The sequence below is a fragment of the Zootoca vivipara genome, chromosome 11, assembly GCF_965207765.1.
Source record: "Zootoca vivipara chromosome 11, rZooViv2.hap1.1, whole genome shotgun sequence".
NCBI classification, from domain to species: Eukaryota; Metazoa; Chordata; class Lepidosauria; order Squamata; family Lacertidae; genus Zootoca; species Zootoca vivipara.
In genome coordinates, this window is record NC_142594.1 from 8,740,905 (window position 1) to 8,885,083 (window position 144,179).

Below are 144,179 nucleotides of genomic sequence, written 5' to 3' on the forward strand. Positions count from 1 at the left end.
AGTGTTGGATGCAGGACTTTGGGGGCACCCCCACCCCCATAACTGCCTGGCTCTAGCCGGGCTTTTACAGAACGTTGTTTTTACTCTGAAATGTAAATCTTGCTGCTTTTTTAAAAGAAGCAGTGGGCTTTTTTAAAAAAAGACATAGTTACCATTTTATATATTTAGTTTTGAATTAAATTGTGAGCTTCCTTATGTGATGGGAAATAAATAAATAGCTAATTGCAGAAAGACACTATTGTGCTGAAAGAGGAATAATAATAATAATAATAATAATAATAATAATAATAATAATAATAATTTTATTACTTATACCCCGCCCATCTGGCCGGGTTCGGGTTCCCCCAGCCACTCTGGGCGGGGTATAAATTCATCAAACATTAAAAGCTTCCCTAAACAGGGCTACCTTGAGATGCCTTCTAAAGGTCTGGTAATTGTTGTTCTCTTTGACCTCTGGTGGGAGGGCATTTCACAGGGTGGGTGCCACTACCAAGAAGGCCCTCTGCCTGGTTCCCTGTAGCTTGGCTTCTCGTAGCGAGGGAACTACCAGAAGGCCCTCGGTGCTGGACCTCAGTGTCCAGGCAGAACGATGGGGTTGGAGACGCTCCTTCAGGTATACTGGACCGAGGCCGTTTAGGGCTTTAAAGGTCAACACCAACACTTTGAATTGTGCTCGGAAACGTACTGGGAGCCAATGTAGGTCTTTCAGGACCGGTGTTATATGGTCTCGGCGGCCACTCCCAGTCACCAGTCTAGCTGCCACATTCTGGGTTAGTTGTAGTTTCCGGGTCACCTTCAAAGGTAGCCCCACATAGAGCGCATTGCAGTAGTCCAAGCGAGAGATAACTAGAGCATGCACCACTCTGGCGAGACAGTCCGCGGGCAGGTAGGGACTCAGCCTGCGTACCAGATGGAGCTGATAAACAGCTGCCCTGGACACAGAATTGACCTGTGCATCCATGGACAGCTGTGAGTCCAAAATGACTCCCAGGCTGCGCACCTGGTCCTTCAGGGGCACAGTTATCCCATTCAGAACCAGGGAGTCCTCCACACCTGCCCGCCTCCTGTCCCCCACAAACAGTACTTCTGTCTTGTCAGGATTCAAGCTCAATCTGTTAGCCGCCATCCATCAGGAAGGTGCTAACTAGATGATGGTATTTGTTGAACAAAACAAAGTTCATGCTTGAAGCAGCTAACAACGAAATCAGATGTAAAGTTTTAAGTGTGGCAGATGTGGGTTGAATGTGCACTTGCTGTCCTGAAAACAAGTAGGTGAATGTGTATTAAAACCACTTCCACTGTACTCAAAATGTTACGACTGACTTTGCCCTAATGGTGCCTGAGCAACTTACTCAGGAGTAACAGTTTAGGGTAGGTCTGTTGTGCAAAATAATAATATGGTTAAGGAGGCTGACATGTACGGCTTTTCCCATGCGTAGCCAGACGGGAAGCGTGGTAAGTATGTGATGTGATACCAGGAAAGTCCTTCTGCACAAGACCAATAATTCATCTAGTCCATCATCTACTTTCTCACATTGACCAATAATATACCATTATTATTATTATTATTATTATTATTATTATTATTATTAAGAATATAATTCATTAATGCAACATTAAAAATAACTTACAATCACAAAAATCCAAGCAAAAAGCACTGGGGAGGAGCAAAATGGCATGAGCTGCTCTCTGGGGGTCTACATATTTGTGTGGTCCCAGTGAGTCACAATTTGGCTTATTGTATTATGTGAACCAGGCTACTAAAGCTATTAGCAGGCCTCGGTTAAGAGTTCTCATGTCAGAATGTGAGAATTGCAGGAATACTAAGACAGGACAGCTCTCCTTAGGTAGAGTTGAAAAAAATTCCCCTCTGTGGAAGCCCCACATTGGCACTGTTGTTGAAACCTGCCAGAGACTTGGCCCTGTCACATGGAAAGCAGAGTCTCATTCTTGCATAGCATCTGCCACAGAAGGCAAAGGCAGCATTGATGTGGAAGGCATTTGCTGGTTTACAAAGAAGACAAGCGACAAAGTTTGTTCAGTCATGAGCATATAATCCATCACCACAATGTTGCTTCAGACAATGGACTGACAGTTACTAAATTTAGAAGCTGCAGTGTTCTTTGGACGTGTGTGTGTGTGTGTGTGTGTGTGTGTGTGTTAGCACTCAATTTAATTTGTCTCACAGAAAACATTTTCTTTTTCTGTCTCTTAGGACTTCTCTAAAATTAATGTCATGTGCACTAATTTTCTGTTCCTTAAACTGGGCACAAAACTAATATAACGGGGTGCGGTTTGGTCAAAGAGTACCAGTGTTGAAATAACTCTCAACCATGTTTGATACTTCTGTAAACCTACCACAGGAGTAAAGGTATAATTACGTAGCAATGACATTAATTGACTTCAAAATTCATTTCAAAATTTTTCGAGTGAATAACTTTGTCTTTGATTGGGTAGTCTATGGATATTAAAATATTGCTCAGTATTCACAGAATAAAGGTTAAAGGTAAAGGACCCCTGGACAGTTAAGTCCAGTCAAAGGCGACTATGGGGTGCTCATCTCGCTTTTCAGGCCAAGGGAGCTGATGTTTGTTCACAGACAGCTTTCCAGGTCATGTGGCCAGCATGACTAAACCACTTCTGGCGCAATGGAACACTGTGATGGAAACCAGAGTGCATGAAAATGCTGTTTACGTTCCCACCACAGCGGTACCTATTTATTTACTTGCACTGGCGTGCTTTCAAATTGCTAAGTTGGCAGGAGCTGGGACAGAGCAACGGGAGCTCACCCCGTCGTGGGGATTCGAACCGCCAACCTTCCGATCAGCAAACCAGTATATGACATCTAGTAATATTTAATGGCATTTAGTATTTTAAATTAATTGATAACTGATATACAATGTTATTTCAGATTTTACACCAGCTAAAATGAAAACAATAAAGATGGGTCAAATTTTGAGGTAAACTTTCACATTCAAAATTAGAATTTCAAATCTGAGATTTTACATTCAAAATTTGAATGCTATCACAAACTTTGGCAGGTTGTGTTGTCTTCAGCTCTAGCACAGGGCTATTCGACAGTGGTTTGGTGGTTTCTGGTGTGAGATAGAGATTCTAAGTGGCTCAGGTGATACTGAAGAGCTCTAATTTCTTGAGTGTCCCCTTTATTTGTGTCCTGCTATTATCAATGGATTTTTTTTGCTTTGATTGAAGAGATATTATTTTTTATTAGTGAACAAGAAATGTGGAATTAAGATTAAGGGAGTACCAATCTTTGTTTATAAAGACTGTTGGGATTTTAAAAGTTAATTATGGCAAGGATAGATGGTGTTTTTATTTTCAGATGCAACTGCTCCCCAGATGCTAATTTGGAAGCCAGTAAAATATGTCCTTGCACAGTGGATGCTCAGGTTGTAAAATAAGGCCACCATATGAATAGAGAAAAAGTTGTTGAAGGTCTGGTTTTTTTTGGGGGGGGGACACACAGGAAGCTGAGAAATGAATGTATTTCTATTATTAATTGCCTAATATGTATTAATCATTAATTACTCAATTGCCAACATTTTTCCATATCACAGTATGGGTCTCTTCTCCATGTTGACCTTGGCAATAATCCTGGGATATTATTGAATATGATGGAAATTGCGGGTATGTGAGGGGTAAACTAGCATTTCCGGGATTCTTTATGGGAAGATATGATTTAAATGTCTGGCATGTACACAGCCTGCCTGTGACAGAAGTATCCCCTCAGGAGTCAGGTGGGTTAAGGGATGTTGTCTTTCCAGAATGCACATGAAACAGTAAAGTGAAAACATGCACATGCTATGCATACGGTACAAAGCAGATGATAAGTTAAAACCAGGGGCAGGGTACACATGCAAGCTTTAATACCCCCAAATTCTCATATTCCTCTTTGCATAGTTAAATATGAAAGTCTGAAGAAGTCGTCTTCAGACCTTCACAGCTATCACACAGACAGTGTGCTCAGGCAAATAGCTGAATGCACCTATAGTGATTCATTTCTTCTTTCTTTAACCTGAGAGAGAACATAGGAAGCTGACTTTCACCGAATCAAACCAATGATCCATATACTGAACTATGATCCCTCCTTTAAGTCAGGGGTCAGCAAACTTTTTCAGCAGGGGCCGGTCCACTGTCCCTCAGACCTTGTGGGGGTCTAGACCAGGCACCCCCAAACTTCGGCCCTCCAGATGTTTTGGACTACAATTCCCATCTTCCCCGACCACTGGTCCTGTTAGCTAGGGATCATGGGAGTTGTAGGCCAAAACATCTGGAGGACCGCAGTTTGGGGATGCCTGGTCTAGACTATATATATATTTATTTTTAAAATGAACGAATTCCTATGCCCCACAAATAACTCAGAGATGCATTTTAAATAAAAAGACACATTCTACTCATGTAAAAACACACTGATTCCTGGACCGTCCGCAGACCAGCTTTAGAACACACTTGGGCCAGATCCGGCCCCCGGGCCTTAGTTTGCCTACCCATGCTTTAAGTGGAAATGAGTGGGCTTTCCCCCTGCTCCTATACATTGATTAAAATTGGGTGAGTGCCAGATAAAGTTGCTTTGGTGGCCATAGTTGCAGGGAACTAGGCAGAGGGCCTTTTCGGTAGTGGCGCCTGCCCTGTGGAACGCCCTCCCAACAGATGTCAAAGAGGAAAACAACTACCAGACTTTTAGAAGACATCTGAAGGCAGCCCTGTTCAAGGAGGCTTTTAATGTTTAATAGATTCTTGTGTTTTATTTTTCTGTTGGAAGCCGCCCAGATGGGCGGGGTATAAATAATAAATTATTATTATTATAGTTGGCCATCTCTGTTTTACGCCCATTTTAATGGAGGCTGATGTCCCTAGGGCTACGTACGTCAATAAGGGGTGGTTTGATTTACAAAGAAACTGGGAGAGTACAGCTCTCGGTGGCTTCGGGGGACTTTGCTAGCATTCCTGGAAAAGTTTTAAAAAACTGCTGACACCCCTATGGTGTGTGTGTGTGTCTCTCTCTCTCTGTGTTGTTTCTTAATGGAAAATACATAACAAAAACATGCATTTTCTTTCACTCGCCTTTCCAAGGAAGCCACCTGTTGAGCTGTCCTGTTGTCCCCCTGTCTCATTCATCATTTTGGTTCCCTTTCCCTGCTGCGGAGGCTCACAGCTGTGCAGTGCAGCTGATGAAATTGCCACCGGGTCATGCGCCTGGCAGATATGGGGCCTTCCAGGTTGTGAGCTGTGGCTCCCAGGGAGAGAGAGGGGCTGGTTCTGTCAGTGGCTCCTCCCGCAGATCACTCGAGGCTTGTGTACAGATGGGTTTACCCCTTTGGTTGCTTGCTGTGTCAAGAAATATGTTCTGTGTTTACCCCTTGAAGCAGCTGCAGATCTTCTAAGCAGTGACTAGAAGGAAGACTCTGTCAAAGGGTTTTTTTTATTATGTACTTTTAGGAAAACATAAGCTAACAGGAAAAGCTACCCCAGTTTAAAAAAACCTAATTTATTCTTCCAAAAACGCACTGTGTGCAAATGCACACCTTTCTAGAAATGACTGGTTTTTCCTATGTGTTTTTTTTAAAATAAGCCTTAAATGTTTTTAAGAAGCTAGATTCTCTTAGTATGCTGGATCTTACGTTGAGGGGGGTGGGGCAGTGGGTGCCAAGCCATTTCCCTGCATGCAATATATTTTCCAATCTCACATTATTTGCCTAAAATTTCCATACCTCTTATGATTTCATTTCTCACCAGGGAAAGGAGATAATCTTAACTCAATTATAATAAGTATTGCATTTCTTTTACCCCCCTCTGTAATTGGAAAACGGATCTGTAAAATAAGGAGATGTGAGTTGAAACGCATTTGCATTCCAGAAAAAAACGAGGCGCTTGTGTGATCAGGGTCTGCTTCTGTTAAATAAATTGGTTCAGGATTCATCAGGGGAAATTATAAAGGTTTTCACCTGGGTTACAGGTAGCATCTTTGAACAGGCTGTCTTGAAATTGCTTCCCATCAGAATCTGCTCTCTGGGTCACTATTTTCTTGTTTTCTTTGGTTAATTGAGCAAAGCAAGATATCAAAAGAAAGGAGTGAGGTTCTGGGGTGGCTTTTACCAGCCCACCTGCAGTGGCATGGATGAGCTTCTGACTTTGGCTTGCTTTCTGATGAGCAGAAGAGTTTCCCTTAAAATGTGTTTTCATTAATCTTGCCTGCATTATGGAATTCCAACCAGGGCCAGCCCAGTATGTTTTAGTGCTGAGGCGAAATGGAAAGTGCCACCTCTGATGATGATGTTGGCATGTTGTGGGTTAACGCTCTGTGTTAAGTGGAAATGCTGACTCATTAGGTATGAGTCCCCACAGAGGCACATTATAATAATCCAATCTGAAAGTTAGTCATACCCATAAATTTAAATGGGTCTGCTCTGAGGATGACTAACATTGGATAAAAGGTCTAATACTTATAATGAAGTTTTAGTGACATCTTTAGTTTTCTAAATGAATGCACAAGCTCTTTGAGTTCTGCTCAGTCCACCTCCACTCGCACTACAGAGTTTAAGTGTTTTTGAGAAGTTTAAAGATATTTGTTGGAGCACCATCACATGGCTGTAATAACTCTGCTGAACCCTAAAGATGGCTTTTCTTGTTCTCGTGACAATTACTTTTCCCTTATTGCCTGCATGAGGATTTCTCATTGCGGGGTTGCTTGGGTGGCCCTGAGTTGTAATCAGATATTGTTCTTTGAGAGAAAAATCACTGAAGCATTTGATGAGGAAACTAAAACCTAGTATGTTTTACCTTGGATTTGCATACTGATGAGAAAGGGAGGGGGGAAAGGGATGTCATTAAACTGGTCCTACTTGTTTTGTCAGCATTATTTTAAGATTAGCAGAAATCACTCTGTGTGGAGGGGCTCAAGATAGAAAGGATTTAGATAGCAAAAAGTTAGATTTAGATTAAATGTTGGGGAAATCCTTTGAGCTGAACAAAAAAAAATGATGCTGGAAGCATGAAGTACTAAAGAGATTACAGAGTTACTAACACTTGATTGTTTCAAAGGTTATGAGAAGAAATATATGTCAAGAATAGTAGGCTATGCATGAAGTAGAGAGGGGAATGGAAGAGGAGGCCTAAGCCTCCCTCCCTTGCCTTTCCAGTGTTTTGGAAATCTATGGGGCCCACAATTTTGTGGAGTTCAGGGAACTGAATCACATCTTCTGAAATATTTTATAAAAATGTGGCACCAGAGGGCGCTGTAGAGCAGCATGCCTTTGACAATGGAAAACTGCTTTGAGAGTTATATAATGTTATACTGCATAAAGTTTTTACAGATCAATGTAGATCCATTTTGTGTTGGCTTCTGGTCATGTGTCTACTATTTATCTCAATCTCTCTATATGTAAAATCCATATAGCATGCGAGATTTTGGGTAGGAGGGATCTAATCTAGATCCACTGTCCTAGCTCTCAGTGGGTAAAGAACTCTGAATATAGTTTCTGCCAAAATCTTTCAATGCTCTGATCAGTATGATACATAGGGAAACTAAGGTTCAAAGGTGGAGCAGGTGCTACACATGCTAAGCAAGCCAAGATGTTGATCCAATAAGCAACATGCCCCCTTGGGTGCCATTATATGGGAATAGGGTGGGCAAAAGTTTCCCGCACCAAATGGGCAAGCATTTCAGAACTCCTTCCGGGTATCTGACTTCTCTGAAGATGATGTGGTTAGGGACAATCTAGAAAGTGCCATACAAGATAGGTATGCCCACATAGCTCATTGAAATTTAAGGAGCTTTGCATGGATTTCTATTTGAACAGTTATTCTGTGAATTAACATTGTGCTGGCATTGTGACAGAACTATTTATAATGCCACTTTGTGTGTGTTGTTTCTGTTGTTGGCCTCCACCTCTCTGGAGAAGCAATGAAGTGCGCCTCCAGGGTGATGTTGAACTGCTGGAGAATCACAGCGTCTGCTGTGGCTACGGAGACTCGTAACTTGTAAGTGCTGCCGTTTTGCTGTGTTAGCAGCACCAAAGTGGCCTGTCTGGGGTGCAAGCCTAGGCGGTATGTATGGAGGTCCTAGGCTGCCCAGATGGAAATACACCCCCCCCGGCCTCACTGATGTGGTCCAAAGGTACCCATTCAGTCATTGGCGGTTAGTTTTAATGTACAGTGGTACCTCGGGTTAAGAACTTAATTCATTCTGGAGGTCTGTTCTTAACCTGAAACTGTTCTTAACCTTAGGTACCACTTTAGCTAATGGGGGCTCCCGCTGCTGCTGCACGATTTCTGTTCTCATCCTGAAGCAAAGTTCTTAACCTGAGGTACTATTTCTGGGTTAGTGAAGTCTGTAACCTGAAGCGTCTGTAACCTGAAGCATCTGTAACCCGAACGACTCCGGGTTTGCAGCGCTCATCTCGCTTTAAAGGCCGAGGCAGCCAGCGTTTGTCCACTTCCAGAGACAGTTTTTCCGGGTCATGTGGCCAGCATGACTGAGCCGCTTCTGGCGAAACCAGAGAAGCACACGGAAACACCGTTTACCTTCCCGCTGGAGCGGTACCTATTTATCTACTTGCACTGGCGTGCTTTCGAACTGCTAGGTTGTCAGGAGCTGGGACCAAGTAATGGGAGCTCACCCCATTGCAGAGATTCGAACTGCCGACCTTTCAATCAGCAAGCCCAAGCGGCACAGTGGTTTAACTGGGCCCGGCTCTAGGGGTAGTATTGGTGGCGTGGGGTGGCAGGGCGTCGGGCCGGCAGGAGGGCGCTGCGCCCGCCCACCAGGGCGGGGGCGCTGGAGCGATCTCCGTGCCACGTCGCCAGGGCGCCCGACCGGCTTGAGACGGCCCTGGGTTTAACCCACAGCGCCACCCGCATCCCACATACTTTGTAAGTTTCCTTAAAGTGTTGGTTCGGGTGGCCAAACACAAAAGAGGATTGAGTTCCTGCACCTTTCTTAAATAAACTAAGACATTCCCTGTATTTTTAGAAAGCGATAAATTTGTCACGAGAAGAAATTTTGATGATAGATCTGATGGGGGGGGGATGTCTCAAATATTCAAGAGTAAGCCATATGCTTGGATCTGAACTTTCCTTGCTGTGATCTACACATGCCCGTGCAGTTGCTTTGGGTCAAAGTTTTTTCAATCAAGTTGCGAGAGAGAGGTATTTTTTGAGACCTCTTGCTGCAGTCCTATTCATGTCCATTTAGAAATAAGACCCACTGAATCCAATGGTACTTGTTCCTGAGAGTAAGCCCAGTTGAGTCCAGTGGGACTTGCATTTCAGTAGACGTGTATAGTAGGGTTACGCTGAAAAGAAAGAGTTTATTAATATTTAAAGGTTTGCGAAATTGTGAAAGTTAAAAGGCACATAATTCCAGCTGCAAGTTTTCTGAAGAGCTAAAAACATTAATTAGAGGGCTGTATCGAGGTGAGTGCAGGTTAATGGAATTCATCAAATGCCAACTACTGGCCACAAAGCTATTCAAAAAGCTGCCCTCTTGTCCAGGAAGCTAGTTCAGAGATCTCATTGTGTATAATGAAACAACCCAACAAGGTTTTTTTTTTATGAATTTGCGAGCTGGTTTTTTTTTATTTTCCTTCATTTTCTAATGAATAGGGTGGAAATCAAGCCTTGGTTGTTGATTTTTTTCCTAAAGAAGCCTTTACTTCAGACCTTGAACTGAATCAAACAGCTGGATTCTGTGTTGAATTAGTGTGTGAACCAAATCTTGCAGTCAGTGCACATGCCCCCCCCCCCAGCTTGTACATTGAGGTAGCCAACATATGTTATGGGCTATATCTCCTCCTCATCCCTGATCATTGGGCATTCTGGCTAGGGCTGATGGGAGGTCACCACTTTGGCTACCACTGTCATACATAAAAATTTGGTCTAGGACTGGTATTTGTTAATCATGTATAATCTTGCACCCCAAATGCCATGCACACCTAGAAGTAAACTCAGCTGATTTTGATAAGAGTGGAATGGCAGGTTTGTGTATTTATTTCAGTGTTTATACCCCACCTTTCTAGGCCAAAGACATACTTAAAAGTATAAAATTACAACAGCAAGAAATCCATGACAGCAGTGAAACAGTGCAAGGATGCCAGATAAAACACCTGAACTAGGGTCTCAAATTGAAAAAATGCACACCAAAAGAGCAAAGAACAGCCAGATGAATCTCCCTTGCTGGAGGCTGTTTCATACTTGAGGTGCCACAGTCAGAAAATCATTTTCTTTTCTTCCCTCCAGCCTGGGCACCTTCGCTGGCAGGAGACCAATGGAAGGGGACTTGGGAGCAGAGTGAGCATCCAAACAATAATTGTCTGGCATTTTAAAGCAGTCCAGTGAACCAGACATGGCTTTCAGGGTGAGTGATTAGCTTTGAACCATGTGCATTGCCCGTCATACAGAACTCTTTTTGCGTTGCCCAATTTCATTTTCTCTCCAGCCTGCTTTTCTAGAGCCTGGAAATAAAACGTAATTGAGGAAGCCTGTCTCATATTTTTCCCTGAAGGACTAGAGTGCTAACAAAATAATAAAGGCATTTTTACTAATTGATGGTTTCTCTGGGGACACAGTGAAAATGAGAAAAGAGAACAAGAGGCCTCTTCCTTTGTAGCCTGACACACCTGAGTTGCCATGAGAGGCTCTTGTTCTACCTTTGTGGTTGTCATGTCTTGTGTGAACGGTAATATTGGAGGGTTTATGTTGCAAGCAAACTAATCCCTTATTGTAAATTGTGCACCGCTGACAGATGAAAACCCACTCTTTACATGGAGAAACAGCTTGCACTTTATGTGACCTTACCCATTTCCAGGGCAGGAAGACTTTGGAAAGCAAGTAGAGGCTGCCCTTTTTCTCTCGTGTTCGGTGGTGTGGTTGTTTGCTACTTCCAAATGACTATTCTATGCAGCTACTAATTGCTTTATTGACTTAAGCTGCAAACCATTGGCACCAACTGATACTTGAAATGTAGGGCACATTTGTTTGCTGAGCACTCTTAGGAGGGGAGAAAGTATCTAAGCTAAATGGCATTTCCCCCCATTAGGCGCACACCCAGAAACTGGAGGATTATAGTACATAGTTAGGATAGTCCATGTTGTGAGGTTGCCATCAGGTTGTGTGTGTGCACATGTGTGGTGTTGGGGTAGTATATCTGTTGCCTGAAATTTGAGCCATCTACATGTGCCATTAGTCAGACAATGGGAAGAGATCTTGTTCCAGGAGATAATTGCAAGTTTTATGTAGTGGACAGGATGACATGGGTTTCAAATTCAAGCATACAACACATTGGCTGGCCTTTGGTTGAACCTAACCTCCTTCTGAATGTTGTGATCTTCTTGTATCTCTGATCTCTTGCTGTGTATAGTAAATGTAATGATAATCTTGATAGCGGAATCTTTGAAAGGAGTAAGGCAGTTGCCTTATGGAGCCTAGAGAATTTAGACCCACTTTCGGACATTCCATGTGGCATATGTATGGCATTTGCAACAGGGAGAGCACATAATGAGCGACTTTATGCTGAGTTTGACCAGTTGTTCCTCCTCTATGCTAGGAGTTAGGACCCTCACAAATAGTTTAGATGTTGCTTCCAGCATTCCTGACTGCAGATTCCTCACCTCTGTTCTAGCCTAAAGGTGTTTACACTGCTCTCTTAGGTCATCTTCAGGCTTGCTGCATAGAATCATAGAATTGTAGAGTTGGGAGGGACCCTGAGGATCATCTAGTCCAACTTCCTGCAATGCAGGAATATGCCACTGTCCCATACGGGGATCAAATTTGCGACCTTGGTGTTATCAGCACTACGCTCTAACCAGCTGAGCTATTATGTAATCCTTTAATAAGTTACCAAGGATTTATGTACAAAACATATGACCTCTTCCATCATGAGCTGCTGAATCATCTAACTAACTACTTAATTAATTAACAAAACTAATTTTCTTTTGGAAGAGAATATTACCTAGAACATAGGTCTTCAACTGGTGGGTTCTCAAATGTTTGGGTTAAAAGTGGTTCTGTGTCAGAAAAGTTTGAAGGTATAGACATATACTATTGATTCAGTAATGTAATCCTTTATGTATCATGGGGTTTTAAAAACAAAAAACCCAGCCTAAATTTAAACTAATATATATGTATGTATATACACCTCTTCTCTTTTCCTGGATTTATTCTTCCAGGTGAACAATAGCTTTTGAGAATAAAATTGACTTTGTTTAGACAAGTGAAATATCTTGTGGTTCAAACCTTCTGCCAGCATTTGTCTTGTTAAAAGCATCAATAGAAAGCATTTCAATTTTTCATTCCCAGATAATAAAATGGCTTGTTCTTGGCTTTTCATTGAGATATATTGAGAAACTCAATAGAGGGGTACTTCTTTTAATGGGAGATTCCTTGAGAATCAGCAGCGCTCATTCATCCTTTTTCTTTTTTTAGAAATAATGTCTTTCAGGAGGGATGTGATGTTGCTATCTAGAGAGGGGGAGGGGAATCTCTGTTCTGGCTGTTCTTGAATCTTTTGAAGCGGGGACATGATATGAAAGATGTGAGTAATAGATGCTTGGAAAATATGTACCAGTTTGATGAATTGACTTTGCCTTGGACTTGAAAGTCTTCACATATTATTCATGTTTGGCTCAATAACTTCTTTTTTGACCTCATAAAGCTAAGCTTCATGGTTGATAACAACATGCAGTTGCTATTTTAAATCTATGTTACATCACAGTATATAGGTGGTTCGTTCATTCTCCAGTGATGTTTGGACAACAAATACTGCTAACTCCAGTAGTCCTGTGACATCTTAAAGGTTCTTGTATAAGCTTTCAGGTGGATCAGAATGCCCAGTTTGTTGCATGGCAGTCAAGGAAGTGGTTAAATATAGAATACAGAGATGAGTTTTTTTTTTTTTAAAGAAAGTCAAATAATGCAAGAGGTGTCACAAGCTGCTTTATCAAAACACTCAGTTTTATCCACTGGAGTTTAAATAGAGACAATGGTTTCCTTTCCGACTGAAGGTGTTAAATTTACTCAGCAATGATAAGATGTTTGCATCATCACCAGTTACTGTGAAGGTCATTTTGCATATAGGTGAGCACTTACTCAATTGTCACAGACTGTACTTTCTGCATGCCATTGCCATTTAACCTCAACCTTTACACACATGCCTTTTTTGCACCCATTTGTGTATTTACATCTTTACCTTTACCTTTTACACTTAATGCATATGATAAGGTTTAGCCTTGATAAGTCTTTAAAACCCACAAGAAAGACTCACTGCTTCGAAACACTACTATGTGGTGCGTAAATGAATACAGATTTATTTTTTAAAAAATCCCAGTTACATTGGGTTCGAAAGAAATTTCAAAGGGTTACTTTTTAAATCTGTTGCAACAACAGGCTGTCTGCCTCAAACACTAACAGAACAATCAGGAGCTAGCAGGATTGTAATTAGCTTAATGTCCCTGGAATGACAATGTCTGATCCCTAATCACAGTAGCCCTGCTTGTTATTGGCCTTTCAGAGTCTGGACTAAGCCAAGTCATGCAGAAATGTCATTACTTAATTTCCTAGTGGAAATGTGACACAGTCCTTGCTTATAACTCTTCCAGTTCTTTAAGATTGATGCTATGCACAGCCTGGGTCTGTGTGCTCCAGATAACAGAAGCAGGATAATTTTGCACCAACTTCCTTGTGCCAAATATTGAACTTTGATTAGAGGATGAGATTTATTCCAAATGACCCTGTTATTTAACAGCCATCAGGTGGTAAGAAAAAGTGTAGCTGAATATTCCATGCTCATTGTCCAGAAGTTGGTTCTCGGGCTGCTCAATCATTTTCCACTCTATGATGCTGATATCGGCTGGATTTGAAGATGGAAGCCAGTTGCCTAAGACTTAACAATCTCAGCCAAATATGTACTAAAAGGCAGAACTTATCACTGAACAAAACTCACTTGAGTGGATGCTTTTTATGGTAATGAATGGGAATTAATGTGCCTGTTGTAGCTCTTGATGCATGCATCTCCTCTCCCCCCCCCACAAATAGTTACAAAATTGGTCTCATAAGTAGTTTAATTTGTGAATTTAATTTGTGCAATAAAGTGTTTCTGGCATTAGTTTGTGTGTGGGAAGAACTCCATTTGAATATCAAGGTTTAAATCAACACTTCTTGAATGGAACAATCTCACCTAAGGAACATGGATTATCTGGGTGGAATTGCTGAGTAACGGATTAAATCTTGCTGCTCTTGTGTGAGTGATGATGGTGATGGAGAAAGGGTTAAAGTCAGGCTACCGATAGTAGTGTTAGGCCTCTGTCCAGAGTACTGAAATGTCTTGAACTAGCCCTGGACAGAAAGTCCTATAAGCTTGATGCAGATGGGCAACAAATGGCTTCTGCATACAACTAAGATTTCAAGACTGGGAATCTGCATCCATCTACAGTGCATTTGTTTTTTTTTAAAATACATTTTATTCCAATTTTCCAAATTCAACAAATTAACAAAACCAATCTTTTATACAAAATCTTATATTCACATCTTTTACCTTGCTCCGCCGAGCTATGACTTCCCCCCCTCCCTTCATGCGGGTTTCTTGTTAATTCCTTTTTTTTGCAGTTCCTTTTTTAACATATTGGTCAATTCGTAAGGTTTATTTTAGTCCTGCGAGAGTTTTTAATGATCTACAGTTTTTCTCCATATAGTCCACATATTTACTCCAGTCCTTTTGAAACCTTGTCTCCCCCTGGTCACGAATCTTGCATGTCAATCTAGCATGTTCAGCATAGTCCATCATTTTTATCTGCCACTCCACAATTGTAGGTAATTCCTGTAATTTCCATTTTTGGGCTAACAAAGTCCTAGCCGCGGTTGTTGCCGCGGTCTACAGTGCATTTGTATCCACCTTACAAGTCAGATGGGGTCCCACACATCGCCTCCATCTTTTCTTTCGCATTTGAATATGCATCATAATGTAAATGTGCCATCATATACAGATAGGGCAATTGATTTCTCAAATCAACAAGGGCATGTGAATTTCTGTCTTGCTTGTTCAGGAGCTGGTACAAATGCTGTACTTCCTGGTGATGGCTGATGTGGTTCCCTGTGGCTGCTCACAGATGGCCAGCATGGTATCATGTTTAGAGTGACAGTTTAAGGCTAGGAAGGTAAAGGTAAAGGGACCCCTGACCATTAGGTCCAGTCGTGACCAACTCTGGGGTTGCGACACTCATCTCGCGTTATTGGCCAAGGGAGCCGGCGTACAGCTTCCGGGTCATGTGGCCAGCATGACTAAGCCGCTTCTGGGGAACCAGAGCAGCACGCGGAAACACTGTTTACCTTCCCGCTGGAGTGGTACCTATTTATCTTCTTGCACTTTGACATGCTTTCGAACTGCTAGGTTGGCAGGAGCTGGGACCGAGCAAAGGGAGCTCACCCCGTTGCAGGGATTCGAACCGCCGACCCATGTTCAAATCCCTATTAAGCCATGAAGGGTGCTGGGGGAGCTTGGTCAGTCATGACCTCTCAGCCTAACCTACCTCACAAGATTGTTGTTGAGTAGAAACAAAGGGCAGAGTGTTTTGTTGCCTTCAGCTCTTTGGGGGAAGGGTGGATATACATTTAATAAATAGATAACATTCATGGGGTAACTTTAATAATTTAATAATAATATTTTATTATTTATACCTCGCCCATCTGGCTGGGTTTCCCCAGCCACTTTGGGGAACAAGCACTCCCTTGCTGATTGTTTTAAGACACCAAATAGGTTGACAAACAGAAGTACTATTCATTTTTCTTTCACCCCATCTTATTTCACCTTTCCTCATTTTATTCGGCAAGGAAATGTCTTGCATCAATTTTCTTCTTATCAGCCAAGATCTGTTACCTATCACTTGCTCTTTGGTTTTCAAAAAGCAGCCTGACGTTGTCCTATTCATTTTAGTTAATTGCCATGGTTTGATGATCCCTTTTAAAATTCTTGGCAACTCTAATCCACTGCCTTGATAGGTGATTAATGACTTTTCATTCCCTTGACCACTGTGACAGACAGGAAAGTAATAAGTTGCCCCAACAAAGATCTTTCATCTAGCCTTCCATATACCTCAATCATTCCAGGAAGAAAGGAAAGAGTAATGAATGTTTCTGAGTTCTTCAAGAAAACTCAGATGTGTTGGTAGCAAATGTTAATTAAATGGGTTGTTTCAAATTACATGAATAACTGAAAAGACTTTATTCTTCATTCTACAGGTCAAAACTAGATTTCATTAATGGCTGGTTAAAAATGAGGCTACTTTTCTTTGCTAGAAATTCCAGCATAGTTCAGGTTTACTGCTTCCCTACAAATATTACAACAGAATCCTTACCTATGTAGTACCTTTTCTCTGAAAAGATCAAGCTAGCATACGTGATTCTCCTCTGTTTAACTGCACAACAGCTCTGTGAGGTGGGTTGAACACAGTGACTGGCTCAAGGTCACCCAGGGAGCTTCCTGGCCAAGTGGGAATTCAAACCATGGTCTATTCCAACCACCAAGCCACATACCACATGCTTGCTCGAATCCTGAGAGGCTCGGCACCGGCTATGTTTCTAGTGTTGTGCTTGGCAGGATAAGTTTAAAGATGTGATGGCAAAAAACCATAGAACAGCAAAGAAGGAGCAGGGATCTTTGGAGAGAGCTTGTACCAGAGGTGGACAGGATTGTAGTGAGTTGGACTAGGACAGTGATGGGGAGCCATTTTGGCCTTGGGGGAAGATAATTTCTCCCACCCCATCCTGCAAGCTGTTGCGATGGCATGTGATTCACATGGGAAGTCCTTGTTGGTGACGTGAAAGTCAGTTGGTAGTTCACCACACCTCAAACAGGGTGAGTATGCAGAATATCAGAGGAGTAGGCAGAGCCCTAGCAGAGTCTTCAGTGATTTCCCGGTCCCAGCGGAATATCTTCTTCCAGAGTCCCCAGTTAAGGGAAAAACTTATCTCCCACATAGTTCAAAGTAACAAAGTGTTTCTTGTCTCCACACACAAGACAAAGCTAAACCCTACGATCTAGTGGATCTATGTACGGATCCACAAACACTATCACCATGCTAGCTGACGCTGCTGTGTAAAACTCACAGCCTCTTCCCCTGACTCCCACAGATTCAGAGTCAGACCCTGACAGTCATACAGGACAGCATCAGGATTTGCAACAGAACTTAATGAAAACAATACCCTAGAGGCTGCTATATCCGTCTCTACATTTCTGAACAATGGGAAGGTGGATGTCTCAGCAAACCATACACTCAACCTCACTGGTGTTGCTATGGTAACCCAGTGCACCTGGCATCCCAACGTGGGGGACATGCTACTCAAGACATGAGCCCAAGCTCTGTGTAATTTAACCCATCATTCACATGACACCAACAGTTGTGCCCACCAGTCAAAGTTGGCCTGCGGCAGGGGAGTGGGGAGAGATAGTTATGGGGCAGGATTTAACACACCCCATCAGCTGATGTGCTGGGGGTTGAATTCCTGCTTTCTGCAAGGATCGGCTGTGTATGCCAGTTCCCCACAGGGCATTGGTGTGGGCAGCTGGACCAAGGAGAATGGAACCCAGTCCCAACACACGTTATTCATCCAGTGGGATTATATCAGATGAATCACGTGCATGTGGGCTTCAAAAAATGGCTTTGCAGGCCCAATTGGAACACTGAGATTCCTCACCTCTGCACGAGGACCAGGGAGGCCTGAAGCGAATTGGGTGACCTTGGACCAGTTGCTCTTTCTCAGCCTTAGCCTACCTTCTAGGGTTGTTTTGAGGTAGTGAGAGAAGGGGAAGGAAGAAACCGGTGTACCATTCCTTCAGCTCCTTGCAGGCAAAGCTGGAGTGTAAATCTAATTCTAAAAATCTGCATATCTGTTCTCAAAGCCACCTTGCTCATGAAGTCCCGGTAGCCCTGAACAGAGTTACAGCATTCTCTGAGCATAGCCTGAGCCTTGTCGTATATTATTGGCTGCCTGTCATGGTGGTGCATGAGCGCTGATGCGGATGTTAAACCCTGTTTCACTGGTGCCTCATGCTCAATCTCAGTCCGCTGCATTAGTGGTTCTAATCGATTTAGTACTGATGAGTTTTATTGCCCCTGGCCGTTTGTCGGGAGCTCACTCTGCCAGCTGCAAAGAGCAGGCAAAAGGACCATAGTAATTATGATCTTCCTCTTTACAAATGGAATGTGACTGATTTACATGCTCTTTCTCTATCTCCTCTTCCCTGTCCCCCCCCTTGAGGCAAAAATCAAGATTCTCCACTCTCCGGTACCATCTAAGCTGAGTAATGGTCTGTCAGACTTTATTGCTCACACTTGACTACAAATTGACACATCACTTTGCCTTTTATATGTCCCAGGTTGCCTTGTACATTTCCCACCACAATTGGAGCCCCAGCCATTCATCACAGATGCTCATATCTGTTTGATCAGGGAAATGCCAAGCTTCCTTCCTTGTAACACCCTCCAAGCTTAGAGGTCTATTAATTAAATTTGCACCCTGCCGATCCGTGCGGGAGGCAGCTGGCTCCACTGCTCTGTATGAAGTTCAAATATCCCCCGGGTAGTTGGAGAATAGATGCCAGCAGTTTACAGACTTTTAAATCCTGGAGATAAGTTCTTAAAGTTTATGTCAGTACATGAGCTCAGCTCTCTTCCCCCGCCCTCTTCCTGTCCACTATGCAACTCACACAACATAAAACAATGCTCTTATTGGTTTGCTTAAGGCCCATGGGTAGGCAAACTAAGGCCTGGGGGACGGATCCGGCCCAATTGCCTTCTAAATCCGGCCCACGGACGGTCCAGGAATCAGCATGTTTTTACATGAGTAGAATGTGTCCTTTTATTTAAAATGCATCTCTGGGTTATTTGTGGGGCATAGGAATTCATTCAACCCCCCCCCCCATACCCCCCATAAGGTCTGTGGGACAGTGGACCGGCCCCTTGCTGGAAAAGTTTGCTGACCCTTGGCTTAAGCCCTCCTAGGCATATAGAGCCATGAATTGCCCTTCTGCCTGCCAATCAATTTTGGATGTGTTGTTCTTCTGGAGAGCCCAGCATTTCTCTCAAGATGTCTAGGACAGTCTCTGCTACCTTCAAGCCCTACGAGCGTTTCTCAGCCTTAATGCCTGCAGGGTTCTGAAGAGCTCAGCTTTTTTTTTTTTTACATTAAAGCAGAACAATGTAGGATTGAAACAAACAAAACTTCAGTGAAGCTTTTAACTTATAGCACAGCAAAGGAGGGCTTTTCTAAAAAGAGAAAACAGCCCAGAGCTCTTTGCTGTCACATAATTAAAACTCTCTGCAAAGGCCATGGACCTATAGTAGCACACAGATATAGGAAAATATAGAGCCATAAGGTCAGTAGCAAAGGACAGGAGGGCACCCCCCCGTTCCAAATATAGAGCCATAGGAGCCATCTCCTAAGGCCTGTGGAGGCTTCACACCCCCAATAAAATATTTGAGGGGTGGGGCTCCTGCAACGATGATGGGCACTGTCATTCAAATGATGTGTGTGCACGGCATCATGTGATCGATTATGCAAGGTGGGGCTTACCTGCCCCCCCCACAATCTTTTATTCAAGTTGGCACCGCTGTATAGAGCTATACCCAATGCTGCTCATGCAACTGGGCCTCCCCCTCCTCTCCTTTCCCCATGTACCCTCAAAATCTGCTCCAGGGCTGTAGAGGCCGGGAGGGGAAAGTTCTATGTACAAATGGGAATCCGCTGCGTGAATGGAATGGCAGCCCTGGATGGAACCTGTTGACTTCACTGTTGACTTCATCTGTGAGATGCTGTTGGAGAGGAGGAGAAAATCTTGAAAGCCGGGGATGGGAAATGGACTGTCCTGAAAAAAGCAATGACTGGCTGACCAGAATCCTGAAGGGAAGCATCCCTAATGGATATACCCTGTTTCTCCGAAAATAAGACGTAGCCATAAAATAAGCCGTAGCAGGATTTTTAAGCAGTCAAGGAATATAAGCCATACCCCGAAAATAAGACATAGTGATAGGTGCAGCAGCAATGCCGGCCGCAGCAGCAGCAGGAGGAAAAAATAAGACATCCCCTGAAAATAAGCCATAGTGGTTTTTTTGAGGAAAAATAAATATAAGACGGTGTCTTATTTTCGGAGAAACACAGTATTTAGTTGCAGGTCTCATTTTGTCCTTACTACAAGGTATCCAGGTTTTACTTTATACTGCAGGAAGCCCATTTTTGCCTGCCTTTTGCTTTTCCTACAGATGTTTTATGTCTACTCAAGCTGCTTTGAAAGAATACCTAAAATCAGAGAACTGTAAAGAGTTGGAAGGGACCACAAAGGTCATCTGGTCCAGCCCCTGCAATGCAGGAAACTTTTTGTCCAACGTGAGGCTCAAACCCACAACCCTGAGATTAAAAGTCTCATGCTCTACACCAGGCATCCCCAAACTGTGGCCCTCCAGATGTTTTGGCCAACAACTCCCATGATCCCTAGCTAAGAGGACCAGTGGTCAAGGAAGATGGGAATTGTAGTCCAAAACATCTGGAGGGCCGAAGTTTGGGGATGCCTGCTCTACACCAACTGAGCTATCAAGGCTGGTATCCGAAGGAACATTCTGGGGATTTCCCTGTTTAGCATGACCAGGCGGCGACAACCCCAGCCCCCAGGGATCATAAGGAAGGAATAAAGACCCTGACAATGTTATATGGCAGGGGTTCCCAACAAAATTTTCTCGAGGACCCCTCATCGAGCCGCTATTGTGACAAGGAACCCCATTAAAAAACCAATTTCCAAGTAATCAGAGTTATATTTTCTAATTTTTCCAGTAAGCTTAACACTGATCTTGGAAGGGTTAGGTTCAAGGGACGCCGACGATTTAGGTTCAATGGACACTGACAAGATCGGTTCGAGAGTCACTGACTTACTTGCTTGAACATCAAATGCATTATCTTCCTCTTCATCTGTAGGCCTTTGTCATTTTAACGAACCACTTTTTAACCAACGGTCCATTTTTAACTACGCGAACTGTAGTTTTCCGCGAAAAACAACGCTTTGTTTACAAACACTACTGTTTTGCAAAGAGGCAGCGCGCGCCAGGGAGGAGGGAGGGGAATGGAGAAGACAGGGTACCTGCGCAGTAGCGCACAAATGGAGCCGACGCGCACAAAGCATCTTGGGGAGGTGAGCGTTAGTAGAATGCGCACACTGCCTCTTTGCAAAACAGTAGTGTTTGTAAAGCGTCACCTAACGGCATACAGCAGAACTACTGCCTTTATCTAATTCTAGTTTTGCGCTAGACTCTGCTCATGCAGGAATTGGCCAAAACAAAAAATCTGTTATCATACGAAATATATTTAATATATTTTTTATTCTAATAGCATCTTGCGGACCCCTCTGGCTTAGCTCGCGGACCCCTGGGGGTCCGCGGACCACCTGTTGGGAACCACTGTTATATGGAATTAAAATTAGGCCACAACTTTATTAAACTTCTGAATGTCGGAAGACCTTGGCTTAGGCCTTGGGTATGTACCCCTCCCAGCCCCCCAGCCGGGGGAACTGGGGAACATCAGGGTAAATGGGAAATGGGGGTTCTCTGCGAGACCTAAGTGTAGCAGGCAGCCAAACCCATATCCCTGCGCGTAGGGTAGTTCACTGATGACCTTTCGGTGTATGGCCAGTGACACCCATAAAACCCATTTAAGAGGGGTACTCTGGAATTGCCGCGCACCACTTCATGCCCCCCCCCCCATTACAGGGAAGAAAAGACTAAAGGATTCCACCCAAGGCCATAACCGTTGAAGTTTATAAATGGGGCTGGCCCCAACTCCCAGCAGGAAACTTGATTACTGAGGCTGGGCATGAACCTCCAAAAATGAACACTGAAAGGCAAGCCAGCCCATTTGCCAGTCAGCTCCCTGGGAACTGTAGCACCACGCGCGATCTCGCAAAGGGCACCCGGTATTCCTTGTATGGTGACCCAGATAGGCATTCACCAGAAGGATAGTCTTTTGCAGCTAGTAGGTGGGAAATGAGGATTCTTTGATTTGGGCATGCAATTGAAAACACAGAATCAGAAGTTTTTGTTTTTGTTTTGCTGTGTGCAGCCTTTTTACTTAAGTGTATCCTTTTCCATCTCTGCTCTCCAGGTTTTGATTCTGGCTTTTAGCCCTAATTGACCCAATCACATCTCACATTTAGAGGACTGTTGAACAACATTGGCTCAGCTGCAGACTTTAGGTGTTGCTTTTTAATCAGTGTTAAAAATGGATTTAAAATAACAATGGGCTGGTCTCTTGATGGATGATTTATTTTTGTAGTTAACCATGGAGGATTTGCTAACAGTACATTCCACTTAGGAAAATGGTCATTTGTCCAGCATTTTATACTTTGCTGAAATACGGCCATGCAGGATTGCAAATGGAGTAGGTGTTAAAATGTGCTAACTGGTTTGTGCCAACAACGCAACACCATGAAGATGTAAAGGGGATCTTCATTTAAATTAACATACCACGGTTGAAACGGAAATGTTTGGTTTTGGAAAGGTTCCGTAGTCTTTTTGTTAGATGTACAAAATATTTTAATTTAGCACATGAGATTTCTAAACATCAGTGGAGGCAGGTGGGGGGCGCCTTGGAAGAGCAGCCACATTTTCTGGAATCACAGTTAGAGCATTTGAAGAAAACTACCACCTCTCCTCTCACTGATTTCCCCCTTAAAAATCACTCCGTCTGTTCACAACTTTGCCGCTGTATGTGTCATGGACTGGCTGGATGCAGAAGAGTGGTGAGAGGGAGCTGCAGGGGAAGAAGGCTCAGAGCCAGGAGAGTGGTCAGAGGGAGAAGAGGAAGCAGACAAGGAGGAGGAAGGGTCAGAAGCTGAAGAGGTAACAGGGTTTAGTGTGCAGGAAGAGGCTGTGGCAGAGAGCAGACCAGAATCACAGGCAGAAGCGGAGGCTGGTGGCTCCAAAAAAGGGGGCCTTTGGGCCCTTCCTACAGTGAGAAGATGGAGGGCCTCACCACTGCTGCCATCGTATAACAGACCCTCCAAATGTTCCTGTTTTTCAGGGACAGTCCTGGATTTACAAAAGCCATTCCAGTTTCTGATTTGACCCTGGAATGTCCCTCTTTTCCTTAGAAATGTTGGAGGGTATAGAGTTTTTATATGTGTTGGAAGCTGGGGCAACCCAATCAGATGAGCAGGGTAATAATAATAATGATAATAAAAATAATAAGGAATAGGGTGTCTCTATTTTCATTGGAGAAATGTTGGAGGGTATGATATAAGTGGGAAGAAAAGTCATGGAGTGGGTCTAGGGAAAGTAAGCTGGGAGGGGGAGACGGGGAGATCAGCCACTGTCACTACACATCATCATGAAGAGAAGACCGCAGTAATTCAGGTGACGCTGGCCCTGGTTAGATTGTAGAGATTATCAAGCGATAGGGTGTGCCAAACACTATGCCTAAGAAAAAGCTAATGTATTTTTTTTTATCATCGCACCCTGTAAATTGAAAACGAGCAGAACCTAAAAGAGAGATATATACATGTTTTATCACATGAGCATCCATTATCATTGCTATGCTAATTGATGATGTAGACAGTATGTTACAAAGTGGACCTTAGCTGATGTCACTAGAAAAGGACAAAGTATTTTGGCAGAGGAGCAGCCTTTTTTTGGGGGGGGGACATAGTGACAGCAGCAACACAGGTCCCCATCTTAATTGTGCATTGCAGAGTTCATTGTAAAAAGAGGTCCTTTGTGGCTGCTTAAGCAAAATGTGCTGATATAAATGGAGCAGCTCAGTCGAAACATGTTCGGTTGCATGTACCAAAGGCCCCCACTATGACAAAACCCAGTGAGAGAAAAAATGGGGTTCAGCAGCATTTAGAGGTGGAAGACGTATTCTGTGTTCTTCAGGGGATGAGGCTGCAGTGTGCACTGTAAGAGAACTCTCCTATCTAATGAAGAGGACAAAGTGCACGTTCTCTTTCCAGTGACTGTGGGGTCTTTATTAAACAGCATATTAAATCAGATGTGAACATCAAGCCTCTGAAATTAATTTTTCCTGTGATCCAGTGTCACACAAAAGCTCGTCTATCCAAAACGAATCAGTTTGTTAGTGCTATATCTGTTGTAACTGCACACATGCAGGGCAAAGGGAAGAAAATAAAACCCTCTGTGGGGCACTAATTTACAATGTTACCAAGGACCAATTTGTATATCCTGGCGATGCACGGGGGCTGGGCACACACCAGTGTGTGAATGTGCATGTGCGTCACACAGATCCATTTTTCCTGTGTACGTTTATGTGCACATTCATCCACACATGAGCATTCAGGTGTGTTTTTCTTTCACATCACTGGGTAGTGCTTGGCGGGATGTATTCGCACATAACATGCATGTTGGATTTTTTCTCCTTACTGCATTATCTGCAATTGTAGGCCCAGCCCACCCATGAGGCAAGGCGAGGTGACTGCCTCAGGCACCTGCTTAACATTAAATAGCTGAGCACTAATACAAGCCTCTTTGATGACCCAAAGGAACATGAGAACAGTGATATGCATCAGTTTATAACAGTATGGTTAATTCAGGCATTTTTTTTCTTTAAAAAAATCTTTATTTTATTGCTTAGTATCAAAAGAAATGAGACGTTGATTAAAGGCCATTGTGAATTGAAATTAATATTCATCTTTATCCTATGAAGCAGGATTGAAGGAGGGACTTGAAATTAACAGAAGCCACTGAAATAGGACAGAATCACAGTATGTTGCATTCAAGTAAACAGTAGCATGGATGGATGGATGTATAATTTGACCTAGTCTTTGCGGATCAGAAGACACTAACTATAGCACTGAGTTTGATTTTTCGGCAGGCATTTCAGGGCCCCACTTTGCTCAGATCAGTAAATGTCAAATAGAGCCACGACATAAAAGAGGCTGTGTCGATAATGCGCCTGCTGTTCTTCCCCTTTGTTATGAGGGACTTTTGTTTCCTAACACTAAGGCTGCAATCCCATAGTCATTTATCTGGGAATAAACCTCATTGAACTCAGTGAGACTTACCTTCTGAGCAGACATGCATAGGATTACATTTTAAGTTGCCTGGTTTTCTTATGCAAAAAAAAAGGAATTGCAAATATATATATATTGTATATATATTAAAAGATATGAAGCCGAATCCCCCTTCTCTTTTGGGGGATAGCTTTACTATTTACATGTTCAAGAGATAGAAAATGGATGGAATGGTTGTCATCAGTGTCCAATTCTACTCCATACAGTAACAGGCAAACTCCTTCAAGCTACTCAGATATATACATGGACCTATAAGCCCACATATGGCTCCTGTTGTACAGATGAGCCATGCACACGTTCAGCACTTCCATGTCGGCAAATGTAACTGCAGAATCAGGATGCAGGTTCAAAATCCAAAGAGTTGAGTATATGCTAGACACAGGAGCCCTTTGCTAAGTACAAAAAAGTGGGCCTGAACGTCCCAGTTGCACCATCTCTGGTAGCAAATACACACTGGGATTCAGCCACAGATTGGCGTGCAAGGCAAGAGGTGAAGGTTGAACAGATGTACTCAGAGGTACTGGAATACAGCCACCTGCTTCTTGCTTAAGAGTCGCAAGCTAAGCAACTTTTCAGAAGTGTACAACTGTTGTTTTTCTTCAGCAGGGGTGGCTACCCTTTGGTTAACTGCCAGGTGTTCTTGGACTCCAACTCCCATCAGCCCCAGCCAGCAGAGTTCGTGGTCAGAGATCATGGGAGTTGCAGTCCAGCAATATCTCCTGGGCCTCAGGTTAGCCAACCCTGTTCTTCAGCTGAAGTGTTTTATGGGCGGCACATGATGTTCTGTGGAGTTGTCACACACAATAAAATGCTCAATTGGCTAAGGGGAAACGGTCATTGTCTGCAACCCTTTCATCCTGTACAAGTGTAACTCTCATGCCCTTCTTTTCCTTCCCTAATATTGCCTTTGAGATTATGTGCACGTTTTAAACATGCTGGTAAAACTTGTTCAAAGGGGAATTTCTACATCAGGCATCGGCAACCTCTGGCCCATGGAGGCCATTTATCCGGCCCACGGGCCGCCTGTGAACCGAGCTGCCTACTCGGCAAGTCCCCCGCGTGCTTCGGTAAACCGGTGCAGCACGGCGCAGGGACTCGCCGAGCGGCGCCAGAAATCGTGTCTACGCAGCCGCAGAAGCTATTTCTGGCGCTGCAGACATTTTAGAAATTGGCAGCCAGCACCGGAAATCGCTTCTGCTCAGCCGTGGACATGTGCAGAAGCCATTTCTGGTGCTGTGCTGCCCATTTCCAAAATGTCTGCAGTGCCGGAAATCGCTTCTGCGCAGCCGCGGGCATGCGCAGAAGCCATTTCCGGTGTTATTGGGACATGGGCAGCGCGGCACCGGAAATCGCTTCTGCGCCTGTGTGGCCTATGTCCAGTCCACGGACGATAGTCTGTGGGAATCCTCTGGCCCACGGGCAGAAAACATTGCCAAAGCCTGTTCTAGATACAGTAGTTGATTTATAAAAAGAAGAATGAGAGGGGCTTGGAATTCTTAAAACAGTAAACGTTGGGCAACGATAGATTGCTTGTTACTTAAGTATCTGAATTGTTGTGTACCTTGTAAATTCTGCACAGGCCCATAAATTCTGCACAGCCTCAAGGATGATTCCTTGATGTCTGACTAGATTGCTTGTTGAACCACAATTTGAAACAGTGGGTGAAATTCTGGTTTTATAGTTGCAGTTTCCATCTGTGGCCAGATTCCAAAACTAGGCGTGCTTAAGTCTTGTAAGTCAAGAAGCTGAAATGTGCCTAACTTTATGTTGGATTGTTTCTGACATGTACTTCAAGGTGAATTGCTAACACCTTTGGTCTTTTGAATTTGGTTGCATTTGTTCACAAATGTATTGGCTCAGTATGTTTTTATTCCACTCAGTGTTTTTTGTCAGCTAGAATCTATTCCCCCCTGTTGTGAAATGAAATTGGTTAACCATAAAAACAGGAACATGCTATATACACACATATATTAAAAATATGCTCAAACAATATCAGAAAAATAGAAAAATTCTGCAACCCAGTTTCTTGTTTCTGAGAGGTGCCTCTTTCCTAGAGAAGGAAAAGGAAAGACTATTTCGGACTAGGCCTGCTTTGGCGAAACAGTGCTTGTTCACCAGCTGTTTAAACATTTACATCCAACATGTGCTGAAATCTTTGCTTGTATACAAGAAACCCAAAGGACGTACAAGATCGCCACAGCAACATATATCAAAAATCACAGAGAAGTCCAGACCACAGACTGTTTCCTAAACCAACAGCTCCACAATTCATCCAAACTGCCTTGTTACTGAAACTGAAAAAAGTCAGAACCAAACATTATGTTGATTCGCTAAAATCATGGACAACATTTTAGGACTCACACTATATACTTCAAGCTGTAGTAATACAAGGGAAAGGTCTGAACCCTTACTCATTCAATCACACTTCAAATGAGAAAGAAGTCCCAAACAGTTTTCTTAAGACACGTGAACAGGGTGCAAATCTAAGTTTAGTTGTCTGTTCCCATCAGTAATAGTTAGCAGCCTTGCTCAAAAAAAATTATCCAGTTTAACTTTTCACTTATTTTAAAAAGTAAACAAGCTATTCCTTTCCTAAGCCTCAGACCACTCTTGTCTGGCTCCATTTCTGATTGTTGTTGACCAACCATCTCTTGTTGCTTAAATGTCTGATATCAACTGATCATTGTGGTTGTCATATGATTTCCTTGGTCATCTGCAAGACAGCTTCGTTGGGGGTTACACAGTGCAAGATGAGGCAGGCAGGTCTTGCCAGCAAAGCATCACAACTGCAGTGGTTGAACAGGGAAAACTCAGATGTTTTCTAGGGCATCTATGGGGACAAAGCCCTTTTTCTTTCCACTGCATACTTTGATAAAGCCGTCGTGTTCCTTTTCTGAAGTAATACAGATCTGTAGACAAAGAATGGAGAGAAAAGTTTAAACACCCCACACTCAATAACCACTTCTATTCAGGAACCCAAATAGGTATAGGTGATGCTTCGTGGCTGTAAGGTCTGAGCTGAAAAGACCACCAAATTTCAAAGCCCATGACAATGGGATGCACATCCACACAAGAAGTAATGGGGCCTGCATAATACCACTTTAGTAATCAGCTGTCAAGCAGGCGAAATTTGTAATGTGTGCTTTCCAATTCAGCCTCATGAACATAATGCAAGATTTTCTCCTCCCTCCCACCCATTCTAACAATGGTGTGTGCCTTAAGTAGAGATCAGACAAAAGCAAGTTTCATGAGGCTCCTTGCATTGTGTGTATGTGGGGGGGGGGGCTGGGCACCTGATTCCAAAATAGGCCTAATGAGATGGCCTGAAATCTCTTGCAATCTTCAAAGCCCTCTTTGTCTAATTTCCTGGTTATGTTGAAACCTTTGGCTTTTGCTTAGGGTTGCCTGACTCAATAGAGGACAGGACTTCTGTGCCTTTAATTGCCCTGCTCTCTTTTGAGTCTGGAAACCTTAAAGAGAAACCAGCAGACCCTTTGTTTAATTTCTCTTTAAGGTTTCCAGACTCAAAAGAGAGCAGGGCAATTAAAGGCACAGAAGTTCTGTCCTCTATTGAGTCTGGCAACCCTACTTTTGCTTGACTGGAATGTTGCCTGCTATGCAGTGGTAAGCCACATCAGTTGCTCTGCTCAAGAAGAAGAGTTTGGATTTGATATCCCACTTTATCACTACCCGAAGGAGTCTCAAAGCAGCTAACATTCTCCTTTCCCTTCCTCCCCCACAACAAACACTCTGTGAGGTGAGTGGGGCTGAGAGACTTCAAAGAAGTGTGACTAGCCCAAGGTCACCCAGCAGCTGCATGTGGAGGAGCGGAGACGCGAACCCGGTTCCCCAGATTACGAGTTTACCGCTCTTAACCACTACACCACACTGGCTCAGTTTTGTTTCTGGCCTAATCTACTACTGGCCTGTGGCCCTTGGAAATGTGGGCCTCAGTCTAAAAGAGCCCCCCCCCCCAATCTTCCCTAGCCAATCAAATTTTCTCTGCACCACCTCCCTGGATCTTCCTATTCTTTGGGCTCAGCGGTTCCTTTCTTCCCACATCTGTCATGCATTTAATTCCTAGCACAACATCAGGGGGATCTAGTGCAGAACTGGTCCCTATTTGTGGCTGCAGTCTTCTAGCAGCTTAGAGCAGTGTTCCACAACCTTTTTATCGCCGTGGACCAGTCAATGTTTGATAATTTTACTGCGGCCCACATTTTAATTTAATTGTATTTAATGTTCCTTGGGTGGCCTGGTACCAATTGATCCATGGACCAGTCCCGGTCCGTGGACCGGGGGTTGAGGACCACTGGCTTAGAGCATTGCTCACTTGTAACAACTTATTGAAAGAGTTCTTTGTGCAATTTCTCCCCTAGGCCCTCCTAAAGTCGACAAGCAAGCCATGCTCTTTTCCATCCCTTTCAGGCTCCAGCTTTGTTACAAGGGTTTATATTATCTACTTGAAAGCAGAAGGGTACAAAGCTATATAAACACAAAGTGCTTTGCTGTCTGGGCAAAGAGACCCAGCATGCATTAGGAGGGCACCAAAAATATCTCTGCCTGCCTGAATGATGTTTTGTATTGCTGCTGTTGATATAACATTGTGCATAAAAACTTCCTCATTTCCTGCAATGGGCATTTTATGGTTTGTATGCGCACGTCTTGCTATACATATATAACCCTCATTAATGTGCTGGCGAGTTTGTGTAAGAATTCCTGTTGTGACGTTCCTGTTTGTGACGTTCAGGACCCTTTTAAAATATCAAGGAACTCCACCTCAGGCTTAGCAAATGAAACTTTCAAATGAGTGTTCCTAACAGTCAGTTTGGTTCAGTGATTTTGTTGTCTAATATCTGTATCAAAGAAAGAGAATGCAGCTCCATACTGTAAATTCCTATGTGCGCAACGTGGTCAGATAGGTTTGTCACATAAATATGGGAGCCAGCTGAGATCCACCACGTGGAGGCTCCTTGAAACTGCAGCTGACACAGGCAATGATCCGCCCATGCACAGGGTCTTACCGTGCAAGCCGGTCAGCACTATGCAGTATGTTTTTGTTCTGCCATGAAATGAATGCGCCAAATTCTGATAGGGTTGCCATATGTCTGGAATTTCCCAGGCATAGCTGGGATTTGGCAGTTGGAAACAGTGCCTGGGAGGAAATCGCCAAAATGTCTAGGATAATCTGGACGTATGACAACCCATGCCGGAGGTGTAGATTTTGGTGAATTTCCTTTAAAACAGCTCAAAAACTTCATTTTATTCCCCCCCCCCAAAAAAAAAGAGAAAAAAGAGAAAAACAACAACTTTGTTAAAAGAAGCTCAACCATTTTTGTGTCCGGATTTTCACTTTTTAAAACATGGCAACCCTAAATTCTGAGCACACCACACAAGTTCATCTTCAGGGGTAGAGTGCCTGCTTTGTACGCAGAACATCCCAGGTCCAGTTTTCAGTATCTCCAGGTGTGGCTGCAAAAGTCTTCTGTTTGAAAGCCTGGAGCCAGTCACTGTACCGTGTTTCTCTGAAAATAAGACACCGTCTTATATTTATTTCTCCTACCCCCCCCACAGTGGCTTATTTTCAGGGGATGTCTTATTTTTTATTACGCGTCCAGCCTCGCCTCTTCCTTGAGGCCCTCCAGAACTGCGCCCATTTTCGGGGTATGGCTTATATTGTGCAAATGCTTAGAAATCCTGCTATGGCTTATTTTATGGGTATGTCTTATTTTAGGAGAAACAGGGTAGATGCTGAGCTAAATGGACCAAAGGCTTGATTTGGCGCACAACAGTATTCTGCCTTGTTTTTGTTCATCAGCAATCCCTGCACTTTGGTATCCTCCCAAAACTGATTGTGCAAAAGGGCTAGATTGACCAATGGTCTGATCTGATGCCCTGTGTGCTCCTTCTTTCCACGGTAGTGGCAGAGTACTTGTCATTTCACTCGGTTCCTCCCCAAAATCCATTAACAGCATCAACCAATAGCATTATTTTGACTTAACTGGCTTTTTTTGTATGAATATTAAAAAAGGAAGGAAAAATACTTTCACTTGCTGTGACTGAGAGGCAGTGGAGGTGCTAGCAAGATGGACTGGCTTTTTAATCATTGCTTTTAATTAACGGAGACTGTGAACGACTCTTGTCCTATTATAGACTAGTTTTCTATTAATTTACTTAACTGCCTGGCATAAGCTGGACTGCCATGGGCTACTAGGAAGCAACGGTAAAACGGTACTAGGAAGCAACGGTAAAACTCCAGGTCCATATAATTTGCCATGGTAGTCACTTCCAGTTCAATTATGACTCAATTCATATGTACTTGAAGGGATGTATGCTAGGCAGTCACAAAATTAAAAGACGCCTGCTTCTTGGGAGAAAAGCAATGACAAACCTAGACAGCATCTTAAAAAGCAGAGATATCACCTTGCCTACAAAGGTCCGTATAGTTAAAGCTATGGTTTTCCCAGTAGTGATGTATGGAAGTGAGAGCTGGACCATAAAGAAGGCTGATTGCCGAAGAATTGATGCTTTTGAATTATGGTGCTGGAGGAGACTCTTGAGAGTCCCATGGACTGCAAGAAGATCAAACCTATCCATTCTTAAGGAAATCAGCCCTGAGTGCTCACTGGAAGGACAGATCGTGAAGCTGAGGCTCCAATACTTTGGCCACCTCATGAGAAGAGAAGAATCCTTGGAAAAGACCCTGATGTTGGGAAAGATTGAGGGCACTAGGAGAAGGGGATGACAGGGGACGAGATGGTTGGACAGTGTTCTTGAAGCTACGAACATGAGTTTGACCAAACTGCGGGAGGCAGTGGAAGACAGGAGTGCCTGGCGTGCTATGGTCCATGGGGTCACGAAGAGTCGGACACGACTAAATGACTAAACAACAACAACATGCTAGGCATCACAATCTCAAATCTCCAATCATTATACATTCTCTTGGAAGTATGTACCATGGGATTTGATGGAGCTAACTGCATGAGAAAAGTAGAGGTGTGATCACAATGTTTCAATGCACAGGAAGGAATTCCAGGTTTACTCACTTGGTTCTCTTTCAGGGTTATCTGCCCCTGCTCCTTGCATCCAATAAACGTTCTGATACACCTGAAGACATGCTCATCTTGCTGTACTCTTTGAACGAAATTTGCTGGGAAAAAGCCAACTCGGTCTTCTATTTTCCCCTGTGAAGAAGGTGAAATGACAGAAGAAGAGTTATGGGCTGCTGTAATGCTCTTGAAGATGGTTTGGAAGCTGCTGGTGGTGGTGCAGAATGCAGTGGCCTGATCTTAAAGACTTACACGGGTTGCTGGTGGGCTTCTGAGTCAAATTCTAGTTATTTATGCTGTTGCAGAAAGCACTAAATGACATGCAGCCCAAATGTCTGAAGGAGTTAGTAAAGGTAAAGGGATCCCTGAACATTAGGTCCACAGACAGCTTCCAGGTCATGTGCCGGCATGACTAAGCCGCTTCTGGCGAAACAGAGCAGTGCACAGAAACACCGTTTACCTTCCTGCCAGAGCGGTACCTATTTGTCTACTTGCACTGCGTGCTTTCAAACTGCTAGGTTGGCAGGAGCAGGGACTGAGCAATGGGAGCTCACCCCATTGCGGGGATTTGAACTGCCGACCTTCTGATTGGCAAGCCCTAGGCTCAGTGGAAAGCATACCAAAAAGTGCACGTAAATAAATAGGTACCGCTCTGCTGGGAAGATAAAACAGTGTTTCCCTGCACTGCACTGGTTTCGGTGTTCCGTTGTGCCAGAAGCGGCTTAGTCCTGCTGGCCACATGACCTGGAAAAAACTGTCTGGGAACAAATGCAACCCCAGAGTCGTCTGTGACTGCACTTAACTGTCAGGGGTCCTTTACCTTACCTTTTAAGGCGTTCAAAGCAGTGTACGTGGTTCTCCTTCCTCCCATTTTATCCTCAAAACCACCCTGTGAGGCAGCTACAGCCGAGAGACAGTGACCAGTCTAAGGCCACCCAAGTCAGCTATGTGGCTTAGTGGGGAGATGAACCTGAATTTCTCCAGAGACACTAACTGGTGCACCACACTGTCTCTCACGTTATGATAATGCTCCCACCAAATGGGCGGATGGGTTGATTGCATCCTTCTGTTTCAGCTACTGATCTGAATCAGCACCCCAGATTGAGAAAGAAGGGAAGAGCCCCTAAATTGTTGCAGTGATTTGCCAACAAGGCAGTGCAGATGCTTGGGAGGTGGGGGCGTGAGGTTGCAGTCCAAGGTGCTTCTGGGGTTACCGTTGGCAAGCTTGCTTTCCTTCCACCCTCCCATCAATCAATGCCCCTTCCTTGGTGCTGCTGTGCCTTGCAAGGGCTTCCTTACAATGCCAATAACAGGGGCAGATTTTGGTAATATGGCGCCCTGAGCAAGGACAAAATCCCCTCCCCCAAATATTTCTTATTTTCATGATAATTCCTTTGAGTACAGTTGCTTTTTGTGGATCTTCTCAGTAGATGCCCATATAAATATACTTGTACCGTAGGTATTATTATTATTTATTTATTATGTGCCCTCTCGACTCAGTGCTCTGTGTGGGGGAACTGTCCACACTGACAGTAAAGTACTAATTTATATCGGCTACTGAGAGGCTACCGAGGAACAAAAGTGTTCCCTTAGACCAGAGTGAAGCACACGCCTCTCAAGCCTACAAAATGCTGCTCCAACACACTGAAGCAAAGGAACGTGTGTCAACACTAATGACCAACACACACGTGCAATGTTCATTTTTCTTTCTTTCCACATTACTGTACTTGGGTAATTGCGATCCTACCTTCCACCAGTCCTCATTTGTGTCCTCCAGAAGTGTGATCCTATCTCCTGGCCTACAGTTAGAAGACAGAAACATTGGGAACACGTTGTTTAGATAAATGAATGTGTATTACGTTGGGCATTTTGTTTTGAGTTCAGTTCAGCAAAATTTTTATCCATTCATTTAATTTGTATACTGCTTCTCATCCAAACATCCCAGGGTGCTTCACAACAGGAAAAATACAAAATGAGAACATAAAATACATTTTTAAAAACAGAAAAAACACACCAATAACCCAAATGATAAACAACAACAACAAAATAAATTTCTTAATCCCTGCCCTTCTGACTGGGTTACTCCAGCCACTCTGGGCAGCTTCCAACAAAATACAAAGGGGAAAAAATCCTGCAGCAAACATTAAAAGAACTTTCTTTTCAAAGGCACAGTATGTCAATATTTTCTGTGTTAATTTACATTACTATTAGCTGGCTTTAATGAGTTTTAAATGGTGATAAATTGTCAGCTGCTTTGTAAAGCTTACGCAAGCAGCCCAAAGATAATTTGAATAAAAACAGAAAGTTATGCTTGTTCATGTATAGCGTCACCCATGAATTCCACAATTTCTTTAGTCCCCCAAAGTGACTTTAATGATGATTTGTCCATTTTATCCACATTCTGGGATTCAAACCTACTGGTCTAAATGAACCAGCTGAAGTTCCCACTGTGAAGCCAATGAAATAAACTGGTTATGATTAACTCAGGCCCTTTAGTGACCCACCAGGTCTCTCTGTCTGGGGCTCAGAACTCTCCCCAGGCCGTACCTCCTCTTCCTACTTTTGCTTTTGGTCCTGCCCGCCACTGGCTTGTGGGAGGTTGCCCAGAACCCCTCAGGCTGAAAAAGGTCCCCCAGCCCTTGCCTACAGCTTTTGATGAGACTTAGTTAAGAAGATAAAGCTAACTCTAGCAGGACGGGAATCACTGAGTCCTTTGATGCCCTCTCTAGATCCAGTGAACAATTATCTCCATTTTCCCTGTCGTTTTCACATCTATGTGCATCCCTATTGCAAGGTTCCTAAGAACCTCATGAGGAACCTTTAGTAAAATCCAAGTCGTTCCAATATGCCTGTTGGTTTAGCCAAACTTAGAGCAGCAGTGACAAATAAAAGATGATCCTGTGTCAATTCCAAAACGCCATTCTCCATACATGCCTAGTTTTTGGGTTAGCACCTTGCTCTTGACATAAGGTCATCAGCATCACATGTCAGCTACAGAAATGTTGAGAAAACTCTTATCATGTATGCCCCATGTAATCTGTTTATAGTCAGGGAGGAGCACAGCTGGGAGGAGCATTTGGAAATTAAAAAAGATATATGTTGAAATGTGATGGTGGGGACTGTTCATGCTAGGATAACAACAGCAACAACTACAACTACTATCTGGGCCAGTGCACCTCACTGGAAAGAAAGGTAAATTCTTTCTCCTAAATGGTTGCCAAAATGGATACTACTGGTTGCTGGGGGGGGGGATCCTTCATCAATGGGAACTGCCTCTATATCAGAGGTCCCCAGACTACAGCCTGGGGGCTGGATACGGCTCAATGGACCGATTTATCCGGCCCCTGGTGACCCCTGCCGCCTGCTCTTAGTAGCGAGGCACGGTGGCCCACTTCTGGGTCGCTGGGGGACCAGAAATAGGTTGCACGCATGCACGTGCATCATTTCCGGCGCACTTCCGGGTTGGAGGAGGCCCATGTGCATCCGCACAAGCCATTTCTGGTTCTCTGGCGACCTGGAAGTGTGCCGGCAATAGCATGTGAACAGGTGCATTTGTGCGCACTCCCCCGCCCTCTGGCCCGCCACGGGATCAGCGCTTCAGGCACCGGCCCGAAGCAGGGTAAGTCTGGGGGACCCTGCTCTATATCAAGATTTATGAAATGCTAAACATCATCTGCTTCCCCTTCCTGATTCAGGAAAACACTCTGGCATATTTCCTGCTACCTGCCGCTCATATCTAGCTAAGAGTAAAAGTTTGAGGTCTGAGTTGGGGCCTGTTTGATGGGAGGGCACTTAAGAAGGGAGGTGGAAGCATGTAGGCAACCACAAGACTTGTTCTTCAGCCTCAATTTTCCTTCTCCAGCTGGTCAGGAGGTGGCAGCTGCAATGGTTGGGGTGATGAAGCGGCAGGACAAGGTGGGTGGTGGCAACGAACTGTGAATAGTTGCCAGAGTGATTCACCTGATGACTCTAGCTCTGAAGACAAAGATTTTATCTAACTTGGGACTGGGATTTACATTACATCCAAGCATCTGTGATGGCAGATAAAAGGCTCTTTGGGCACAGGAAACGGGGATTGTGAGAGTGGCAGGATATGTGAGCCAGAAAACCCCCAAAATGTGGCTCTCTTGGAATCATTTGTCTTGCCATTTTCTGTGAAGAAGGAGCAAGCCTGTCACTTCACAGAATAGACGTCTTCTTCTTTTCTTTTCTTTTTTTTAAAAAACTTTTATTTTTATCTAACCAATCCATTTTTGCCACACAGTCATGTATTGTCCTGCAGGTTCTATTTTTACATGCTGTGAAGAAATTGTCCGGGGATGTTGTGGTGGATGGAGCCTGAATAGCTGCAGAGGTAGACAGGGAGGCCACCTAACCTCTCAGTTCAGCCTTCACTAACCTCCTTGAAGGCCACAACTCACACCGGTGCTCCTTAAGTGCTTTTCTTGGCAGGAATGGGTCCTTGAACATTGATAATACATCTTGCTTTCCTTGTCTGGAAGATGGAGAGAGACGTGTCTGTAGGAAGCGTGGCTGGAATACAGCCTACTGCACGAATTTACTCTCGCTCTGTCCACTTTTGCTTCTGTCCCTACCTACTTTTCCCTTTGGCGTTCAGCTCATTCATTGGCGTGTATACCCTGGACAGTTCCCCTCGAGGAATTGTGGCCTTTGGGCTGGCTTGGCCCTGCTGTTACATAAACCCATCTACACAGCAGGTCAGATCTGCGTCCTTCCCAATTCCCCCATTAATAAAATACACAAGTCTACCATAACTTCACCTCATTTCCAAGTCTTCGTTCTCTTGTGGTACAAATTTGTACAAGGCAACATAGGCATTTGTCTGTACTGCATCTTTACTGAGAGATCCCTTCGGCGTGGGAAAAAAAGAAAGAAGAGGAGATATTGGAATCTGTTCTTTAACAGTAGCGCTATGTATAGAACAAAGCTGTAGACAAATTCAACCACATGCACTCTGAAAATGCCGTGTTTATCTTAACTCTACTCCCGGATGGAGAACCCAAATGGGGGAATCTATTATTGGGCGACCTCTAGACTAATTTTGAAACAGAATTAACGAGCTGCCAAATTTCTGGATTTTGGCAGTGGGCTCCCTGCTTTAGAATCTGTTGAATCACTTTGTCATGGGCCTCATTCATAGACGCTCATAGGAGTCACTTTGCTACTATGTGATCCCAAGCTGCCCTATCTGTAAAAACCACCTTCTTCATAGGAATGTGAAATTTAATTTTGGCTTTTTTTACAGCACAGTCCTATATACATGCCTACTTTTTTTTTTTAAAAAAAATAATTTTACGAAAAATTAAATGCCAATTCAGATAAATACAAATTGATTATATAAAACATGTAAAAAAAATGAAAAAAATGATAATAACAACATAAACATAGAAAAAAAGAAAAAACTCTCCACCCCTTCCACCCTGTGATGACTTCCAGCCTTTTCTCTATTTCGGTTTTTGTATCCAAGTTTATCTGTATACCTTTTTACATGTTTTCTTCCATTTTTGTTTGGTTTACTTGGGCCCTTCACCTGTCTGCTAAGAGGTTAGCATTTTCCACAAATTCTGCCATGTAATCATTGAATTTTCTCCAATCTTTGTCAGTTTTCTGTTCTGATTTTCCCTTACTTTCTCCTGTTTTCCTCGCCACATTTTGATACCTTATCAATTTGATTTGCCAATTCTCTATTTTTGGAATTAATTCACTTTTCCAATTTTTAGCGATAAGGAGTCTGGCGGATGTGGTTGCATACATTATTAGACATCTGTCTTTTTCCTTGATATCTTCACTTAACATTCCTAATAAGAAAATTTCGGGGTTTTTCTTAAAATAGGATTTCAATATTTTCTTCATTTCTACATAAATCTTTCCCCCAAATTTCTTGATTATTTTGCAATGCCACCAAATATGTATGTACGAGCCCACCTCCTTGTGGCACCTCCAACAAGAATTATCATTCCCTTTGTATATTTTCGCCAATTTCGCCGGGGTCAGATGCCATCTGTATTGCATTTTTAGAATGTTTTTTCTTAAATCATAATTTGGTGTGAATTTGATATCCCTCATCCATAATTTTTCCCATTTCTCTACCATTATTGCTTTCCCCTACATGCCTACTTAAACGTAGGTCCCATTGAATCCCATGAGGCTTGCTCCCAGGAAAGTAGGTACAGAATTGCAGCTTTATTGTCATATTTAAAAAATCACCTGCAGCATGGAGTTTATTTTCTTCGGTTCATCTCCAAAGTCCATGGTACCATTTACTGAGTATGTGAACACTGTAATTAAGGGCACAACAAATATTAGGACCAAAATCCTGGCTGCCAAACAAGCCAGTCATTTGTTCCACATGTTTTATTCCAATGCTATTATCTTTCTGCTTTCATTTTGAAACTTCACTCATAATGCGTAGCACCTTCTGCAAATGAAATAGCAAAGCAGTTGACTTTGATGTGCTCCTATTGGCATTTCTGCAAGCCTTTAATGGGTATGTGGGATTGTCCACATCCACATGTGAACGCCAGTTGTCATCACTTTCCTCTTTAGCCATCTCTACTCTACATCTCCACCACTGGTGAATCCTCGGTAGTGCTAAACCCTGCTTGGGGTTTTATATGCAAAGCACTGGAGCAGCTATTAATAGCGTCTATGAATAGCACCCACACTATTAATAGCATCAACCTGTCATCTCAAAGAACAGTTCCATAATCAAAGGCAGTTGCATACTGTGTCTCTGGTGTGAAATGTTTCCATTAGCTCTTTGTAAGGCCAAATGACTTCTTGCCACCTGTGGCGGCAAATAACAGCTTTTCTGTGGCTATGGACACCTGCCTGACCAGCCTCATTATTGAATACCCCCCCCCCCAGTAGCTGGCTCATGTAACAACTCTTGCTGGGAGATTTTAAAAAACAAACAAAATGGAAATGATGCTCACGTGCAAGAGGATCTTGAAAATCACACAAACTAAATTTATTTTAGTATCTGATCCACTACAGTATTTCTTTAAGCTAAGGAAGATGGTATTTTCTCACGTAGCCCCAAAGACCAGAAATCAGCATTTGTAGGCTACCTTCCCCTGCACTGAATACTGAACTCCATCGGGCCACATGATGTGTCTTGCAAAAATGTTAGACATAAGAAACAAGAGGAGGACTGTGGCTCAGTGTTGGAGCATCCGCCTTGATGGTCCCTAGTTCCATTCCTGTTGTCTCCAGGAACGGTTGAGAGAATTCAGTGTAGAATACGCTCAACTAGATGGACCAATTTTCCCAAGAGACGTGCCATGGAATGCCCATTCTGTCCCTGGCCCTACTTGTCATTTGTGGACTGGATTTCATGTTTGCATAGGAGTCTACATCTGTCTACACTCATACACAAACTGTGCAGTCTATATACAGGTAGGTAGCCGTGTTGGTCTGAGTCGAAGCAAAATAAAAAAATTCCTTCAGTAGCACCTTAAAGACCAACTAAGTTTATATTTTGGTATGAGCTTTCATGTGCATGCACACTTCTTCAGATACCTGAAGAAGTGTGCATGCACACGAAAGTTCATACCAAAATATAAACTTAGTTGGTCTTTAAGGTGCTACTGAAGGAATTTTATTGTGCAGTCTATAGAAATATTAAATGCAGTGGGTGAAGACAGGGGTGCACCAGATAGCAGGGGTGACTGCTTGACCCAAACCAAATCCCCAAATCACCTAAGATATATGACATAGGATATGTCCTTGTACTGGGCTTACCTGTACTTACCTTTTGCCCTGCTCTTTCCAGCCACAGCTCTGCACTTTAAAGCTCCATGTCTGAGCACTTTTTTTTTCCTCCAGAGGTTTCCCTGCAAAGACCTGCTTTTTAAAGCTGAAGTGCAACGAACGGCAATTCGGGTTTTCCGCAGATTGTTGTTTGCTCCAATTCAACTTTAAAGAGCGGGTTTTCACAGGGAAAGCTGCACACAGAGAGAACACTTTGACACAGAGCTTTAAAAGTGCCTGGAAAGCGCAGAGGAAAAGTAAGTATGGTTAATAAGGCCTAAACATTAAATCAGAACATTGGCTTGAAAATAATAATAATAATAATAATAATAATAATAATAATAATAATAAATTATTTATACCCCGCCCATCTGGCCGGGCTTCCCCAGCCACTCTGGGTGGCTTCCAACAAAACACTAAAATAAAATAAACATTAAAATCTTCCCTAAACAGGGCTGCCTTCAGATGTCTCCTAAAAATCTGGTAGTAGTTTTTCCTCTTTGACATCTGGTGGGAGGGTGTTCCACAGGGCGGGCGCCACTACCGAGAAGGCCCTCTGTCTGGTTCCCTGTAACTTGGCTTCTCGCAATGAGGGAACCGCCAGAAGGCCCTCGGCACTGAACCTCAGTGTCCGGGCAGAACGATGGGGGTGGAGACGCTCCTTCAGGTATACTGGACTGAGGCCGTTTAGGGCTTTAAAGGTCAGCACCAACACTTTTCATAAACCTGCATGCCAGAAGCCTTGGGGACATGGGAACTTCAGGAACACGACAAAAGGTTTGTGCAGACAGCATGGGCAATATAGTAAATATTCCAAGAGGAACATTTTGGAGTACCTGGTGAAGGAATGACCTCCGGGTGTTAAGCCCACTTCCGCCCACAGACAAGCCACAGCTGTCTGAACACAATGTCCTCTATCTAAACTTTTGCTCTCTCAGAGGTCTGCCGTGCCCTGTCTGTGACCTTTGCCTCCTTAGCAGAGGCATGCCTCACTTTCCACTTGGTAGGAACATGACGTAGTGGAGCAGTTCTCGCAAATATCAGAGGAAACGTATGTGTCAGCTCTTGATGTAAAATGCTAAAGGTCAGACTGTTCCTAAACGTGTGCATATTTTTGCTAATAAAAAGAGCCTCTGCCGAGCTAGCAGTCAGCTTGCTTATGCAAAGCTCACCTGCATCAACAACTCCTGTCTCGTGTCTTTCACTTCAACCTGGTGTATAATTTATGAGCTGAGCTTCTGACTGTAAAGAAATCTAATGCCGTTCAAAGGAATGGTTAATGTCTCACTGATATTTGTTGGTGAGCACACAGTCAGATCTGTCAACAAGTTACCCGTACTTATACAAGGCCAAGTCAGGTAGATCCCACAGGCAACAGTTTCTTTTAAAGGTAGAACAGATGAATGATAAACAGGGATCTGAAAACATTTAATGGGGATTACAATTATTTTTCCTTGGTTTGAAGATTGTTTGGGGGCCACTGAACACCTGAGCTTTGCACGTACCACTATTGCTGCGTTTCCTGGTTATGTCCAATACGCTTCCAGGACTATCACCTTCCTCGGGAACTTCTGCCAAATCTGATGTCTGTAAGAAAGGAGGAGAAGGGGTTTGAAAGTGTGAAAATGAGCAAAAATGAGAAATAGACGCACAAGAGATTGAAGCACGTGGCAACAGCTTGGTGGTGGGTGTGGAAGGAATCGGGAAGTGTCAACACCGATGACAAAATGTTATTGAGAGGTGGAGTTCAAATATTTGATGGGAGAATAGCAGGACATTTGAGATGTGCTGTAGACCTAGATGCTGAATCTAATCCAAACAGGGCTCTTTATTTACACAGGAGAGGAAAACGGAGTTAAGGGAAAAGGACATGCAATTTTTGGAGTTTACATATGCAGTAGATTATAATTCCATCATCTCAGCAACAACTAGCAAGGAGCACAACATAAATTATTATGCAACAAAATGTATTTATGACAGGAAGCGCACATGAAGGGAGATTCTGCAAGACCTCTGGAGAGTATAGTGTCTCTGCACATTGCGGCCTGAGCCATCTGGTGTCTGGGGAAGAGGACAGGTTCTGTACTACTGCAGCCATGTCCCTTATTTTCATCCTTTCGCTAAAAGGGTATGCTCTGGGATCTAAAAGGTATTCTCTGGAGTCTAGATTGCACTGACTGCATCTGTTGAGAATCAAGTCCACCTGCTCATCTGCACATCACTCCACAGTGGTACCTCTGGTTAAGAACTTAATTTGTTCTGGAGGTCTGTTCTGAACCTGAAACTGTTCTGAACCTGAGGTACCACTTTAGCTAATGGGGCCTCCTGCCGCCGCCTTACGATTTCTGTTCTCATCCTGAAGCAAAGTTCTTAACCTGAGGCACTACTTCCAGGTTAGTGGAGTCTGTAACCTGAAGTGTCTGTAACCTGAGGTACCACATTTGCATAGCTCCACCCCCCTTGCCTGCACAGTCTCATTCTAGGCTCTTTTTTGTGGTCACATCAGAGCTTGACAGATTATTGGGAGCTGGCTTTTGGACAGAGGTAGAGAGGTTGATAGATGCATTCACGGTAGATGTTGAACAGTTCTAGCCCATGTCTGTTTACTTGTAAGCTACCTCTCCATTGTGACTGACTGAACTGACAGGTCTTAGGAACAGCCCCAGGGACCCAAAGGCTAGCTTTTAGGAAGGTGTTGGATATCACTGTTAATATTACTGAAATGAAATCATTGCTTGGATTGCTATATTGTGTTTTGAAATGGATTGGTGCCGGAACTGTTTATTGCAATGATCATATGTTGCTTGATCTTGCATCACTGTTGTGTTGTAGGCAGCTTTGGACACATCTAAGTGGAAAGGCAGCATAGAAATTAAAATCATCACCATCAATGTGTGTTTTATCACAGTGATTTAAAATAACAAGTGGTGGCTTAAAAGGTCCCTCTATACCAGGCATAGCCAAACTTGGGCCCCCCAGATGTTTTGGGACTACAATTCCCACCATCCCTGACCACTGTTCCTGTTAACTAGGGATGATGGGAGTTGTAGTCCCAAAACATCTGGAGGGCCAAGTTTGGCCATGCCTGCTCTATACCTTCATGGACCCCGAAATCCCACGCTCCAGTCATCTGACGTTCATGTGTTTTCTTCCAAATAAGACTGTGGTTTTAAGTACGGTACTACACACTTATGCGTAATCCACAACTTGACAGCCTGACTCGCCAAGGAGTAAATCCCACGACGTATTGCATTCTGTACTTACACCCACTCCCCATCTGATCAAAATTTCAAGGCAAGCTGGCAATATGTTCATGTTTTGCATGCTTGAGTAATCATTTATTACTTAACAGAAAGCTTTACTGATCTGACAAGAAACAATTACATTTGTTGAAATTCTGGTCTGTGGACGAGCTAAGGAAACAAAGAGGAAAGATCACAACATTTGAACAAAGCTTGCATTTGCTTTGGGGAAATACAACACTCATAAGTTGTGAGGGTTTATAATAGGGCCATTTCTCTAGGAATACACAAAGGTCTCCATGTAGATGAGTTTAGTGGAATAGCAGCAACATTATTAGCTATGGAATTCTTGCAGAACAGCAACTCTGCCCAATGGAATTCACAAATATATGCTTACTCCAGAGGAACTGTAAACTGTGTCGCTGGTGAGAATGGAGTCCGCCCAGAGACACCATATGGGCCTCTATTTCAGCATTCACTGGTCACTAGAGAGGTTCATTCTCAATGCCTTAACAGCAGTGAACGCCAGCAGAGGCCATGCCAAGGAATGAACCTAAGTGTACATTTGGTTTGCATTTGGAGGAACTTGAAAGTTAGGAATCCCCCATCTGTTTTCTACAGTTGTTTACGTGTTGTTCTTCTGCTTATCTCTCATATTTTGAAGTATTAAAGCTTGTGGTGAAAGTAGATAGAAACAGATCAGTTCTTTGGAATACAGAGTTAAAAATATTTGCCCTGAACCGCAAATACCGGTGTTTGAACTCTGCCCTTCTTAAGGAAAGCTGTAGAGAATTTCAAAGTAGCCAAGTTCATGGAGCACAACACACTTTTTTAAAAAAACAACAACATACAGGCAATTTCCAAGTATTTAGAGATTCCAATTTAACAAAGACCATATTATGCTAAAATTATGCTCTAGAGCAGGCACCCCAAAACTGCGGCCCTCCAGATGTTTTGGCCTACAACTCCCATGATCCCTAGCTAACAGGACCAGTGGTCGGGGAAGATGGGAATTGTTGAAATGGTAAAGAATGCACAAGCCAGCTAGTCACCCATCCAAACACTACTTTTTCACTGGAGAATAAGAAGTGTTTTTGTGTGTGAGGGGTGGTGGGTCCCATTTTGCCGCTTGAGACAGCATCGTGATCCTATAGTAGGTCCAGGCTTCTGTTTTTCGGTTTTTTAAAATAGAAATGCTGGTGATCATTCACAATTCTACCTGTGCAGTGCAGTGAATCCATTTTGCAGAAGTAAGCATTTCAAGTGTTTTGAAACTGTTGGCTTCCCCATAATTATCAAAAATAGTTCTGACCTTGTTTTTCTATCAGTGTTCTAAATCAAACCCATAAAATGGGATTTCCCATCTGTTCACTTTCTGTTTCTCTCTCTCTTACAGAGTCATTTAAAGACTGTCTTTTTGTTTTGTTCTGCTGGCTCTGCCGGTTCTGCCAGCCAGATTCTATTGAGGGTGGATTTTTATTCTATGGAATTTGCATCAAAGCCCTCTAGTGTGGGGTTTCTGATGGCAGTGCTGTTCCATCAACTCTACCATTCTCACCCACCTGAAGACCTCACATCTTAAATTATTCTGTCCAGTCTCAATTGCTGCCCCTTATGCATGGAATTCTCTCCCGGAGTAACTATATGGTGATGCCTCTCATTCTCTTTATCATATCCCTCCTCATTTCCACAGACCCTTTAGTCTAAAACCCTCAGTGCAAATAGCTGCATTTGGTCACATCAACGCCTCCTTGCCATTGCCTCTCCCATTCTTGCTGGCTTGCTGTTATTTACTATCATTGCCTGTACCTTTCTTCTGCTGTCCATCTTTTCAAGTATTTTAAAATTGGGGCAAGGGTTTGTCTTCTTTTTTGCCTACTATGAGCCCCTTATAAATTGGTGGTACTGTATGAAAAACCAGCAGCAGCACCATGTGAGGCAGGGTGATTATGAATGAGGATGCTCAGATCATATTATTATTATTATTGTTGTTGTTGTTGTTTAGTCATTTAGTCAATTCTGACTCTTTGTGACCCCATGGACCAGAGCACGCCAGGCACTCCTGTCTTTCACTGCCTCCCGCAGCTTAGTCAAACTCGTGTTCGTAGCTTCGAGAACACTGTCCAACCATCTCGTCCTCTGTCGTCCCCTTCTCCTTGTGCCCTCAATCTTTCCCAGCATCAGGGTCTTTTCCAGGGAGTCTTCTCTTCTCATGAGGTGGCCAAAGTATTGGAGCCTCAGCTTCACGATCTGTCCTTCCAGTGAGCACTCAGGGCTGATTTCCTTCAGAATGGATAGGTTTGATCTTCTTGCAGTCCATGGGACTCTCAAGAGTCTCCTCCAGCACCATAATTCAAAAGCATCAATTCTTTGGCAATCACCCTTCTTTATGATCCAGCTCCCACTTCCATACACCACTACTGGGAAAACCATAGCTTTAACTATACGGATCTTTGTAGGCAAGGTGATGTCTCTGCTTTTTAAGATGCTGTCTAGGTTTGTCATTGCTTTTCTCCCAAGATGCAGGCGTCTTTTAATTTCGTGACTGCTGTCACCATCTGCAGTGATCATGGAACCCAAGAAAGTAAAATCTCTCACTGCCTCCATTTCTTCCCCTTCTATTTGCCAGGAGGTGACGGGACCAGTGGCCATGAATTTGGTTTTTTTGATGTTGAGCTTCAGACCATATTTTGCGCTCTCCTCTTTCACCCTCATTAAAAGGTTCTTTAATTCCTCCTCACTTTCTGCCATCAAGGTTGTGTCATCTACATATCTGAGGTTGTTGATATTTCTTCTGGCAATCTTAATTCCGTTTTTGGGATTCATCCAGTCCAGCTTTTCGCATTATTAGAGAATGTTAAATTACCAACCAATTATTAAATTATTAGAGAACGATAAATTACCAACCAAGGTACAGGCAGTGAAGCAGTATATATCATTCCCAAGGAAATCATGTGCCTGCAGAAGAGGTTTAGTAACTAATAGTAAGAAGTGAAATGTAAGCAGGCACCCAAGTCCTTTCTGGGGAAAGTAGGTGGATCTAATGAGGCAAAAATTGACAACAGCCCTAAACAGCACACTTACAGAGTTCCTTTTTGGTGAATCTGAGCTGCTCCCAGAACTGCCTTTCTTCATTTTCTGGGCTAAGGAAGTTCCAAAGCGAAGTGTTTCATAGACAGGGTCAACCTTATTGCCACAAGCTGCAAAAGAATTGAAACACAGATAAGCAGGGAGAAAGGATAGGACGTTACAAGTGTTCTTCCTCCTCCTCGAAAAATATCGCTTATCCTTTCAAGATGGAAACTAACTTATCCACCTGGGCTGTGGACCAAAACAAATGTTCAGCGGAGAGTTCAGTCCGGGAACCAGGTCTCTGCCGAACATCTGGAAAGAGAGCCAATGTGATCATTATCAGCGCCACCTGTATGCCAGTTTTCTTCAAAACTGTGCTCAAAGTAGCTCACAATGAATCGAATAAACAATAAGAAACATAACAACAAACTCATAATGTGTTGTAAGGGTTCAGAATGTCAGTATAGGACCAGGGGTGTTAATGTCAAAATGGGCACTCATTGTATGACTTAAAGGGGGGGGTCCCAGGCTTGTGCAGTGATTACTGTTACTTTTGCCAAGATGTGGGCAACCCATATCTTGCTACTCATCTTTGACTTTCAGTTCATTTAAGGATGGCACAAGACATTCTGGTGCCTGCAATGGAAAAATATAAATGCTAACTGCTCCCACTGATCAATAACGGCCCAAATCCGCTGGGAAGCTCACAGGGCAGTCTCGAGCAGGTCGGCCGCCCTGGCGCTGAGGGGCGGAGATCGCTCTGGCGCCCCTGCCCTCGCAGGGCGATGCATGGTTTACACGCGGCTTTGCCGCGCGGCGCCCTGCCTACCGGCCCGGCACCCTGGCACACCGCGCCACCAGTGGTCTACCTAGAGCCGGCCCTGGAAGCTCATAGTGCTCGTGCACTTGGTAAGCTCTTATTTGTTTTAATGTGACTTGCAGAAAACAGAAACACTACTAATTTTTTGTGCTACATGGGCCAGTTTTGTTTCTTACTCGGAATGGCACCCCAGATTTGTCAACTGAGACCTCACCTTGGTTTGTGACCTCTGCATTCATTTGAAATCCACGCCTTAGAGTTTCTTACCCAGTAATTTGATTAAGTTTATTTGTCAGTCACTTTCTTTATGGCATTCTGAACCTTGCAACCTCTGCATCAGGGATGGGGAAGGTCAGACCCTGGAGCCAAATACAACTCTCCAGGACTCTGTATCAGAACTCTCCCAGGCCATGCCTCCTCTCCCTACATGCCTCTCACTGGTTCTGCTTTGCACTCAGTATGTTTTTGCCTGGTTGGAATGTACCTGTGAACTCTGGTAATGCCTCTGGGTGGAGGTTAGAGAGGAGTGTCTGTAATAATAATAATAATAATAATAATAATAATAATAATAATAATATATTATTTATACCCACCCATCTGGCTGGGTTTCCCCAGCCACTCTGGGCGGCTTCCAACAGAAATATTAGAATACACTAATTTCTTAAAGATTAAAAGCTTCCCTAAACAGGACTGCCTTCAGATGTCTTCAGATGTAGAAACTAGCCTACTGCACAAAGGTGAAACTTACATTTGTTGCTCTGCCTACTTTGGCCCTTGGCCCCAGTCACCATTGGCAAGTGGCCTCCAATGAAGGTTGTCTTGAAGAGACTGAAAATGATTATTCCCCACTCTTGCTCTGTGGAATGAAATGATGTTTGCTAGTGCTGCCCTTGTGAAGTTTTTGTTTTCCAAGAGGGAATTACCCGGGCCCCTACGCAGGAACTGAGTCAAAGCCTTGCTGTGACTAAGCATCACTCGCAAAAGCCTTTGCGATATCAATGAACGCTACAACTTGCAGAATTAGGGGGCGGGGACCATTAACAAAACATGACTCTATCTGAACTTACCAATAGGCATTACTTCTTTGATGCAGCCAAACTGCTCGTGAATGAGTAGTGGGGAGCTGTAGTAACGGCGAAAACCTTTGGGCTAGAGAGTGAGCAGAGAGAGAGAGAGAGAGAGAGAGAGAGAGAGAGAGAGAGAATATATGGCAATCATAACCCATTCAGTTTAGTGGAGTTGCTAAGTTCAGTGAGCGTACAAAGAAGCGGCAGTAATATGGTATATCTGCTAATTCTTTAGTGCAGAAGTCGAGAGCGTATGACCCTCCCAAGGTTGTTGGACTCAAATTCCCATCAGTCCCAACCAACAGAGCCAATCGTGATGATGGGAGTTGGAGTTCAACAGCATCTGGCAGGTGACATGTTCCCTATTCGTGCTTAACTGGGGCAACTTTACTTTTTACTGCAAAGCTGAAACTGAACAGAGTAAGTTCCTTCCTGTTGCTGGATCTCCATGGGATCATAAGAATGTATAAATTAATTTTTGTACTTTAGCATTCATACTGAGGGGAAGTATGTTTCATTTTTAATTGGAAATATTTTGAAGGCTTTCCCTTCCTGGTAGATGTCCTCTTTTGTGGGGGTGGGGTGGCAAGCTTTTATGATCAATTGTGCCAATAAAACATCATTTATAACCCAGAAATACAAAAGCAGCTAATAAAAAAAGACCAGCCAGAATTAGAAGATTTAAAAGCCTAGTGTATAAAAATGCTTCACTTGGTGTCTAAAGGCTATAAAGCAAATAAATTAGATCTGACTAGCTAGGTACTAATTATGCAAACTAGATCCCTTGTGCAAGCAGTAGGTGTTTCTTTTCTGTCAGCAAAAACCACTCTGTGTTGTGGTTGAATCTTGGATGGATCAGCTGCAACCAAATGCACAAAATGGGGAGACAAAATGGGATTTCAGAAGGCGCCATCAATTTAGCTCATGGGAGAGATAAATGCCTTTTCCCCATCCACGGGAGTAGACAGGCAGGAAGGGGTTTTTAAGGGAGACTTTTTGCTCTGGAGGACCCCTCCCCATCTCCTCTAACACCCTTCCTCTCTAGGAATCTAGTCTGGTTCATTTAAAGCCACAAGAGAGAGCCAAGCTGCAGGATCAGACCTCTGCATCTCTCTCAAAGCAGAAGCCAAAGAGGTGGGTGGTGGCTCAGTGACACTTCAGGTTGCCAAATGAAACTGGCAAGGGAAGGCAAAGGAGCAATGCAAAGAAACCGGGCAGGGACCTAAGAAGTTTGGACACAGAGCAGAGCAGACCATCCCCGTTGTGTGCGATGTTGCTGAGCAGTTTTGCAAGAGTGCGCAAACAAGAACCCAAAGTAGGTTGCTGCTTTGCTCTTTCCCTGGCCAAGATATGGAGGGAGCAATGAATGAAAGGGTGAAGAAAGATTTGAGGGTTGGTTTTTTTGCCATTGGCGGTAGGAAAGGCTTGCATTTGGGAATCTGGGACTCTGCATCACAATGTGAGAAGCTATGATGGCTTAAGGGTTTTCCTGGCATTTTGGGGGCAGTTGGAGACTATGGGATAAGCAGTGAGCCCGCTGTAGAAATATGGGCCTTGGCAAATGCCCAACCATGCCCAGTCCTGAAGCAATCCCTGCTGTAGCTAGGGTTGTCAGACTCAATAGAGGACAGGACTTCTGTGCCTTTAATTGCCCTGCTCTCTTTTGAGTCTGGAAACCTTAAAGAGAAACCAGCAGACCCTTTGTTTAATTTCCAAGCAAAGGGTCTGCTGGTTTCTCTTTAAGGTTTCTAGACTCAAAAGAGTGCAGGGCAATTAAAGGCACAGAAGTCCTGTTCCTCTATTGAGTCTGGCAACCCTAGCTGTAGCCCTGTCTGAAAAGCAACAACTCTTGTTTAACTGTAAGAGTCTATATTTCTTAGAGTTGGCATGTTCGGAGAATGGTTTTTGAATCTGTGCCTAGAATAAGTTTCTTGCTATATTATCTTTTTCTAAGCACTGTGTGTTTCTTCAATTCAGCCAAAACATTAGGTGGGACCTGCTGGGCCATATCTCTTGCCCAGTCTGGTTTGTGGCTGTGTTTGATCCAATTACTGTCTATATATATATATATATATATATATATATATATATATATATATATAATTATCCAATTACTGCCTTACCAGTTTGCCCATGCAGCGTTGCTGTCCAATGCCCTCTGCACATCTGTGGTGAATGCTCAGCTTGCATGCCTTGCAGCGCAGTCCATGTTTAGCGTTTGTCCCTGCCAGAGGAATAGAAATAATTTAATTACAGAATATCAATAGTTTCCATGCATCCAAGTGACCTCCCTCTCAATGCTCAAACAGGTCTCAGCCTTACAGTGCTTCACAAACCTCCAGTCTTAATACAACTGTGCAGAATCCACAGACCTACGCCTGGTCACCCCCAACGGGATGGTTGACTCTCTCTTTATTTTCTAAAATACTCTACAGCTCAGCTGAGAAAAAGACCTCCTTGTTTGCAAATCATAATTGCCTCTCAAAACACAACCCTGTGTCTTATGGGAAAAGTTATGCATTGCTGTAACCATGATTTGATTTGCAATTGGCTTCATAGTTGTAATAAATGAATACAATGTTAGATTTTACAATAAAAAAATATAGCCCCAATGATCCAGTTTTTAACTTTGGCCCTCTTTCTTCAATCCCTAGAACATCTAGTCGCTGCAGATGTGATGTTAAGAACAGATGTACTTGAGGAGCATACCTTAGTTTATCATATCTGCATTCAGAGTATCTTAAAGGGCGGGAATGGATAGCAACTTTTTAAAAATAAACGTTAATAAGCTCCCTGCCCTGCAGGCCTTTTCCTACCTGGCCTGGGTGGGCGGGGCCCAGACTGACTCCAGCTACAAAAGCTCAGGCTGCTGAAAAGGTCAGAGAGCAGCTTGGCTCTCTCTTACTGCAGACCCAGGTCATTGAGCCTGAGGGTCCACAGCTGTTGCCTGCCATGAACCACCACTGGCAGGATTGGCAGCAGATATGTGTTATGCCTATGATAACATTTTATTCTCTTGCTAATTATGCTGTTTTAAATGTGCATTTTCTATTTGACTTCTTTTTTGTCATGGGTTTCTTTTGAAATCTTTTAAGATAATTTTTGTCGTCGTTGATTCTGCTGCGTTAAACGTGCATACAGTTGCCCTCCTTTGTAATGTTTTATTTTGAAACTCTTAAGGTGATATTTTCGTTTCCCGTTAATTATGTTGCTCTGAATGTATACCTTATATTTGACTTTGTTCAGTAATGCTTGTTCTGGGTTGATTTATTTGATGTTCTAATGTGTTGCAAACCACTCTGAGACTTTTTTTTAAAATATACAGCAGTATAAAAGTGAAAGGAATAATAATGATGATAATAAATAAAATAAAATAAAAAAATATTCAGAGGTAAGCCCACCTGAGTTCAATGGGGCTTACTTCCAGATAAGTGTGTGTAGAACTGCAGTCTAAAATATCATGGTCCTGATCCAGAAATAGAAGAAAAAAGAGGAAAGGCTTCTTAGCAGTAGAGTCTACTGACACAAAAGAGACAAGAAGCATCTGGTCATGATCAGGTATTGATTCTGTAAATCCCATGCACTGTGCTTCTTGAGTTACACCTTTCAGTTGGAACAAGGTGTACTTATGGCTAATCCTCCTCACTCCTGCACAGTGCAGAATAAAGACTCTCATCCACCAAAGGCACATCCGTATACCATCTCTGGGGCCATGGCAAAGGATTGTTCTTCGCACATTTTTTTGTTTTGTGTGACTGTCTCTGGATCAGGAAGGACAGGGAGGGTGGGAGGGGCAGGGAGGGAGCCACTGGGCGCTGTAAGTTATTGATCCTATAATCCAGTGCACTTTTAGTTTTGAGCTACTGTCTTCCTCAGGGGCAATGTCTATACACTAATACAGCCAAGCAAACTTTTGCTTTTGTGTGGCTTTGTGCAATAGTTGCCCCTGAAGAAGAATGGTTGCTTTGTTGCAGGATTTGGGGTGTACATCTATCAGTCTGGATGCCATCTTGGGGTTGCACCCTCCCCCACCCCCAGCCTGTGGTTTCATGTCTCCAAGCTGGGATTCTGTAGAAAACGAGATTCCTAAAGTTAATGCCATTAACTTGATGCTTCCAGCCAGGAACACCTCGAGCCAGGTCTGCTAAGTATCTCTTAGCAGCACGACCAAAGAGTACAGATAACTCACAATGTACACACATTTAACACGTGCAGTTTCAACTTTTATGCAGCTGAGACTGACCAGTTGAAATCGCACACATTAAATGCATGGAAGGTGGAGAGATTAAAAGCTCTTTTTGTGCAGGGTTTTCCCAGCATGAAAAGAGCCTTTAATCTCTCTGCCTTGCTTACTGGGCTCTGAAAGAGCCCCCCAAGAGCCTCCCAGGTCCCAGGAAGCATGCTTGACAGCTTAAGAAACACTCTGCCTTGCTTAGGGGGCAAGACCTGGCACACTGGTACCAGATTATTTCTCCATCTAACCCAGAACTGTATGTTCCAATTAGCAGTGGTTCTCCAGCAGGGCCAGCCCAACATATTTTGCTGCCTGAGGTGAAGGATATGAAGGTGACATCTCCTCATTCCACATACATGCCAGGCCATGTGGCAACAGGGAAACACCTGGGGGGCTTAGATGCAACAGCTGAGGGCTGCTTCTGTCTCCCCCTCCCTGGCATTTGCTGCCTGAGGTGATAATCTCACTTTGTCTAATGGTTGGGCCGGCTGCGTTTGCCAGGGTCTCAGGCAGAGGTATTTCCCTGCTGCTGCTGCTGCTGCTGCTGCTGCTGCTGCTGCTGCTGCTAGATCCTTTAAACTTTAGATGCCAGGGATTAAACTTAGCATCATCTGCATGCAAAACACATGCTCTACCATTGAACTGCTGTTCTCCCCAACATTTAATTTATGAAATAAAGAAGCTTTGGCAACTAGCAGCTTCCCCTTTCCCCTTTTCCAAAGACAGCCATGCCCCTTTATTAGTAATACACTGGGATCCACATAAGAAGCTGCTGCTATATGAGAATATGCCACTGATGGATGGAAGTGGGACCTTTCATCTGCACTAATGGGGTGAGTGCATTATAGTCAGTTATTAGAGAGTCGGGGCAGGCAAAAGATGCTTTTTAAAAGGGGATCAGACAATTTCATGTGGGCAAAAAGCCATCAATGGCTACCAATCATTATGGCTATATGCATCCACCAGATTTCTTAGACAGTATGCCATTGTCGGTGCCAGTTGCTGGGGATTAACAGCATCACAGGACTATTGCCTTTCATGCCCTGTTTGTGGGTTCCTAAGGGGCACCTGGTTGACTGCTGTGGGGTACAGGATGCTTGACAATGTGGGCAATTTATGTACTTATGTATTCAAAGGGGTACCCCAGAGCTTTCCCAACTGTGTGTTGGCTGCAGTGTGTAGGTGTGTCACGCAAACACTCCCCACGCTCCTCCAGGAGCTGCAAAGGGTTTTGTTTACCCTCCGGTTTGCTAGTAAAACTGAATCATTGTGTCACAAAATGATGCAGGTCTAAAAAGTGTGTCACCAACATGAAAAGTTTGGGAAGGTCTGGTGTACCCTGTTCCCACTGATCTGCCTAAATAAGCATTTGCATGCCAAGTCAGAGGTGATGCTCCCTCAACTTTATCATGATGCTTCATCTGTTGAACTGCCTGGCGTGGCATCCTTTTGTATTTATAAATCTTCCTGTAATAAAGCAGAATTCTGCAATGAAAATATATTTTCTGAAGCCCCTTTCCACAAAGGAGCAAGCAGTATTTTGGCTCTTCTGGCACTTGCCTCCAGATCTGTGTTGTGCTCTTAACACCACACAAGATACCATCCTCCTTCCCACACATGTCTGAGCAGTCGAAGAGTTCATTATAGCTCAGTGCAGCCAGCTGTTGATATCATGTGACAGAGATCATGTGACAAGGAGAGGTTACTTAGCGAAGAATAGGTGAATAGTTACTTTATTCTATGCTTCTTTACTTTATTTCCCCCTAAATTACACATCTGGATTATGTGTTTGATTTTGCTTTTTTATGCTGGTCACTGACTGTAACAATAAAGGTTTGGTTTGAAAAGTACAATCCCCTTGCATGCAATTTGCTGCAATATATTCCAGAAACAGGTTTACCACCCCAGCCACTCTATATGTGTAATGAAACCAACAGAACGGACATAAGAATACAAACCCCTTTGCTTTCTGATGGGCATCCTCTTACTGAGGTTGTTTGAATGTGGTTTTACTCAAAGCTAGTTCAGGCAATCTATCAGCCTCGCTTACTTGCAGAAATGTAAGGAGCCCGCTTGAATGAACAGAGCAAGATTGGAGGAAGGGATTTGTACGAGATTATTAAAGCTCCCTCTGAAATTCAACCATGCTGGGTTGTGGTTTTTTTTAAAAAAATTGACCAGCTGTAAAACCAGCTGTTAACCTGTACTGAATTTCACAGAGCTAGATAAGAGACCTAATTAAGGGTTTCAGGGAGGGAGGTTATCAAGCAGAAAATAACTAAAGAAATGGTAGCCTCACTAATAGGATTGTTTTCAGGGATGAGGTTACCTTGCCTTTCAAGTAGCTGAAATAGGCTCGTGCTAGAGACAATTAGGGCAGTTGTTATTAAACTGAGTTTTTTAAATACTGTATTGTTTTTTTTACTTGAAAGCCACCTCTTGAGAATTGTTTTGAATGAATAGAGCCAAGTCAAAAATGAAATCTAAGCCAATCCTGTTCATCAAATGTTTCCATACGAAGTTTGTCTTAGAACCAAGGTATACTTCACGCAGCAAACATGCTTTGTGGTCATTCTGATGTACTGATGTGCGTTGTGCTCAAACACCAGGGAGTGGGGCCTGCATAGTTGGGGCTGACTAATGCAGCCCAGCCAAGGCTCTGACAAATCTCTTCCCTCCTTGGAGATGGGAAAAAAGGAGGAATGGCAATTCATGCCTGACAGATTGAATTCAGGCTGGTCGCTCGCCAGCTGGACAGGCTTGCTGTCAAGTAGGAAGGAGAGACGTATCCTCCAAACTGATAAGAGGCACAGCAAGCTGGTATGAGGGAACTGTGGGCAGTCATGATTCCCTTGTGTAGCTATGTCCCCTGCCAGTTGGAAACCCAAGTCTCCCCTCCATGCTTTGTGGGATTCAGTGCCACTAACTCCGATACATGTACGTGAGAAGTGCTTCTGGTATGTTCGCTGTGTGCTGGTCACCAGAGCTGTGAGTACGTGAGCGTAAAGGAAGGGAGAGGTAACGAAAGGAACTCTGGATGATGGCTGAGGCATAGTTTCAAGAGCTTTCTTCACTCCCTCTTAGACCTTCACCGAAGCACAGAGGAGGTAAAAACAGGATGGCAAATGCTGTCTTCACTTCTGACCTCTGCAGATTCATTTGCAGGCCTGCTAGGAGCACCAGACTTTTTCCTGCATGGTCAAAACTGTGCTTTTTCTGAATGGAAAGAGCACTCTACGTGTACTTTCAAACGTGTACATTCACATAACACTGGTCCTGAGAGATCTACATTGGCTCCCAGTATGTTTCCGAGCTCAATACTGTACAAAGTGTTGGTGCTGACCTTTAAAGCCCTAAACGGCCTCGGTCTTGTATACCTAAAGGAGCGTCTCCACCCCCATCGTTCAGCCCAGACACTGAGATCCAACGCCGAGGGCCTTCGGCAACTACCTGACATTTAGAAAATACCTAAAGGCAGCCCTGTTTAGGGAAGTTTTTAATCTGTGATATTTTAATGTATTTTAATGTGTGTTGGAAGCTGCCCAGAGTGGCGGGGGGGGGGGACCCTGCCAGATGGGCGGGGTAGAAATAATAAATTATTATTATTATTTATTTTATTATTATTTTTCAAAGGAATGCATGCGTGTCAAAGCTGGGCCTGCTGCAATCCTTGTCCTCCCACAACCATTGAGTGGATGAAGGTCAGAAAAAGTCTTGAGGGTTCATTGACTGCTGTGTGTGCTCCCCAACCCCAGAGTTTCAACTTGTACGGCAAGTTGGTAATCAAATGCTGAATCAGCCCCATGTCTTTCCCCTTGTGAGTCATGCAGCCTATCCATCATTTATTTTAGTATTATTTTTAAATGGCACATCTATATTTGTAAGTGTGTTTATGACTCATGCTGGCCGGGGTGGTGGTGGTGGGAGTAGCCAACTCTTTTGGAGACTGGGGTGAAATGATAGGTTCATGACGTCACAGGTAGAAGCCAATCCCTTTTTTTATTCTCCCAACTCAAAACATGTAGAACAACAAAAGTAGCAGCAATTTATTATGGAACAAAAGAATGCTGTGTGTTTACTGTTTTCAGGAAGGAACACCCATATGCACTCTCTGTGTCTGCAGCACACACATCTTTCTTCTGAAACCAGAACCATCCTTTTCCTTTTGGGACAAGAGATCTGCATCCGTTTAAGAATAAGCTGCAAGGACCTCGGCAGGCTGAATTCTAAACGCACAGACCTCTTTATATTTTTGTTACTTATTGCCGTTTGTTACCCGAGGATATGTTCGTAACAGCTTCAGAGAGAGGCTTGTCATCACACATGCACTGTGGGGCGCAAAGGCAGGCTTTGTACATTAAAATGGAGTTTCCTTTAACCTTTGAGTTTTTGTCCTATCCAACTGTGCAGGCTGAAGCACGAGCTATGTAGCCTGAGACCAGCCTTTGCCATGTGTCTGCCTGGCTCCCCCAAGTTGGGGGGGGGGATAATTCCCCCCAATAATATAGTTTACATTTTGCTGTCATTTCTTCATGTCTAAAATTAATTATAAGGGAATGAAATCGCTAGCGGTAATGACATAACTCCTATATCGCTGAAATTGTATTTAGTTTAGATAATACGAGAGTAGATTGAAATAATTTACCATTTGTTGGGAGGAGGGAAGTTATAAGGTTGTATAGCTGTATTGTTGTATTGCTGTATTGCTGTATAATTGAATAAAAATTTACTGGTCAAAAAAGAAAAAAGAAAAAAAGTACCCCCATCCCATACTGTAATGGAAGGCTTAAAAATCCAACATGAGATTGAATGTTTTGGAGGTGTTCCTAAAATTGTGTGAGAGGCCACAGCAAACAGTGACTCATTAATAAATGTGACAACTTGTTTTGGTCCTGGAGATGATTCTCTTCACACTGACATCCAGCTCTTGGCAATATTGTCTCTATGATGTCAGAGGAGAGCAGGCAAAGCACGAATCTCAATGTGCCCCAAACCTTAACTCTCAAATCCTTTCTAATCCAATTCTGAGACTTTCTGGAATGCTCTTTGCAAAAAAAAGTTAGCATAACATTTAGGTTAATTGAAATTTGGATAATGAAGTTTTACTGGCTATATCATGGAGTACTTTTTATTTATTTGATTTAAATCTATAGACTATCTTTCTGCAAGCCCCCAGCCAATGTTCATAGCAGCCATAGGTACCAGCTCCCTGGGGCCCTGGGTGCTTGAGCACCCACAAAATTCCCCATGAAGGGACCGGGCACCCACAAATTTGGGTGCCAGGGCCATGCACACTGCAGGGCACCCACAGCCCCGGTCACCCATGGTCATGGAGCCAAGCTGGCCCTCCTGATAGCAGCAATAACTATTTTATTCAGTAGGAAGTTGATTGAGCTAGACTTCTGACTTCTTCCAGCCTGCATATCATATGTCTCATCTAATTTTAAATTAAAATCTTTTTAGTTTAAAAAATTGTGGCCTGCACTTGCTTCTGTATGTCTGTGTAGTCATGCAGCTGTGCTTGTGTGCATGTTAACAGGCATTTAGGAGCCATTATATTTCTCAATCCTGAGAGGAAAAACTTTAAAAGAGACTCATCAAGAAGTTGATATTTGTGCCTGCTTTATAACTGTCCCTGAATTTCCGCAAGGGATGAAATTTTAGAAAGTCAAAATGTATGTGACAAGAAGGCCAGGACACAGCACACAAATTCAGCTATAATATTCAGCTATAATATTCATGACGTTGTGCCTAGCAAACAGTTCTGCCTTTTCTGCCTCAGTGTATCTGAAGAAGTGTGCATGCACACGAAAGCTCATACCTATGACAAACTTAGTTGGTCTCTTAAGGTGCTACTGGAAGGATTTTTTTTTATTTCGTTTTGACTACGTTGGACCAACACGGCTACCTACCTGTAACTAGTTCTGCCTTTGTGAGACACACCTTTTATTTGTAATGACTTAGGGCAGTTTTTCCCAACCTGAGACCTTCTGGGTGTTTTGAACTACAACTCCCATCAGCTCCCAACAGCTGGTAGCCCTCTGTCAGCTACCTCCTTCTCTAGCCTCCAGAGAAAGAGTCAGATGGTTTGCAGCCTGCAATCCCTGTCAGTGGAATTCCGTCTAAGGCAAATATAAAGCACAGCTGGAAGCATGCACTGCCCTTACAGCCCAAAGCAGAAGTCATATCAATTCAGCCACCTGCAAACACAACAGTGTCATTAGACCTAAAGGCAAAGTTATACAGTATGCCATTCCAGCGTCTTAATTGCTGTTCTGGCTTCCCCTCTTGAGTGCTAGAGAAAACTATTGCTTTTATTTTTGGTCCACCTATACCCAAATATTACCTCTGTCTGATCATGATCATTTAGTATTAAGGTAAAGGGACCCCTGACCATTAGGTCCAGTCGTGGACGACTCTGGAGTTGTGGTGCTCATCTCGCTTTACTGGCCAAGGGAGCTGGCGTACAGCTTCTGGGTCATGTGGCCAGCATGACTAAGCCACTTCTGGTGAACCAGAGGAGCACACAGAAACGTTGTTTACCTTCCCACCAGAGCGGTACCGATTTATCTGCTTGCACTTTTTGGCGTGCTTTCGAATTGCTAGGTGGGCAGGAGCAGCGACCGAGCAACGGGAGCTCACCCCGTTGTGGGAATTCGAACCGCCGACCTTCTGATCAGCAAGCCCTAGGCTCAGTGGTTTAGACCACAGCACCCCCCAAGTATTACTTCTGTGTGATCATGATAATTTAGTATTACCCGTAATGTATTTTAAATACTATACACGATGCATACATAAGTAGAGAACAGCCTTGCTAATAAGAGGGTCAAACTGGCTTTCATTGTTCAAAACACGCCCACAATTTAGTGCCATTTCCCTGAGGAAAAGCAGAGCACCAAAGCTAACGGCTATATATATAGTTTCACTCCTTGCCAGCCTTCGGATTCAAGACAAATTGCAGCATTCAGCAAGTGCATTCTCAATATATTTCCATAAGTTGCTGCTATTAGAGTATCAGACAGGGGATGCGAGTTGCCCCAAAATGGTGCTGCTGGTGGCATTGCTTCTTTGCTGCCGGCAGAAGCAGCATGGGGGCTCCTCCCACCTGAGGCAGTGGCCTCACCCCGCCTAAAAAGCTGAGCCAACTTTGCGCAAGACATGAAGGCAGCAGCCTTCTCCCACAGCTGTTCCTCATTGCCTGGATGAAGCAAGCAGCCATTATGGCTAGCTGTCACAGACACCCTTAGCCTCTCTTGATGAATCTAGCCTCCTTTCAAAGCCATCTAAGCTTGCGGCCATCACCGCTTCTTATTGCAATGAATTCTGCAAACTGAGTATGTGCTGTGGGTGTAGCTTATGAAGCATCACTAATGGTTATTTTCCTTTGCTTCTGGTTCCTTGAATCAAACTAACAATAGGAGACAGAGTTTTTGTGTGTGACAGCAATCACTCGTTCAGACCACTTCACCTCTTTTTTTTTTGCTGACTATGGCAGCCACTGTGTGTTGACACAAACAGAGGAATACTGCCACCTCATTTTTTACCCCCCAAAGCACTGGGGGTAATAATAATAATCAATAATAATCAGTTAATAATTGGTCAGTTAATTAATTGCTGTTGTATGAGACTACATATGGCCTGTTTCAGCCATCCTTGAGCTTCATCTATTTGTGGCTTAAAAAAAAAAGGTAAAGGACTCCTGACAGTTAAGTCCAGTTGCGAACAACTCTGGGGTTGCAGTGTTCATCTCGCTTTACTGGCCGAGGGAGCCGGCGTTGGTCCACAGACAGCTTTTCCGGGTCATGTGGCCAGCATGACTAAGCCGCTTCTGGCGAAACCAGAGCAGCGCACGGAAATGCCACTTTACCTTCCTGCCAGAGTGGTACCTATTTATCTACTTGCACTTTGATGTGCTTTCGAACTGCTAGGTTGGCAGGAGCAGGGACCGAGCAACGGGAGCTCACCCCGTCACGGGGATTTGAACCGCCAACCTTCCGATCGGCAAGCCCAAGGCTCAGTGGTTTACACCAAAGCACCACCCACGTCCCCTCTATTTGTGGCTACAGTGGTACCTCGGGTTAAGAACCTCGTTCCGGAGGTCCATTCTTAACCTGAAACTGTTCTTAACCTGAGACACTACTTTAGCTAATGGGGCCTCCTGCTGCTGCTGCGCCGCCGGAACACAATTTCTGTTCTTATCCTGAAGCAAAGTTCTTAACCTGAGGTACTATTTCTGGGTTAGTGGAGTCTGTAACCTGAAGCGTATGTAACCCGAGGTACCTCTGTACTTCACTTAAAAGACATAAGAGGCAGAAAATCTGCTTGCTCTATGAGACTATCAGTAGAAGTTTTCAGTGCCAGAATTTCAAGTGGAGTTCCATAGCCATTAAATTGGATGCAACAGATGAAGGTGAATCTTTTGGGGTTTTTAGAGTAGGGAAGAGCAGTATGATTCGGACAGCAGGCTTCAGATAAGTTAGCTGGTGATGCTGCAGGAAGCATAAATTCCATGCTGCAGTTTTGTTAATCCAGCAGGGAAGGAAGATAGGAAGACTCCTAAGGCAGCTGTAGCAGGAGATTTTAAAGCAAGCTGTAAAAATGTACAAGAAATGGAAAGTCTATTGTGCCACTAAGGCAACGAAGAACGAAATCGCCCAAGGTATGGAGAAAATTGTATGGAGAAAACCAATAAAGCTCGTCTTTCAATAATATCATTTGAGCTAGTTCTAAATGTGCAGCTACATTCTTTTAACAATAAGAAAGTATACAAGTGCCTCAGAAGCCTGACATCTCACAAGAGAAGTTGTGCGCTAGGCTGCTGTAGCAAAAACAGCAAGAGCAATTTAGCAAACTAAAAGACTAACAGATTCATTGCAGCAAAACTTTTACAGCAAGCCTAAGAGAAATTTATTGTAGGGAGAGAGTTGGTGAATGTGTGTATTCACACACAGAATTGGATTTGGAGTCCTCCCAACAATTTAAACAATTGCAATAAGTATAAAGAATTATAGGCAGGTCTACAGCGACACAACACATTCCACTGAATTGCAAAATGTAATGATAGGTCTGGTGTCCCCACCTGGATTTTCCAGGTGGATTCTTGGGTTCATGGCTAATGGGGGTTCTTGGGTTCATGGCAGTTGGGGGTCTACTGAAAATGGCGATGCCTGCCAGGGCCTACAGTCAATAACACCATGGGGTTTTTTTTAAAAAAAGAAACCACCCAGGATGATCTTTTTAAACTCACAGTCCCTCTGACTGGTGGAATTTTGGGCACATGGCATTTTGAGAAAGCTATGGAGTTGACCCTATAAATTAAATTCCGCAAAACTAACATATTTGTGGGGTTTTTTTCGCCCATTCTGTGATCATTAGTTACCACCCAGAATGTGTCTTCTAGGTCCTGATGGATTAAAAAAACAAAACAAAAATTCCCCAGTGGAAACAACTCAATGTGTTCTTGCATGTAGGCATGCTAAAAACAAGCTTAAAATTAGAACTTATTTCCCAGGGACATATCTTTCTTTGGAAACAGCATTAAAAAAAGGAAGCATTAGGAGTGAGCTATCTTCTCTGGAGACTTAAAGAAAAAAAAGCAGTAGCAGCAGCAACAAAAAATGCTAATAGTTTCCCACAATTAACCTATGCTGCTCTCCATCAGTTTCAGCGTGGCTTAGCTCACTTGTTTCCACAACAGTTGCCCCACAGCTGAAACTGTAGGTGTATTGTTATTTTGCATGTAACTAAAGAAGGCAAGAAGATGGCTCCTGTGAGCGATTGCCCCCCCCAAAATAAATAAATATGAGAGTTCAGAAAAAGCGCCAAACGTGGCATGAGTTGTAGCAGTGTATGTGGAACTAAAAGAGTTAGGACAGCAAACAGGGAGAAAAACTTAAGAGTAGCATTTGCACATTTCTAGCATTGCAGGAGGTTACACTAGATCAGGGGTCGGCAAGGTTTACGGTGCCTGGGCCGGTTCACTCCAGCGGAGATCCCTCTGTGGGCCAGATCACGCCCGCACCCGCAATTTCCAGCATCTGTGTCTCCACAGATGGGATTTCCGGCACCACAGAAGTGAGTCCCCGCGCTGCGCTGGTTTAGCACAGTGTGCGGGGACTCGCTGAGCAGGTGGCTCGGTTCAGGGGCGGCTCATGGGCTGGTTAAACGACCCCTGTGGGCCGCTTGTGGCCCATGGGCCTTAGGTTGCTGACCCCTGCACTAGATGACCCTCGGGGTCCCTTCCAACTCTACAATTCTGTGACAAACATAGAACACCTGCATCAGGGTAGAGTTAGCACCTATTCTGTTCAAAGTTCAGGGATGCAATGCTGATTAAAATGCTTTTGACTGATTACAAAGGTGCCCCATATTAATTGGGCTGCACAGTAAGTTTGGGCTCTCAAACTTCAGTGGCGCCCTGTGATTGTATGCAAGGATGCCTTTGTGGTCACCCATGAAACAGTTAATGCAGGGGAAGAAGGATTAGGAACAGAGTTCGAGTTCAAAACACAGATAAATATTCATACTTAAGGGCTCCTGCAGTCTTCATGAGAAAAATGGTTATGCATCTCTGATAGTTTTCAATGATGGTTGTATTTTGAGGGGCGGGGGATCTAATTTATATTGCATAAAGTGAAATGAAATTGCAATTGATTACATTGCAAAACATAAAGTGAATGATTGCTCTTCCAGCTAAGGGGGTGTCAAGAGGAACATTCACTGAAGAAACAAGATATATTATGCAATCTTGCTTTTGAGTTCCTTCCTGATTCTGCTGGTCTAACCAGTTCAGGGTAGACTGATGTGCACCAAAACATAACAATAAATCGGAGGGAATGTTTTTAGGGATTTGACACAGATGCTGAGGCACAGTATGCAAAGAATGTGTGGAAAGTGAAGATTTTTTCCATTCGAGTCACTACAGGAAATGGACTTCAGGAATAGCATGGTTTTTGTTTTTTTTAAAAAAGGATATATTTTTTCAGCACTTGTTTTCTTCAGTGGAAAACTTTCTGTACATGAAAACACTACAGAGAAAGAAGGAAAGGAAAGAGGCCGAAGCACATCAAAGTAATAGCCTCGTGTTTTGATGTGCTGGCTTTGCAGTTTCAGCCCAGACTGGCTCTTAAATAGTATCTTCCTGCAGAATATTGACTCCTTCCTACCTCGCCACCCCTCAAATACATTAACATGTTATCTCAAGGGTGAATGGAAAAATATGACTAAACCAAACCAGACTGGATATATTGTTGGACAGGGTAGGCTAGGTGGTTGGGAACGATCATTAGCATTGCTCTTTTACATTCCTTGCAAGTTCTACATTATTAGCCGACAAATAAATCACATAATGAATCAGAACTAGTTTCAGCTATCAAAAGAGAAAAAAGACTCAAGTGGTCATAAAAATTCAGGGCTTTGGAACCTGCCTTGCATCCGCAAATACTCTGATTCTCAATTTTTTTCCTTTGCAAAAACTGAATACTTATTTGAAATATATGTGTATCTGAAGAAGTGTGCATGCAAACACAAAAGTTTATACCAAGAACAAACTTAGTTGGTCTCTAAGGTGCTACCGGACATTTTTTTAAATTTTTTAAAAATATATATTTCGACTGTGTCAGACCAACACAGCTACCTACCTAAATCTGAATACTTATTGTTAACCAAGCTATTCTAACAGCCTGAGGAATTAAAATATTTCTCAGCTTCATGGAATGTTACCATCATGCATAATCTGTAGGCCTCGGTGGTATTCTGAATCTATACATAACAAGAGTCTCAGCATCTTGTACAGGAAATATTAAATACAGCATTCTCATCGTATCTTCCTCTTATTAGGATAGGTTAGACAGCAAAGACATATCTGGTGAAAAACCAAGAAAACCCTTAGTTTCATCTGAAACAAAGGGAAGGTTTACACTACAGTACTGCATTTATCACACCATTATATTTGTCAGTACATGACATATGGAGGGCCCTCCAGATGTTCAAGGGGAATTCTCATCATCTCTGGCCATTGGTCCTGCTGGGTGGGGATTGTAAAAGTTGGAGTCCAACAACACCTGCAGGTTCAGAAGAGGTTGAACCAGGTGATATGTTGATACCCAGTTTTGCATGGAGAATTTAATAGCATAAAGACCCAGAATTTATTCCTAAACAGACACAGCTTGCGCAGAATCCAGAACAAAAAGCTTTCACTCTTTTTGAACGATAAGCACTTGTGGAATTGATTCAGGGATCGAGAATGTTTTGTTGGCATGCGCAAACGCAATTACACAAGCATCATGGTTGTACATGTGTGTAATACATCTCTTTCTGTAGCCTCCAGATCCAGCCCTATATCTTTGTATTGAAGTGATCTTGCAGCCTTTTAAGTGCTTTATTGTTAAATATCCAGCATTCGCTTCCACTGGTGCAACTGTACTGTTTGTCTGCTTGCTTGGGGTGGTTCTGAAAAAACACCACATCTTCCCCAGTTTCCATAATATTTGTGCATGTGTTTTATTTTGAAAGGGCTGAATAAGCCCCCAGACACATGTATGTAAAGGTCCAGGAGTGTTTGTGTGAAGGTTTTTAGAGTGCACTAATCAAAGCACTGCATTTTGTTGCATCCTCTCCTCTGTCCGCAGGCCTCATGGTTGGCATTCAGTTTATCCAACAATTGTTGTAATGATCCAACGGCAGTCGGAAAGACACCAGCTAAATTTATACATTGGTAAGAGTAAGAAGGATATTCTGGATATTCACTGAATCTTGGTTGAAAAGAAGACTAAGAATAATATCCTTGTCTTGCAAAGCTCTTGCAAGTTTTCAAATTGCACACTTCAATTCAGAATATGTTTTATACATTTTTATTCAAACTTGGATAGGGGAAAAGTATGCCCTCTTATCTTTGTAAATTTCAAATTCTCCTCTCAAATGTGCTTCCACTGTTGTTGAAATTAACTTAAATATACAGAAAGTTGGTTAAAAGTACGAATTTCCCAATATATATTTGGGGATGGGGGTTGTGGGGGGACGGGACATGTAGCTCTTGTTTCTTGAAGGTCTACAATGCTCTCCAAGATTGGAATTCCCTTGATATTGATTTGCTCAACTTAAAAAGCCACTGATGAACAGCTTGGTGAAATAAGTGCCGCATAAGATTGTTGGCACTTTGGGATTTCCCCATTCACTGGCAGACAAATCATAAGTGGGCAAAGTTTTGCCTCCCTAGTTAGGGTAAAAGACCATTCAGTTAGACCATATCATAGAACAATCTTTGCCTAACCGGTACAGAAAACAGACTTATTTGCTTACATCAATCCTATCAGTGTGAGAACTTCCAACATATGCTGAAGGAAGTATCTGCTTATGAAACATTGTATCAGTTATCTACAAGAGTATATTTATCGTTCTTCTTCCAGCTTCCTGCCAGATACCACTTCTTGGACTTCATCTCTCTTTCAACACCATTAGAACTCCTTGAATCTTTCCCGTATGATATACTATTCTTTTCCTATAGAAGCATGGCTTCTAACAATCTTTAGGTTCTAGGACCATAGAAATACAGTCTCAGAATTTGTAGATCATTAGGTTTATCGGGAGAAATGTTTAGTTAGCTCTGGCTAACATGCAGAAACACCATAGTGCACAGATGACATAATGATTACTATATAATTCCCCTTCTCTATACAATTATGATCTCTACCCAACATCTCGTTGAGATCCTCACCCACCTTGCAAGACCACAGTGGTTCTACTTTGTCACAATTGGCCAATGATCTAGTCAGAAGATGGTTTTGAGTGATCAGATGCATTAACTAGTCCAATGGACTCCCATGTCAGTGAGGGGGAGATTAATACAATATATTTATGCCATCTTGTAGCAAAATTGTCAGAGGTTGTTGTTGCGACTACTCTAGAGTAATGACGCTCCACATTCTTGTCTTTAGACAGTTTTATTTAGTGCAGTCTATTTACAGTGGAACTGGTGTGTAGAACATGTCTGCTTAGTCCGATGCAGAATCCGGGAATGGACCACCCCTCGACTTCTTCCAGCATAAGAGTCTCGGGACAGCAAACCTTCTCCCCCTCCTTCTCCTGCGTAATTCCGGAACCGGGGGGGGGGAGGGTCTACGCTCCATGTTTTCCTTCTCCCCCCTACCCCCCTCTCTTCCTGCCTCACGTGTAGCAGGGGCTCTTCTGTGTTGCCGGAGCCCTGCATCCCTCTTCCTCCTTCCTCACTGGACTCCTCCCCCTCCCCGCTGGCATTGCTGCTATTGGAGGAGCTGCTCTTGATGATGGGAGGAGGGTCCCTGTATTCTCTTCCCCTTACAAAAATCTTAACCACTAAGGTATGAAACTATTAGAATCATCCAGTGGCAAACAGCTGATCTGCACAGCAAAGATATCATAACCACCATGCCTACAGCTCAAGAGCTTGTTTATGAGATGTCTAGCAAGTAAAATACATAATAAATAAATTATACACCTCTTACTAGTCTAGATGCTCTGGTGTCACAGAAGGGTGGGCTAGCCAGGCATCTGAGTGCTATGAAGGGTTTTAGAATTTCATTTCTAAATTTCATGAATGTTTCTGAAAATTAAACTGCAGAAATATTGTCTACAGGCCTAAGTGACATCTTAATTGGTGCAAACTGCTTGATGGGGTTCAAAGGCTTGCAATCATTTCAGACTGATAGCATTTGCTGCCTTGGATGTGATATTATAATGAAAAGCTTATATGTTTATTTGATTCCTATTTATCTTATTCTGTGCACTTATAAGATTCAGAGCTCTGGAATTCTCAAGGGACAACAAACCCTTCTATCATGATAAATACATAAAAGGAAATGGATCCTTTGGACAAAATTTTGCCTAGAGGTCTTGCATGCACATTCTAAAAGATTCAAATAATCAGCCCAAGTTTTCTTTATCACACCCTGGAAAACACCATTGTACATTAGGTGCTTGGGAAGAAGCAAAACTATTCTTACCTACAATCATGTGGTTGCAGATGTCACAGAACGTAGGTTTTTTGAATATGTGCTCCTGGAAAATGTGAGTCTTGTTGCTTTCCTGTTGGTGTTGGACTATGGTGGGAGTAGATGTCTGACTTTCAGAGGTTGAGAGCTGGCCAGTTCTGGGGCTGATTTCTGATAGCAAATCTACCTGCAACTTCATGTCACTGTTTGTCCTCTGGAAAAAGTTGTCTGCACTTTTACTCCGTAAACTTTTGGTCTTGAAAGACAGCGATCGTTTCAGTTTCTGGAGCTGCAATGCAACAAAACATTGTTCAAATAGCAAAGCTCATCATAGTATGATCAGGTTCCTAATGACATGCAGTTCTTGCTGACCTTAGTTGTATACAACGTAATTCCAGTTACTCAAATTTGAATACAATCCAGACTGATGAGTAGCTCTGCATTGCCCCAACAATGCATTGCATATGTGCCTATTTAGAAATGGTTACTATGATTTAAATGACACACTCCAATGGAAAGTTCCCTGTGCTAGTTTTAGTGAAATCAATGGGAGTTGTCTCCTCTTGTGCAGTTCCTATTCTTTTCAATGGGATGATCTTCCTGTTGGATTTTGCTATTTATATTACAGGTATTTGGTTTCCCCCCCTTCTATTGTGGGAGAGGCCACACATAGCCAGAAAGAGAACCTGCACCATTTTGTCATGTTTCTCAATGGCAAAATGACATCAAGCAGGTAATAATGGCCACCTCTGAAGTCACAGGGGAAGGGCCATAGTTCAGGAGTAGAGCATTACTCTGCCTGCAGAAGGTCGCAGGTTTGATCCCTAGGAGAGACTCTTGACTGAAACCTTGGAGATCTGCTGCCAGGCAGTGTGGACAATCCTGAGTAAGAGAAGGACCAGTGGTCTTACTGAGTCAAGACAACTTCCTGTGTCACACATGTTCACAAGTACAGGAAGAGACACATTCCTAGGGACTTTTGCTCACATGCAAAATTGCTGTTTACTGCATCACACCCATTAACTCCCTTCCTAAACACACAAGCACCATTGAGTTCTTAATTCAACGATTTTTGAGATGAAAATAAATAACAGGACAAGGCGATAAACAGTGCCCTCCATCTTGTGTTTCCAGTCCCTTGGCTGCTCTTCTCAGAGAGATTTGCAGCCAGCTTTCTTCATACCTCCAGTGGGAGCGCTGAGCTTCATAACTAATCACCTGCCTACCACTGAAAGTGCTCCTGCAGAAATCAAGAGTCATTATCATTTCCCCATCGTTTGAAAACCAGAATTGCAGTTGCACAAGGTGACTGTAATGACATTCATTATTGATTTGCCATCCATTCCCACCATGCCGCATGAGGTTAATTAAATGGTAAACACTCTTCTTCTTCTACCAGGGAGCAAAACTAAGCAGTACAACTAAGTGCTTGTTTTTCTAAATAACAGCCCTCTTGCTGGCTCAGCAATAGGCCCCGAGAAACTAATTTAATGCTGTAAGCTCAGTTTCAGACATAACATGATTTGCTAATTAATTCCACAGAAGCCATTTGCCCGAATGTACAGAAAGGCTAGGTTGTGTCTGGGCGCAAAAGGAGGACCAGGGCAAACGGACTATGGATTAATATTGGCAATAGCTTCTATCAGAGTACTGTAATCCTTCCCATTACTTTAGGGCAGCCTTTGCCAACTGCTGCCCTCCAGCTATTTTGGACTACAGTTCTCATCAGCCCCATCTGTCATGGCTTATAGTCCAAAACAACCGATGGACACCAGGTCAGTGGAGGCTGCTTTAGGCAACTATGTCAGTTATTGCTTCAGTTGCAACCAGGTTGTAAATTCAGGCAGGACAGGAAGCATAAGGACCCAGTCTTCCTGTTACTCCCCCCCCCCCTTGGTCAGAAACTAATCTGAAGGATGCAAAAGCTGACAATACAGGGACAGTTTGCACATCATCTGGGTGGATAGATCTGAAAGCTGTATTTCAAGCAAGACAGAAATGTGGAGAAACAGTAGACAGAGGCCCTTGCACGTCTTCTTCCTTCTGTAACATTACGATGCCCAAGGTTGACCTCACTGGTGGGGAAACTAGGTTTTCCTTAGAGAACGTCCTCAGAGAAGTTTGTTCCTGAGAACAAGGACTCTCTCGCCACCCAATGCCCTTTTATGTAGCCACGACCCTTAGCCAAGAAAGCACGCCTGCAGGACACACCAAACCACTGCACTTCAAAAACCGACCCATTGCTAATTAGTGTTGGGTTCCCCGCTCTTTCTCTTATGAGTTCTTTTCAAGAAGTGATGTGTTTAGAGCACTCTTCCAGCAGGAAACACATGCCTAGCATGTCCTCCTCTGCTTCCACCTGCTCTGGCATTCTGATCAGCGAAAACTGTCTCTGGAGTCAAGGGTACATCAATCTACCCGTGGTGCAACTGAAAACCTTTGGCTACATGCATTTCCATATGCCAGCCTTGGGTTTGTATGAAAGGGAGAGATGTGCAAATACTTCCACTGTGCAGAGATAACTGAGCAGCTGGATCCAAGGAGGACCTAGGAAGCTCCTTTACACTGGGCCAGGCTAATTGTCCTCCTAGTCCAGTCGTAGTCTAGTCTAGCTGGCAAGGGCTCTCTGGGGAGTCTGGCAGAAAGTGACCTCCAGGGGCAGCCCAAAACATTTTGCTGCTTGAGGCAGGTGGTGCGACTAATTCCCAGATCAAGGTAGAGAGCGAGTCTTGAATGAAAGAAGAAAGGCTGAGACAGCAAAACCCCACAACTGCCTCTCCATGGGAGTAAAATCACAACAATATAGTAAATATTGTGCTGCCTCTTCCTGACAGCCTAAATCAGCTGCCACTCTCTGCTTAATGGTAGAGTCTTTCCCTGGGTCCTCCACACTTCCTTAGCAGCACAGGATCCCTTTTAACTGCATTTGCCAGGGACTGTTAACCTGGGACGTTTAGCACGTAAACCACCGGCTCTGCCTCAAAGCTCTCTATCTGGAAAGCTGTTGCTGATATTGAGCTAGCTAATATTGAGCTAGATGAACCATTTGCCTGCCTGGGTATAAGGCAGCTTCCACTAACTACTTTGGGTCTCTCCCCAAGTGAGTAGTTTCTGACACTTAAGTAAATGGTAACTGAAAAATAATTTAACTGAAGGGTGCAGAGGTTTAATGAATTAACTCCTTTCTTACAGGCAGAAAAGGTAGTCCCCCCAAAATATTAGGATGTGGCTTTTGATACAGTTTCATTTGCATGAAACTTAGTATGAATAGTATCCAAAGCATTGCCACTATATTAGTTTATTGGAGTACAGCAGATCCTCTAGCAGCTTTTAATTTTTTCATAATAATAATAATAATAATAATAATAATAATAATAATAATAATAATATTTATACCCCGCCCATCTGGCTGGGTTTCACCAGCCACTCTGGGTGGCTTCCAACAAAATATTAAAAATACAATAAAACACTGAACATTCAAAACTTCCCTAAACATGGCTGCCTTCAGATGTCTTCTAAAAGTTTTGAAAGCTCATAATATTTCTAGTTCATTTTTCTACCGGTTTGCTTTCCTCTGCGACACACATCAGTCACACTTTGAACTTATGTGCCCCAGGGGGAAGTTTCCCTTTTTTAATTATTAACACACAAAAAATAGGGGGTTCTAGTGAGTTGCTCACAGATCTTGGAATGATAAAGCTGTGATCAAGCAGAATTATTGGCAGGCAATGAATAAAGATGTGGCTTCGGTTCCTCCTGTTGTGCTGCTTCAACAATGTGCAAGTAAGCAAGGCAACCTATGCTTCAGAAAACAAGGGAGGACTCTTTTTCCAACATTGGAGAGTATTTAATTCAGATAGCAGAACACCATGCTTACACAAAGCCATCACACTAGCCTGGCCATCAATTTTCCCTATCTTGGTAAAGAAGGTAAAGGTAAAGGACCCCTGGACCAGTCCCGTCAAACCTGATTATGGGGTGTGGCGATCATCTTGTTTCAGGCAGAGGGAAGCCGGCATTTGTCCTTCTGGCACATGGAAACACCACTTACCTTCCTGCTGTAGGGGTACCTATTGATCTACTCATGTTGGTATGCTTTCAAACTGGCAGGTTGGCAGGAGCTGGACAGAGCAATGGGAGCTCACCCTATTATGCGGATTCAATCTGCCAACCTTCTGATCCACAAGCCCAAGGGGCTCAGTGGTTTAGGCCACAGTGCCACCTGCTCCCTACCTTAGTTTTGACTCACATTTGTGACAAAGTGCAGATCCCACAAAGGACGGAATTTTCACACTGCAAAAAACTCTAAAAGAAAACACTAGTGGAGATATCCAAGTCATTATAGATAAGTGTGTGTCTCTCTGTGTGTGTATAGTCAGTGTGGTCTAGTGGGTAGACTGTCAGTAATAATAATCATAAGAGAAAAGCACTTATTTGGGGGAAAGCTCAGTGGCCACAGTGAGTGTTCATGTTTAAGCAACCACTAACATTGGAAGCCATCATCTGGAATCAAATAACCAGAACAGATTTTTCCATAGATCTTCACAGGAACCAGCTCTTGTTATGATTTCAAAATGTCCAAATATCAAACCATTAGGAAACAAACTCAGTCTAAATTTCTCACCCACTGGCATCCTCAAAACAAATACATTTAAAGTCAAACCCCCTCATTTTATTCATTTTGTTTGTTCCGATGAAATTGATATAAGATTTCATGCAGTATAAATAATGAAAGGTATTAAGAAAATTGGATTCAATCACCCACTCATTTCTTTTCCTTCTCTCTCTCTCCCCCCCCCCCCACAAGCCAGCTTTGTTTACTGGATTTTTAGAGTAAAAACGCAGCATTGAAAAATTTCTATAGCCATTGCCAGCTAAATGTCCACCCTCCTCTGACTGATAGGACATTTTTTTCTTTAAGCTATCCCGAGATGCATGCAAAATAATCTGAATCTTGCATTGCAAGAAAAAAAAGATCCATACCAACATTTATCTGCAACCTTGAAATGTGTCAGGTAAACAGTTTATTTCTATGGAAACTAAAGCATTTCCAATTTAAAGTAATTGTTGATATACCAGTGTTACTCCAACTGACATATCTCTTATAGACATACAAAGGCCACCACTGTAAATCAGGATTCTTCATCCTGGCACCCTCCATATGTTTTGGGCTCAACTCCATCATTCTTGACCATGCTGACCAGGACAGGTGGGAGTTGTAGTCCAAAGGAATCGGCAATATTTTGTTTCTGCTTTTCCTTAATCATTGCTGGGTGTGACCTTTGAACCAAGAAACTGTGGTTAATGCTAACTATGGTCTGGTTAACCAAACCAGATGCATAAACCATGGTTAGAAGTTGTCTGATTCGACCAAACTGTCCTTAACAATAGTTTGCTGGTTTGGCCAAAAGTAACAAAAGTGGAAGTGTGAGATTCCAAATGCCTCTTCTTGGCTACACTAGAGAAAGTGAGGGGAGTGGAGAGCATGCAAACCCCAAGGTCCAATGCTGCTTATTCTGGCTCATTCAAAATTAGCTGGTGGTTGGTTCTGTGGTACATTCAAAGCTCTCCTGCGCCAAGGCTTTTCTTTGTGCAGTTCTACACGCCCAAAGTAATGCATACACAGAGCTGCTCACTCCAGCAAAGTGAATGGCAAAACCTATTTGTACCCAAGTTCTACATGAATTCCAATGCACACGTGGGACTCTGAAGCACTTCAATTTGAGGTCGAAGCTTATTCAAACAGAATCTTAGCCTGCAATCCTCAGCACACTTTACAAGCAGTAAGTCACACTGCACTCAGCTGGGCAAAATGTGTCTAGCACAGCATTGCATGAAAAGTATTATACATGTAGCCAAACTGGTGCCCTCCAGAAGTACTGAACTCCCATCAGCTCCAGCCAGCATGTGAGTTACTTTAAGGTTGCTTCCCCCAGTCTATAATAATAATAATAATAATAATAATAATAATAATAATAATAATAATAATAAATTTATACCCCACCCATAGAAAGAAAGAAAGGGTAATATTTAAAGGTAATCACAGGACGGGCCTGAATAGCATTCTAAACCAGTTCACTGTGAGGCCTCTGCTTTAGACCTGCTAACTGATATTAGCTCGTTTGACACAGTTGATATTGTGCAGACCAAGCAGGCAAAAGCTGAACCAAACTTATCAGACAATGAATACACTTAGGAAAACAGGTACAAAGATGCAAGCCATGCTACAGGAGGAAGCCAGATGCTACAAGGAGGCTTCAAAGATTCCCTGCCCCCAGACTCACACACCAGAGCAACAAGCAACTCACAGCAATGCATTTCCAAAAACAATCAAGGAGCAGAAGTTGACCAAATAAAGCACACAGCTGTTTTATAACAGGAGCCATTGGTCTTGCTGGCTGGGCTGATTCAAGTTGGAAGTTAAACAACGTTTGGGGAGGGCACATGTTCTCCACCCCTACTTTATTAGGAAAGCAGCAAACTCTTCCCATTCTCCCCTATGGTTCACCTGTTGATCAAAGAGGTAGCTTCCACCAATCTGCCAGCAAAACTATAAGGAAAACACTGTAGTGTCCCAGTGCTAAGTCAAACCATGGTTTAGTGTGAATGAGAAAACGTGGTTCCTGGAGAGAAGACTGCAGCTTGCTTTGTTCTCTTTCCAGTCCTATGGCTGACGTGCTCTGTGGTTTCATATCTGAATCTGGGTTTATGATTGATTTTGCTCCAGATGAACCAAGGTTTGTTTTATGGCTCACTGCTCATGGTTTGTGTGGAGAAGCTTGGGTCTGGTTGTAATGCTAAGCCAAATCACGGCTTACCTCACAGAAGAATGGCATTAGCAGAACCCATGGAGTGACTGTGGTCTTCTCTCAGGTTTGCTTATTTGTCCTGCTTTGACCTAGTGTTACATGTGACCTGGACCAGTATTGGGTAGGGGTATTCCAGAGCAGGACTTTCCTCACACCAAAATGCATTTAAATGCCACTGGCGTCCGTTCGGCAAATATATATATATATATATATATATATATATATATATATATATATATATATAATCAAATCAAACCAAATAGTAATCTGAGAAAGAGTTGGATTCCTTGGCTTGAAGTTGAATAAATTTTTTTTAGAAGGATGAAACTCAGGAAACCTCAAGAGAGCTGATGTCCCACTGGGCTCTGATTAGCTGCAGTTTGCCAGTGTAGCTCAGAAGGCCACCTTCTCATTTTGTGTAATTCATCCTTTTACTGTTGCAATCACTTGAGTGATGCGATTAGATGCCCGCACCTGGTAGGAATCCTGAAACCACCTACAGTTTGCATATGGAAAGCTGATGATCTGAATTGTCAGTTTAAGGGTGTGTGTGTGTGTGTGTGTGTGTGTGTGTATCTCTACTTTTAACCTTGGGAATGGCACCTGCCCTGTGGAATGCCCTCCCGTCAGATGTCAAGGAAATAAACAACTACCTGACTTTTAGAAAACACCGGAAGGCAGCCCTGTTTAGGGAAGTTTTTAATGTTTGATGTTTTATCGTGTTTTTAATATTCTGTTGGGAGCTGCCCAGAGAGGCTGGGGAGGCCTAGCCAGATGGGTGGGGTATAAGTAATAAATTATTATTATTATTATTATTATTATTATTATTATTATTATTATTATACTTGAGAGCATTTTTTAATGTTTCAGACCAAATATAGGATCATGGAACACAAGTAGAATAAAACATTTTAATTGTTATAACAGGAAGTCATATAAACATGTTGGCTCTGATGTCGTAGTAACTCAATGGGGAAATGATGGCATACAGCCCATGAAGTGATAATGGTTAGCCAGGTGGCTTGTTCTGAGACGTAGGCCAAGTGACCACTAAGGTTCAGAAATGTACCCTTAGTTTGTACACGCAACACTTCAGCATCTCCTTTGACATTTTTGCCCAAGCACGTGATGTGTTGGCACTGGCTCTGAAAATCTGCTATGGTTTTTTAAAAATAAAAGAAATAAAATTGGAAACTATGGATTTCACAATCCTCCCAAGACCCAGTCATCCAGCTGAGTTCATCGCACTGACTTCGATATCTCATAATGATGCATGTGTGTGAGAGAGAGGCTGGGGAGGAAACTGAGACTCCACCCTAACCCAGGGACTCCACTCCTGTGTCCCTGGGTTACTGCGCATGGGCCCCAGGGACACAGGGATTGGATGCAGAGACTGCACGCACGCACACACACACACGCTCTCCCCACCCCCCCACCCCTCTACCAACCGCCGCTCCCGGCCGGACAAGCGCCTCAGTGTGCTTGCGCTAAAGAGCGAGGAGGAGGAGGAGGCTGCTTTCCCCCCTTCCCCCCCTACGACCAGCAGACCAAGGGGGCAGGGAGGGGCGCCGGGGGAAGCTGCGGGTTCTGCTATCCGAGAAGGGGCTCAGTACCTTGGATGCCGGTCTGGTGGGACATGACGGCAAGCAGCCGCCAGGAACGGCTGCCTCTCAGGCCGGGGGCAAAGGCAGGAAGCGGCGCCGGGGAAAGAGAGCCGCCACTCAGCGCCTCGCTTGCCTTTGCCCCGGCGGAGGCTCCTTCAGGCCAGGCAGCCTCCTTTCCGCCCCTTGGCTGCCTGAGCCCCAACACCTCTCCTTCTCCCAGCGGCGCCCATGGTGTCCTGGCCAAGGAGGCGGCGCCGCGGCCCCGGCTTTTGCCGAGACACGCGCTCTAGCGCCCGTTTTTAAACGGGCTGAATTCCACTAGTACAACATAACCAGATTAGAAAATTCACTTCCTGGAAATTTCCAAAAACGGGCACTTCTTAAGAATATGGAGCCCTCAACTCCTGATCTGAAAAAGGACCAGAAACTGGAAATATATATGAAGGGCACATGTTAAGCTATCAGGACTGACTGAAAATGCCAGGTTATCACCACCAAGGACTAAATCTCCTTTACACAGGCGAAATAAATGCAAGAGTATTCCACAACTGACATATAAACTACTATTACCTCTGGTCTTGCCTGAAAGGTAGCGCAGTGATTTGTAACCTAGATCTTTTTCCTGCCGAGATTGAAAATAGAGGTTGATAGACGAGTTCCATCCCATTCTCACAGCTGATTGCACTCAAGTGATCCAGCAATACTAGCAGCCAGAGCTCCCAAAATTGCTGCAGCTGGGCAGCTAAGGGGCAGAGCGGGGTTACTCTTGGGGTGCAGGTTCTTTTTCGGTGGGTCAGGTACTGTGGCTGGCCACTGCAGCTGTAACCAATACTTCTACTGAGCCATGCTACTTGACAGTGGGCAGGCATGAGTGGTGGGGGGAGGCCTTCCAGAAAGGTCATTGCAGGACCTTAAGGGACGCAGGTGGTGCTGTAGTCTAAACCATTAAGCCTCTTGGGCTTGCCGATCAGAAGGTGGGCAGCATAGCTGTCAAGTTCTCCCTTTTTTCTAAGGGAAATTCCCTTATGCTGAATAGGCTTCCTCGCGAGAAAAGGGAAAACTTGACAGCTATGGTCAGCAGTTCTAATCTGCACAGCGGGGTGAGCTCCCGTTGCTTTGTCTCAGCTTCTGCCAAACTAGCAGTTTGAAAGCATACCAGCGCAAGTAGATAAATAGGTACTGCTGTGGTGGGAAAGTAAACGGCGTTTCCATGCGCTCTGACTTCTGTCATGGTGTTCCCTTGGTGCCAGAAGCGGTTTAGTCCTGCTGGCCACATGACCCGGAAAGCTGCTCCCTTGGCCTGAAAAGTGAGATGAGTGTCGCAACTCCATAGTCACCTTTGACTGGACTTAACTGTCCAGGGGTCTTTTACCTCTTTTAAATCTTTGCAGGACCTAATGGAAACCTTTCTCCCCTCCCCACTCTCTGCAGCACAGCTGAACATGCCACCCACCTGCAAAGCAGGGATAAGGACCCACTGCCCTTCTAGGTGGCACTGGACAAGTGTCAGGGATAACAATGAAGGCTGCTTCCAGGTGAGCATGTGTTGTGTGCTGGGTGTTCCTCATGCATACAAACATGATGGCTGTTGGCATAAAAAAATGCTATTCTGTATTCCTGCACACCCATTTACCCATCCAGATTTACTCTTTTTGGGGGAAAGCAGCTAAGTTAAAAGCAAAACCCTGTTGCAAACGACCTGTTTGTGATATTCGCATGACCCATTTCCAATATTACGCCTATGTCTGGAAACCGCTAAAGATAACGTGCTCACAGCACAGTTGGATCTCTCCAAATCCTACATCCAAGCCTAAAGGCAAAAAGTTATAGATGTGAATCTGAAATGTTGACAATCGAAGAACTAAAATCAGGGTGGGTGGGAGCAATTTAGATGAATTTTCATAATCTGGTCTAACCCTTCTCCTTTAAGGAGGGACACACTTTCTGTATGTGTTGCGGCAGCATTCCACATTTTGGTTTGATTCTGAATATCCCTCCACTGCTATTATTGCACCTCTTGTCCACATGCTTATCCTTCTTTCGGGGCTCTCTTCTGTTCCTTGGGTCAAGTAGTTAGGAAATAAACATTCAGTCTTTAGAGAGACAATGTAGGCCATCATCTCAAAACAACAATTTTGCTGATCTACAAATCTCACTTTTTGTAGGATTTGGAAGTGCCGTCGGGAAACAAGAGCAACAATAACCCCCAGCTAAATGAATTGTCTCTTAGAAGCTGGTTAGGGACAAAGTATAGAAAAAAAAATAGATGTAGCATATATTATTTTATATCAAATTAAAGAAATATAAGCTCCCTTCCTCAACATTCATTAATTGGACTTTGACCTGCCACCAACCTCCTCTGGAAAGGACTCATATGCCTTGCTATATGCTGGTTGCTTAAAACTCTCTCTGAACGTACAGTGGTACCTCTAGTTACAAACTTAATTCATTCTGGAGGTCCGTTCTTAACCTGAAACTGTTCTTAACTAGAGGCGTGCTTTTGCTAATGGGGCCTCTTGCTGCCGCTGTGCCTCTGGCACACGATTTCCGTTCTCATCCTGGGGCAAAGTTCTCAACTCAAGGTAACTCTTCCAGGTTAGCAGAGTTTGTAACCTGAGGCGTTTGTACCTCAGAACCACTGTATCCAATTTTCATGGGAATGGTATATACTGCTTTAGTGCCTGTACCTTGCTTAATCTATTTGTATTTGGTACTAAGCAACAACCAACAAAAACAATAGGAATAATTGTTTCAGGGTTTGTTAGTATGGATGTCTGGGAAATAAAGAAAGGCTACAACTGAAGAAAGAAAAACTGCTTCTTTGTCAAACATTAATTATTGGGCAGCAAACATCTAGCAGAGATAGATTTTCCCTTGCTCATAGCAAGGCATCAATTTGTTTTTCTTGAATACGTGACTCAGTTTTAAAAAAGTAAGAAAGAACAGCCAAGTCTTTGGCATCTACTGTGCCTGGTAGTTCTCTGCAGGCCTAGAATCACATATAAAACATCCCTCTCCTATTTAAAAAAGGGCCATCCATCTTCTTTATAGGCTTCATGACACTTGACAAGACATGAACTCAGAATTTTGTTTTCTGCAAGGGATCTATCCATGCCCACTGCGTGAGAGAAAGAAAAGAATAAAGACTAAAGATGGGAGTTGTAGTCCCAAAATATCTGGAGGGCTGAGTCTGCCAATGCCTGGATTAGAACTTGGCTACATGGGTCTCAGGGAATTAGGTATGCTTGTCATTTGGAAAAACAAAACAAAACACCTCACTGAAAATTGAGCTTAATTGCAGTGAGCTGGTGAAAACGTGCGCAGCAGTCAAGTCTTGTGAAACTATTTTGTGATTCAGCATAAAGCCCACATGAGCATCCTGCAGTCTGGCTAGTTTCAAAGCTCCCCTCCTGCTCACTTTTTCAAACTTTTCAACAAGGCTGAAGGGAAACGTACAAGCAAACCTCACCCCTGTTTTCTATAAAGCTCTGTAGAAAACCCGAGATCACCACTGCCCAAACAAACTGAGGTTTAATGAGATACATGGCAACTGATAAATGGGATCACATAACAGTAAGTGCTATGTTACCCTATGCAAACACTTCTTTGTGTGCCTCCTCCATGAGAGGGTGGCAACACGAGAACAGGCTTTTTCTGTGGTGGCTCCCCATTTGTGGAATGCTCTCCCCAGGGAGGCTTGCCTGGTGCCTTCATTAGGTGAAAACATTTTTCTTCGGCCAGGCCTTCTCCTGATTAACATTCTATGGCTTTTTAAAATGTGTGTGTGGTTATTAGTTTGTTTTTGTTTTATTATATATTTTGTATTCTCATTTTGTTTTTTTCTGTTGTGAATCGCCCTGGGAACTTCAGAGGAAGGATGGTATACAAATTTAATTAATATAAACAAATGAACTTTTGAGTCACTGCTTTGTCTATGAGGACCATGTAATGCTAACTTAGTTTAAAATGAAAGCTGTGTTGTGTTTGGGTGTATCTTTGACATTCATGCAAGGGGTGACTTACCACTTCTTCAGCTTTAAGTGGCAACTAATAGTGCAAACACTACCTGAATGATACAGGATCTGGCCCATAAGAAAGCCATTTTGGTAATGTATGAATTAGGTCTCCATCTTCATAGGAAGGTGTTCAGAACAGTGTCCATATCTTCATTGCTTTGACCTCTTTTAATTAAGAACATAGGAACATAGCAAGCTGCTTTAAACTGCTTTAAGCATGGTGCAGTGGTTAAGAGTGTGAGACTAGGAGCTGGGAGACCAGGGTTCAAATCCCCACTCACAGTTGTTGTGTGGATTAATTGAGGAGGGGGAGAACCGTGAAAATCATACATATAAGATTCATAACCATTTTCAACAGCAAGCCTAGCATACCCGTCATTTTGCTGTGACCGAGGTTATGGCTTGCTTTATCATAAGAAACCCACCCTACCCCTCAATGCACGAAAGGATTGTTCTTCTATTTTTATTTAAACAATAGCCCTAAAGGGTACGTCAGCCAGAGTTGAGCATTTTACTCCCGTGAAGCCTGTGCCTAATTGGCATGCGCAGCAGCTCAGCAGTATTCTGCTTTCCATTCAGAATGGTTGACTTTACTGAAACGGTCCTCATTAATAAAGCAGTGTGCATGTTAGGTATAAATAATGCTCCATTTCCCAATGTCATTTAAAAGCTTATCTACATCAAGCAAAGGATGTTTCCTGAGCTGCCGCTGACACTCCATATATATATATATATATATATATATATATATATATATATATGGATTGACTCAGGAATTCAAACTGTGTCTCAAAAGCTCCTGAGGATGGTGGAATAACCTGATGGTAGTAGTTAATAAAACAGCTACTTTAGAGCTTGTTTACATGAGGAGGGATAACAAGGTTGCATGAAAGATTGTTAATTTGCATCAACAACCTCACATTAGGTTTGTTTAAATGCCATGGGAATTCCAGACTGCAGGAAGGAATTCCAGACTGCCTGCTCCCCCTATCCCAAGTCTTCTTCAAATCACTACCTGTTCGTTGGGTAACTATTCAAATCCTTACCCATTTGAATTTCATTGAAGTCAGCCTTATCAAGCATACAGATCAGGTTTGTGGCAAGAGAGGAGAGGTGAAAACCCCTAGTTTTCTATGAAAGCCTTCAATGTCAAGTTTGTTTATTCCATGCGCAAGGTACTCAAAGTAGAAAGATGCAAAGCGCTCTTTCAGCCTTGTGAAGAGAAAACAAGCCAAGGGTGTGGTTCTTTAAGACAAAAGTTGTGCGCAGGTGTTCACATGAACACATGGAGGGTTAAACATCCCTAGGTGGACCAGCTGCTCTTCAGATGTTTGGGCAATTAACGTAACAGGCGTAACCAGAAGCGGATTTTAATGTGCATTCAACTGAATGCACAGGTCACTTCCAGACAACCTGTGTATTGGACATTCATCCACAGAGTTTGCAGGGATGCTATAGAATACCCACTGTTTATTGGGCATTCATTCAGATCTATTTGCACAATGTTTGAGGGGCATTTCCCAATGTCTGCAGTTTATTCAGCTTTCATTCTGATTTGTTTGTGGGGAGGCTATGCAATATCAAGGAACTGCAATCCCACACCATCCAGTGTCTTTCTCTATCATTTCCCTTACCACAAAATGTCCTTTTGTGTGTGTGTGTGTGTGTGTGTGTGTGTGTGTGTGTGTGTGTGTGTGGCTTTACTGCACAAGAGCATCAGAACCACTTGTACAACCGGAATTAGCCAATATGTGATTGAACCTCACCCACAAAATAGTCGAAACAAAATAAAAAAAATTCCTTCCAGCAGCACCTTAAAGACCAACTAAGTTTTTTATTTTGGTATGAGCTTTTGTGTGCATGCACACTTCTTCAGATACCACAAAATAGTGACACTTTGGAAGTGGAAACATCTTGAAACCTCCCCACAAGCGAGAATCTTTGTTTATCAGGATTTCCATCCTAACATGAGGGCTGTTTCTCAGCATATTCAAAAGAGTGTGCAGAACATCATCAATAGCTCACATGCTATTTAACCTGTCATAGACAGGTTTAACCTGTCATAGCTAAAATTCACAGCCTATCCTAAGGGTGAGCAAAAATGGACTTCAATAGTCAGAATAACTTCATCCTATCCCTACCCAAAATTTTATTCTGAGAAATTATGGCATAACTCTGCTTTAAGATGGCAAGTGGGGCAACTGTACTGGAACCCAGTGGCTTCGAACTTAGAAACAGTTTTGTAAAGCAGTATGGGAGGTGACTAAACCCTGGCCTGGGAGCCTGTTTCAACTCAAGTAATTTCCTATAGTGCTCAATATCCCTGAGAATTTGGCAGCAGTGGTGATACCAAAGAAATTAAAACTGGCACCAAGAGCTTTGGGGTTCTGCTGTCTCGTGGTGGAGGATCCAGCATAGGTTTCTGTTGCAGAGGATAACATAAGATATATGGGAAATGGTGTTCAGTCATGAAAAATTGTCCTCAAATTGCTATCTAGGAGCATGGGTTCAAATGCAACCCCAAGTACAGTGTGCGTGTGTGGGTGTGCAAGAGTGGAGGAGCATCAGACCCATAGCTGTCAAGTTTTCCCTTTTCTCGCGAGGAAGCCTATTCAGCATAAGGGAATTTCCCTTTTAAAAAAAGGGAGAACTTGACAGCTATGATCAGACCATGTAGTCCAGAGTTTAAAATTATGTATCTGCACCACTGGATGGCATCCTAATATCTGAGCCACAGTAACCCTTTGAGAATGATTGATACAAATTTTGTATCGCAGCACATCTGGTGCCCTCACATTGTATTGATGCTTGGATTGCCAATGGACATTCACCTATGCGAAAATAGGTATTTGCTTTACTGCACTACAGTTTCTAATACAAGGATGGGGAACCTATGGGGAGCAGGCTGATTTTTCACAAAATTGAGAAGAATAGTGTCTGTACATCCCCCACTTCCATCATATCTCAGGTTCTACAAATGCTAGAAACTTTTCTTTTGTAAGAAAGCTGGGAATCTGGTGATAATGGTTCATCTGGGGGTTCACAGGTTGTCTCCTCTTGCCCCCCCTCCTGTGGATACCCATTCATCTAATCCAACATTTTGCTGCAAAGCATTTTGATGCAATGCTTCTACTCTCTCTCTCTTTTATAAAACAAAACAAAACAGACTTTGTCAAGTGATGACAGGAATGGGAAAATGCACAAACAACGTAATGTGAAGATGTATAAGCACAGATTGAACTTTGGCAAACTTAACAAGATTTATCTGTCCTGGAGGAGGGTTAGTTGGGATTTTGCTTTCATATCTTTTTCTTGTAGTTGTTATATATTGGTAATCAATGAAAATATATTTATATCAAATAAAATGGAAACATTCGCTAGTGAGACAATATTCGAATCTAGGCAATATGTACAAGTAAAGAGGGGGAGATACATTATGCGCTGATACCTCAAACAAGACAGAAGTTTAAAATCAGTTATCCATAGACAAACACCAGCTCTTCCTTGCTCGGTGAATGGATACACCTTGAAAAGTTCACAGTGTGTATGCCCAGCTTAGTATCTAATTCACCCCCCCCTCTGTATAAGAAGTCTCATTTATGCACAATGTGTACTCACCATTTTATGTAGACTTATGGAAAACAGCTTTGGAAGAGCTGGCTGTTTTCAAATCCTCTTTGGGAATATTTTTAAAAGAGTTTCCCTCCTTGAAACTGAAGTTTGCATGCTGAATGTTTACTCAGCAGACTGAAGGATGGATGAACATAGTCTTCATGCCATTTCCTTGCCCTTTTAAAATATTCAGTAGCTAGTAACCTATCCGTCACCAATAGAGACCCAAAAGGTATTAATTCTATTATGCAGGGGAAATCTCCATGCAACTCTATCGGTCAAACACACCATGACTTAAAACCAATTAGCTTCAATAGGATTGCAAGCTGGATAATCTAGCTCAAGAGCTGGGTCTTCTCCACATATCTATATTAGAAACTTAATTTTATTAGGATGTATTTACTATCCATTAAGTGTATGGGGGTGTGGGTTTGTGGGTGGGTGTGCCTACAAATACATAAGAGTCTAGGGAAATTCTTTGAAGACAATGTTTACAATAGGCTGTAAATGAATCTTTCTCATACTTTCATTAGAACTGTGCTGAGCAGCTAAGTTATAGCTGCTTTCTCGTGGCTCAGGAACAGCTCATCCTTTAGAAATCTGCATGCTTTCTGGGAGGGACAGGATTGTGTTGACCTGGCACTTCCTCTGAGGTTTAAGGAAACTGAACAGAAAATAGTGACCCTCCCTTTGTAATGGGACAGCGCAAGGACTATGAAGGGTAATGCTACGAAGGGTAATGGTCGTGACTCTCTCCCATGTTTCCCCAACACCCTTTGTTTATACTATGTGAATACTGCACCTTGTCAATTGCTCCAACACAAGGGTGGACAACTTCCAGCCTGTGGGCCAAATTTTTTTTTTTTTAATTTTTTATTTGTACCCCGCCCATCTGGCTGAGTCTCCCCAGCCACTCTGGGCGGCTTCCAGTCGAATATCAAAACAATACAGCAATAGCACAATTACAAAAGTCACAAACAATACATAAACCACATCAAAAAATACACAACCGAATAGAAAACAATTTCAACATAAATCAATATCTAAAACTAAGAATACATCCTTAATACAGTTTAAATAACATAGGTAAAAAATAACAGGAATTTAAACAAACAAAACAAAACAAAATGGAGCCCTCTCTGCTCAGCAGCAGCGGCGGCAACAGTCCTTTATAAAGCCCATCAGGCCCTGCCCTGGGCCAGGTGGTGAGTGGCAGGACTGGGGCCTTCAGGTGCTGAGCAGGGGAGTCCTCCTGGCTGGCAGCAGCAGCAGCAGCAGTTCTTATAGGCCTCAGGCCCCGCCCAGGCCAGGTGGTGAGTGGCAGGACTGGGGCCTTCAGGCGCTGAGCAGGGGAGTCCTCCTGGCTGGCAGCAGCAGCAGCAGCAGCAGTTCTTATAGGCCTCAGGCCCCGCCCAGGCCAGGTGGTGAGTGGCAGGACTGGGGCCTTCAGGTGCTGAGCAGGGGAGTCCTCCTGGCTGGCAGCAGCAGCAGCAGCAGTTCTTATAGGCCTCAGGCCCCGCCCAGGCCAGGTGGTGAGTGGCAGGACTGGGGCCTTCAGGCGCTGAGCAGGGGAGTCCTCCTGGCTGGCAGCAGCAGCAGCAGCAGTTCTTATAGGCCTTGGCCCCGCCCTGGGCCAGGTGGTGAGTGGCAGGACTGGGGCCTTCAGGCGCTGAGCAGGGGAGTCCTCCTGGCTGGCAGCAGCAGCAGCAGCAGCAGCAGTTCTTATAGGCCTCAGGCCCCGCCCAGGCCAGGTGGTGAGTGGCAGGACTGGGGCCTTCAGGTGCTGAGCAGGGGAGAGCCTGCCAGAGCTGTCCATTTGGCCAGCAAGGTTGTTTCAGCAAAGCCCCACCCTCCTGCTTTACACACTCACTTGTGGGGTCTGGCATCAGTCTGGCATCAGATGATTTACCCAGTGGTAGTCCTGCCCAGGGGTCTCACCCAGTCCTACCTGGAGATTCCAGGGACTGAACATGGGACATTCTGCGTGGAAAGTGATGCTCTACCACTGAGCTGTGGTCATTCCCAAAGGGCCGTATGCAGTGAGCTGCTGTCAGTGCATGATTCCCGGGGTGGGTCTTGAACCCTCGTTCCAGGAGTTGCTCTCTGAAAGTGTCCTGCCGAGGGAGCTATGTGGGCGTTATAATAGGGTGCAGTGAAGTAATAGGGGCATTCCAAATTTTATTTTATTTTTAATTGGACCTAGTCAAGTGAGGAACTCAGACACTTTTATTGCTTTGCAAACAACAAAAACCAGAACATGCTGTAGTGCATAAATGTTCACAGCAGCCAGCTTTATGATTTTGCACAAGGGGGTAGGAAGAGGCACATGCTGTGAAAGGAGACCCTGATTTTATGCAATAGGAGATGCATTAATGATTAAACGTAAGCAGGGAATTTGCAACCTTCCAGATGTTGCTGGACTCCAACTCCCATTATCTCTGGCCTTTGGCCACAATGACTGGGGCTGATGGGAGCTGGAGTCCAGCAATATCTGGAGGGTCACTGGTGGCTCCCCTTCACCATATTATTAGAAGCTAGGAACAGAATACTTGTTTAGAGTTTGATTAGAATTTTTCTAAAGACTCTGCACTCAACTCTCAGCTGTGGCTCCCAGAAGCTGTTTAATAAATAATAATAATGATAATAATAATAATATTTATACTCCGCCCATCTGGCTGGGTTTCCCCAGCCACTCTGGGCGGCTTCCAAGAAAGTATTAAAAATACAATAAAACATCAGACATTAAAAACTTCCCCAAACAGGGCCGCCTTCAGATGTCTTCTAAAAGTCAGATAGTTGTTTATTTCCTTGACATCTGATGGGAGGGTGTTTCACAGGGCAGGTGTCAGAACCAAGAAGGCCCTCTGCTTGTCAGCCTGTGACAGCGGCCACACCTCAGGAATGGCTTTGACTGGCCAGCTAAACCACGTGAAGGTGGCTGATGGCTCTCAAACCCTCAGTGAGTTAGAGACTTCCCCCTGCATGTGAATACATGCTCTGGCAGATGGAGTGGACAAGACCAAGAGTGGGCCCAATGGTCAAGAAGGTGGTTTCTGAACGTATTATAGAGGGGAGTGATGGCAAATGGGGCTCGTCAACCTGAGAAGGCAGCTCATCAAGGAGAAGGAGAAGTCAGGTCCTGCCTTGTGGGTCATCTTTGAGAGAAGAAAAGGCTAGGGAGTAAATCCAGAGTGCAGTCCCTAAGACAGTTGGGTGGTGCTTTGTACACCTCCTTCTGGCAACTCCTGCAGCTGATGCTAAATGTATTGCTCTGCTTTCCTTTGGACGACATCAGTGAGGCCAAGAGTGGGGCCTTGTTGTCTGGGCAGCCCAGGACTTCCATGCACTCTGCCCAGGATTGTACCCCAGGGAGGCCACTTCTGTGCTGCTAAAGCAGCAGTTTGACTTCACCCTGGAGGTCCATTGTCTCTCAAGACAGGCAGGTACCAACAACAGACAGGGAGCCTAGTATGACATCACTTAGAATAAAATACCATTTTCCCTTCTCATAGTAAAGGATGACTGAATCATAGTAAAGCACTGATAATTTTCACATGAATGTGGTAGGATTCTACAGAAACCGCTCTAAAACTCTGATGCAATGTCCCAAAATTGTGAACAGATCATTACATTCCAACAATTACAATGCCAAGATAAATTCATTTCTATGATTCCTTTGGTTAGAATTTTTAAATTGAAGCTTAAGAGACAGGAGTCCGAAGAGACAAGTAGAAAGATTTGAATGATCTGTTACAGGAGAGAGCAGTAACTGACCAATCTCTGCCGAAAGAGAAAAGTTGAAAACTCTTCCACAAGTCAGGATTTGCTCCATCCCTAAGAATATTGGTAAAGAAAACAAACAAATTGGACCCATCATACTCTACCAAAGCATGGAGTGTATGTAACGATTTCATTCTTTCATCTGGCCACAGCAATATGTTCTAGTTGATTATGGATGAATGTCTACTACATCACCTCAATTTTATATTGTATAGAGGAATCACAAAACCATGCCGTAAAATCTATAATCTATCATGTAATAAACTATCATGCTAAAACTAAAAAAGGGAACAAGCAAACAACAAGCAAATATTATCCAAGAGCAACACTGCACTTCAAATAGTAACGCAACAAAAATATCCCAAGTACTGTATATTATGAGGGTTAAGAATTCGTGTCAAATAGCAGAAATGCCTGTATACAATAGAACATAGATAAGGCCAGTCCACCACCTATATAATAAGCTGAATCAGACAGGCAGACAAGTAAATAAATAAATAAATAAAAGTAATTAAAAATAATAATTCAGGATTGTTGCTAGCAATGGGATCAGATATATTAATGGCCCAATATGCTGTCTCCATAGGATTGGGTTTTATGCTACGATGCAACAGGTGCCGTGGTGATGGCTGCTGATTCCAGCTCCTGCCCAAGTCCTAATATAGTAAGTGTCTTTTGGCAAACACCTCCCTAGCTTCTGCAAACCATAGCTTTTTAGGTTTAGGTTTTGTGTGCCAGGTATATATCACATACAGCAGTAAGGTACGATGTAATAGTAAACAGAGTACAACCATGCAACCTCAGGGGTGTCTGTTACTGCTTGTTCCACTGAAGTGCAAGTTAGACTTCATTCAGCCAATTAAGGCAGACCAAGTTGTGTGACCCTTGGCAGTTTTATGGGCTGGAGTCAATACTAATAAATGTACTCAGACTGAAGCAGGCTGCATGTGTGTGGTGTGAAATGCTAATCAGGTTCAGCAAAGTACCAGTACGTCATTTGAATAAGGGTAGTAGACTCTGGCCTGTAATTTTTGGGAGACTCATACCTAAATCCAAGACACATTTGCTTAGGGTGATGGAGAATTCGTTACAAAGTATGTGTGGTTAGGATTCATAGCTGCCAAGTTATCCCTTTTTTACAGGGATTTTCCCTTATGCTAAATAGGCTTCCTCGCGAGAAAAGGGAAAACTTGGCAGCTATGTTAGGATTGCTTCCTTAAAGTATCAAGTTTAACTAGGCAGGCTGCAAGTGTTTTCAAAACAAATGTTAATAGGTTTCATTTGCAAGTAACCCTAAGCCAAAACAAACTTGCAGATGAGCAAACAAGCCACATTGATTCTCCCAAGCTTGCTTTGTTTCCCATCAGCCCTTGCCTTGGGCTCTTCAGCTTTGCAAACCTCTGGAGTGCAGTGCCCAAACTCATAGAATCATAGAGTTGGAAGAGACCACAAGGGCCATCCAGTCCAACCCCCTGCCAAGCAGGAAACACCATCAAAGCATTCTTGACATATGCCTGTCAAGCCTCTGCTTAAAGATCTCCAAAGAAGGAGACTCCATCACACTCCTTGGTAGCAAAAACTCACTAGGGTGAGTTACAGCAATTTTAAAATGCAGTATCAAAACGAGTTTTAAACAGATTGGTGCAATTAGCACAACTCAGTCCCACCTCCCACCCCAGTTCAAGCTGATCTGTAACTCACAGCCATTTCTCACAACCAGCAGCATCACATGGTAACACTTCATCTCAACTGCAGCCTGACAGTTGGAGAGTGCATGTTTGGAAGGGGGGGGAATCTTACTATACAAAATAAAACTGGAATGTACAGGAGAGACCAGTTTATGTTTCTTGCCAGCATGCTCTGAGTTCGAATGCATCAATGTATTAACCCACTTTAAAACTTTCTACCTGCAGCTGGACGTGATTCATCTGGTGACAAACTTGGTAGCAAAGTTGGTAGAGCCTGAGACTCTTAATCTCAGGCTCATGGGTTCGAACCCCACGTTGGGCAAAAGATTCCTGCATTGCAGGGGGTTGGACTAAATGACCCTCACTGTCCCTTCCAACTCTACAATTCTACGATTCAGTGATTCTGCTGATTGGCATTCTGTTATGGTTTTGTGCAGGGATAGAGGTCTAAACCACTGAGCCTTTTGGGCTTGCCGGTCGATGGTTCTAATCTGCGTGATGGGGTGAGCTCCTGTAGCTCGGTCCCAGCTGCCAACCTAGCAGTTTTAAAGCATGCAAGTGCAAGTAGATAAATAGGTACCACTGCGGCAGGAAGGTAAAAAGCATTTCTGTGCACTCTAGTTTCTACCATGGGGTTCTGTTGCGCCTGAAGAGGTTTAATCATGCTGGCCACATGACCCAGGAAGCTGCCTGTGGACAAACACTGGCTCCCTTGGCATGAAAGCGAGATGAACGCTTTACCCCATAGTTGCCTTTGACTGGACTTAACTGTCCAGGGATCCTTTACCCTTTACCTTTTACCTTTTAGTGCAGGGATGGGGAACCTGTGGCTCTGCAGATGTGTTGGTCTTCATTTCCCATCAGCCCCAGTCAGCATGGCCAATGGTCAGGTTTGATAGTTGTAGTCTTACCGTATCTGAAGGGCCACACACACACATGGTGTAGTGGTTAGAATACTTGACCAGGCCAGGTTCAAATCTCTGCAACAGTGAAAGTCCAAAGACTTCACAAGGGATTAGATCCCACAAGAGACATCCAGTAAATCTAATTATAAATGATGTAGGCTGAATGGGGAAGGAGTGAGGGAAGAGTTATGAAAAAGTGTCCAAATGCAACTATCCATTAAACAGTAATTTGAAAATAATTGCACCAAGGATCACTGCAATCCCTTCTCAAATGACAAGTACTTGGCAATAAGCCTCTTTATTTCAAAGAACTTTTCTCAGAAAGTGAAAAAGTGCCCACTATGTTCTCGGCTCTCTCCTGGCCTTCTTTCTAAGGCCAGAAGGAAATAAGAAGATCTGTAAGAACAGTTGCTTTAGCCTGTTTCCATGAAACAGTGCTAGGACCACACATGTAAAGGACCTGTAAAAGCAGCCACCTTAGTGCTGTGTTTACAAAGTGCACGACTATAAAAACTGCCTGACTTTGGCCTTAAATCTGAGATCTCTACTCCAGAAACGAAAGCTGCCACATTGGTGTTGCACCCATGGAAACAAAACACCCAGTTATGATATCTGCCCTGTTACACTTGTGAGTGGGGAAGAGGGAGCAAGCAGTACCTCCCTCCCCTAATTATTTATCTAAAAAGTGGGAGCATAAAGCAATTTCAGATTAAGCAGTAACCAGCAGGGTCCTGAAACATTTTTTTTGGGGGGGGCATGTTTCTGTTCTCCAACCCTCTAACACAAATGCCCCTGTCCAGGCCGCTGTCCAAGATAGAACAGGGGCCTTTGGAGACCATTCTGGGGTTCACAGTGGAGTGGATAAAGTTTCAGGATGGATGAAGAAAACGGACACCTTTTCCCTTTCCCCTTCTCCTGAAACCTTCCCCTACTGTGCAGGGGGCCAGAGTGGAGCGCAAGTGTTCGCCTTCTCCTGCGAAAGGGAGCATGCATTCCCGCTGCCTGGTCTATGACCGTAATAAATAGATTGATTCATATACCATCAAAGGACACCAGTCTGGGACTGGCTGCTATCCTTTAATATTTTTAATAAAATGAACATATATGAAACTTCGCCATCAATGGCTGCAGATGTGTACTAATAGTATAACCCCAACAGCATCACCAAAAGCAAAACTAGTATGGATATTTCAGAAAAGCCATGGTTTCCCATCTGATAAGAAACAAACTCCAGAATGCCTCATGTAGTTTATCATTTCTTTCCAGATTTAACACTGGAGGGTGCAACACTGACTGAAATTGGTTTCAATGGCAATTGGTTTCAAACTGTTGATTATTTGTGGAGCCAACATGTTAATTTTGCCTAAATGAAAAAACTGACCAAATAAGAATACAGATCTTTAAAACGTTTATTTCCAAATGGAAATTTGAAACCTGAAAGAGATTATTTTACTCCTCCTAATTTTGGTTTTGACTGTTGTATGAATACTGTATTAGCAAACTTAGCTGGAATACTGGCGTCACAGCAATATCACAACAAAACTAGTAGTATGTTTTACATTCTTCATTAGAAGAAAACACCAAAAGGTACTCCACAAATATGCTACAAAACAACACCTGATGTTTAAAAGCCCTTTTGAGTTTTTAAGAACTATTGTGTGGCTGAAAGCAAAATTACCAGCATCTGAGACCTTTCATCAAAGCCTGAAGCCCAACAATATTCTACGTGTGTATTTTGAGAGGTGGATATACACAGTGAACTCTGCATTGTGTGAAATATATTCATACACAATATTTCCTGGATAGCTCAGTTGGTTAGAGTGTGGTTCTGATAATGCCAAGGTTGCAGGTTCGATCCCTGTATGGGACAGCTGCATATTCCTCAGGGGCCCTTCCAACTCTACAATCCTATGATTCTATGATCTAAAATATTTTGCTTCATGCCCAAAGTGCATACACCCCTCCACATCAAATCATAGTTCAGTGGTGTCCAAACTTTTTTCAAAGAGGGCCAGATTTGATGAAGTGAAGGGCCATGGGGGCCGACCAAAGGGCCGACCAAGTTGTTGACCCTTTTTTGGGATTGAAGTTCTTGGGCTTTTTTGTTTTAATGATTTTACCCCAAAGTTGTTGAGCTTTTTTTTAGGGTTGGAGTTGTTGAGCTTCTTTTAGGATTGAAGTTGTTGAGGTGGTTTTTTTTAGAATTTTACTCCAGGAAAAAAACTGCCACAGGGGCTGGATTAAACCGACCGCTGGGCCGGATTAGTCCCCGAAACAGACTTTGGACATGCCTGTCATAGTTAGTTACTATAAAAGGTAAGGAGAAAATGAAACCCTATTGATATTTCCTGAGTTTAGGCTGCAATCCCGTCATCAATTACCACTGACCCAAATATATCTCCCATAGATTTGGAAGAAAGTAACACATCAATAGCTATAATCAGGACTGTACGGTGCTGTAGCCACAGCGATGCACAATTCCTCTTTGACAGCATGGTGGCAAGTCCATTCGTCCACATGACCTCCTCGTTCAAAGCACAAACTTCCATCCTGCTGAGTACCACCTTTGAAGTGCCAGTTAGGATCAGATCATATCAACTTCCACGAGGATGCTCAAGGCCTGTCAAGCAACTACTACCCATTTTACCCTACTAATAGTAATACTATTCTGGAGGAGCGGTTCCAAATCTATTCCACTTGCAACAGGAGGGGGTGACTGTAAAATGGCACCACTACGGTCAAGGTGCTCATTTCGGAAGATGCTGCAATCCTTTTCAAAGGGCGTGCCAGAGAATTGTGGCATGCCACGCCACTAAAATCTGCTATGGCAAATGTGTGGGTCAGTCTTCTGTTGAATACCAGGGCAGAAGGTCTATGAGAAGTTGTGTTTATCAGCAGCAACACTAATAGCTAACAAGTTGTTTTAGGTAACTCCTGCCCCTTACGTCATACTCCCGTTAAACAGAAGACCATCGTTGTTCTGCTCATCTGCTCTTCCTTCTGCTCACTTACAGATCTTTTTTTCTAATTCAGGTAATCCACTCAGAAACTTCTCACCTATTATATCACTTAATTTTGAGGGATGGAATGCAGAACAGAAGCATCATTTTCCTCAATCAGGTAAGCCAAACCAGGCCAATAAAATATGATTTTGGGGGAGGGAGGCGGGTGATACTGTTTATCATACTGTTTATATATGTTGGAAGCTGCCCAGAGTGGCTAGGGTACCAAATAATAAAATTATTATTATTATTATTATTATTATTATTATGGATGGCAGTTCTTCCCCTACAATAGCAGCTCTTCAGCCAGACTTCAGCTACTGACCTATTTATCAGCTGAATGGCAAAGTTCCTGGAAAGACATTTTTTTAACACACACACACACACACACACACACAACTTTCCTATAATAAATCTGTCACAGTCTATTTCATGAGGATCAACACGTGAAGCCAGAGCAACCGGAGTGCCAAACAGAGGAATGGTCTGACAGAGTGCTTTGAAACCTCTCCCTCCAGAAAATAAACGCAATAAACAAACTAATTCCAAAACCCAATCAGGTGCCCCCCCCCGTTCTTTCCCAGCTCCGCCAGGTGAATGGCGAGATCCCGCCTCACAAACATTTTTGCAGGCACAAAAGGAGGACGGGCATGTAGCGCGCCTGGCCATAGAGAGAGATCGATCCCCTCTCCGAATAGAGATCCATGGATGGACCGAGCAGGACCGACCTTGGATTCCTGGCTGGTGGTGGAGGCAGGCGAAGGCGGCTGCTCGGGGCTCTCCGGGTCGCGGTCCTTCTCCACGTCCTCCGGGCTGACTTCTGTTGCTTCGCTGGGCGGAATCATGTTGGCCTCTCGGACGGAAAAACCTCCGTCTGGGTGGGGAGGCAGGAGAGCTCCGGGAGCTGCTTGTTTATTTCACGTGCTCCGGCTTCGCCATTCCTGCCCAGCAAAGGAACTCTCCTCCGGTGCGGCGCGGTTCTTATTCGCAAGTGGGGGAGCTCCTCGCCGCCTCCCCCGGTTTCCTCCTCCTCCTCCTCCTCCTCCTCTTCCCTCCTCCTCGTCTTCTCCTCCACACACACGCCCCGCACGAGGGATCACCCCCTGCCCCACTGCAAGTTATGGATAGCTCTCTACGGGGGGGGGGGGGACTGCCCCGCGCCTTCTCCCCGCGTCCGCCGGGCGAGGCGTGCCGAGCGGCCGAGCGCCGAGCGGGGAGTGAGCCGCCGCGTAACGCGTGGAGCCGTGGAAGGAGCGGGGAGGAGGAGCCCGGGAGCCTGGTGCGGAAGCATGTGCCGCCGTAGTAGTGGAAGGGGAGCCATGTGCAGCCCCACGCCGCGCTGCTGGAGGAGCCCCCGCCGGCCCCCCGCGAAAGCCCACTGCTGCTGCTGCCTCAGCCGCTGTGGATCACATTCTGGATCACGCTTGTCTTTCTGCATTCTGGACCACGCTTTTCTTGCTGTTACAGACAGGGAGAGTTAGAAGGGATGCCGAAGGTCATCTAGTCAAACCCCCTGCGAGGCAGAAATCTCAGCCAGGTCGTACACGACAGGTGGCCATCCGACTTCTGCTTAGATATCTCCAAGGGAGGAGAGTCCATCACCTTCCGAGCTTTACTGTCAGAAAGTTCTTCCTGAGATTGACTTGGAATCTTCCCTCTTGTTGTTGTTCATTGAATTTATATATCTGCCCACTTGTAACTTGAGTCCATTGTTTGGGGTCCTAGCCTCCGCAGCAGGAGAAAACAAACTTGCTCCCCACCTTACCTGTTTAGCTATTTGACATGGCTATCATATCCATTCTTGATCTCCCCTTTCCCAAGCTAAACATGCCCAGCTCCCTCAACCATTCCTCATAAGGCTTGGTCGCCCTCCTCTGCACACGTCCCAGCTTGTCAATATCCCTTTTAAATTGTGGCGCACAGAACTGGACACAGTACGCCAGTTGTGGTCTCACCAGTGGTCTGTTATTTCCCTTGACTTCTGTTGATGCAGCCTAGAATCATAGAATTGTAGAGTTGGAAGGGACTGTGAGGGTCTTCTAGTCCAACCCACTGGAGGGGAGGCTCAGGTACCTGCTGGTACATGTGTACCCACCCCTTATGGGATGTGCAGCCTGGTTCTCTTCATGTTCACCAGAAAATAAATCCCAGTGATATCAGTGGTGCTTCTTGCCATGTGCTGCAAGGAGCATATCCCATTAGGCCAGCTAAACTTCCTTCAAAGTACATTAGTATAGAATCGGGCAACAGCAAGTTTTCACACAGAAGTGTGCAATAGGGATGGTTTAAAATAATACGTTTATTGCTCTGATAGCTCATCCTTCCCCTTCAAGGAGCTCAGACTGATGTAAATGTGACTCACATTCCTTTTATTCACACAACACCAGCCCTGGGAGCTTCGTGGCTGAAAAAGGATTTGAACTCAGGTCTTCTAATTTGTAGGCAAAAGCTAATCATGAAGTCGCCCATTCTAGACAAAAAGGCAAGGCGGATGAGGATGAGGAAGGGCAATAGCCTTTATTAACCTCACTCTGAGCTCCCTCAGATGACCTGCTTTCAAAGCATTCAACCTGACTTACTTGCACAATGCTACTGCAGAGGTTAGACAATGTCTGTTTTTTATTGAGCTTTTGTTCTGCTAGGTGGTTATATGTCTTCCTGTTAACCATTAGCTCACCCACACACTTTTTGGTGCATTTTCACATCACTTTCCTAGCCACAAAAGCTGTGTGAGCAGGGTTTAGGTGAACTTGTTGGCTTCAAGTTGCAAGAAAAGAGATTAGGACTAAACATCAGCGAGAACTTTCTGACAGTAAGAGCTATTCGACAATGGAACGGTCTGCTCCAGGAGGTTGCAAACTCTCCTTCCTTGGAGGTTTTTAAGCAAAGATTGGATGGCCATCTGTCATGGATGCTTTAGCTGAGATTCCTGCATTGCATGGGGTTGGACTAGATGACCCTTGGGGTCTCTTCCAACTCTACAATGATCTATGATTTATGTGAGCTGTGCTATTCTAGCTGCAGGATCTAGGGACAAATAAGCACTGATGAGACAAAGCCTGTGACAAAGGATGATGCTTATTTCCTCACATGTCACAGGGCATGAGCACTCAGGGATGCCATTTAGTGTGAAGCAGGCAACAGTAACTGCATGCAAAAGGTATCATTAGTTACTGCTGTCCCTGGTTGGGGGTGAAGATTTAGTCATGTCCAACTCTTCGTGACCCCATGGACCAGAGCACGCCAGGCACTCCTGTCTTCCACTGCCTCCCGCAGTTTGGTCAAACTCATGTTGGTAGCTTCAAGAATACTGTCCAGCCATCTCGTCCTCTGTCATCCCTTTCTCCTTGTGCCCTCCATCTTTCCCAACATCAAGGTCTTTTCCAGGGAGTCTTCTCTTCTCATGAGGTGGCCAAAGTATTGGAGCCTCAGCTTCACGATCTGTCCTTCCAGTGAGCACTCAGGGCTGATTTCCTTCAGAATTGAGAGGTTTGATCTTCTTGCAGTCCATGGGACTCTCAAGAGTCTCCTCCAGCACCATAATTCAAAAGCATCAATTCTTCGGCGATCAGCCTTCTTTATGGTCCAGCTCTCACTTCCATACATCACTACTGGGGAAACCACAGCTTTAACTATACGGACCTTTGTTGGCAAGGTGATGTCTCTGCTTTTTAAGATGTTGTCTAGGTTTGTCATTGCTTTTCTCCCAAGAAGCAGGCGTCTTTTAACATCGTGACTGCTGTCACCATCTGCAGTGATCAAGGAGCCCAGGAAAGTAAAATCTCTCACTGCCTCCATTTCTTCCCCTTCTATTTGCCAGGAGGTGATGGGACCAGTGGCCATGATCTTGGTTTTTTTTGATGTTGAGCTTCAGACCATATTTTGCGCTCTCCTCTTTCACCCTCATTAAAAGGTTCTTTAATTCCTCCTCACTTTCTGCCATCAAGGTTGTGTCATCTGCATATCTGAGGTTGTTGGTATTTCTTCCGGCAATCTTAATTCCGGCTTGGGATTCATCTAGTCCATCCATCTAGTCTGCATATAAGTTAAATAAGCAGGGAGACAATATACAACCTTGTCCTACTCCTTTCCCAATTTTGAACCAGTCAGTTGTTACATATCCAGCTCTAACTGTAGCTTCTTGTCCCACATAGAGGGGCCATGGAAAGGTCAAATGAGGCATATCTGTGCTTCATAGGGCAGTGCCTACAGGTTGCTGCAGTGACAATGCTAGCACTCAGGTGGCTTACTAAAACATATGACCTCTGTTATGAAGGCCTCTGGCATTAATACACATTCTTTATTCTGTTCTTGCTCTCTCCCTCTCTGGTTCAGTTCAGAGGCTCTTCTACAGATCATGGTTTGGAGAATTGCATGCATCCTTTACCTCCCTCCTCTCACTCAAATTCCTTCCTCTATTTCCTGTTTGCTGTGACCATAGTTTCCTGTGACTTCAAAATCAGGTTTCTGAAGTTAGCGCAAACCTCCAAGCCATGGTTTGCAAACTCACTTCAAACCATGGAGAAAGGGAGAGCTTAGATTCTTTCCCCCAACCCTGACATTTTTTTAAAAAAAATCTACAGCAGCTTCATTATTAATGCAGCTTGTTTAGCCATGTACATTGTTTAAAAAGCACCCACAAACCGAACTGCATAATGCTGATGATTTATATGAGGCAGAAGGCAGGGAAAGGATCAGCTTGACATTGAAACTCTTGTTTGGATTGTCAGATCTGGCAATTAAATAAAAAGCTTTTTCACTGTTAAGCAAAGAGCTGCAGAATGAATTCACAATACATATGGCATCCAACAGATCTGTTATCAGTCAATAAATGTAGGGCAGAACTGCAAAACAGCAAGCCGTCATAGCCTTACATAGGAACAGAAGAGCCTTCTGGATCAGGCCAAAGGCTCATCTTGTCCAGTGGCCAACAAGACACCTATGCGAAGCCTGCAAGCAGAAATTGCACTCTCATACTGTATTTGCAACAGCCATCTCCTATTTGCTATTTCCAGCAAAGGACATTTGGAGGCATACAGGCTCTGAAAGTGGAGGTAGAATAACCACAGTCACTAGTGGCACTGATTTATCCTTTTGCAAATTTGTCTAACCCTTTTTAAAGCCACCCAAATGGGTGGCCATCACTACCTCTTGTGGGAAGAAATCCCACCGCTCAATGTGCTGCTGTGTGAAGGACTTTCTTCGTCTGTCCTGAATCTTCCAACGTTGTATGTTGGGTATGTTTAGCCTGGAAAAGTAGAGACTAAGAGGAGGTATGATAGCCACTTTCAACTATCTCAAGGGCTGTCACACAGAAGAGGGAACATTGAACCAATGCCTTCAACTTAAAAGAAAGGAGAGTCCGACTATATGGAAAAACTTTCTGATGGTAAGAGCTGTTTGGCAGTGGACTGGACTCCTTTGGGCGGTTGTGGACTCTCCATCCTTTGAGGTTTTGAAGCAGAGGTTGGATGGCCATCTGTCATGGGTACTTTAGCTGAGATTCCTGCATTGCAGCGGGTTGGACTAGATGACCCTTTGGGGTCATCATCAGATGTTCAAGTGTTAGGAGAGAGGGAGAATAACTATTCTCTATCCACTTTCTCCACTCCAAGTTATCTCTTGCACACCTCTATCAAGTCCTCTCCAATTCTCATTTTCTCTAAACCCAACGGCTCCAAGTGTTTCCTCACAGGGGAGTTGCTCCATCCCATTGGATCATTTTTAGGTGCCCTTTTCTGAACCTCTTTTGGCTCTGCAACACCCCTTTTTGAGGGAGGTGACCAGAACTGTGCCTGGTGGTATTCCAAGTCTGGATTTGTATAGTGCATGGCGATATTGACAGTTTTGTTCTCATTTCCTTTCCTAATGATCCCTCACATAACATTTGCCTTTCCCACAAGAGTCACACATAATGGCTATTCGTTTAAGCAATTCTGTCCAAATTTCCCCACCGGTGGGAGCGCCGAAGTCCCCAGCACCACAACTGCTGATACAGCAGTCTTTGCTTTCCCAATAGCTGCAGCCAATGCAACACAACTGTGTCCCAGAGTCCGAAAGTGTTGTGCGATTGCTACATATTTATAAAACGTAGAAGCTGAGCTGGCACAGAGTGACTGTTCAAAATAGCATCAGTTTCCTCCAAAGCAGCACCCACAAGGCACATTTGTGACAGACAGTAAAAACTCAGGTGTGTTCCTTTCTGGCTACTTCACAACTGCCAAACTCTTCTTCTCTGCCAAACAGGATGGAGGCTCAGTGGTTGTGGTGCCCTCCAGATTAGTTGTTGCTGCTAGACTACGCTGCCCATCATCTCTGACCACAGGTCATGCTGGCTGGGGAATGATGTGACTTTGAGTACCACAAGACTGGTAGAGCCACAGGTTCCTTGCCTCTGGGTTTCCGTATACAAAATTTATGCTAGTTGGAACTTTAATCTCACTGTGGATTTATATGGTACCATTGTGTTATCGTTAAACTTACTTTCTCTTAGAGAATGTGTTTTATTAGGAGTCTCTGAAATCTACTCAGTCAAACAAAGAGATCAACACGGTGATTTGAACTCTGAGTGGATGCATTCCTTTAAAAAAAAGAAATGAACACATTCACAGAGGCGGCTCAACAGTTAACGGCTTTAACATTGTGAAATCAACCTAATTTCCTTTCTTGAAAATGAAGCACGTCATGCATGTGTTAAGGACTATGTCATCTGACAGCTTTGACTGAATTGTCAGTTCCTTGACAGTTATCCCGGAAAAGATGACTAAAAACATTAAGTTGCAAAATGTCTCTACCCCCCCCCCCCGGACGCCACTCTTATTTGATAGTAATGCAGTAAAGAAGGGTAGGTGTGTGGGGGGGCATAATAAGACACCATGCTCAGATTGGATAAATGCAATGTACTATTCATGCTTTCATTCTTAAACAACTTTGGCTTGTCATCCAAATCACAAGTAAGGGAAACAGAATGTGTGGGGCAAAGATGCACATCTGCAAGCATGCATTTAACTGAAAGTAATGCAGGTAGACTGCACCAGCATGCAGATGCGCAACTGATTCACACCACCCCTCTTTAAACTGCAAGGGACATTATTTGTGTCATTTAAAGAGACATTATGGAAGGAAATTGGTTTTAGAGCACATGCTCCTCCATCTAAGCTAAGGTTACCAGACGTCCCCATTCCCCAGGGACGGTCCCCAGATTTACAATCATTCCCCGGACAAAATCCTATCATTCTGACTCATTTCATTGAAGTGTCCCCGGATTCATTGAAAAAAAATCTGGTACAGTAACCTTAATCTAAGCCAATTCCTCACACTTCATGATCCTTTAACATTTGCAAGCCCCTCTGCCATGGTTTTAACCTGCGTCCGCCCTGTGGAATGCCCTCCAGTCAGATGTTAAGGAAATAAAAATCTACTTTTAGAAGACATCTGAAGGCAGCCCTGTATAGGGATTTTTTTTAGTGTTGGATGTTTTTACTGTGCTTAATGTTTTAATTTATTGGATGGCACCCAGAATGGCTGGGGCAATCTTGTCAGATGGGTGGGATAAAATAATAATAATAATACTTTGCCATGGTTTAAACTGTAAAGGGACAATGCAAGGGTTAAAGCAAGGGTTAGGAACCTGTGTCCCTCTTGATGTGGTTTGTGGTTGGACTGGAACTCTACCAGCCCCAGCTAAGATTGGCAACACTGAGGGATGGTGAGAGTTGTGGTCTGATGACAATGGCAAAGCCGTTGGCTTAAGGAATCTGGGAGGAAAGGAATTGGGTTAGGAGGCCCCAATGCTCATGAGTGAACTCTATTTGAGATCTTGTTTGAAATGTTGACTTACACATAATATGAGCTAAGTGGCAGACCACATGCTATGCATGCAATGGGTCTCAGGTACCCAAATGCTTGTGCCGGCAGATGCTCAGAGATCTTCAGCTGATGCCATGGCTATCTGTGGTGCCATGGCTATCTGCGGTGCAGTTGAGGCTACAAGATGGTGGCCCTAAGGTTGTGACTCTAGGGGTCTCATCCTACCTGTAAGGAGGACCCCATTCAACTCTGCCCCTTCCCCTTTTGGCCCAGGGTGCTGCATGCAACACCCTGGACCAACATTTAAAGGTGGGCAAACTAAAAACTGCCCATCACCTGCAAGTCCCCTCTCTATCTGATGAAGGTGAGCAGTAAGTCACCATGAGAGACATGGAAGGTCACTTACAATGAGGGAACATCTCACCTAAAAGTGAAGGAAGGGAAGGAGCGGAGAAAATGTTCAGACAGAGCTTATTAGAAGCAAAAAGTGCTTTGAGCATTAGGGTGGAGAACAGGAACAATCTAGGAATACATAAATGTTTTATGGCTACCCACAAAACAAGGTTTTGAGGCCTAAAGTGAAACGGAACATTTCTTAGTAAAAGCCATAGCAAATTAAGCTCGAGTGATATCTGGTTGCGACTAAAATTAGAATCTGAAATAGGATTTTGAGCACATTCATAATGCAACGGGCAGTGAGTGGAACACACATGCCTGTATTAGTTTGCATTTACTTTTGGTATTTTTAAAGCTATATTCAGATATAAAGTTAGCAAGGTCAGCATTTATTTTATTGTTAAAAAGAGGAAGAGACAAAACGAAAGGTTGAAGCCTGCCTTCAGCTCACATTGTCTGAATCAGAAGCCCAGGTGCCTCATCTCATGTGTGAAGGGGAATGGTGAGAGGAAGACATTCTGTGCATGCTCAGAGGCTCCCTCTTTTATTACTATTTGTATGTTCCAATGCCAAACCACTGAAAGGAGATTCCGGGTCTAAGTTCAGATGAAGCCGTAGGGAAGATCAGAGCCAGTTTGTCCATGAGGCGAGGGGAACAGAAGTGCAAGAGGCAGTGCTCTGCCCTCCCCACCGCTGCCGCCATCCTGGTGGCATTCTGGTGCCCAGCCTTGCTGCTTGTCTTCACCACCACTGGGCTCCCACTGAGTTTGGAAAGAGCCATGGAATTCCTGTGATCCAGGTTGTTGCTTGGCTCCTCACCCTCTGGGGCGAAGAAGCCAAGCCACAATGCTTTGAGGAGTGCCCTGGCTGCTGCTGAATTTGGTGAGAGCTGGGCTGCAGTGGTGTCAGAAGTGGTAGTGGAGTGGGAAGTGGGGGAGGAGACAATTCCTGTTTCGCCTCAGGTGGCAAAATGGGACAGCCCGGCCCTGGGTAAGGTCATTAAATTAGATGAAGGATGATAGCTCAGTTGGTAGAGCATGAGACTGTGAATCTCAGAGTTGTGGGTTCGAGCCCTACATTGGCAAAAGATTCTTGCATTGCTGGGGGTTGGACTAGATCAGGCACCCCCAAACTTCGGCCCTCCAGATGTTTTGGACTACAATTCCCATCATGCCTGACCACTGGTCCTGTTAGGTAGGGATCATGGGAGTTGTAGGCCAAAACATCTGGAGGGCTGCAGTTTGGGGATGCCTGGACTAGATGACCCTTGTGATGCCCTTCTATCAGATGTGTGGGGTGGGGCTTGCTTTAAACTGTAGCTCTAACAGATTCATTGGAATCACCTGCATCCTACCTGCTCTGATAAATGAAATAGGATACGTGCCACTTGCTTGCAGAAGCACTCCATGGAGTGTGTGGATTGCTTAAAAGGCTCAGAGCCCACACTCTGACCAATACAGAGACAGCTGCATGGCTACCACACGGGCCATACATCAGCAAAGTGCAAAACATTACACAGGTATGGAATGGTGTAGGCATATTCTGATGTTACAATACATGACCACTCTGAAGTATATAGAAGGGGGACCCTATATGGCATCTGCCATATCTTGTTGGATTCAAACTCCTATCATCCTCAGCAGCATGGTCAATACTCAGGGATGATGGGAATTGTGGTCCAACCACATATGGAAGGCATCACATTGGTTGCCGGGGTGTGTGTGTGTAAGGCTGCATCTGAAGTGTCTTTTTTATGTGAAAGTTTGTAGTGACCACAGTTAGTGACCTCCTCCTTCTTCTTTGGCAATCACTTGTTTTAAAAGTGAGTCTGTAAGTGACTGTAGAGACCAATTCTGGATCCACATGTTCTTCCACAGTGGGGAAATAGGTTTCCGGGCAGGAGTTGATCACGGTGAGGATATGCCCTTAGCATGTTTCTCCCTTTTGTCCTGAGTTCGATCGTTTTCAAAGCCCATGACATTTTTGGTAAAGGCCTTTGGTTAGTGACCACAATGATATTCAAATCCTTAATTGGAGTGTTGTGGTACAACTTGGACAAGGGAGAGGGGACCCCCCTCTGTAGATTTCCCTCCCCCAAATATATTTAAGAACGGAATGGTATGCTCTCCAAATTTTGCCTGCCACCTTTTAGAGTTAGCACTAAACAACTAATTCAGCATAGCGTTTTAAAAGAGATAATACTGAAATATTAATGCCAACCCTTAAATAAATAACCATTCTTTCTTCTTCTTCAAAGTAACTTCTGAATATTTCATGCAATAAACTGAACTCCTGGTTACAGTTATTCACGGGGTGTCCAACATTTCCTCCCTCCCTCCCTTCCTGCCTGTATATATATCTCACCTGTTTCAAAATAATATTTGAGGCCCAGATCTCGACTGCTGTTGTCCCAGTAAGCGAGTGGTTAGGTCGGGACACAAGGTGAACGACACCAACAGCACTTCAGGGGAAGGTGCCTTAAAATCACAGCCATGCCATACATTTTAAGCACTCATTAACAGACAAAGGATCCTGAGAAACATAGTTTACTTAAGGGTGCTGGGAATGGTGGCTCCATAAGTGCGTCTCCTAACAAGTATCAACATGCTTAATAAACCACAGTTCCCAGGATTCTCTCTTTCTCTCTTTTGGGTGGTGGTGGGTAACCATGGCGATTAAACTGGTATAAGGGTGCTTTAAATCTATGGTGTGGATATGACCTAGATGATCTATAAAGACTGTGTTAATGGAAGACAATCTTACTCGGCTACAAGTGATCACCAAAGAGATCTACAATTTGGAGCTTTGATTCTAAACTGAGCCAGCATTGTCAGAATGGCACTAGGAGCAGGTTGCTGTTTTCATTTGTATGGATGTCTACGCATTAGGGAAAAGCCCGACACACAAACCTGTTACTATTTTAAAATTTCAGTGCTGAAGCAATTTCACGCAGAGATGTCAGCCATCCCTGTTCAGTGGGGACAATTCCTGTTTTTAGCAAACACTTTGTCATTCAAAAAAGAAAAGGGGGAAAAAAAGGAACCTGTCCCACATAAAATGTTCCACTCACAATCTAGGGCAAATTGGGTAAGCTTAAAGCCCACGTCCTTGTTTCGCCGACTCATGAACGTCCTTGAAATTGTGCCATCCGCAAAGCAGGAAATCAGCTTGAGTGCTTTAAAGCTAATTAGTCACCTTGGTGATTTACCACTTGATATTTTTTCCTCTACCTCCTACTGGCATTTCCAGTGTGGGCCTGTTCCCACAAACATGCTTCCCTCAGTGTTAGGCCTACTAAGTGATATTTTTAAAGGGTGTGTGTGTGTCAAGTTCTCATAAATTTCAGCTGGGTCATTTCGCCTGCAATAAAAACTCATGTATGGCCAGTAATTCTACAGCTGCTCCATTGGGAAAATCAATGTGCTCATATCCGTGGGTAAATCCCATGGCTATGCTAGGAGATGAAACTGAACTAGTGACCTCTCAGGCTAAAAGCAGGCGCTTTCACTGGCTGACCTATAAAGCTATTGGCTTTTTAATGGTGTTCTAATAGCCTTCCAGAGAGCTGAGGACACAGGAGTAGAAGTCGGCTCCTGCTGTGTCTGGGAGTGTTGCTGTGGCCGGCTGGGATAAGCCTTGGCTAAACTGCCAGGGCCTCTTGGGGCCATTTCTTACACACACCAATCACACCCTGTGTTCTAGTTTGGGTTTACTCATCACTTTGGAGCAGAATAGGAATTCTGGCAAGCTGGTTTTTCCACCTACTCTGTACTGGATTCAGGGGGTGTTGGCGTTTAGGAGATGATGCTGTTAAACTTGCCGATTTGGTTGCGGGGTCAAGTGTTGCCAGGGAAGTGTAGGAAAGGTTAAGGCTGGTCCTGTTTCGCTGCCTGAGGTCCCACCCCCCACAAACCCTCACTTACTGGGGTCACACGATGGTGGCTTCTGTTGAGATCCCACAATAACTTGCGGGACTCTCATGAGATCTTGCTGGAAGCTGCAGCCTCTGCAGCTGGGTGGCGCCCACAGGGGCACAGCCCCACGGAATTCTGCTGCCTAAGTCTGCCTCATGGGTGGGGTGGCCCTGAGGCTAGGTGAACAGCCTTAGGCACACTTGAAAGTGAAGGGCATTTCCAGAAACCAGCTGCTCTGGGTTGTAGGGCTTAGATGGGATCATGAATGTTCCTGAGGCTCACCTGTGGCATCTGACCAGAGTTGGGAAGCACAGGTGAGGGTGGAGCAGGATAGCCTCTCTAGGAATTTATAGATCATGAGGTGGGGCCCAGGCTTTGGGGGCATGCCTTGGCTCACCCAAGGGAGATGCTAAGTGAGGTTCTGACTCTTCTTGTTCCCCCTTCAGATATAAAGGTAAAGGTAAAGGTACCCCTGACCGTTAGGTCCAATCGCGAATGACTCTGGGGTTGTGGCGCTCATCTTGCTCTATAGGCTGAGGGAGCCGGTGTTTGTCCGCAGACAGCTTCCGGGTCATGTGGTCAGCATGACTAAGCCGCTTCTGGTGAACCAGAGCAGCGCACGGAAACGCTGTTTACCTTCCCGCCGGAGTGGTACCTATTTATCTACTTGCACTTCGTGCTTTCGAACTGCTAGGTTGGAAGGAGCTGGGACCGAGCAACAGGAGCCTGCAGCTATAGTTTACATAAAATTGTGTCCCTAGTTCAACCCATCCCTTGTGTCTTGATTTCTGGTCCCAGTAGCAATCACGGTTTCTCAACCCAGCAGACACCCTCAGCTATCTCTCACTCCCAACAGCACCTGCCGCATGAATATTTTCGTTAAAAATATAATCTTTGTATAAATCTCTGGACCATTTATTATTTATACTGTGTTGGACGTCTCTCAGTCCCAGGAAGCATTTAGGCTTGATCGATCAATAGGGCCGAATGAAAGACATAGAATTGTTCCTCCTTTCTGTTGGCTCCATGTCGAATGCAACCTTTTTTAAAATTATAGATCATTCCTCATGAGCGATGGTTTTTCTATTAGGTGAGGAATAAGCACTAGTTGCTCTGCATTCGAATGAGATTTATTATTTAAGTATAGTACCTTCACGGATCACTGCAGTGCATTTCAATTCTTACATGCTTGGAGGCAACTGGAAATGTTACGTTTCCCTAATAGGTTGAGTCTGCAATCCTAACCCCTTTTACTTGGGAGTAAACCCCACTGAATTAATTAATTCCATTTATCATGCTCTTCCTCCCAGAGGAGCACAGGATGGCAAACAGCAAGTGATAACGTAATACAAACTTTTTAAAAACAAATCCAATGTAGATGCAGATTGGGAAAGATCTCAGCTTAAAATGCCTGTTGACAGAGGAAGGCCTTCAGTAGATGCCAAAAAGATAACAGAGATGGAGCTTGTCTAATATTCAATACTCTAATATTCAAGGGAAGGGAAGGGAAGGGAAGGGAAGGGAAGGGAAGGGAAGGGAAGGGAAGGGAGATTCATTCAGTATGTGGTTTGGGCTTCCTGATAAGATGGTACCTGCAGAAGACCCTCAGTGATTTATTTGGTATATAAGAGATGAGGCATCCTGGTCCTGAGATGTATAGCGCTTTATGCACCCAAACCAGCACCTTCAATTTAGTCCAGAACCTAATTGGCAGCTATCGGGCAGAATTAAATTGCTTATTTCTGAAAGGACATGGTAAGGAGTGGCAGTGAAACAAGATTAAGCTGCTGAAAGCACTGGCGTAGCTTCATTCTCCGGCACCGGGGGGCGGAGAGCAGGCGGGGCTGGGGCTGGTGCGCATTCTGGGGGGGGGCGCCCAGTGCAGGCAGGGGGGGAGCCACCATGGCACCTTCAGGATCACGCGCTGCCAGGGGTGGAGCGCCCCCTATGCCCTTCCCTTGCATGAAAGAAGTGGTAGCTTCCCTGAACAATTCAATAATGCATGTTTTGATAATTAGTGAGGAACAAATGAGAACAGCAACAAAATGTTGCAGTATGGAGCTCTCTCTGTTTAGCCACTTCATTTAATTCCTCCCCACCCAAGAGTCTATCTACTCTATGCCCTTATTAGGTTTTTTATGGAGGGGGGGCTCTCTCAGGTGTTGCCCTCAAATATTTATTGTGCTTCTCCTAAACCTGAGATTCCCTCAAACCTGCCCACTGGGATCTTCTCTACTCAGGAACTCCCAGATGTATTTGGATAGAACTTTTGCTATAGTATGTCTAAATGGGTCAAAACGATGCCTTAGAATTTGTGACAGCAAAGCTGAAACTGGTGATGCTTGAATTTTTCCTTACAAAAAGTCAGTATCTGTTTTATAAATGTAGCAACATGAAAAGGAATCTCTCAAGTTCATCTTATTTTTTTAAAGAAATGCAACATTTTAAAAAGGAGCACTGCATTGTTTAGATTGACACTGCCAGTTCTCTTAAAGGTCAGCGATAGTGAAGATTCCAAATATTCTGTATGTAGTGTCTGCGGTCTAATATTTTTGAGCTTGTAATCCTTTTCTTTAGGAGCATTGATTTAATGTTCCTGCCACCGTTAAAGCACTCCTAGACCACAATAACAGACATTTTGCTATACATCACATTTTGAAAATATGATTAGAACAAATTTGGGAGTCCTTAGGGATCTTGCTGGAAAATCAATTGTTTTAGTGAGAGTATAAAATGACTCAGTGCTCTCCTCAATTAACCGAGGAGCTGCTGCACAGCTTCCTCCATGTTCAGAAGACGGTTGTTTGCCCTTTCCTGCCGATTTAATCCAAATTATGTCCATTCTCCCTCCATGGCATTAGACAGTGTTGTATATTGTTCTTTACGGATTTGAGAACTGGGAGAGACATTCTGTGTACACACACAAGAAGCTTCCCAGTAACCAAGTTGAGTGGGAGGAGCAAGACAGCAGGGAGGTCAGCGCTGTGCAAGTGCACTGGAAGAGCCAGTCCTTATGCTGGTGTGTTTGTACAGCGCTGAGCTCCCCGCCATCTTGCCCCTTATGCTCCATCCTGGCAAGCAGCAGCGACTCCACCTTTGGGAGGACAGGTGAGCGCCACCACCCAGTATTGGTGGGGCCATTTGGAGAGAGTCTCCATTGATGATCTCATTATGTTGGCAGTTTGGGGAGAGGACCTCCCTTTGGATACCTCAGACCCAGGCCATTAATAATAATAATAATAATAATAATAATAATAATAATAATAATAAATTAATTTATATTCCCAGCCACTCTGGGCGGCTTACACTCTGGGCGGCTTACAACATATCAAACACAACACAACATCAAACATTAAAAAAACAAGATAGCCTATACAAGCAACAAACAAGCCAATAAATCAAGAAAAACCAGCAACAATAACGACAACAATAATAATCAGTTTACTGTTATACCCAATTTAAAACAACCGCCAACCACAACTAAACATTTAACCAACACCAACACAACAAAAATGAAACAGAGGAACCAAAATTTGAACCATTTAGAACATTTTAGAACATTTTACCCAGTTGCCCCAACCCAAGAGTTCTTCCAGCAATGTCCCAGTGGCCTCCCAGGAGCCTTTTAGATGTTCAGGGTGAGTGTGGGCTCTGTGCCCTAGGCCAGGTGGAAATAGCCCTTGCAGTAGGGAGCAGGTCTTTCTTCCAGCACACACAGCAGCGACATCTACTCCGATTGTGTCAGGAGATTGTGCATTTGACTATTCCTCCACTTATTTATTCCTAAAAAAAAACAAACAAACATTTTGCACTTCAAAAACAGAACAGAATTGAAGCTTGTGTGGGAGAAGGCTAGACTAGAATCTTTTGTCTCCAGCTTGTTAATTTCTGATGACAATGATGTAATGAAGCTGAGTCACGCTTTCTGTCAATTACTGGCATAACTGATAAGACTTGAGGGCAGGAGCGGAGAGCCTGGGGACCCTCCAAATTCTGTTAGATGCCAACTCCCATCAGCCCAGCACTGTCCATGAACATCTGGAAGGTCTTGCCAGCTTCTCCATCACTGCTCACCTAGAGTGACAGTTAAAATGCCTGACAAGTTTTCTTCATCTGTTTCCAAATCTACCAGGTGGATAAAAAACAAACTTCAACTGAGGGTAAGTGTCCAAATCCTAAAGGATCACAAACATGTTCATTGGTGAGCTTTGACAACCGTTGATTTATGGCCTGCATTTTCAGAGCCAGGGTTGCCAATTTTTGAATCAAGCTATAGCTGTATCTTTAAGTCCAACTTGAGACCGGGGGATCTACAGATGGAAGCATTTCATAGTGCTGAGCATTGCTTACTTGTTGTTGCAGATATTTAAGGCAGATATTAGCAGCAGCCAGTTCAAAGGTTGTTCTGAGAATGGGGACAAAGTCTTATGACCAATAGTTGAAACAGTGGCTAGATATAAGGAAAGATTAAAGGGAGATGCAATAGTTATCTTCCAATATTTAAAAGGCTGTCATGCAGAAAATGCTGCCACTATAGACGATCTGAGCTAGATAACTCCATATAAGGCAGTGTGGCGTTTGCCCATTCTTTGGGAATAAGACTGTGGCAGGCGGAGATAAAAGGGTTAACAAGCTGACCAATAGGAAGCCCGGAGGCGGAGCTTATTGGCTTTAAGACTCAACTGGTGGGGGGGGGGGAGTTGGCAGTTGGGAGTTGGCAGTTGGCGGTTGGGAGCTGTGAGGGTTGGTGTGTTAACAAGTAAACTTGTTAACTTTAATCCTGACTGAGACTCAGTGTTTTACCAGGGGATCCTGGTTGGTGGCAGCGGAATAGTGGTGTACAGGTCAATAGTCCGTGAAACGACCAGGGGCTCTGTACGGATCTCCACAAGCAACTTTTTGTGCTGCTGTGTTCTCTATTGCTTCAGAGACCTGGTGAGTCATAGCATTGTAGAACTGGAAGGGATTCCAAGGGACATCTAGTCCAACTCCCTGCAAGGCAGGAATCTCAGCTAAAGCATCCATGGACAGATGGCCATCCAACCCCTGTTTAAAAAACCTCCAAGGAAGGAGAGTCCGCAATCTCCCAAGGGAGTCAGTTCCACTGTCGGACAGATCTTACCATCAGAAAGTTTTTCCTGAGATTTAGTTAGAATCTCCTTTCTTGCAACTTGAAGCCATTGGTTCGAGTCCTACCCTCCAGAGCAGGGGAAAACAAGCTTGTTTCCTCTTCGATGTGACAGCCCTTGAGATATTTGAAGATGGCTATCATATCTCAGTCTCCTCTTTTCTAGGCTAGTCATGCTCAGAGTAGACCCACTGAAATCAGTGAGACTTAAGGCACATTTGTTTCAGCAGGTACAACTCAAGCTGTGTACACATTACCAGCTTAAAACACAGCGAAGATGCTCTTTTGAAGCTGGTTTTGGAGTAAACACCATATTTTATAAGAATAGATACAGAACAGATATGGACTGTGGGAGCATATACCAGAAATTAAGTTCCATTGAACTCAGCGGGGCTTCTGAGTTTATATGTATGGGACTGCATTGCCAATAAATTAAACTTTTTATTGGGCTGGTGATGGGAACAGTAAGATTTATAAAGTGGAAGCATTTGAAAAAAAAACCCTGTTAAGAGGGGAAATCTGAATGAATGTGATCAAATCTTCCTCATTGATTGGAAGAGAAACATTTTCCCCCATTGTCTCCTGCAAACTTTCAACCTTCTGCTTATTTCTAAAACTGTTGCTGTGCATTTCACGGAAAATGTTAGGCTTACCATCAACACGCCCTTTTCTGTGTGGTGGTTCTGATTTCAAGATATGTAGGAAATAAAAGGCCAGCAATACAACCCCCCACTGTCTCCAATTAAAGGAAGTGTTAAGGGCAATTAGTGTAGGAATATAAATCCCATCCTTCCCTTGGAGAGGCAGTTTTAATAAAACATACAAGTGACAGGACCTAATTAGAAGAAAAACAGGAATAGCATTTTCTCTTCTAAGTGTCTGAAACAAGCCATCAAAAGGAAATATCCAAAGGACAATGTTGTGACTCAAAGGTTAGGCGAGATGGAGACTGCACTGTGCTATATACTAGAACAATCAGCATGGCCAACGGTCAGGGAAGTCACAGTTCACCAACAACTGGGAGGCCACAGCTTCCCTATCCTTGCCCTTTGAGATCTTAGCTCACCCTAAGACCCATCCACAATATTATGTAAATTAAATGACTAAATTGATAAGTGACGGTTGGCTGAGGTCCAAGTGAACTAGAGAACAGATCTTGTACTTTTAACAGTTGTGCAGAAAAGGGAAATCTCTGCAGGAGCTATCTGTGTCACAGTGCTGCAGGAGATGAGAGCAGCTGGTGCCTGTCAAAGTTTCTTCCTCTGCATTGCTGTTGATGACAGGAGGAGCTCACAGTAGATAAGTTCAGGTCCTCTGGATGGGGTTTGAGTAGCCCCATTATTTGCTGCTATTTGCTATCAGTGTGTTTGGAATCATTATATTTTCCATTAGGGATGGGAACTGGGAGCTGAGAAGTAGGCAATGACATTTCCCAAAGGGTACATGTTTATTCCTCTCTTTATGAAATCAAGGGAAGTTAACTCACTTTGACGGGCTCCTGCCATAAATGTCCCTATTATATTTTTGGCTTATCAGTAAATATCATGTGGCCCAGCATTAATAACAACATTTAGAAGAATGTGAGCTCTTCCATTGCCGGGTCTTGGTGAGGAAGTCTAGGTAGGAACCTCTTAACCCTTGAGAACGATCTTGAGGTTTTTGCTGCTTATTAATATGAGCAGAAATATTTCTGTGTTGTTGAGCATAAATGGGTAAGAACTACCAATTGTATGTCTTTCAAGACCGGTGTTATGTGGTCTCGGCGGCCACTCCCAGTCACCCAGTCTAGCTGCCGTATTCTGGATTAGTTGTAGTTTCCGGGTCACCTTCAAAGGTAGCTCCATGTAGAGCGCATTGCAGTAGCCCAAGCGTGAGATAACTAGAGCTTACGCCACTCTGGCAAGACAGTCTGTGGGCAGGTAGGGTCTCAGCCTGAGTAAAACAAAACAAAACAAGAATCATAGAATCATAGAGTTGGAAGAGACCACAAGGGCCATCCAGTCCAACCCCCTGTTAAGCAGGAAACACCATCAAAGCATTCCTGACATATGCCTGTCAAGCCTCCGCTTAAAGACCTCTAAAGAAGGAGACTCCACAACACTCCTTGGTAGCAAATTCCACTGTCGAACAGCTCTTACTGTCAGGAAGTTCTTCCTAATGTTTAAGTGGAATCTTCTTTCTTGCAGTTTGAATCCATTGCTCTGGAGCAGCAGAAAACAATCTTTCTCCCTCCTCTATATGACATCCTTTTATATATTTGAACATGACTATCATATCACCCCTTAACCTTCTCTTCTCCAGGCTAAACATACCCAGTTCCCCAAGCCATTCCTCATAAGGCATTGTTTCCAGGCCTTGGACAATTTTGGCTGCCCTCTTCTGGACACATTCCAGCTTGTCTGTATCCTTCTTGAACTGTGTTGCCCAGAACTGGACACAGTATTCCAGGTGAGGTCTGACCAGAGCAGAATACAGTGGTACTATTACTTCCCTTGATCTAGATGCTATACTCCTATTGATGCAGCCCAGAATTGCATTGGCTTTTTTAGCTGCTGCATCACACTGCTGGCTCATGTCAAGTTTGTGGTCTATACCAAGACTCCTAGATCCTTTTCACATGTACTGCTCTCAAGCCAGGTGTCTCCCATCCTGTATTTGTGCCTTTCATTTTTTTTGCCCATAAGGATTAAGGGGTTTTCTCAGGACGGTGGAGGGTGTGTGGGCTGTGCCCCTTTGGTGTGGTGATGATAGGAAATGATTTGCCATGGGGAGGGGGGCAGAAATGGGGGAGTGAGGCGGGTCAGGGGGGGAGTGAGAAACATCCCTATTTTTGCCTGGGGAATGTTGGAGGGTATGTACTTGCAAGCCCCCTGACAATGGAGGTACCATACTACCAACTCCTGCTGTGGAAGAATCTTGACCCTGGTGATCTCTTAGAACAATGAACCCCCCAAATTAAGATTGGTGTCTCTGTAAAAGCAGCCACCATTATTGGCTGGAAATATATTGCTTTTCCTTTTCACTGGAACGGTAATACAGGGCTTCTATTGATTTTGCTCAGATTAATTTTGTGGTGTGGGATGTTCTGCTTCTTGTCCGTTGCTGCTGCTTTGAAACGGAGATAAGGCCAGCAGACCATCATCTCAGGTTGGATGAATGTGTCTACAGTTAATTAGTCTCAATATTGATTTTCTGGGGGTTTTGTTTGTTTTGCTTTGTTAACCACTTGCCTGATGGATGTGGGCTTGTCATTAGCTCGGTATCAAAAAGCAATCTTACACAAAGAGAGTGAGTGAGAAATTAGACACAATGGGAGTTAGAAGTGAGACAAGTTGACATACATGGCAAAATAGGAAGGGGTGGGTGTGCGGAAATTGGATGAGAACTTGACTTACTCTTAACCAAATAAAGTTAGTTTGTTGGGGAAGATTTATCGGTTGTTTGTTTCATTTGTAAAGTATGAAACTGTCAAAACCAGCAACTGCATCAATTATATAATAGAACCTTGCCTATTAGAGACATATGCATATTACATAGAGGATAGATGGGGTTTCTTGTAATGAGCGTGTAATTTATAGCTGGCTGCCGTGCATAATTTATGTGCAAAAGCTATTTTTGTACTCTTGGGTTGGGAATGTACCTGTAAAATCCAGGATGGAACTAAGCCTGTAAAACTACATTTTTGAGAATTACATTTTTGGTTTCCGGTGCCTGAGGGTGAACTGCTGAGCATTTGGAAGCCCTAGAGATGGCTTTCTTCTTTCATTTCTTCCACTATTTAAAAGTAACAGGAATTGCTTCTTGACTGGGCAAACCAGGGTTCACAGAAGCGCCCCCCCCAATTCCTTTTATTTTATTTTATTGATACACTTAAAAGACAGCCCTAGCATTGATTACTGTCAAAAGCTCCTACTAGATGACTTGAGAGTGACTGGCTCAAAGGAGCAGAGAGAAGGAGTGAGAGGGGGATGGATAGATCTTGTCACCAGGGCCGTCTTAAGCATATCCTGTGCCGTTGTGCAAAGATCCCTCCAGCGCCCCCCCCCATTTCCCAGAGTTGTTGACCTTTTCCCAAGCCTCTGTGGCGGATCGCTCTCCTCCCGTGGAGGCTTGGGAGGCAAGCTATTTAGAACATTACTTGCTTGGGAAGGGAAAGGAGAAAAGTGAATTGGAAGGGTTAAGCAAGACTTCATGATGGTGGGTCTCTGATAACATGGTCATGAAAGCAGAGCAAAAGGAAGGTGACAGCTGGTGAAGAATCCGGGAGTCCCTGAGTATCCACCCTTTGGTGTGCCTAATTTTTTATGTTGCAAACCTCCAGGCAGGACCTTGTGAGCTTCTTTAAAATAATAACAATAATAATAGCGTCCCCGCTGCAGAGCGCTTGTGGGAGCCACCTGGTCGGACGCTGGTTCCTGCGTGGGGGCTTGAGGCACAATTCTCCCCCATGCCATTTGGCGGGAAGGGTGGGCCGCTGCCACAGCCTCGGGGCTCCCTGTGTGTGAGAGGAGGTGAAAGCGGCCAGCTCGTGGCCTGCCCAGAAGGAGCAGCACAAGCAGCAGCGCCAACATGCCCACCCGCATGCAGAGGGGAGCAGGTTGAGGAGGGTAGGGAGAAGGAAAGAGACGCGTGCCAATCAGGGTGTTAGGAGCGGGCCGTCCGCCCAATCGGCTCCCAGAGATGCCGCGAGGGGTGGGTTGGCGGGGCTCGCGCTGCTGCTCCTGATGGAAAGGAAAGGCTGGGGGGGGGGGTATGAGGGCGCCCACATGAGAATAACTGTTATAGACACATACAAAAGCACACACCAAGTTTAGAACGTTATAGTTGGCGGGGTGCAGCTGGCAGGCATGTTGGGAAAGGGGAGGCCGCCAGCACAGCTGTGCAGCTCCCCCATTCACTGGGGCACCCCTGAGAGGCCATTGCCCTGGTGCAATGAGCCACTAAGCCCAATGGGAAAGACGCCTCTGCTTGTCACTCTCTGTTTTTTCCATTTATCATTTTCCCAATCTTAAATTCAGTTTCTCCATTTCTGCATCAGTTTGCAAATCTTTTAAACAGTCTGCATGAAAATTAGCATGCATCTTAGTGCACATGCCTTTGTGACGAACTCCTTTTCTTTCGTCTTTTTCACTTCAACCTCTTTATTACTTAAAGAGCTACTAGGGAATCCTGAGGTAAAACTAACCTCCCTCTCTCCCTTTTGCCTTGCTTTAAACCCTTCTACCCCGTGGGCTTGATAGTAATGAGGTTTTTCCTCCAGCACACGCAGCCAGGTATCATTTGCACCTTTGGGACTATTTATGAGACTTTCCCTTTTGTCCACAGTAAAGAGGTTCACTCTCCCTGAACTTCCCCCACTGCAAAAGATTACCTCTCCACTGAGGCAACACTGTGACACTTTAGGTTCCTCCTCCTATTCAGCCCCCTCAGTGAGACTCAAAGACACAAACTATCCATTTTTCTCTTGTAGGAAGTTTTGTCCTTTGTCCTTTGTCTCCACCTAAACAAGTGTTGATACCTTGCTGGAAAATAATACAGATGACTCTTTACTTGGCACTTAAACGATGAATATTTATTGGCTTCTAGTCATAATGAATACTTTATGGTTTCATGTGTACAAGCTTGGTTTTTGTTATTTCACCTTTGTCAAACATTCAATGTACAGTATACAGTGGTACCTCTACTTACGAATTTAATGCGGTCCAAACGCACATTCATAAGTCGAAAAAATTTGTAAGTTGAATCCCATAGGAATGCATTGGGAGAAAAAATTCGTAAGTCGAAGCAACCCTATCTAAAAATTCGTAAGTAGAAAAAAATCCTATCTAAACCACATCCAAGATGGCGGACGGAGCTCCATTCGTAAGTAGAAACATTCGTAAGTAGAGTTATTCATAAGTAGAGGTACCACTGTATATATTTTCCAACCTTTATCTAAACCTATCCTAACTATAAGACCTTCTTCTTTTTTTATTAACCACACACACCCACTCCCCCAAACCCTCTACTAACTGACAAATGGCTGCTCCTCCCTTTTAAACATGAGCATTTCTCCCCTAATAGAATGTTCAGCCAGCCAGCCTTCAGTTAACCCTTGACAGGCCAGGTAAACAAAAACAAAAAAAACCACATCACAAATAGTGTTAACCCGTTAACTCCTAATATATGCTGTCTTGTAAACAATTTTGCCTTATACAGTGGTAATGGTAAAGGGAAAGGGTAAAGGGACCCCTGACCATTAGGTCCAGTTGCGGACGACTCTGGGGTTGTGGCGCTCATCTCACTTTATTGGCCGAGGGAGCCGGCGTACAGCTTCCAGGTCATGTGGCCAGCATGACAAAGTCACTTCTGGCAAACCAGAGCAGTGCACGGAAACGCCGTTTACCTTCCCATCGGAGCGGTACTTATTTATCTACTTGCACTTTGATGTGCTTTCGAACTGCTAGGTGGGCAGGAGCTGGGACCGAGCAACAGGAGCTCACCACATCATGGGGATTCGAACCACCGACCTTCTGATCAGCAAGCCTTAGGCTCAGTGGTTTAGACCACAGCGCCACCTGCGTCCCTTATACAGTGGTACCTTGGGTTAAGAACTTAATTTGTTCCGGAGGTCCGTTCTTAACCTGAAACCGTTCTTAACCTGAGGTACCACTTTAGCTAATGGGGCCTCCTGCTGCCGCAGTGCCGCTGCCACACAATTTCTGTTCTCATCCTGAAGTAAAGTTCTTTTTTTTAAAAAAAATCATTATTATTAGTTTTCAATTATAAACAGCCAATTAACATATAATCAAAGTCCAAACTTAAATGCTAGGGACTGTACAATTCTGCAGGTTTATTCTTGGTCTTCTTCGGTCCAGACTATGTCTGTTTATTGTCCAAATCTAATTATTTTATCAAAACAGATGTTCTTAACCTGAGGTACTATTTCTGGGTTAGCGGAGTCTGTAACCTGAAGCGTCTGTAACTCAAGGTACCACTGTATATTGCATTTTCCCATGGTATTATCTTTAATGCATGCATTTTTGTGCACACTTCCCCCCTAATACATGGAATTTTTTCTTTTTTACACATTTTGGATTGGAGAATTGCCCTGCAAAATTCAGAGAATCTTGAATGATTTTTAGTTACCAATGGTTCAGGAAACATGCATCAGGTAGATTTGCCTGAAAGTGCAATTTGAATTGGTTTCCCCCCCCCTGTATGCAGAGTGAGGATCCCTGGGTCCAATAATATACCCCCCCCCAATTACCAATATGTATTACTATTGACTTGTAGCATTGGCAGGCAACAATGGGGCAGAGGGCCTCTTTTTTCAAATACGCTTTTACCATTCTGCCTGTGTCAACTGATCAACAGCTGGGTGGCAGACTTAGTTCACAAAACGAGGTCTTAATATCTAGGGGCAGAATGCTGAGAGCATGCGTTTATACTGCAATGAATACTTGTCAGCCTTGCTTTCAGAAGCTTCTTTCACCAGCTCATTTTTTAATCTAGCAAACAGTAATTTCTGCCAAGCAAATGGAAGTGAAGGGAGATGACCAAGTTCCCAGATCAACGTTCTAAAAATAAAAGCTGTGTTTCTGTGAATTCCATAATATATAGACTGCTATGGGTATGGGGCTATTTGATATGAGAGGCAACTGAAGTGCTTAGGTATTTCTTCAAAATAAGCCAAGAACGTTAGATGTTGCGCTGGCAAGAATGACGCGACGATGACAGGACGATGATGTACGGGAAGGTCACTCCGAGACACGCCCGGGAGCCCCCTTTTATTGGCAATTTTACATGCTGTCAATGATTAACCCTTCAGGCACAGTCTTCCAATCAAAGACGGACACATACAACCATAGGTATTGCTGCAGTACCTTATATGGAACTGCTCAAGAATACGACACCTCTGGTGACACTCCCAAATTCCCCACACGACTCCATTGTGTACGTGAGTGTTTTCCATGCTCCTGCCTCCACACCTCTATCACATGCTCCTCTTCAAACACCCTTCCTAAGCTCATCTTGTGACCCTCAGTATTTCCCCCCCCCACCCCATTGTTCTTCCCTGCCTTGCCCTTTCTTAACCAGTCCTTTCCTGTCCTGCTACACGTGTCTGCCATTCTGACATTCAGTGCAGTGTGCCAGCGCTATTCCTAACCTTGGCAGAATCGATGTGGTTTGCCAGCGCCAATCCAAGCCAACCCTACAGTTAGAGAATATTTATGTCTGCAGAAGTGGTGGCAAGGCCGCAGGGCCAGCTGCACTATTAGGTAGAATGAGGCAGCTGCCACAGGTATGGGATTTTGGGAAGGGGACAGGGAGCAGTGGCAAGGTGTCGGAGGACAAAGCTATTATATGTATGCTATGCGACCAGTTCTGCACACACACACCCCTCAGCCACTCTGGGCGGCTTCCAACATATATAAAAACATTATAAAACATTAAACGTTAAAAAACTTCCCTATACAGGGCTGCCCTCAGCTGTCTTCTAAAGGTTGCGTGGTTACTTATCTCCTTGGCTCGGGGGTTGCATAACTCCATACCCTGCAACATTGCTCCAGTGAAAATAGGGACGTCCTAAGGAAAAATGGGACATCCTATAATCAAATCAGGAACCGGGACAGTTTCTGTAAATTCAGGGCTGTCCCTGGAAAATGGGAACACTTGGAGGATCTGAGGGTGCTATCCTACCAACAATGTTGAAATAAATTCAATTGCCAGTCTCGTTGGTGTCTATACAGTACGTGGAAAAGGATTGAGGAGGGTGGGTTGCTACCTTGCCCTTTACCCTTGGCAGCAAAATATTCTGGGCTGTCCCTGGGCTAAAGGTGGTGGAACATTCCATGGCTAGTTTTGCTGAGATGAAGAACACTTAAGGGGCACGATTGAGCAGCTTCATCAGGCTCAGTGTTATTCCATCTGGCACCAAGGTAAAGGAAGGGTGAGGAGACTGAAGCCCCTCCATCTGGCCCTTCCCATAAGTGGCATGTGGCCCCTGGAAGGTTGCTGCATTTGGCTCCTCCTGCATTCCAGTTGGCGATTGCAAGATCTCTGTAGCTAAGACCCGAGTGCCTCTGTTTGCATTTGACAACTGACCTACTTTTTGTGTCTTTTTGATTGTAAGCCTGAGGGGATGAGGGATTGCCTTGTGACTAATATTTGTAAACCAGCCTGGGAGTCTTTGGGTTGTTTTCCCCTCCAGCTGAAGTATGGAGCTCAGTTGCTTTAAAGAAACAGAAAGATGGAGCAGTTCTCTCATGTGCAAGATCCAGTGACAGGAATGGGAGCCCAGTTATAAATATCCACAACAGTGCGCTTGTTCCGTTTGGAAATTTGTTCAAACCAAATGGAAATGAATGGGAGTTGTTCAAGAGATGTTGCAAATGTGCTTGGAATCCCAAGTACAGTGGTACTTCGGGTTACTGACGCTTCAAGTTACAGACTCTGCTAACCCAGAAATAGTACCTTTGCTTCAGGATGAGAACAGAAATCGTGCGGCGGCAGCAAGAGGCCCCATTAGCTAAAGTGGAACCTCAGATTAAGAACAGTTTCAAGTTAAGAACAGACCTCCAGAACGAATTAAGTTCTTAACCCGAGGTTACCACTGTATGTCTACTGTGCTCTAGTGTGACTCCATTCATTTCAACAGGATTTGTGGAAGAAACCTTTGTGGTGGGTTGTGCCTTCCTCTTTGGTAGCTACCGTAATTTCCCCTAATTCCAGCATTCAGGTGGTGAGTGTCATTGCTTGCACAGTTGCAATGCAAGAGGGAGGCATCGTCCAGCAAGGGAGTGTCTCTAGGAGCTAGGCTGCTGTACAAAGGTATAATTTGCAGTCATTGCTTCCCTACGTTTGCTCCATCTCTGCTCTCTGCCCCCAAGAAGGGTGCCCCACAGTGAATGCAGTCCTCAGACTCAGAAAGATTCCCCATTATAAAAGGAATGTGGCTGATCCTGAAGCCCTCAGACATAACATGGCAGCTGGAAGCTGTGAGAAGCCTTGGTTTCCTGCATCTCATAAAGGGAGCCACAACAACAGTGTTAAATATTTATCTTTTAAAAAGTACCCTTCTCGCCTATATTTTCCACATTAGCGTGATTATAAAGGGTAAGCAAATAGCTCATTGGAAATCCCTGCTGTGATGGGTTTGTTGTTTGGGTACACACACAGACATCTCTTCCAAAGTCATTGTGTATGCTTCTAATTGAAATGCAGCTCATCTAACAGTAATTAAACAGAGCTGACTTCCATATCTCTGCTGTGCTCAGCTATGCTGGAAATTGTGAATAAATATTTATAAAACATACCATACTATAGATAGAAAACAAACAATTCGCTCAATTATTTTATCAGAGGGAATGATTCAGATTAAATGGGCTCTCAGTTCCCCAAATATGTCTCAGTCAATTCAATTGTGAACCAGCTGCAGACTTGAATGACTGGCTAAGTGACACATTCATGCCAACAAGAGTGTAAATTGCCCTGGTTTGAGTCTCTGTACAATTCATGCCTTTATTTATGCACTTTCTTTTCTTTGTTTCCAGACTGACTTTTTTTTAAAAAAGAGTTTTATATTCGTCTATCTCATGTTTGGACATATGAACTGCTTATATTAGCATGCATGCTTAAATCAGGACTGATGGATTATTTTTATTGATGGCACGAAGTGATAATGTTTCCTTTTGTTATATTTGCAAGATGGGAGGGAGTAAGTTGGGTCCCACGCTTTAAGGAAAGGTGGGGGCCATTTGGCTATCTGGATGTTACTGGACTCCAGTTCCCATCAGCCCCAGCTAACATGGCCCAATGGTCAGGGATTATGGGAGTTCTGGCCTTCTCAGTGTTGCTGGATTACAGGTTACATCCATTCATCATTTTACTTGTATGCTGCCTTTCTATAGTTAGAACCATGCTCAAGGTAGGTTACAACATGATTTTAAAAAAAGATAATTACAAATGTAACAAAAGTAGTCATAAACGATAAATAAAACATCAGAAAGCATACAACCAAATCGAACAATTCTTACATAAATCATAAGATCTAAAATAACAGCAACAATCCCCGCCCCCCCACAAAACTCCCTAAACAATACCCCAGAGTCTGTTCAATAGCCTCAGTTTTTGTAGCTGGAGTCAGTCAGGACCCCACCCTCCCATGCCAGATAGAAAAAGGCCTACAGGGCAGGGAGCAGGTCTTCCAGGACTCCCATCTAAGACAGCCTCTCCATCCTGGTTCGAAGGGCTCTCAGCCAAGCCTGACACACATATTTATGGTCTTCAGGTAGAAGCTAGACTAAACTGCTCCAGGTGTCATATGCTGCTGCAAATCATGAGCCATCTGTCTGCAGAAGCTTGTCATGCAGCTCTGGTGTTTCATCTCCACACTACTATAAACAGCTGTCAAAAGCAGTGAGATAGAGAAAATCCCTGTGGAAGCCAATGTGGGGACCATATTGGTCTCACAAGGTAGATGCAGTATGTGGAACATATGGCCCTATAACAGGAATGTGGAATCTTCAAACCTACATAAGTTGTTGAGCTTCAACCCCAGGCAACATAGCCAATGATCAGAGAAGATGGAGAGGAGACTCCAGCCACACCTGGATAATTACAGGTTCCTCATCCCTGCCCCATGGCATAGGCTTGGATCCTAATTTTTTTGCTCTGTGTCCTCCCATAAGCACAAATCTCCTTCTGTTGATGGAGCAAAACGTTTGGGTCCATACCAGTTTGTGTCACCAGCGCCCAGGGGTTTGTCAGCCAAATCTCTTTCATTTATCCAATTAATCTCATTATCCACATATAACGGAACATATACAAATGTATTGCATGATTAAGAGCCCTGGGAGAACAAAGAAAAATGAACAGTTCTACCATTTGGAACGCACAGCTTTGTCCTGTACTTATCCAGAGGGTGATGGGGATGGAGAGCATGGATAAAAGCATAAATGATATACCCCTTCTGCACCAAAATGTCAGATAGGGAATACATCAGCTGTATTGATGATCTTGGCCATGATATTATTTCCTGTACCCAAGTGTTCTTCTGTGTTCAGCTAGATCCTATGTCTGATCACTATTCAATGAGTGAGGTCAGTTCACTGCCTGTGCAAAAAGGTGTGTATGTCAATCTGAACTTATTCTGTGGCTTATTATTGTACTATATCATGGCATAAGTAAGAAGATTGATATAATTAAATAAGTCAGGTGACTCTATTATGAACTTTATTGAACCCTGGACCCAGTCTGAGCTCAAAACATGTCCTGGAAGGCATTCAGGGAATATCTTGAGTTCCTCACACCTCGTAAAGGTCAGCACATGTAAATCAAGTTGCCACTAAAGTCTGTTCAAGATAATGGTCTCAAGATAAGAGTAAGATAATTTTAATGCAGGAGGCAGGCAAAAAGCAGCCAGGTTTAGTCAAATGGAACATATTCTTTCAACCTTTCATTAAGCAAAACACATGGAATGGAAGGTAGGCAGGAAACTCTAGGATGAAATCAATAGCACAATAACTATGGAAATTATAGGAATCGCTCATCTCAAGGCTCCCCTCCCTTCTCCATTAGAAAGTGTTTCTGGAAAGTAGGATTAAGAAACCCCTAGATTTTCAAGTTAGTTAGCTCTCATAGCTGCTACAGAAAGGAACTTACTCAGAGCTCCCAAGGAAATCAGCACAAGTCTGCTTCACCTTAGGGACAGGTATATTCTCCCCACCCCACTCCATTTCTGTCTTACTTTTAGTGTGAGTTCTGTGGCAAAAAAAGGTTGTCTCATTGATCCCAATTATGACTATGTATTAGGAGTGGGGAGACAGTCCATGGGCCCATCTTCCTAGTTTCTGCCTCCCATCTCAACCCTTATGCTTATTTAAAATGACACTGCCTCATTTGCTTCTGTGTAGTGGCCGTTCATAATGCTCATGTACATACAGGAGTTTTAAGATAACAGCATCACGGAGAGAAGTGTTGGTAGGAATGGTAATAAGGCCCAGTATCAGGGATCCAAACATTTGGGATGTACGTACCTTGAGTGCCACCCACTTCATCTGTTTAAGTTACAAAAATGGATGGGGAATGAAAGGAATGCACTCCAAAATTAAGAAGCAGAATGGGTTTTAATTCTTGTTCTTAAGGGAGTAGTAGAATGCTTGAAAGTGGTATGCAATTTGAATAGAAAACACCAAAGTGGCCGGCAGCAGAAGACTGATGAAGTCCCCCCCCCCCCCGAAATAAAAAATGACTGGGAGTAGCAAAAGCTGCTCCTGAATCACTAATGAAACAAATGTCATTCTAACAAATGAGTAATGGGTGTGTGTGCAACTTTTAGTAAGAAAAATAGAGAAATGGACATTCCCTTTGCCCACTCACTTTTAGATTGTGGTGGACTATGAGCCAACTTCAAGTGGACTTGCTGCCTGCTAGTGTTCTCACAAAAGATGGCCTGATCCAGCAAAACACATCTTATGGCCTTAAGAAAGAGTGCAACCTTGGGATCATTTAACACAGATTAGTTAATTGTTAAGAGGTCTTGAATACACAGTAGTATTGCTTTGTAAATGTAACACATCTCAGCGGATCACAGAGATTCTAGTAAAGGGGAGGAAAGCAGTCTTTGCAAGAGTGAAATCAGCACAAAGCTATAGCAGAGGGAAGATCATGAAGCTGCCAAGGCGGCTGGGGAGAGACAGAGATAATCACCTGGCCTTTTATATCAAAGTAGGCTGTTTCATAAGAAACAGAGGAGAGTTGGATGGCCCGGTTGCCAGGATGAAATTTGGCCTAAATCCCTCCTCCCCCAATCTCTCAATGTGGAAGCGTAAACTTAGCTAAATATCTGTGCCCCCCTTTTTCCTGAAGTCGCAAAACTCATCTCCAAGCTTACATCTAAGATTTCCCCAAGCGCATAAAAAATAACAACAGACAGCAAGGACTGTATTCTATTTTGTAGAACTAATTACTAGAAGGAGAATCTAATTAGGCTAGAGCATTTAGGGCATAGAAGCAAATGACTGAAATTGCTGGGTGTACACTTGCCCGAGGAAAACACCGCACTCAACACATTTCTAGTTCATGACATTCCTCCTCCTACACTTTATGGAGCCTCCGTTCATTGTGACTGTGCATATTTATTCTCCAGTAGGAAATGGTTTACGTGGCAAGGATTTCAAACTAAAAAGCAAAGTTAAAATTTGGATTTGATTATGCTTTGGGTTTTTCGTACGGATCTTTTGAATGAAAGCCACAAGCCATGCTTACAAAAAGCTGTCTGCTTTCCACTATACTTTCCAAAGTGACAGGATTTTAATTAGGCCCAATCGAAACTTTGCAAAGTAGCGAACAAGCTACAAATCTGGAATGCCTCGCACCCACAAAACCCCTTAGGCTCTCCTTGATGTCAGGACCTTAGAAAGCCATGGTCTTTTACTTTGAGAGATTTATCTATTAAATGCTAAAAAATAATTAATAATAAATAATTTATTTATACCCCACCCATCTGGCTGGGTTTCCCCAGCAACTCTGGGCAGCTTCCAACAAAAGATTAAAAATACATTAAAACACCAGTCATTAAAAACGTCCCTAAACATTGCCATGCACGTGCCATTGATTCTGCAACTGGAGGGGGGAAAAAACTTAGAGAGGAGGGTTTTTTTTTTTAAACTAATACTAATTTCAATAATAACATAATCATTTTAACTTGTGGAAATTAATGGAAAGACCTCCATAGACTTGTGTGGATTCGAAAGTATCCACTCTAAAGTAGGCCTGGGCAATGTATCAGTACATCGCCCAGGACCAGTTTGAGGGCCAGAGTGCAATGGCGCCTTCACCCGGCAGTCTATCACAGGGGAGGCTTGCCTGCACCTGACTCCCTCCGCTGCTAGCACCTGGAAGGAGGAACAAGCTGCCTTGGCCCTGGCCCTGCCAGGCACCAGGGTGAAATGGCCTCTGCTCCCACTGCGAGAGCTGAGGTGTTTTCACTCTGGCGCCTCAATGGTGATGCAGCTTCCTCCTCCCTCTGTTTTGCAAAATTGTGATGTTCGGCTGGAGATACGTCACAATGTTGAAAAGCCGACATCACCCAGCCTTATTTCCAGGGCCGTCTTAAGCGTATCTGGCGCCATGGTGCAAAGATCCCTCTGGCGCCCCCCCACCCTGTTTCGCAGCGTGGCGGGCTGGCGGGTGTAGTGCGGTTGCCGCAGGCACAGCCGCATGGCGCCCCCCTGGCAGCCCAGCGCCCTGGCGCATTGCGCCACCCAACCTTGCCTTAGAGCCAGCCCAGCTTATTTCTAAAGACATTTACTTGGAAGTGAATTTTACTGATTTCAACTGGAATCATGTTTAACTGAAGTGCTCTTGAATCCAAATGATGAGCTTCGATCCAGCTAATATCAGTAGGAATTCTGAGTAGCAAAGTTTCATCTTAAGTACTTTATTAAAAGCTGTTTAATGACCAAAATACATGCTAGGGAGATGCAGTAATGAATGGACAACTCTGTCCTAATATAGGATCTCATTAAGGTTTCAAAAAGAATATGGAACAAGTAGAACTTTTCCAAACTGTTCCATTACTTTTACGTATTATTAAAACACTAATTAGTCCATTGAGATTGTCATCTCATGCTCAGGGTCACCTAAAAATCGAACCAATCTGAGCTGCTTTTTAATTGAACTCAATAATTATCTCAGTGTTATTCACAGATTTTTTTAAAAATCAAATAATTAAAAAAATAAGGCAGACATATCATTTCTCCATTAGTCCATCAAAACTTCAGCCTATTTTTAGAGTTTCATGGAATAATTATTTTAGTGAAAAGGGTACAGAGGTTACAATAAAAAAATTCTAATATAAATTAAAAATAAATATTTTCCCCTCAAATAAATGCTCTTGTGTTGTTCATTTAAAAATCAGCAATGTTAATGTATCTTGCAACATTTTATTCAGTAACAGCCAATCCTTTGGTTGATGGCCTATATACAGTGGTACCTCGGATTACAGACGCTTCAGGTTACAGACGCTTCAGGTTACAGACTCTGATAACCCAGAAATAGTACCTCGAGTTAAGAACTTTGCTTCAGGATGAGAACAGAAATCGTGCATCGGTGGTGCCATTAGTGGTACCTCAGGTTAAGAACAGTTTCTGGTTAAGAACGGACCTCTAGAACCAATTAAGTTCTTAACCCGAGGTAATAATAATAATAATAATAATAATAATTTTTATTTATACCCCGCCCTCCCCAGCCAAGACCAGGCTCAGGGCAGCTAACACCGAATATAAAACAATTAATTAAAATACAGCTTAAAAACAAGATTAAATACAACATTAAAATTAAAATTAAAATGCAGCCTCATCAGAAAAAGGAACCACTGTAGTTGACTTGAATTTAGTACACAGACAAAAGGCCAGTCTACTTATTACTTATTTGTCCTCATGGCAGGTGAGTCATATACTACATTCACCAACATTCCCTGGCCAGGGCTGATGGCAGTTGAGTCCAACAAGATCTGGAGGGACACCTAACATGGATGCTGTGACCATGCTCAAAAGAAGGAGCCTGGGAAATTCAGATTAGTTCATCATCTGTCAGGAAATTATTTCATTCCTGTGTTTAGAAGTGACCGTAGGCATGTAGGAAGAAAGATTTAACAAGAAACCTGGCATTTTTGGGATTCTTTCTTATTGTAGTAGCAGTTTCCTTGTTGGTAAACAATGTGGCCAACATGTTGCTCATTTATTGTGCGAGAATCAGGCCACTATTCAGGCAATCGATTCATTAACATCTAGGAACCCTAAGTGTCATGGACTGCCTGGATGCAGAGGAGTTGTGGGGGGCACCAGATGGGGAACCCCCAAAGGAAGAAGACTCAGAGCCCAGGGGGTTGGTGGTGGGATGACCATGAGTGGTGAGAGGGAGAAGTGGGAGCAGACTGGGAGGAGGAGGTGAAGTTATCTATCTATGAAGTTATCTATCAATCCTAGCACTCAGGGTGACAAGGCAGGTGGAAAATCAGGGGGTTTGGGCTGGGTGTCCATCAATATGCGGATGATACCCAGCTCTACCTCTCTTTTAAATCAGAACCAGTGAAGGCGGTGAATGTCCTGTGTGAGTGCCTGGAGGCGGTTGGAGGGTGGATGGCAGCTAACTGATTGAGGTTGAATCCTGACAGGACAGAAGTACAGTTTTTGGGGGACAGGGGGCGGGTGGGTGTGGGGGACTCCCTGGTCCTGAATGGGGTAACTGTGCCCCTGAAGGACCAGGTGCGCAACCTGGGAGTCATTTTGGACTCACAGCTGTCCATGGAGGCGCAGGTTATTTCTGTGTCCAGAGCGGCTGTCTACCAGCACCATCTGGTACGCAGGCTGAGATCCTATCTGCCCGCAGACTGTCTTGTCAGAGTGGTGCATGCTCTGGTTATCTCCAGCTTGGACTACTGCAATGCGGTCTATGTGGGGCTACCTTTGAAGGTGACTCGAAAACTGCAATTGATCCAGAATGCGGCAGCTAGACTGGTGACTGGGAGTGGCTGCCAAGACCACGTAACACCGGTCTTGAAAGACCTGCATTGGCTCCCAGTATGTTTCTGAGCACAATTCAAAGTGTTGGTGCTGACCTTTAAAGCCCTAAACAGCCTCGGCCCTTGTATACCTGAAGGAGCGTCTCCACCCTCATCGTTCAGCCTGCACACTGAGATCCAGCGCCAAGGGCCTTCTGGAAGTTCCCTCATTGCAAGAAGTGAAGTTACAGGGAACCAGACAGAGGGCCTTCTCGGTAGTGGCGCCCACCCTGTGGAACGCCCTCCCATCAGATGTCAAGGAAATAAACAGCTATCCTATTTTTAAAAGACATCTGAAGGCAGCCCTGTTTAGGGAAATTTTTAATATTTAATGCTGTATTGTTTTTAACACTCAATTGGGAGCCGCCCAGAGTGGCTGGGGAAACTCAGCCAGATGGGTGGGGAATGAATAAATGAATGAATGAATAAATATTATTATTACAATATTCAGAAAATAGGGAGGGTATCACTGATGGCATATCATACAAAGGCACACGACTTATTGGATGGGACAGTAAGAAGTAGAATAGCTGGTTTGTCTTGCTTGGAAATGTCCAGAGGGAACTCATAACCCTGGAGTTGTTGAAGGGTTTGAAACTTCAGTGGGAAAGGTTGTGTGCATCACTATATGCCAGTGTCATTCTATGCTGTGGCTTTGGAGCTTTCTTTTGGGTAGGATTTATTTTAAATTACATTGGTCCAATGTAACAAGGGGATTGGTGGTACCATCATTGGCAACTCAATGTGGGGGACATTGAAGAAATGGCTATACTGTGGATTTTGACATCTTTATATATTCTCCTCTGTTAATAAAGCAGGTACTTATGCTATTAAGAGAGATGGAATTGTTTCTTCTTCTTCCACAGATGATCCTTTGGTTCAATTTAATGTTCATTATTTGTCAGCTTTATTTGAGGAACTCTTTTTATATTTTAATTATTAAGAAGCCAGAATTCCTACTGGGATAAAAACAACAGCAACAGCACAGGGCAATCTCAGGAAGATAAATTTTTCTTATGGTTGCACATCCAGGAAATGGATTGCTGCAACTGCCTGCCATGTTCACTTGATGTTTTGCTTTGCTTTTTTATTTAGGGCCAGGTCGCTCGTCTTTATAAATTAATAAACACCTGCGCTTTTGCTTTTGCGAATTAATGAATTGGCTCAAAAAGGACAGGGACCCTTTAAAAAATGAATGGGCTGGCTTTAATGTTGTTAGAGAGGAAAGACTTGTGAACAGTAAAATTAAGAATTTTGCAACACATGGCATTGGTAGAAAGGGCTTTCTAGTGCCTTCCTGAGATGAAGAAAGAAAGGATCCAGTGGTATCATTATGATGATTTATGCAGCACTATTAATGCACACAGCAATGTAACAAACACATTACTGCGATTTTAATCAAAATCTGAGATGCGGTAATTAATTTTTATTTTTATTTTAAAAAACACAATAGTGTGGTGATTTGTTGTGGAACAACCCCATTGAAGAAGATAACAGTGGTTACCCAGACCTTGTTGCTGGTTTTGAAGCGACCTCCATGACAGTTCAAGCTTCAGAGCCCCCCAAAATGTTGGTCCATCGCTGCACCGTCCCTGTCTAGGCATAACTTACTACAAAGGAAATAAGACAGAGAACAGGGAGAGCAGATTCTTAAAAATAAAACTTGCTATTTTAGCAAGCTAACCCTTTCCCCGGAGTTCCGCTGACATCACTGACGATATTAGAACACAAGAGAGCTATTTTGGCAGGAAGAGGTGCTATGTACTGCAAGGATTCAAGTTGTCAAAATGGTAGCAATCGTTTTGCCACCATCCAAGTAACAGATGGAAAAGTATTTGCAATTAAAGCTGTTTGTTGGAAAAATAGCACCATCCCCAAAGCCTTACTTGGGCAAAACCGGCGAGGCATTGGAGTGCCAGCCTGAAGATTGCTTCATTGCCAATTGCTATCAAAATCTTGATTACCCAAGCATACTGTACTTTGTACTTTTGAGGGGTAGCTTTCAGTGGAAGGATCTTTTTGCCATCAGCCAGTTGTCCTGCATTTGCCAACAATGTGAAATAGGCTAACTATCCTGTGTTGGCAACTGTCAGTCTCAGAAGCACTGAGGAACACGCCTTTGTGGGTGAAATCAAAGCCTTGGAGGGTTACAGTGACTGCTGTGGCTGTAGAGACACAGTCGCCCAGTTGGGTTGCTGCAGATGCACCATGGTATTTCTTCTTTATGCGCTCCTCCCAGCGGTCATTCCTCTTCTGGTCACTGCTATGGATGCCTGACCTTTCTGTCCATCTGTCTCCATAATGGGATCAGACTTTTCTATACTTCCTAAGTGGTGTGAGAGATAGTACAGCTGAACTGAAATCTGCCTTCCTATTTATCAAAAGTTTTATTTTTCCATGAGAGAGGTTTCCCTTCTTCTTCTGATTCACAGAGGGCATTAGAAAGTTCATAAAGTTATCAATTTATATAGTTGGTGTGTTTAGAGATGAGATTACCTGGCATACTGCAGGATCCCCAGCTGTCCACACAGCCCCCTGGGAGAAGGTACCTTGTTACATTTCCCTCTAGGTTTTAGCCATGATCAACCAAGTGCCTGAGACCTTTGCACTCACTGGTTTTCTTTTTAAAGGAAGGCTTTCTTTTAAGTTTAATTCCCCCCCCCTCCAGCAGTGATTTGTGTGGAAGTCAAAAGACTTTGCCTTAAAATATAACAACTCCAGAAAAGAGTCACTCCTTGCGGCCGGCACTGCAGGAGCATGATCAGCTGTGAAGCGGCGCTCCAAGAGCTCCACTTAACAGCTGATCGCGCTCCCGCCCTGCTGGCTGCATCCCCGCGCTCCGCCTTCTCGTCCACTGCTGTCCCTGCCACTTCCGTGCTTGCCGCCACTGCTGGGCTCACTGCTTTTTCCTTGCTTGGCCCGGCGAAGGAGCTTGGAGCGCCCTGCAGCGCCTGGTCCGGCCAAGGATGCCTGCCGCCCCGCCACCCGGAACCGGTGGCTGTTGCAGCGCCGAGCACTCAAGAGAGCCCAGCAGCGCCCTGAGCCAGCGCCCTGAGCCGTAAAAATCATACCGGTAAAAAAATAAAAATAAGACATCCCACCGAAAGTAAGCCACCCTGTGTTTTTTTTTGAGGAAAAAAAGTTATAAGATGGTGTCTTAAAAAAGGGGAAACACGGTACTGAGATATTAATGCAAACGAATTCAAAGTGTGTAACTGGTTAGAATGATCAAGTGGGCTGTTCTGTTCTGAAGCAGTGTCAGCCTGGAAGAGTCCTTCTGTACCATTTAAAACTGAGACAAAAACAACAAAGGTTTTATTTGACAGCTAGGAATTCTCTAGTACATAGCACTTCTCTTGTCAAAACTTCTTTCTTAGGCATTAGTGTCATCACTGGCATTGGTTTCAGTAGCAGCTTCTTTCTTAGTTCTTTCTTTCTTTCTTTCTTTCTTTCTTTCTTTCTTTCTTTCTTTCTTTCTTTCTTTCTTTCTTTCTTTCTTTCTTTCTGTACAGTACTTGGATTGGCAGCAAGTGAGGGAGATAGGAAGAAGGGCAGCCTCTTGCAGTTAGGCAGACCAGAGACATGTCCCCCTGCCTCCTACAAGTCTGGACTGAGGAGGAAAGATCTACTTTAGCCTGCCAGAATTCTGCTCCACTGTTCTGGAGTCCAAACTTCCTGTTTTTCTTACTTTCTCTATATTGAACAAGATATGTCCGTTTCAAGTAACTAATAACACCCCAACGTTTGTTTCCTCATATTTTCATTCCTGGAATACGGTATCTTCCTTTTGTTGTTTCATTATTTCTCTTCTTTTAGCCAGATAACTTTTTTTAAAATGATCTCTCTCTCTCTATCCCTGCCCCTCTATCCCCACAGTGGCCTCTTCATCCTCTCTACTTTATTTTCCCATTCCCCATCCTCTTAAAAATAAATCCTTAACAACAACAAAAGTCTGAAAGTACTGCAAACCTCACAATTCAGTCGTCTCCCCCCCAAAAAAACCTTCCAGTTGAAGACCAATGAACCAGACAATATAATTTGTTGTGGAAGATGGTTTTATCTAAGCGGTTACTTTAAAATACTTTTTATACAGGTAATTACTTTGTCCTCTTTGCTGTTTGTTTACTTTGCCTTTGATTGTGTTATGATCTCAAGAACAATAAACAGGGTGAAATATTCTCTCCTGCATCAAACGACGTTTCCCTTCTAATAAGCTGCAAATATTGGCAGTGGATTTTGAATGGGTTGCAGTTCACATTTTAGGATTGTGAACTCTCAAGATATAAAACTGCACTTGAAACAACAAATGGAAAGCATACCTTTTGTATGTTTCCAATTCTTCTTTTTTTAAAGTGCATCTTATCACGATGCAACACTTCTTGGTCATTCACAAGCTTTCTTTTCTATTTGTTAACTGTTTTAAGATGCCCAGTCCTTCCACAGGCCTCAAAATCCTGCTGCACTTGAAGAGGCAGCAGTTTTGGACATCAATAAAAGCAGGGAGGAAAGATGTAATGGGGGCGGGGGGGGGGAAGAGGTGGCATTGCAGAAAGGTTGAGCAATGAAAATAATTTAGCATCGAAGTGTGTTCAAACAAGGAAGCAATGAGCCTGCTTTAATGGCTCTGGGTATGCATTTCATCTCAACCAGCCTTATTTACTCAACCAAATCTTTGCTCTCTAGCTATAGAGTGGCATAACAATCCACCTTTTGTCTTAATTCTTCTTTCTCTCCCCTCTCCAAAAAGGAAGCTGCCTAGTCACTCCAAAAAGGCAGGTGCCAGATATGCTCAGCACAACAACAGGGGCTGCGTCATATTACTCTCCCTGTGTTTTTAATAACAACATGAAGCCAGATGCTGTTGACTGTGTGTTAAATGAACCTGTGACTCATGGCAAAGTCAATCCCATAGTACTCGTGGTGGGGGAAGAGAACGTTGCAGTTGATGGTGATTGAAAAGCTATTATTGCAGGGTATATTTAAACAGGGCAGAGTGATGACCTTTAGCCAGCGTAGAAGACTGATAAGAGGCATGTACCATGGAAGATTATGGTAGCTTTTTATACAATCAAATACTACCCCTAACTAAAGTAGCTTATGCGTTAATTAAAATTTCTAGTGACTAGCATCACACGGGCAACGTATGTTGTTGGGATGTCTGTCTAAATATAATAGGAAACGGTTCTTCTGCTTTCAGGAAGTACTGGTTTTTCTCGGCCCAAATCCAGAAGTGGAGTTCTAGCAAGGGTCTACTTCCTACTAGGGTGGCCACACACAAAGGAAAACAGAGATCTTGCTGTGCAGAAGGAGGAGTTTCAGCAGGCGGAGCTGGCATTACAATGATAACTAAGCATTCCATGGCTACTGAGCATGCTCAGTCTTCATTGGGCAGATTTGGTCTCCACACTCCAACTTTTGCCAAATTATTATCATTTAATCATGTAAACCTTTACAGTACCCCCAAGCCTACTGTTACCTGCCATTTCTTCATTCTTTCATTCATTCAACCAACCAACCAACCAACCAACCAATTAATTAAATTAATTAATACACTGCTAATTAATTTATCTGATCCCAGGGTGGTGTACAATACAACACTAAAAACATACTTTACATAGCACAATAATTAAAAAAAACCCAATGAAACAAACGTAGAAAAAATAACAATAACAGCCCCCCCCAACTTTTAAAAGGCCATAGGTTGTTGAATGGACGAAGGTCTGAGTAGAGAGGACTGTTTTCACCTGGTGCCTAGAGACACATAATGTCGCCAGGTGAGCCTCTCTAGGGAGAGCATTCCACAGATGGGGAGCCACCACAGAAAAGGCCTGTTCTCCTGTTGTTACAATCTGAACCTCTAGGGGAGGAGTGACACAGAAAGGGTTTTGGATGACAAGTTCAGGGTTCGGGTGGGTTCATATGGGGGAAAGTTGTCTTTAAGTACCTGTAGGCACTCTCCTGCCATTGTGAGGCAATATTGCTAACTAGAATTGTGGTGGGGCAAAGTGTCTGCCTCGCCCTCCTTGGTTTCAACCAGATTTAGACTCCCCAGGGTGCCTGTTGTTAAAAAGAACAGTTATGCATCTAGGATTTTGTTTGGCTCTGAACCCGGCTGCACCTACAGCACAATCCTATGTGTTTTCTAATCAGAAATAAGTCCTCTATAGCTCAATGGAACTTACTCCCAGGTAAGTGTGTATAGGATTTCTTATATTCTAGAGTGCTCTGATCTACCCCTGTTGGGACATAATAGTATTGACATACTGCAGGTTTTTTGTGACTACTCTCTGGTAGATCCATTTATTTCAATGTAGTCATGCTCATTGATTTCACTGTGATTACTCTGAGTAAAATTTAGGTGAATACTACCCCCAATTCACAGTGTGAAGTTGCCAGGCTACGTTTATTCCAGTTGTTCATGTCGTGTTTCCTCCCACCCCAATATGCTCTTGAACCCTGTGTCTTCCTGCCACAAAGTAAAAAGGAGGCACATGTTTGATTGACACGGGCTTTGAACTACAAGTGCGAGTCTTAGATTTCATGTGTTGCATTGAAGTTGATTGTCACCATGTTTCTGTATTGATTTTGTGATCAAAGGGCTTTTTTTGAGAGAGAGAGTTTCATGGGGTGAGATTCTGTATAAATATGCCTATTTATACCTTTTGAGCCTTGATAAATGCTTTGTGGCTTTCCAGAACTCCAGACTTGCTATCATTACAGAAAAGAATATTAAAATTTAATTGCACAATCATTTAAAGGTATGTGACATGCAGGTAAATGTAAAACAGGGGCAAATGATCTGTTTTCAGACCATGCATTTTCCAAAACTGGGGAAATTGCTGTATGTTTCTTTGTACAACAAGAGATCTAGAGATGTTTTTGTTAGGACTTTCTCACAAGGAGAAAATATAATTGTCAATAAAAGTAAAAATATAATAATTTTCCAACTCTGCGTGGCATCAGAAAAAATTGCTCCCTTCCATGCAACCAAGCTGTAAGGGTCTTGTCAATATTCATATTTGATGCTCATTTGCCCTGTGTAATGGGAACACTAATGAAATACCTATAAAAACTGAAAATGGATAAAGCATTGTTATGGGCCAGTGGGGGAACAGGGATCCCTGGTTGCTAGACAGTGGCACCAACTTGAATAAAATATTGAGGTGGCCCTCCCCTCTGCCCCCCACTGGAAGGTTGCAAGAAGGACGCAGGAGGCAGTCCTGCCTGGGCTGGGGACAGCGCTGAGTGGCTGAGCCAGGGGGGTCGGCCAGGGGATGACAACAGACCCAGTTCGCACAACACCCCTCCTCTCCTTGCCCAGATGCCAGCAGGCAGTGGCCAAGTCCTCCCCCCTGCCCATGGCAGAGGGCTTGTGGGGCGCCGGGTCCAGGTCGAGGCTGTTGGAGGGGAGGAGAGGAGGGAGGGCACCCCGGGAAAGAGGAAGGTGCAGAGGCAATTGGGCACCTTACGGTGGTGGAGAAAAAGGATGGGTGGCTCGGCACACTTAATTTTGGGGGCCGCTGGAGGGGTATGGGCCCCATATTTTCTCCTCCAGATTCTTGGATGCTGGGGTTCAATCAGAACTGACAGGCTGAGTTTAAGATTGTCAGGAAAATTCAACAGCATTTTACTGCTTATTTCTCCTAATGCACACAGACTTGTGTGCAGTGTTGCCTCACATACATATCTTCTGCAAGCAATTTCCCCAATATAATGCATTTGCGTGTGTTATTTCCACAAATATATGCATTTATGCAACCTTTCCCCTAATATATGCATGCTTGCGTGCATTATTTGCTTAGAGAATTTCATCACAAAATTCAGAGAAGCATGAATTCTGAAGGATAGATGTGTTTCAGTTCGCAAATGGTTTAATAAAGTGTGAATTAGTTAGACTCACCTTTAAACATGAACTGAAATGGATTTCTCCCCATCTTCTCCCCTGTTCTTCTGCAGTGGAGGAAACATATACCCTTAGCATTATAGCAGTCTGGTAATGAATGCTAGTTCCGCTGTTAGATAAAACACACAGTGCTCCTCACCTTCACTTCACTTTCACTCATCTTCTTTTTTGAAGGAAATGATAAATATTTGCATAGGTGAGCCAAACTGCCAAATCTTAGATCAAGCTTCAGCTGAAATGTACTGATGGTAGACAACCAAGAAATGAGCGATCAAATATGAAAATAACAGGGATAGACCAGATAAGATATGGGCTTACACAAGACCCCAGATAAATAGTGGAAGGAAAAGAAAATCAGTAAATGAAGACCAGCTAATGACTAAAACACGATGGGCCATGTAGCTCAACTTTTCCTGTGAGTAGAGATTTAGAATGACAGCTCCGTACTAATGAGTTTTTTAAACTCAGGAAACAGATTAACCTTTTGGAGGCAAGTTTCTCCCCACAGTTGGTGTCTGTCGCTGTTGTATTTGCATTCCGAGAGATCTGAAAGGTTATCTTCATCATTACAGCTCAGCAAATAATTTGCAACAAATAATGTTTCCAGTGGTGTCAGGCTTAGAAGGTATCAACTTGAATTCAAATATTCCCGATTCCAACACTCGATAGCAGAAGTATGGAGATCTCCTGAAAATGAAGACTCAGGCATTGAAAATGAATGGGCATTGCATATTGGTAAAGCAGATTGCTTTGCATACAGAAAACTCCAGATTTAATCCTTGCATCTCTGAAAAGTGTTCTCTCCTGAGAGAAGCCCACTTGAGCCCAACACTGTGCCAGGCAGGCAAACAACCCATTTCAGCATTACACTTTATCATGCTCCTAATCATTTGGATGGAACCTTTGAATTTGTTTTAATTTATTTTTACAATACTCTCACATATTTTTACAGCAGGTTTATGGAGTTATTTTATTTTATTACTTTATTTATGGTGTTATTTTTATATAACCCTGATGGTTGAAATAAATGCTTTTCTGTATTCTTGTTAGGTGCTTTGCATTGGAAGGGAAGACTGCAAGCTAGGCATCTTGTATAAATAAACTACATTAAATGTGTCTGGTTTGGTTCAGAGAAAGCAGGTTAGACAGATCTCCAGAGAGGTAAATTGGCAAGCAAGGGGAGTATTAAATCATGGACAGAATTTCTGGGAAAGCTGTAGCAATTGCAGACTACTGGACAGTGAAGATGAGATGATAATGCTATTATCATTAGCTGGCAATGAAATTATGCCATTAGGCGGCAACAATATTGCAATGCCTTGCAATAGAAGAGAAGGCTGAGCAGCAGAGGTTATGCTCTGCACAACTGAGGCTCCAGGTTCAATCCCAGGCATCTCTGTTAAGGATGGCTTGTCCTAATTAAAAGGTTCTCAGATAAGAGTTCTGGGAAGACTCTTGTCGGAGACCTCTGACAACCAACACCAGCCAGAGTCCTGGAAAGGCAGCACTGGGCTACAGGGACCAATTGTAAAGTGGCTTCATATGAACCAAACAACAAATAAGACTGCCAATTAGCTACTGGGCTAAGTTCAAGGTACAGTACTAGTACTTGTTTTGGGGTATAAGCCTTGTTCCGTTCCCAATAAGCGTGGGACGCCTTTGCCCAGCAGTGCTGTGGCCCATAGATTGCAGCAAAATCCTGGGCAAGGTTTTGCCCAACATCTTGTTTGTGTGGTGGGTTCATGGGAAAAAGCTGTCCATGAGCCTTTGCAAAGGGGAGGGGAAAGCCTATACAGTCATACCTCTGGATACGGATGCTGCGGGTTGCGTACAACACGGGTTACGAACGCGCCGAACCCGGAAGCGCCGAACCTGGAACCTGGGTTCGGCAATTTGCGCATGTGCAGAAGCGTCAAATGACATCATGCGCATGCGCAAAAGCACCGAATCGTGACCCACACATGCGCAGAAGTGCTGACGCGGGTTGCATACTGCTCTGGATGCGAATGGGGCTCCGGAACGGATCCTGTTCGCATCCAGAGGTACCACTGTATAAGGCTGCTTTTCCTGGAGCTCAGGGCCACTTGTCTTGAGAGCTTCCCAGTTCCCACCCTTCCACCCTCAGGTTAGAGCCTTCACTGAGCAATTTTGGGTTGCTTGTTGACAGGGCAGGAAAGGATTTTTTCCCTCTCTCAACCTGATTGGCACTTGACTGAAGGGTTTTTCACCTTTCCCTCATTGAAAGTATGGCCTTCCTTTGTTAGGTGAAGAATGTTGTTTGTATGAGGGTGGAAATGGCACTGGGCAGGATCAACACAGTATGGCCAACTCCCATGGTACAGGTTTGGGGCAGTCCAAACCTGGTGGATCAATTTCATCAACATGGGGCTTGTGGAATGATGAACTGATCCTGGGACCCAATGCCATGCCAACCCTTGCCCTGCCTGCTGCTGCCAATAAAGATTGGGCCTGATTTCACCGTTGTACAGTCTTATTATTTTGCTGCTCTCATGAGTCACATAATGCACCTGCCTGGGCAAAGGCCTACACAGCTTGGGACCAGGATACCTGAAAGATTGGGTATATAAGGGGCAAGACATTCTTAACAGGAGGTCCAGTCCACACAATGCAGGAATCAGGCCTTTAATGTTGTGGTCTCCAGCCTTCGGAATTTCCTCTCGTTGAATATTTGGCAGGCACCATCTATGTCTTGTCCTTTCTGTGTCTGTTGAAGATCTGCCTCTTAGGTTGAGATCTTTCAACTCTTTGTCTGGAATAGTTTTTAAGATTTTTTAAAATTGTTTTATCATTTGTTTGCCACCCTGGAGTCCTTTGGGAGGAAGGGTGAAATATAAATTAATAACTAAAATGAGGCCACCAACATCTCAATCAAACTGTATCATCCAAATTGTCTCATGATCATCCATCACCTGTCTCTTGTGCCTACATGTCCTTCAGCGCAGGCTTTGCATGTTTCTATCTTTATTTTGGTTTGTTTTTTAATTCTTTCTTCAGTAGACAAGGCAAGATACTGTACTTGAAACAAGTTCATATCATTTGTCAGTTTCGTTTATGTAATTTGCCATGACGGAGCTATTAGTGGTTAATGTTCATGTTTCTCATTTCATCATAGGCCATGGAGCCTTAATTGAAAATATGCTAATTGCAAAACGAAATGCTATTTTTAGAGATGCAAATGTATTTAGACCAGCCAATTCATTCAAGTGAGTTGTGTGCATTCTCAGAGATAAGCTTTGTTGGCAGATCAGTTGGGCTGACCGTACCTCCCTAAGCTTTATCATGGCAAACAAGCTCCCCTTTCATCTTTGCAGTGATATTATCCTGCCCAGGGTATGCTCACAGTGAGAAGATGTGGTTTCCTTATGAATCTGTTGCTTAGATTGTTTCCTCCTCTGAGTATGGATATAGCTTGAGCTGCTGGATCTGTGTGCAGGAGAAATATCAGTCTTGGGACCTTCAGGCCCAAGACTGGCTCTACTCACTGCTAGATCCTGGTCAGGAAGGAGCATGAAAGCTTCCTGTTTCAACTGAGTCTTGATTGAATAATATTGTCCTTCTGAGCTCCAGTGTGCTCCAGTATCTTTGGTCAGGCCTGCCTTGCTCCTGCCTCCTGGTTTGCCATTTGGTCCTGAGTCCTAGCTTCTACCACAGCTTCAGAAATTGGTTCCTGGATGCCTCAGACTGCTGTCCGCAGCCTAACCTTGATGAGATGATGCATAACTCTGGACCTTTTCTCTAGACTGATTAGTAAAGGTAAAGGTAAAGGGACCCCTGACCATTAGGTCCAGTCGTGACTGACTCTGGGGTTGCGGCGCTCATCTCGCGTTATTGGCCGAGGGAGCCGGCGTACATGTGGCCAGCATGACAAAGCCACTTCTGGCAAACCAGAGCAGTGCACGGAAACGCCGTTTACCTTCCCGCTTGGAGCGGTTCCTATTTATCTACTTGCACTTTGACATGCTTTCGAACTGCTAGGTTGGCAGGAGCTGGGACCAAGCAACGGGAGCTCACCCCATCACAGGGATTCGAACCGCCGACCTTCTGATCAGCAAGCCCTAGGCTCTGTGGTTTAACCCACAGCGGCACCTGGTCCCATACTGATTAGACTTCCATGCAAATCTTTAAAATACAACTTTGAGCTATATTTACTCACGTATATACAGAGGCATGCCTGGCACATAAATGTGTGCCATTTGAATTTTCTACAGCTGAACATTGATGGGTCAAAGGCCCATCTCGTTCAGAATCCTGTTCTCAAGGTGTCCAACCAGACAACAACAACAAGCAGGACTCCCCATTTGTGGTTCTTAGCAGCTGGTTTTCAGAGGCATTCTTCCGCTGAGAGTGCAGGCAGAACATAGTCATTGTGACTATTAATTCTTGATGAATTTTTGCCAGTTGCTTTTATTTGCAAGTGGTCCTAAGGGAGTGTTTTCAGTGAGGGAGCTCATGATTCCTGATGGAGTTACCAGGGGCTCTGTGGCTTTGCAGTGTTGGTGTCAGGGACTGGGCAGATGAGGAATGGTGGAGACTACCTCCTCATCCTTACCCTTCCAGGGAGGAGGAAGACAGTATAGATTTACAACAGGGATTTGTGGGAGGTTGCAACTCAGAGGCAGATGAGAGGAAAAGTTGGAAAATCATGGGAGAGCCAGAGCAACACCCAGCTGACATGTTGTCATTCAAAAACATTCCAGACCCTCCATCTCCCAGAACCCGGCGAGCCTTAAAAGTAGGAGAGCAAAGGGCTCAGAGACAGAAGGCACATAGTAGCACCCATAGAAGTGACGAATGAGGAAGTGAGAGAGACAGGGAGTGGAGATTCACTCGGGACAACGCCATTATCCAAGAGGCTGGGTTCTATAGCCTTTCTGTGTAAAGATTGAAATAAAAAAGGATGGTAAGAAACTTTTCCTTGTCTTTATACTTTCCTGGGCAACCAGCCAGGAACGCTGACAGCATCCTGACAGTTGGCTGCCCTTGTGCTTTCCGCTTTGCTGCTGGAGGAGCACAGAGTCAACACTGGCACAAACCAGGGGTCTGGCAGCTTCTGCCACAGCAGGGCCTCACATCTGGCCTTTAAGGGGATACCAGTTGGATTGTTGCCCTCTGAAGGCTATTGTCACAAAATAAGAATGTGGCGGGAGCTACAGCTGTTGCCATATTTACACAATCCCGAAGAAGAAGGCAGAAAGCTAGCATGATTAGTGTCATCTCTCGGATTATCGTGACTTGATTAATCTTGATTAATGTCAAAAGAAGGTGTATAAAATGTCAAGGCATTTGCAGGCACTATTCATTTGTGTGATTAAAAGAACCAGTTAGAACATCATCTTAGCACCAAACATGGGAGGGGAAAAAAATCCCTATGCAAATAACAATCATTTACCTAACATATTCCTTTGTCATCTGTTCCTCTTCCCTGCTCCAGACCCAAATTCATGCAACTTTCTGGCAGAGTTTGACACAAAACCTGCACTGACTCTGGACTGTTTCTTGGTGATTAAACCCATCAGTAGGGAGTCATTTATGGAACAGTTACCGAGGCCTCACTTAAAGAGATTGATAAGAGGAGTATTCTGGGAACAATTGGAGACAATTGCCTTTTCTTTTCCTCCTTTTGGTGCCAACTGTAAAACCCACCAAATTCAGTTCTGCCAACATTGACGTGTGTCTTTTCCCTCATCCCCTTTCTAATTTATCACAGGAAAGAGCAATTGTGTGGTGTTAAGTATATAGAAGGAAGCAATGAGATGTAAATATGCAAGGGGGCTAATTAGCAGAGAGCTTCTATTTTGAGTGGGTTCAAAGCCAGTTGAATGGGATTAGTTTCTCACACCGTGTAATGAAAGCTGAACTCTGTCAGATTACATTGGTGAAAACCCACTGCCTTTTAGCTATGATTGAGCAGGTCTGGTGCCTCGATATCAACTGTAAAGGTAGACATTCATTCATTCTTCCCAGCAGCTTTCACAAAATTGTCTGCCAAAGCACACTGAAAAGCTCTGCTTTGAAGATACATGTTCTATATTATGGGTGAAGAACCCCCTTTTGTTTCCTCACAGTAATCTCTTGAGGCTGCATCCCAGTGATGGGCTCCTTCTCCCCTCTCCCCATTTTGCTTTTTCCTTGCCAGCTTCACGAAGTTAGGTTAGGGGTCATGCGAATGGGCTGCAGGTTCTCTATTCTTCTGTACAATGAAAACATGGATGCATGCACTGCTTTGATCCTCAGCCGAGACTGAAATCCAAGCCCAGGTCCCATTCAAGGAGAATAGAGCATGCACCTTGTGGTTTGTTGATTTCCCTGGGATTAATAATAAGTCACATATGTTTAATGGCTGTGTTCTGACTTCTTTCAACCCCAGTTTCCTGCAGCATGTGAAGTACAGGTAGAGAGTTGTCCAGAAGAAAAAGGACTGCAAATTCATTCCTTTTTTTTAATCCTTCTCAAATAAACATCCTTCTTTAAACCGGATTACGTTGCATTTTTACCGTCAAACCGAATCATTCATGGAGTAATACACTCTAATTCCTTAGATTTATAGGGTTCATTATGCTTTGCTTTGTGAACTGCATTAGCTCTAATCTCCTCCTAATACAGTCACTCCCCCCGCTGAATGATAGCTTATCGTTCTTCTGCTTTCTGCAAAGACAGCTTGCTTACAGAAGCCAACTTGATTTTTTTGCGCTAGAATTCTAGAACTCCAGAGGACATAAGAAAGTGAGTTGTTATCATGGATCCAATGCAGCTATATTTACACATTTCTGCTTTTGTTTAATTGCTTGGGTGAATCGTTCAGCAGTAGGGGTGCAGATGTATAGAATAAAGAGGCATCTGAATCAGAGGGAGAGAGAGAAATCCAGAGAGAGACTTTTGTAGGACACACTATCTGCATATATTTAAATACACGGGCTTCTGATAGGAGGAGAAATGAGTGTTTCCTGTATTTTCAGTCCATTTTCTCTTGCATGCACACATCAAAGTACATCTTCTGTGCCCGTATTGTGACACATTAGCACCATCCTGTGTTTAACTGTAACACATCTCTGCAGAAAAAAAGCTTTATTGCATTATTCTTCTGATGAGCTCTTTATCAAAGAGATGCAAATGTGGTATTTATGCTAAGGTTGCCAGTACATGGTTCAGACATGGTGAGAGAAGATCAAGAGGTGAAGTTCCTTCCATTTTCTTCAGCATTGTGGAAGTCTGGATAGTTGCTATCCCCCCCCCCCCCCGGTAGAATACTGTACTTGCTTTGCTTGCAGACGGTCCCAGGCTCAATCCATCACATCACCAGGTAAGGCTGAGAGAGCCCCCTATCTGAAACCCTGGATAGCTGCTGCCAGTCAGTGTAGACAATGCGGAATTAGATGGACCAGGTCCAACTCAGTAGAAGCAGCTTCCTATCATTTAGGCTCTTAAAGGGGCAGAATGACTTTTTGGTGTCAGGAATTGGAGCCGGAATCCAACAGCACAGAAGTCCTGATTCTTTTATTTTATTTTATTTCTTCAAGCAGTTGTTGAACAGTTATGGCATTAAGTATATGTAGCTTTATGACCCTGTTATCTAGCAGACCTGCCAAATAGAGTAATTATACAAAAAGGAAGACCTTTAACCATGCCAGTAGGACTCATCTAATTTTATTCTCTGGTTGGCCACTGGTGGAGTCAGGGCAGGGATTGGGGGACAGATGTCCTGTACTCCACACAGCGCAGAACAAGAAGGAGGACCTCCAAACCCAGCAAGATTGAGTTTCCACATTTTGAAGTGAAATAAATTCTGTGATACACAGTACTAAACTGCCCCAGTAAGACCTGTAAGATCAGAATCTAAAATTATCTAACTATCCCACTGGGTGGCCCTCGATGTACTTACAGACAAGGCATGCAGGCTTTCCTGACAATCATTCCGCTGTTGATCTCCTGCCACTAGATTTCTAGTACCCTGTAGGCCTGTGGGGTCTTGAGGGGGGGGGGCTCAATGGTTGGATGAGTGAGTGTGAAGCATGCGCAGGCCTTTTATTCTAATGGACAGGGTTTTGTAGTGTTCATGGTGCTGCTGGGTCAAGGATGAGCAATCTCTAGGCCAGGCATCCCCAAACTGCGGCCCTCCACATGTTTTGGCCTACAGCTCCCATGATGCCTAGCTAACAGGACCAGTGGCTGGGGAAGATGGGAACTGTGGTCCAAAACATCTGGAGGGATGAAGTTGGGGGGTGCCTGCTCTAGGCATTGTTAGACTACAGCTCCCATCCTCCCTGATCCTTGGCTATATTGGGTGAGGCTGATGGGACTTGGAGTCCAAAATTTGGAGAGCACCAGGTTCTCCATCCCCACGCTAGGTATAGCAAAGTTTAGAAAGAAACATTTTTGCATTTTATATTGTATTTGTAATCACTGCTTTCTGTGAGGAAACTTTTTCAGCTGCAGAAGATACACCCCTCATCTTAAAGTATAGGCCTATTCAAAAGGAGAGGTTTCTTATCAAACATTTATGAAGCAATGTGTTTTGTTTTAGAAGCTATTATATCCAGGCTGCTATGCTGTGGATTAATAAAACATATGATATTGAGAGAAATTAAGGCTTCTCTGCTGCGCTTTAAATCTGGACCTTCCCCTGAAGAGATGGCTGCTGGAGTCAGATACTTCAAAGCAATTTACAATTATTGTCAGTGCAGGTTTATAGCTTGATTCACATCTGTTTTCCCTCTTATATTTAATCCTGCTTTATGTTGCCTTCTCC

At 43.7% G+C, this 144,179-nt stretch overlaps 1 protein-coding gene across 2 annotated transcripts; it reads right to left on the bottom strand.

Moving 5' to 3' along the window:
* Positions 1-24,598: 24,598 nt before the first annotated feature.
* On the bottom strand, positions 24,599-94,162 carry STAC (SH3 and cysteine rich domain). Of its 2 annotated transcripts, XM_088654177.1 has the most exons (12): positions 93,443-93,738; positions 67,311-67,587; positions 50,222-50,322; positions 48,099-48,180; positions 47,780-47,887; positions 46,224-46,339; positions 41,403-41,484; positions 38,353-38,423; positions 36,906-36,994; positions 33,872-33,923; positions 32,122-32,259; positions 24,599-27,984 (listed from the first exon to the last, which is right to left on the bottom strand). In XM_088654177.1, the coding sequence occupies exons 1-12, from the start codon at positions 93,557-93,559 to the stop codon at positions 27,886-27,888; spliced, it is 1,332 nt and encodes a 443-aa protein (XP_088510303.1). In that variant the 5' UTR covers positions 93,560-93,738; the 3' UTR covers positions 24,599-27,885. The 2 variants fall into 2 exon arrangements, with proteins under 2 accessions (XP_088510303.1, XP_034985986.1); XM_035130095.3 differs by lacking the exon at positions 47,780-47,887 and having other exon boundaries at positions 93,443-94,162.
* Between the last annotated feature and the right edge of the window lie 50,017 nt (positions 94,163-144,179).

Bases quoted from the DNA above. Each gene is read 5' to 3' on its own strand.
- STAC (XM_088654177.1), bottom strand. From the start codon at position 93,559: ATGATTCCGCCCAGCGAAGCAACAGAAGTCAGCCCGGAGGACGTGGAG. The intron at 33,924-36,905 runs GTGAAGTTATGG...TTCTAACTGTAG, and splicing joins AACGAAGACTTGGAAATGAG to GCCAGGAGATAGGATCACAC. The intron at 27,985-32,121 runs GTGAGTAAACCT...CTTTGTCTACAG, and splicing joins TAACCCTGAAAGAGAACCAA to ATCTGTATTACTTCAGAAAA.